The sequence below is a fragment of the Amia ocellicauda genome, chromosome 5 (genome assembly GCF_036373705.1).
Source record: "Amia ocellicauda isolate fAmiCal2 chromosome 5, fAmiCal2.hap1, whole genome shotgun sequence".
NCBI classification, from domain to species: Eukaryota; Metazoa; Chordata; class Actinopteri; order Amiiformes; family Amiidae; genus Amia; species Amia ocellicauda.
In genome coordinates, this window is record NC_089854.1 from 4,955,186 (window position 1) to 5,099,364 (window position 144,179).

The 144,179-nt window shown below is 42.2% G+C and overlaps 1 protein-coding gene across 1 annotated transcript; it reads right to left on the reverse strand.

Moving 5' to 3' along the window:
* Positions 1-37,486: 37,486 nt before the first annotated feature.
* tafa5l (TAFA chemokine like family member 5, like) lies at positions 37,487-90,051 on the reverse strand. The gene is made up of 5 exons (XM_066705664.1): positions 90,042-90,051; positions 73,664-73,813; positions 67,641-67,768; positions 48,425-48,471; positions 37,487-37,855 (listed from the first exon to the last, which is right to left on the reverse strand). The coding sequence occupies exons 1-4, from the start codon at positions 90,049-90,051 to the stop codon at positions 48,448-48,450; spliced, it is 312 nt and encodes a 103-aa protein (XP_066561761.1). The 3' UTR covers positions 37,487-37,855; positions 48,425-48,447.
* Between the last annotated feature and the right edge of the window lie 54,128 nt (positions 90,052-144,179).

The window sequence follows — 144,179 nt, forward strand, 5'->3', positions numbered from 1 at the left end:
GGTTTTGTGTATGCACTGTATACCGATAACAGTGCATGGGATTTGGTGCTGAATTACAATATTAGTGGGGCACTATTTGGTGTGGATGAGTGGGAGCAAAACAACCACATACCTCAGGTTTCATTGTTATCAGTTTTTAGTAAGAGGCTTACAGAGTAGAATATTTACTTCGATAAGAGGAACAGATTTTAAACCTTTATCAAACTCCTTAAAGCCTAGTAAGTAGAAAGAAAGATGCTTCCATGTTTGTCTAAAAAACAACAACAACAAAACAGTGCTGTAGGTTAATTAATCTGACTTTGTGTTGTTGTTGTTGTGGTTTATTTGTGCTCTTAATTACTGAACACCAAATATATGAACAGCAGCTGCATTTAATGTTTTCTCACATGAGTGACACATTCTTAAAATGCCCCCTCATTTGCATACGTTTAAAGATGTGTGACAGTGAAGGGCTCATAGCACTAAGATCACACACCTGTGATCTCTGTGTGCAGAACAAGTAAGCGCTGCTGTCGGTGGAGAGGCAGGACGAACACAGTGAGGAGCCATTCACTGACACATGCCCTGTGCTCACCAGCCAGGTTTATTGCAATTCAGCTCTGTTGTCTGGGTTTCCACACAGACGCTAAGATGATGATGTTTGGAGATTTATTTATTGGCAGATGCCCTTATCCAGGGTGACTTACAGTTTGCACAAGCATTACAAAAGTGCAGTAGTTTAATCAATACAAAATGCAATTTAAACATTTCAAAAGTGCAGTAATATAATCAATTAACAGTACAATTCAAGCATTACAAACGTGCAGCAGTATAATCAATATAAAACACAAAGCCTACATCCTAATTCAAAGATGTAAAAAGTGCAGACATAATACAGTTAAATCCTATATGTGCTAAAGGGAGGGGGGGGGGACAGGGAAATCAAAGTAAAACAACAGCATCGAACAAATTTATAAGTCAGCAGCAGCAGAAGGAAGCAGAGTTATATGAAGTGAGAACTTACAAGTGCAGAACAGCTCAGGAGAATAAGATGCTGCATTACAGGAACAAGCACATTGCGTGTCTAACTCAGGGCAAACATGGTACCATCATGCAGAGGAGTCCCAGGGATCCTTATAGAAGTACGATCATCTTGTGCTTGCATACGATGTGCGTCTGAGGATGAAAGAACTCGAGCAAAGCCAGAGAGGAATCTGATAAGAAAATGTGGGGCTTTAGTTTAGGCAGGGCAGGGAAATAAAATGTCAATGCTCGATATATAGTTGGAAAGTGATAAGTAGGAGCAATTTCTGGAATCTGTTCACTCTGGAAAATACTGCAGACGCAGGTGATTAATTGTACAGGCAGTGGGGTAACGCTCACAGGAAACTGGACACGGGAAGCAGACCCACGCTGAACACTCCCTGGAAGACACTCTCTTACGAAAGCTTCACCATCTGTCTTCAACCGTCTCTGTTGGTTATGGGCTGGGTGCTGCCATGTATAGAGATTCATAAATGCAGACCATAAAAGCAAAATTTCTTAAAAAAAAAAGAAGAAAGAAATGGATTAACTTCCTTTTAAATTCGTAATTACTTTTTTTTTAAGTTGCACAAAGTAGATGACACTATTGCTTTAGGCTCTTATCAAAGGAACAGATGGCATGCATGTCTGTTCGATGCAGATGAAGGTTGGTGCACTGTTTTATATTGCCCTGTATAAAACCTAGGTTGGCGGTGTTATCAATGAACTCTCTCTCCCACCATCAAGAGTCCTCCCTCTTCACTGCATTCACAGGTCACCCATCGAGGCTCATGAGGAATTAGAAACTCAAGAAACATCCTTTACGGAGTCGACAGAGATGCAAATTAGTCAATTTATAAATAAACAGGAAGTTGTTCATTATTAAAGCACGGAGAATACGATACGGGGTTGGCGAAGGACTTCTGTGAAAAAGATTCGCCAATAAGAGGTTGGTTGTTGGTATTAATGTTCTGATTCTATTGAGCAGTAGATATTGCCCTTTGAGGTGTATTTGGCAATTACAGAAACGGAACGTAATCTCCTTTCCTAATGGGGTGATCAGCTTGCTGCATGAGAGACTTAATGGTTCTGTACAAGTAGCTCTGTCTTCATCATAACACCAGCTCCTATATAATCAGTTTATATTAGCTGGTTCAGTCCATTCCATTAGTCCGGACAGAGGACATGAAGGGAACGAGCCCATGGTAATAATCCGCAATTTGCGATTCCCTCAGAGTCCGGAGCGAGGTCTAAGCAAAGCAGCAGGGACTCTGGGGAGAGGCGGGGGGGTTGCCGGGGTGGACGTGATAATTGTTAAGACCTTGCAAAGGTTTCTTTTTGAAATTCATTTATACCATTGCTTAAAACGCCTAAAGAAATAAAATTGTCACGCTAATATATTTTGATTGGCGCATTAGAACGGCTAAATAAAATGAATCACTTTGCCAGATGCAGTCACTCAAGCATAGACTCAATATTTCATACCAAATTATCCTGATTTACTGAACGGTTCTTTATGCATTTTTAAAAGCCATTCACACACATGTGGCAGAGCCTGCTGTCTCCGCGCCGCACCGCGCCTGACACGGAAATTAGGCGAGGCGAGGAAGGAGAGGAGAAAAAGGCAACTGCAAAAAAACGAATGTAAGTGTGTGTGGATAGAGGGGATTTCAATGATCAATTGGGCCGCAGCTGAAGCCTAGGTTTGGGTTTAAAAGACAAGGGGCTGTTTAAAATGTCCTTCCTAAAGTCAGTTTCACTCTAGGATATTTTGTAAAGCAAGAATGAACTCCAAAACTGTATGTAGCAACATCAATTAACACATACATGTTATTTTCTTTTATATTATACCATGGCTGTTACACTTTCCTCTCTTCTGCCCCCACAATCTCTCCCTCTCTCGCCTCTTGATGTCTGTACAAAGCAATGATGGAGCTTGCGGTAAACTTTGTGGATTTGATTCTAAAGGAGCTTAACACACAGAATCATATTGACTTTCCCGATGCTTGTAGCAGCCACAGCAAATCTCTTTTAAAAAATTGATCTGTGCATTGTTGAAATCTAATTTTAAGACCTTTCTCTTTTATTTTGTTTTAAGAAAAGCTATTGGAGAGCAGTCACCTCCTCCCAGCTCGGTGACAATTCCCCAGTGGAAGTCTATAATAGAAAGAGAAGAATGTTAAAATGTTTGTCACCAGATTCATTTCTGCTCTTTTTTAAGAGCCACGATGGTTTTGAAATTGTAGAGCAGCGGCCCGGGCTTCCACAGCGAGGACTTTGAGGTGTGTTTCAGTTAATTTCGACCTCCTTGGGACTCTAATCTGCAGAACAGTTTAATGCTATCAGTCAATAGCACTGCAGGGTTTTTCCTTTTTTTCCCTTTGTATATACCTCAGGCTAAGCTGATTTCAAAATAGAAAAATCTCTCTCTGTCTCCTTGGTTTCACTTTTTCTCTCTCGCTCACCATTAAATCTACTTCAGCTGTGGTATGGTGGTTTAATATTATATATCAGCTTCTCAGATGGGGGTGGGAGGTGGGATGGGGCAAACATTACTGTGACTCTTTTTTGTGTTGTATCTCAATGTCCAATTTATCAGTTTGTCAATTACTGTATCTTCTACAAAGCATCTTAAGTCACTTACCAAATATCATGTTACTATATCATCCACATATTCTCTTGAGGAGTACATTGAAAAGAAATAATTTATTTGTGTTTACATATAAAATACAGTGCCTAAAGAAAGTCACCACTTTTTTCACATTTTGTTGTGTCAGTGAGTTTCTTGCACCTAAATGTTTTCCACTTATCTACAGACCATACTCCACACTATTAAGGGGAAAAGATTTTACTGTGAGAAAACAATATTAAAAATACAAAACTGAAATATCATAATTGGATAAGTCTCCACCCCCAAGTTAATATTTGGTGTATTACAGCTGTGAGTCTGTTGGGATCGGTCTCTACCAAATTAGCACACCTAGATTTGGCAATATTTGACCATTCTTTACAAAACTGTTAATGCTCTGTCAAGTTCCTTGGGGAGCGTTGATGGACAGCAATCTTAAAGTCATGCTATACATTTCTGATTGGGTTTAGGTCATGGCTCTGATTGCACCACTGAAGGACATTCACGCTTTGTTCCTTAGCTGCTCCGGTGTAGTTTTGGCTGTGTGCTTTGGGTCATTGTCACAGTTCAAGGACTTTCCAGGTGAGTTTTCTAGCGTATCATACAGGACAGGTTTATTTTTATACCCAGTTCTTTCAACAGCTCCTTGGTGCTCATGGTTGAGTATTTGCTTTGAAATGCACTACCCAATAGAGGCAACATATTGAAACTGCTGAATTTATCCCAAATTCATGTGAATCACTTTGTCAAGGAGTGGTGGACACTTATCTACCAAGGCTATTTCAGGTTAAGTTTTTAATACGTTTTCTACACAATTCTACAATATTTGTTTTCAGTTGGAAGTTGCGTAGATACATGAGAAAAAACTAAAACATGAAAACGATTTTAAGGCTATTTTACTTCCAGGCAACAAATTGTGACATTTTTGAAAAGTGGTGTAGACTTTCTGTAGGCACTGTATATATCTGTATACAGTTAGGTCCATAAATATATGGACAGTGACACAACTGTCATCATTTTGGCTCTGTACGCCACCACAATGGATTTGAAAGGAAACATGTGCTTAAAGTGTGGACTTTCATCTTTAATTTGAGGGTAGTTACATCCAAATTAACTAACATAATCATGAATTAAATTGTGAGTTTCAATACTTGGTTGCAAATCCTTTGCAGTCAATGACATCACCAGATGCTGGGTTTCTTCCCTGGTGATGCTCTGCCAGGCCTGCACTGCAGCTGTTTTTAGTTCCTGCAATTTCTTTTGGGAATTTGGCCTTCAGTTTCCTTTTAAATCCATTGTGGTGGCATACAGAGCCAAAATGATGACAATTGTGTCACTGTCCAAATATTTATGGACCTAACTGTATATGGGAGAAGCTTCCCTCAGTTGGTAGTGGATTGTACTGTATACCAATACTTCTCATAATATAACGTGTATGTATGTGATGCAGCTTGCCTAATATAACCTAGGATCATGTGGTGGTACTTGGATTGAAGCTTTGTCTTCACCTCCCAACTACAGACAGCTTGAAGAGACTGTTGTGTTGCCGAGGGCTGTCTTAATAGCTAATTAATTTGTAACTCAGAATATAACTAATATGTCCCTAAATGTCCCTTAAAAAATTAAGTGAAAAGTTGGTAGCTTTCCAGTGCTCTGCAGATGGGAGGTTGAAAAAAATGATCCCTGCTCTAAGTTTTTAATTGGGGATGGTTTTGGAAGGTTGTTATGCAAAGAGACTCTGAGAGGTCTGTGTGTGTGTGTGTGATGGTCGAGTTGACATTAAGCTTAAAGAGTACCAATTTAATCTACCTTTTATTGGAGATGGTTTAATTGGAGAGAAATGGATTTCCGGATTTGTAGTTGATGGGAAAAAAGTTTTGGAAGACAAAGAAAAGGAGACCAGTGTACCAGTTCTCCCTGAAGTGCAGTCAAGAAGAGACTGTGAAAGACCATTACGAGCTTCAAAGAGCTTCACCCCTGGACTGCATGCTAGCTGACAGACACTGTGTACAGGCGGGGGGGCGCTGACACAAATGTGTTTTTTTCCCAGTTCACAGGCAACTGAAAAGAAAAAGAAAACATTTAATGGGGGAAGTCTGCAATTTTTGATCTTGTTTTGGAGAAAAATAAAACTCACGGCAACAAATGATGGAGGAAATTCGTGGGAGGAATGAATGAAGGGCCGTAAAGTGCATCAACCCCTGCATTTGGAGAGCTGCAAGTTTGTCTCCAAATCACTTAATCCCTGCAGCAAATGGTCATTTTACTAAGTGCCTCATCAAGCTGCTTATTAAATTAAGCTATATTACCCACCTGAATGGGACAACAGGCAAAATGCAAAAGATAGCTGTTAGCAATTCATTTGGCTTTAATGGCCACTGCAGTCCTTTTGATAGATTGCTCAGAAGGAATATATTTTGCGCTGTCAAGCGTAGCAGGAGAAGTTGGTCTCTGCAATCTCCTCTGGGTCCCCCACTCCATGTCATCTCAGATGTCTTCTATAAGGTTGAGATCCATCTTCTAAGCAGGCTAGGACATGCGTCCAAGGCTGTTCTCCTTGAGCAGCAATGGAAAACACATCAGATGTTCGCATCTCTCTCCTGAACCACAAGTGGCCACCCACTACGCTCAAACATGGCTATCATACTTGATTGTCAGTTAAGTGCAGTTTAGAATAGAGGGACCTTAAACGACCTTATTCAGGGACCATCTTTTCTCCAGGCATTTCGGTGTATATTACTCTGCATTGTCTTTCCTTGTGACATGTTGTGACTGTGCCGTTACCTTCCATCTTTTGAGGAAGCCCTTCACAAAAGTGATTAATTGTAATGAGTTTCAAAATGGACCATTGAAGAATGAGTTGGCTGAGAACCCCAGCAGGCCACACTACTGTGAACAGGCCTTGTTATTAGGGGGTCTGGCAGGAGAGTGAAGGGGATTAATCAAGGCTCAGTTGGACTGAGGACTTTGCCGAGATGGCCCGTGTCCACAGTGAGGTTAAGTGAAGAAGGTAAGGAAGTTGGGCCGGGTGAAGTGGATCAGCTTCGTAGCTTTAATTTCTCACCAGGCCCGTCAGAGCTCGTTAGAAGGAAAATGAAACGAGCTGGATGTTCCTGAATTATTGCTTCCCTCTTATTTGCACAGGTTTATACCAGGCCTTCAATGTATCTCCAAGGCTCACTGCCGGAATGCAGATTGGACACGCGCGCGCAGTTTTAATATACATTTGTGTGTGTCTGTGTAACCTCCCGTGAAAGGTCTAGCACTTGCATGGTATTAGTTATATACATTGTGACATTTTTTCATAATAGGATGTTGTACAGGGCTATGTCGGAGCATTTGAGGAAATAATGAAACATGTCCCAGGAAGGATCAGACATCTTTTGCATTACAATGTCTTGGAGCTAGAGAGCAGGCAAACATCAAGTCTTTCGGAAATAACCATTTCAAAGGTCAAGTGGTGAAATTACTTTTTTTGATTGTACTTTCTTTCTTGTACAGTAATGGCACACAACTCATATCCACCTCAGAACATTTGCATGTCAATAAACATGAATTGAATGGTTATTGTGGGATTCTTTGGTGGCTGGCTTTGTAGGGTGTAAATTAAAATGTATACAGAGGAGATGTGGAGTAGGAGAGCTTTTTGGAAACAGAATAATGTTGTTTATTCACTCAGCCATCACTGAACATGGCTGTCCATGGAGGGGGAGGGTCATCATTTCCATTTAAAAGCATTAGAGAAATCTGCTTTAATTTTCCAAACCTCCTTCCCATGTCCTGAAGTTTCCATGTCAGAAGCTCCTCTTCACATTGAAAATGTGCAGGTCTTAAAAAAAGGTAAGGCTCACCTGGCAGATGTGACTCCCATGGCAGAGAAAAAGCACCAGATAACGTGTGGGAGGCCTGTTTGTACACTGATCTCCTTCTCAAATTGTATTTTCAATTTGTTGTTTGTTTGTTTGTTTTTCAAAGTCTTCTAGTAGCAATTCAAACTGGCATAACGGGGAGATTCAGGTGGGTGTTTTACTTTTTCCTGCAACTCGACAGCCCACCAGAGGCTAGGATGCTGTTGACCAACTGTAAAGCAAGACACACATTCTACAGCAAAAGTGCTCTGAGGAAACTGTCCTCTCTGAGCGATTACCTGGTCTTTTCATCTGTAGCTGATGGTGAGTGCAGTTTGTCATTATTGGTGGTGGGTGTAAAAGTGTGAAGACACTAAAAATGAGTCTGCTGGCCATATACAGTGTCCTGTTCAATAGAGACACATACTTCCAAGACACGTACCTGGAACCAAACAGAAGAAACGGCCGCTTTTATATCTATATTTACTAATATCTGAAATTGGTGATCCTTACCAATATCAGTGAAGCATTTCAGTCATAGGAGATGTAGGTAACGCTTTTTTCCCCAGAGTCATGGTTATATGGAGTATAGTCCTCTGTAAATTTCCGTCTGCCCCCCCAAGTCGATAATCCGTCAGCACCCGCAAAGTTTGCCCCTTTGTTGTGTTAAGAAGCCATGTTTAACTCGCCCCCCCTCCGGGCGACGAATCTGATTTGGACTGATTCTGTTCAGTACCTTATTTTCTACCACTACACCACTGTTTATAACCATGCACAACCTTCACACGAAAACTAGGGCAGGTAGATTGTTTTGGGGGATGCAAGTAAAATGTCAAGGCACCTGCAGTTTAAAAATCATGTTAGACCCTGATATGTTATCTGTTCTTTTCATGCTTCTATTTTTCCTTGCATCTAATGGATACAATAGTTATCATCATCATCATCATCATCATAAAATGAGTTTGGTCATCTTCATTCATCTCAAGGAACACAAGACCCCCTCCCCCCAAGCACACACACACACAGTCACACACAATAAGAGAGCAGTGTGAAATTACAGCACGGCCCTGTTTCCAGCTTCAGACACACTCCATTACTGCCAGGGAGAGCGAGTGTGTGACCAGGGAAGGGGGGAATAATGACCAGGAGGGAAGGGAGATAATGTGCGGGCCAGTCATCCTTGGTGCGCAGGAGAGAGGGGGACCTCAGTGGAGCGACTGTGCTTATGAAAATAATTACCACTCCTGAGTGACAAGGGAGCCGATGAAGTGGGTCTGCCGCGAAGACCGCAGTGACCTGGAAGAGATAACAGCTGCACGTCTAACACCGAGGTCTCTGTATGCTTTTATGTAACTGCGTTTCATGTTTTGATCCACCGCACGAGTGAGTATCTGAGCAGCAGCAGAGAAGCAATGACCCGAATGTAGGTTCTAGTTCGCTTCAGGGACCCATGCCACTTGTTTCGCGGGGTGCCTTCCCCCCCACTGAGGAAGCAGTTGTAGTGCATGTCAATTAGGCAGACCCTAATTGACTGAATTTATTTATAGCTGTGTTATGTTCATGGATGGGAGATGCAGTTCTCCGGGCGTTTCGGACTGCAGATTGACTGCATGCTCTGATGGTTGGCTGATTGTATTGACAAACGGCAATGGCTGAGCTTCTCGTTTCTGAGTGTTGTAGAAAATGGTACCCACACTGCTAGAGCAGGGGGACAGACTACAGTGGCGTGGGGATCGTGCGGTGAAAGCCATGCTCCATTTCAGCCAATCGAGTGCAAGTGATGAAGGTGTACTGTGGACGTCTTAAGGACAAACATACATGCAAACGGTAAAGCTGTGACCAATAAAAGCCTTCTTGTCAGTTTGAGTGGAGTGAAAATGGTGCATGTGTTTAATGTCCTGGTGTGACAGACTTTTTTGCTGTGTGGAAAGAAAAGTTACATTGATTAGTAGAAGGCAGCCTCTTACTAAAAATGGAGCCGCAGCTGAGCACAGTTCTGTAGTTTTCTATTAGCGGTTGGGTCAAAGTTTTGATTTAATCCCAGCCTAGGTCAGCGCAGTGTTTGGATTGTCAGTCTTCAGTTAGTACTGGACAGTGCAAACACATACAATACCACTATGCAAGCTTTGGTCACAAGCAATTACCTTCAAACTTAATTAATCTATACATTATTGCGATTAAGATGCTGACTTGTAAATACATACGGGCGGGTCATATTAACTTTTTTCTTTAAAATCAATTCTTAATTTGTGTCCCTGAGCATAATTAAGCCAAAGTAATAACACCTTCATTATTCTTAATTGCTTCACTGCACACCCATGTGCAATCAATCCTGTCATTAAACTGTCCGACTCCTGGAATCCGTTGCAGAGAGAGACGACATCCTGCGCGCCGCACTGCCACTCGGCATTTCCTGACGTATGCAAAGCACTTCGGCTCGCAAAGAATGGACTCGTTTCTCTCCTTTTACTAACACTTCTGTCATTTCTTTGGCCCTTTTTGGAGACTCAAAGAGTCATCAAAAGCCTCCACTGAATAGCTGACCGTACGGAGAAAGAACTCAAGCATATTAACTTTCAGGTGCACACCCTATAGATATGACTATAAACCAAACAATCTCCAACCACCGTATATTAGTTTATAAAGTGATGCATCAAAGCTCCTTACACAGCTCCTTGTACTGCAGAATCTACACAATCTACAACAGTTTGGGGAATTGAAATGCTGAATACAAGCTAAGGCCATTCATGAGTTCCCATCATTCACATTTCTGAGACAACGTGTTACACAAACTTAATATTACCCCATCTAATCCATGCCAGCGCAGTATTTGGCCACCACCAACTGTTTTCTCCTGCTCTTCATCATTCAATTACCTAATGCATTGGGAAGTCTGCTATTTAATTACCCCTGCATTTTACACTCCCCATAAAATTCCTGGTATATGCCACAGGAGCTCATAACATTCATATTTTTAGCCCCAGGATGTCTTCGCAGCTACATCTGTGCAGTTTCCAGGCTGACAGCTGCAGTCCATGCATGTCCCTCACCCCTCCGACACATCTCTCACCCATCCTTTCTTCCATCGCCTCACCGGGTTGAGCAGTATACATCGTTTTCTTCTCTCAAGCTGAAACTCCACGTCTCTCCAGCTTCAGTTTGAAGTGCTTCGGGAGTCGGCGCAACACATCTGTGCCACACTAATTGCTGCAGCTATCTCGTCCTGGATCATGCTGCATTCTATTCTTTGTTACACGTTACAATAGTTTATGAATGGATCAGGAAGGCCTACACACCAAAGCCACTCGTAGCAACAGATAAAGGGCACTACTCTGCTAGTCCTCTCCACTTCAGCATGTTGGAGCGCAGCCAAGGAGAACGGCAGCCCATACGCTGGAGCAGGTCCGCTCTTTCACATGGAATGTTCTACTTTTATCTGCTTTTATTCCTTTACAAACCATTAAGTGCTGCCTCTTCTCTCCCCGTCTGCCTGTACACGCGTTTCTCAGTGCGAACTCCCACAGACGGCGCGGTGAGGTCAACAGCATTTACAAAACACCGGACTTACCCTGCACTGTGACTCGCACTTGTTGGACGACGACTCCTTGTGTCAGGTCTGTCGATTTGAAGAAGGAGACCAATACATTGATGTCGCTTTCTCCACGTGGGTGTTTTGGGGATTTTTACATGTTTTTTAAAGACACGTACAAGAATAGGGCTCCTGTTTGTGTCTCTCCTCTCTGATTTAGACTACAAACATTATTTGACAGAGCAAAGAACCTGGCTTTGGTTTTCATGCCACAGCTTGCAGTAGCTGCAATGAATTGAAGTGCAATAAGGGTCTGATTTCCATCAAAATAGAGATGTACAACATGGCACAACACGTCTTTGATCTCAAAGCTCGTCTATAAATACCAATCCATTGCCTTCACCGTCACCATTTAGTGAGAGCTCTGCTGTTTTTCTACTTTACCATTCACTCATCTCCAGAAGAGAAGAAGGCAATTACAGTTTCAATTTACGGAAAAGAGTGCGCTTACATCACTGCTTGTTTCCTCCCCTGCATCGATTTATCTTTGACTTTGGCTTCAAAACATAACTTTTGATTGTCAAAAACAACTGTCAATCACATCAGATATACAAGATCTTTTCCCATGCATTCAACCACCTGTCCTCCTCAGAATTATTCAAAAGACATCATTAGTCAGACACCATGCCAGTTCAAAGACATTTTAATTTCAGTAGATTGGCACACTGAGAAAACTTTGATATCTAGTCTTGATCCCCCCCGAGCTTCATAGTCCTCACCTACACTCTCTCGAACTCTCTGTAGTTGCTCCCAATTACACTCTGATAACCTTGCCTGCCTCTTCCTTTAAGGAAACGTAGCACTTAAGGTTCTCAGGGAAAGAGAGAAACTTTTCATTTCAACTCGGGGGAACACTGCTTCATTATAAGTTTGAGGTGTTATTGACACCTCTGCAGTAGAACCAGATTGAACTACGAGTCAAATAGACATTTCATATGATGTACAGTGAATTAAGGAATAGTTGTATCTTCTGCATTCTCCCATTACATTACTCATTCACTGGATCTCTTTTTACACACACTATGTGCCAGGGTCTGACATCATTTTTTAATTCAGGGCAGAGGCCTTGACATTTTACTTGTCCCCCAAAAGAAACACCTGCCCGACTTTTCGTGTGATGGTTATGCATGGTTATATGACATCTATTGGGATATACACTGGCATTGCATCTGGGATCCGCCCTTTGTTAGCACCGGCCACTTAAACTCGTCTTTCTGTGCTCCTTAGAATGGCCTGTTCCTCCTTTTCTCATATTCAAGCTTCTGTCTCTTTCGAGTCAAGTCCTTCTCATCATTCACAGCTTTGATCTTTTTCTCTTTATCTTTGACAAGCCAAATGCAAACAACGTGTTCATCATGTGTGTGTCGATATCTCCATTCACCCTCACATCAGCATAGATCTCATGCTTGACGTCTTTTGATTAGCCACTGGCGAGTGCCAAATATGTTAATCGGAAATTAATACTTTTTAGATTCAGGTTCTGATGTAAACAAATCAGCCGTGATGACATATATCGGTTGGAATATGATGTTTTGTTGATGTTTAATATTTAATGGAAAATATTGGTCAAAATAGCTGGTTTTTAAGACATGGGCGTAGGTTTGGTTTCAGGGTTGGGGGGACATAGATTTTGGGGAGGGGTGGGGCATGGCTTTGGGGGTGTGGTTCGAGTGTGGTTGCCGAACGGGATCGGATTCTACATCATTCATATCGAGCAGACAGGATGCTATCAATATTGGGGGGCTGATTTCAAATCCCAAACAGGCAAACATGTCAGCCCTTGTGCCAAATCACTTTGGACATCAGAAATAAACATGGTGAAAACAGAACATTAATTTCACCTCGTATATTGAACTGAGCCCACGGTAACGTTTTCATTTTATACTGTATGTCAGGTAGTCAGTTCTAACATCGAGTGCGGTAGCAGATTCGCAACCCTTGCCCCTGATTTGACCCTTTTTTTTGAAGCACTGTATTGCAACATGCATTATGTAGCCTATTGTGCATATTAGGATGTAAGACCTTATATATTGGATGTAAGATCTTATATATTGCTTAATGTATCTCCTATCTTTGACTTTGGCTTCAAAACATAACTTTTGATTGTCAAAAACAACTGTCAATCACATCAGATATACAAGATCTTTTCCTGCTTTTTTGAAGCACTGTATTGCAACATGCATTATGTAGCCTACTGTGCTTATTAGGATGTAAGACCTTATATATTGGATGTAAGATCTTATATATTGCTTACTGTATCTCCTATACACTTGTGTAAATTCTAAATTTGTAAAATGTATTATGCCTTGAACTGCACTGTATTATTGCACTTTGTATTGCTCTGATATTTTGTAATATGGACAAGGGTGTTCATTAATAATAATAATAATAATAATAATAATAATAATAATAATAATATGGATACAAAACATTAATAGAGCTTTACTCATGATAGACATCAATCATTTTATTTTGACTATTTTGCACTTTGCAAATTATACAAATGTAGAAAGTTACTCACCAGATGACTTAATCCGATCGTGTTTTTTGAACTGAACAAAAAATGTCTCTTCTGTACTGAACAAAAGACAAAGCAGCACAGCTAACGGCGACCTGTAAGCCAAAGAAACCTTCATCATTTGAACTGTAAAAGTGTGAATCGACCCCTTCCCTTGCCATGTCAGCCCGGGGATCTGCAGTGTATATCTCCCGTTTAAAAACAAAAAATATATACTTTTAAAAATTGAAGAAAGGATTTGTAAACAAATCAACAATAATGTCTACATATTTTTATTTTTTATGTAAAATAAAATTTAAAATAACTATATTGTGAAGGTATTTGTATTTTTAATATCAAGTAAAATGGTTAATGTTGGTGGCTGCGCAGTTGCTCCCTAATGATTGGACAGCAGTCAGAGCTGTGACTCCCATTGGTCGGCAGAGAATCCCCTGACCTGATTGGTCACATGTCCAAAGAAAGGTAGATTCTTCAACTTGCCTTTTGGTTAAACTCACTGAAGACCTTCAATGGAAAGAGAATACCCTGAAGATATAAACAGTCAGCTCAAAACACGACGGTTTATGAAGTCACCCAAGGTTTTTCAATCAAACTAGTCCTGCCTAGAGCTAACTTCTTCATTGTAATTCCACGAACCCATCAAATTATATTATTATATATATTATTAAGTTATAAACCCTGTGTGATTGTAAATAGAACATGCTACTTTATAAGCAGTTACATCTCCCGATTAACGACCTCAAAACTACTCGCTATCCATTGACTTACATCAGCACCAACTCTTCGATATTAACGCACCGACACATTTGCTCCCTCGTCTTCTTTTTTTTCTCCCGCCCTACTTTTATAAAAGAGCAAGGTGATTGACTACATATAAAATGACTGACAGGTTCCTTCTGCAGGTGATTGGCTACATACATATGATTGACAATTAATCAATGACCAATGCGAGCTTTTCTAATCCTGTGGGCATTGCTTGCCTGGAGGAGGATTGGGTTTCAAAATAACGTGATGCCACCACTACGCCTATGGGGCCGAGCACACACTATTGGGGGGAACAATGTCACGTTCTCTCGATGCTTCCCCCCCGTCCCCCTAAACCTACGCCTATGCAGAGATCATAGTTGCTAGTTGCAACGGTAGCCTCTAAATTTCTAACGGTAAACAGCACCGTGTGCGTGTGATTTCCAGCAGCTACCTCAAAGCAAAGCAAAGATTTGAATTATGCAATTGCTTACCGTCCTGCCTCCGCACCGTTCTGAAGCACAGAGTTTGAGCTTCTCTTATAATAGAGTTCTGTTGATTAAAAGTGGGGGGGACAAAATGCCATTTTCAAAAATGGGGGGGGACATGTCCCACTCATTTATAATTAAACGTATTCCATTGATTTAAGGTATAATTATCACTTGCCCCGTCACACTGTGCTTTTGTTTCTGCTCGGACTTTCCATGACTCTCCTAAACTCAGAATTCTAAAAAGACCTGAAAATGGCGGTCTTTAAGCATTAAGTCATTGCTTACTTCTTCTCTCTGTTTGGAATCATCATTTGTATTTCTCCCCCAAATGATTGTTGATCAACTCAACCCATGTCCCAGCCTGAGATGCAGATTTCACATAAGCTTCCTCTGGATTGTACACACAGTCGTGGAGATGCGTAAACAAAGTTGACACATAGGATGCCCTGTTTCAGAGTCCCCTGCTTTCATACTAAAATACTGCCAGACAACTGATTTTGTATTCTTTGGGGGGACCACTTTGAAAAAGACAGTTTAACTGCTAAACGCAATAATATAAAATCAACTATCATGTGTACCGCAGAACATTTTTATCGCAATATAAAAAATGATCGATAATCATCCCTTCCTTAGTCCTAAATTGTCAAGTCATTCTGAAGCCCCTAATCCAATCCTGTGACCCTCAGTTAAAGGCTGATAGTGCAACACTGCCATACTCCGCAGTCACTTCATATTCTTTACCTATGGATAAACCATTTAAGCTCTTAAATAAATGCTTTGTATTTCTAAGTGATACAAGTGTTTCTCTCTTGAACCCCCATGTTTTTGGTGGCTTCACATACCTCAGAGAAATTGCCAAGTGTTTCCCGCATTTGTTTGTTTCATAAATGCACTTTGTTGTGGAGTTCCTGACAGCACAGTTTCTCAACGCAAACAAGGGGAATTTGCGGTTATGTACACAGCACCATAGGACAGTGCATAGCATACACGACAGACACAAGGAGAGGACAATGCAGGATGTAATAACTAAGAGGAAGCCACTGCCTTTCACAAAACAAGCTTAAGACAAGAAGCTACAAATCTACCCCGATATAAAGCGATCCGCTATAATACAAATCCCAATATAATGCAGTAAAGCAAACATGGTTTTGAAAGTTGAAAAGCAGAGCCAAGCAGACTTACAGCATCTTTAAACTTCCCTCTTGTCTTGTCTGCAAGTCTTACATTTATAGCATTGAAAAAGAAAGAAAGGAGAAACAATTTAACCATTGCAGAACAGATGTATTTACTGTATACAGCTTGTTAGTTCTAATAGAAATTATTTGCTGACTATTAAAAAGGGAAATGCTTGAGGCCAAAGCAGTCCAATATAATGCGGTTTCACCTGTAACACGGTAAGATTTTCTGGCTCCCGAGGACCGTGTTATATTGGGGTAGAGGTGTATGTTAATAGCTTGAGAGAACTGATGTGAAGCACTTTCTGTAACAATATGGGGAATATAATAAATACACACTCCACTGGGTTCGCAGTCATTTCCTATTCCACTCTTTCAGTTTTTCAGTGCTTTCTCAAAAGCAGTGTTATTGTTGCAATCTCCTCTACTGTCAATTTGCGCACACAATAAAAGGCCAGTTCTCTAACTTTCCGTGGTGACCTTAATTGCAATCTACACAAAAGATGTACCTGCTCCACTTAGGGAAGGAATAAAATCCTCCTACTGCATGCTTTTTTGCGGCTAACCTTGTCACTTCAGGAAACACAGGCCTGCGCTTCCTCCCCCAGCTGATGCACCGTGGAGTGACAGCTCAGCGGGGGTAGGAGACGCGAGGCTCGACGTCTCAGCCAACTGCGGGTTGGAGGAACAGGTGGGAGTGGGAGAGGAGTGCGCCGAGATTTCAACCTCGGAGGTGTTTCTCCCTCTGCAGCCTCACCTCAGCTCAACTCACTTTCCCCTCTCAAGTGACAACGACTCCGTTCTCTGTGTTCGGAGGTGCTTTTCAAAGTACATCTGCTTCATCCGGCTTTTGAGCGGAGTTTGTTTCCAGTCTGACAGTGAGCTCTCAGCAGCCTGTACTGTCAGAAGCAGTTAACACAATTTGGCAGCTCCGGCCACAGGAGCCAAGCCGACCTTCCTACGGCCTTGACAGCCCCCCTGCACCCCCACTCAACAGCGTGTGAGCCCCCCACTCCTATCAGCTGATTTCCCTACTGTATTGTCCTAAACTACACAGGTTTTTTCATTATGGTTATTTTCTAAGATGTGCAATGCGAAACGCTGTGATAGATGACTGTCTAAGTCATTGTGGATATGTCTGTTTCTCAGAAGACTTGTGCGTATTGCTCTTTCTTTATACAACATGAGAGGACTATAGATGGGGGGGAGGCCATTGGGTCCTTTTGATTTAATCCACCTCACAAATTCCAAGGCAAGACTGGCATCTCAGCGTGATGCATCTAAACTGGATAAACAAAACAAAACAAGGCTGGGAAAAAAAACACTAAGCCGACAAATCGTAAAAAAAAAATGAAAATGGTAATTATTTGACCGACTGAAAACACCTTGTTCCTGGAAGCTTTTAGAAACTTCCCTGAGCTGCTGTGCTCAGCACTGGGGGAGCCAGGGGAGAGCAGGGGTGAGGGCCTGTCACTTCACCGTGCGCAGCCTGCTGAAGTGGCTGAGTGCCGAGAGGCGCCATCACAGTGTCGCTCCATTTGCACTCCAGAGGGAACCTGTTTACGCTTGTGGGTGTGCGTGGGTGTGTGTGTTTGTGTGTGTGTGAGTATGTGTGGGTGTGTGTGTGTGTGCGTGGGTGTGTGTGTGTGAGTGTTTGTACGGGTGTGTGTTTGTGTGTGTGTGCGTGCGTGGGTGTGTGTGTGTGAGCGTTTGTGTGTGTGTGTGTGTAAGTGTTTGAGTGTGTGTGTTTGTGTGTGTGTGTGTGTGTGCGTGCGTGGGTGTGTGTGTGTGTGTGCGTGGGTGTGTGAGTGTGTGTGTTTGTGTGTACACACACCTTCTCTGGCAGACACCTATCCTTTGCTCCTGCCTGGCAACAAGTTTTAACCTATGACTATAGCTGTGTCCACATCGCGCACTCTCAGAGATCAATGGTTTATTTCCACAATGCACAATGGGTGACGTCTGTCTGGTCTAAGCCACAAGGATTTGAGGGGGACGGGAGGGTACCCAATTCTTTCCTACTGTAGTTGAGGCGAAGACTGTGCCAGCCTGGCACTCAACACATATCTGGAACCCACACCAGAAGAGCTGAGCAACCTTGGCTCTGGCCCACGGCGCTCTCCACACACACACGCCCCTCTCTCCTCGCACAAAGATACTTTTCCCAGGTGTCACCCAAGGGACACCATTAGAGTACCTTCAGATGAACATGGGCGCCTCGGCTCCTCGGGTTGCCGTGCTGTCAGCTGCCATGGCCTAATTGAAGCCCAGCTGGAGCCAAGTTTGTCGCCGCGTCGAGCTCCTTCCTTTCATCCTCCCCCGGCTCCGTCACCCTTGTTTTGTAAATTCTGATTTTAATCACAGAGCATGTTTTATAATCACTTGTGTTTCTTTACTTTGATCCTGCTCAGGGGCCCCTCTGACTGTGATCTTTTTCATGTCGTAAAATAAATAAATATATAAAGAAAATAAAAATAATGAGAAAGCAATCACAATGTTTGTGTTTCATTAGCACTGGCCTCTTTAATTACTGCTCCTTCTCTCCCTCTCTCTCTCTCTCTCCCTCGTGTGCACACATTTTATTTATTTATTTTTTACTCTTCCCCCGCTGGAAATTAGTTCAGTGGCGTGCTTTCAGGTTAATTTGATTTCACGAGATATTAAGGGAGGGGGAAAAAGTTGTTCAAACCCCTATCTGTCACTCATTAGGCTCAAACAGAAGCCGTGTCCCAGTCATTTCTCATCCCTCTCTCTGACTGTGGATCTACAAAACCGTACAGTGAAAAAACTAAAACAAGCCAGTGCAAAAATAGAAATCAAGTTGTTCCCAAATATATAATGTACATACCACCATCTTATCAAAGGGAATCATTTTCTCACTACACCCCACTTGAAAGCTATTTGAAGACAAGGGGTGGGAGGGGGAACCCTAACCAAAATGCTCGAGAACTGCTTTGAAACCCTTCTTAAAAATGTGTCTCCTTTAAAAAGTTTTCATCCAGAAGACATACCGGATAACTTGCAATTCTCTGTGAGAATTTGAGGGTACTTTAGAGCTGTATTTTTATTGCTGTGAAATGAATGTGTTCCAAACAAGTTTAAAGCTCAAGCGAAATACTAAGCCAACTGTAACCCATTTTGCTTTCAGCTCAGTCTCAATAATAGCAGTGAAACCAACCCTGTATCTACAATTCATCCAAGCATGGCAGCCGCTCTTTATCAATACGCCTCTTTGATTCCTTCACTCACAATGCAACGCTCATCAGGGAGAAAGAGTTTAAGAAAAATATGAATTTACACGAGGAGTTAACCTGCTGCTGACTGTTAATGTGACCTGAGGTTATGTATTGCTGCCGGTAGAAGCCACTCGTTCTTTTAAGTCATGTGCGTTAACCGCAGAGTCCTGCGTGCTGCAGAGGTTTGTACATAACATAGCAGCTCAGAAGTTAATTAAACGAGGGCCCGTGCAGCAACTGTGAATGCGAAATCGAATTGACATAAACAAAGCAGACCGAACCAAGAACAGTAACATCCTTCTATGACCTTTGTAGGCCGTGTGCAGCTGTGTGCGTGTGAGAATATTTGGTGCACAATACAATTTGGCCCCTCAAAGGAACGACATTGCTTCCACACACAGTCATGGAACGGCAGAATTAACTGTCCCTGACCATGTCGACACACTGTGTGGAAAATAATCCCTCAAGGGGCCACTGCCTGACAGACATGAGGTACTTCTGTCCCCCCATAAGCTCTGCCTTTCTACTAACGTGCCACTCTGTGTTGAAGGCAATGGGATTTGTAACAGAAATGGGCTCCCCCTGAAGATCAATTAAAAACATTTGTTTAATTCCCACTCCCCAATCTCTCTCTCCCTCCCTCACACATATATATCTCCCTCTGTCCCAAAAAATGCCCAGTTTGAGCCACCACTGCGTGCATCCATACCTACACCAGAAAATGAATTAGCCGTGACGGTATCGGCCTGGGAATTCGCGCAACATAAGCTGCGAAAGCCTTGGAAATCCTGCCTGGGCAACGCTCTCAATCTGGTTGGAGTGAAGAGCACCTTCTGGACGACCTGCCCTGCTGAGCCGGGCTCCCCGTGCCTGGCCGCTGCCCAACATGTCACCTTATCTCTCATCAGAGCTCCGCCACCATATGTGCATCTTGCAGAAGCATCTCCGTAATTGTCGCCGTTCCAGCAAAGCAGAGGTAATTAAATGTTCATATTGTGCTGTGTTTTTGGCCGCTGTGTGTTGGGGGGGGACATTGTATAAGCCTCACGTCACATCAAGGAAATCATTAAAATACAACTAGAGCCCCCCCCACTCACACACACAATCACACTCAGACAACACTTGCGATTGATGAGTGACTAACTGTCTGAGAGCCTTGTTCTAGTTCAGACACTCAGTCTGTCCCTACAGGACCTGCCGTGCAGCCTGGTGTTCACTGTGTGCCATCAAACCTCTCCTCGCCTGCTCCAGCAACTTCAAATACAGCAGCGGAGAAACAAATACAGAAACGTAAAAAAACTAGAATAATGGCTGCTCTCAGACAATTGGTCTCCTGTGAGTTGAGCCGTCTCTCTGGATGTACTGCTATGACTTCCTTCTGCTCGTTGAATTCATTATTGGACAATTGTTTCCTATTATTTGCTTATATGGCAGATTAGGACTTCAAGGTATAAAAGCGTGCGCCTTCTACAAAAAAATTAAGTTCTATTTACAGCCTAACGCAGACTTCCACGTATAAACTATGTACAAGAATGGTACACGCACTCCGATTCAATTCCCATTAAGCTGCGGGGTTTCTGTATATTATTTGGAATTTCACGCTGTTTTCTCGTATTCTTCGCGGCGTCTGTTCGCTGGCTCCCCACAGTATCTGTGCACATCCGGACTTGTTGCAGTTTCGAGAGAGCCTTCCTTCGAACCGCCCCCAGAAGCCACAGTGTTAATGTGCTCTGCCAGGGGCCACTAATGGACAACTCTGTGTGAGTTAGCCGACAGAAAACCGTACAGGTGAATGCGGCTGCACAGCGTGTGCATCGGTACACAACACGGCCGTGTCTCCTATCGGTGAAGCCTGATTGTCCCTAAATGATTGAGCATGGAAATCAAAAGCACTCTGCTCAGGGGTAATTAAGTCATTTACATAAAGGTTAGCATGTTCTCGGGGGGGTGTTATACATGTATTCATGATATATTAGTTCACTTTAGATCAGTCTACTTTAACATAATGAAATTGCAAAACTACATATTCAAATGTGTTTTCCTCTCTATCCTTCTTTGCTACAGATTAATAGAAAGCAAAATGTTGCCAACAGAGTGAAACAGCAACAGTGGAAATACTTGTATAATCACTAATTAGTTCAAAAGAACAGAAAGAGGTATTTGACATTTTGTGTATTATAAAAAAATATATAGTGCAGGGGACCCTAATATACTCTTGATAAAAACCTTTAATCAATGAGTCCTTTGATTTGAAAACATGATAGTTCTTTCCCTCTTAGTTGTGGTAATCAGTGATGAACGGCAATACACAATCCAAAAGGAAAAACCTTTACTGTACTGACATAACATCAGATGTCCCAAATTGTGGGGGTGGACATACAGTTATGTCCATAAATATTTGGACACTGATTTTGGCTCTGTACACCACCACAATGGATTTGAAAGGAAAATTACTTTTGAGCCCCTAAAATGGGGGGGACCACATATAAAATGGGTGTAATTCCTACACCGTTTTTGTGATGTAACTACCCTCAAATTAACGATGAAAGTCTACACTTAAAGTTTTCTGAAACACAAACTGATTTTTGCCCTGTCCTATAAAATATAAATTCAAATAAGCCTCTAGTGATTCGGGAGCAATGAATGGAGACACAAAATCTGGCCTACAATTTTACCTTTGCTGACATTTTCCATTTCTTTCCTGGAGGTTTCAGAAGAATGTGAAATTAACTCTTCATTTGCCACAACAAAAGCACTTAAAACAGAAAATGAATCAAGATTACATGAATCTAATTTAAAATAATAGGAAGAGAAAAACTCAAAATGATACTTTACTGCTGGAAACTTGATGAAACAAACCACTTAAAATGTCAGTTTTGTTTTTTTCCCATGATAATGCTGACTCAATTAACGAAGACAGAAAAGCAACTAAATCGGCTCTATTCCTTTCCATAAAGGGGCTTAACAACCCTTTATGAATTTGTAATGTAAAGATGGTATGCTGGCATGTCAGGGACCCCTAAAAGCATGTTATTGTCCCTTGCAAATAATTAATAACCAACTGTGTGCAACTGGTGGCACGGGCCTTGGCAACGGCAGCCCTAACAGAACCCTTTCCAAAGAGACCTTGCTAATTTTTTTTTAAACCCAAAGGCTGTTTTCTGTAACTTGAACAGAAATATGAATTGGTTCTGGAAAAGATGACATGTGAAGTAGCTATGGCATTGCATCTCATAAAAGTAAAAAGTGCTTCTTGGAGTGTATATAAAAATATAAAAAGCATACATTAATCCCCTCCTGTGACATATGCCGGGGTTGTTTTAGATACTGCAAAGCATAAATTGTGACTGCGGTAAACTGTCAGAGGACAGTCTTCCAGTGACTGAATGATTACACGACTGTGCCATTTGGTGATTGGCTGAATAGGGTGTTTCTTTCTTTGGTTTTGTTTTGCTTACAAAGGAAGGACAGAGATCTTCAACAGCTCTTCTGAAAGCACGTCATACTTTGAGAGATTTCCCTGTCAATGCATCTATCATAACCCAATCTCTGGACCAATTACTGGAGAATGAAGGCCCATAGAAGCCTACTAGATACCTTCTAGAAGCATCTCATTATAAACATCTCATCTCACTATAATCTTGGTGAATATCATAACTGTCCCCCACACTAGCTCATGGTGACAGGCTATACCAGGGATGGTGAACCTTTTTTGAATGGAGTGCCCGAAGTCTGGTTTGTATACTTTGCTAAGTGCCAAAGGGTGCCAATGATAAATTAGGGATATTAAAGTTCATACTGGGGCTAAACGTCAATTTTTTAAACCAATATTTATATTTATTTTGTTGTTGTAAGTTATTAAGCAAATGTGCCAACAAAACAAAACATAATACAGAATAATCTTAAAACTATGGACAGATAGTAACCCTTGTTTTGTTTTGTTTGCACTTGCGCTCAATCATTACCAGTGCCTTTGTCTTTTTCAACGTATATTTACTTAATATCTACTGCTTTTACATTTTGTAAAATAAATAAAACTGATACATTGTGTGGCACTTGTGTTCCCCCCACATGTTCAACAAACACATCCATTGCTGATCACAATTAATCACAACAGGACACACTTATAGTTCTTGTCCTCTTCCTCCTGCTCCCAGAGCACCGCACCACAGCATAAAGTCATCATAACACTAACATCTCATCCGTGAAGTGCAGATTTTCGCAGTTCTGCGTGGATCTGCGCAGCTCCACCAATGGGAGCGGAGGATTCTCCAGTTCTGCACATAACTGCCAAAATCTGCGCACAAAAACCCAACCTAAAACATGAATATTCAGACAATAACATGACGCTGCTCAATTACTTGTGGGCGGTGCCATCATATACTGACTGGTTTTCTAAAGTGCCAATCAGTTTAGACAATTGAGGGGTGGGCTGGCAAGAAAAAACAAAAAATGCACATAGTCGCTCACTTGTGCCAACCTGTACGGCTCTGCGTGCCACTCTGGGCACGTGTGCTACAGGTTCGCCATCCCTGAGCTATACTCTCAGTCCTGGTTGGGTGTAGGTTCTCGGGTGATTGTGAAGTCCAAATTGTTTCAGGAGACGTTACCCTGAATGTAGGGCAAACTAGCCTGGCCTAGAGGTTTCTTCCTGCAGTTCCTCTGAGGCTGCCCGTTCCACAGCCAGCTGGATATGAACGTTTCATACTGTGCTCTAACCATTATAAATCAGCCTTCAACGTTTCTCTCTCTCACGATCATGTCTCCCATGTGTCAACAGAAATAGCACACATTCGGAGATCTCGCCAACCCGAAGAAGCGGAAGGGAACGTTTTACTTTTCCAGTTTCCATCAGTTTTAGACACGGAAACTTTCATTAGTCTGGTATCAGGATCCTATCCAGCTCAGATTGAGGATATGACCTGGCTGTCTGTTACATAGACACGCTATGGTGTGCAGAACAGAAACTCTAGTTCCCAGTGCTGAATATTTTCATCTATTTCCTCCAATCCCTGCCAGGTCTGAAGCAGAGAAAAGGGTTGACTTTGTCTGCATGATCTTGTCTATGTTCACAGCCAAATGACGTTCTCAGACAGTTCTCCTCACCTGTCTTTATATGATTTACATTTCACTCCTGAGATCATTCTCAAAGCCACACTGTCAGAGTTGAAAGGTTTGAAGGAGGGCTATTTATGATCATCCTTCCATGATTCACCGTTTAATAAAGCTTTCATCTCTATTCATTTCCCACATTTTAAACCATGATTTAGGGTACATACTATAATGATTAATCATTGTAATGGACTATGAAATAATTGTTTTTTTATAAGGCGAGGGGGTGGGAGGGGGGGAAACTACTACTGGACCGCACAGAGCAACCAATAAGACAGAGTGTATTGTTCTAGATCTGAGAGACATTTCTGAAGAAATCTGACAATTGATATTTTGTTTATTTGTTTCTGATAGTGTTATTGGAATATGAATCCCAACGGCAATGTTTATAAAGGCTCAGCATGTACTGTGTTTAGTGCTAAATAAAACTGGGCTGTCGGTGTGTTTTCACAGCATGCTCCAACCTACCTGCCTCAGATACATTCAGGAATCTTTCCCACATGTGAATAAATAAGAGCTGCAATGGAGAACAGTCTCCCTTTAGCTTTAATCTGCACTCCAATGTCATTGCAAAGCATTTTCCTTTCTGCAGTGTAGATAATAGGGTGTATTAAACCCAGATTTCTAAACAGACAGCTGGATATATATGCAGCTCTGTATTCAGTCTTCTGGTAGTTACACGGACCCATATTGGCCTCAGTTTATAACGCACAAGTTATGAATTGATTAGGGCTTCTCAGCACTGCCTAAGTATATTATTCCAAGTGGCTTTGACGGTGTATAAATATATTTTTTGGCCTTACATGAATATATGATTCTGGAAGAATGATGTTTGTCATTCAGGTCTGTTTCTCAGCATTGCAGGATTGCACAAGCCTCCACTTATCTTAATTCCACTGGATATTGTGTTACAGAATGGCTGCATTACCAACATAACCCATAACTAGAGATTACTACAGTAGAATTAGTAATAATACTACTATTAACAAGTTGCACGTTTTTCTACAAGCAGTTCAGAAACTAGGAAGATGATAACATTTTGCTTAATTACTTACATTGTTACATGTTAGTTAGTTACATAGAAAAAAAACAATTGTCAGTATTGTTAGGCTTTCTATGCTTTCCCTATCCCTCATATATGTTTGATGTTCCTTTTTCGTGCACCAGCATATCAGTGTTTAATATCTTTACAGTATATGCATGAGAACAATAAACACTACAGATAGAGAGGGATTGGTGGTGTTAGGTGTTATGGTGAATACATATTGCACATTAAATACCTCTATTTATAAAAAATAAATAAACAAATACCTGTGTTTGGACGTTCTCTGATCGTGTTTCCAATCCGGTGGAAGTGACATCATTTTGGCTCTGGTGTGCTGGGTAGGAGGGGTTAGGATTCAGATTAAACACGATTGGCCACCATGTTTCGGAATGGTATTTTCTAAAAAGTAACCGGTGTGAGGTTGATATACCAGAATGTTGATAAAGTAGCAGGAGAGTCATTGTGACTCACTGCATGAAATGCTGTCCTGAGATGAAGTGGGACCTGGGCTCAAATCCAGGTATGGTTTCATTCTTCCATAGATCTGTTTGTGCTGTGTTTTGGTACCAGAGGAGAGCACTGTACGGTGTATATGGCAGATCTTCTGGCAACTCTAAGTGTAGTTGTTTGTGGCACACCATGCAGTGTGCTTATCTTAGAGCTGATAAGTCCTGCATTCAAATCCTGGTGGAACCCCTGTCTTCTGAAAGTGTGTTGTTTGGGCATGGTTTTATAGCTACAGAGGGCAGTGTGAGGTTACTATATCAGAACTGTGATTAATTAGAAGGAGAGCCCTTGTGGCTCACTGTATTGAGTGATGGCCTAGAACCTCACAAGGCTTTAGTTCAAATCCTGATACAGCATCTTTCTTCTGAAAATGTGTTTGTAGTGTTTTAGTGTGAGGAGGGGCAGTGTAAGGTTGATATACTAGATCTTTGATCATACAAACTTGAGTCACTCCTGTGGCTCCCTGCATAAGGTGTGGGTATAGAAGCTGCCAGGACCTGGGTTCAAATGCTCCTAGAGCCCCTGTTTTCTGAAAATCTCTTGATCATGAACTAGTACTTTGTTTTAGGGTCAGAGGGGGCAGTGTGAGGTTGATATATCAGATATTTGATCACATAACAGGTCTAGCTTGTGGCTTGTTTGTGGAGTGCTGGTCTTAAAGCCAAGTGGACCCTGGTTCAAATCCCAGATTGTTGGTGAGTGATGTAAGTACATTAAGGGATGTAATACTAACCAATGTTAGGGGAGACAGGAGTTGTAGAAGTATAGGAGGAAGGGCAGGCTAGTGTAGTGTACTGTATTGGGTGGGGAAGATGAAGGTTAGCCAGAATGGGGGAGTCTAAGATAGATGAAGAGTGTTGTTGGGGGGCAAGATAATGAGATAGAAGATCAGCAGGGCAAGGGTTGGGATTGTGTGTTAGTAAAATACTGTTTTATTGTTTGTAGTATTTTACATTTTTCAAATAAAAAACAATTCAAATTTTTAATACTTATGATTAAAAACTTTTAAAATACAATTCTTAAGATCACTTAAAATTTTTAAAATCTTTGTGATTTAACAAAACCAAGAAAAAACTTAACTTTAAATAAACATGTGCACAAAACAACAAAACAAACGTGATTAAAGCAAAACTGCTCACCAACATAAAAGTCAAATACATTGAAAATAACTGAAAATGCATTGGACAAAATAAAGAAACAATTAAAAAGGTAAAAATAAAAAACAAACAAAAAAGGTCCAATGCATTTAAAATTAAATCCAAAACGAACAATGTATTTGACAAAAAAATATAACAAAACTAAACCAAAAACCCCCTAAACAATTTGTGTTTAACACCAACTAAATCTTTAAAAACAGTTAAAAAATCAATCTTTAAAGTCATTTTAAAAACAATCATTCATAAAATGGTTAAAAGATCTTGGACTCGGGCTCCAGCAGGGGGAACTGACCGTCCCCGGAGGTGGGTCCCATCATGGGATCCTGAGCTCCCCCAGATCTTGTATATGCCAGTTCTTGAAGGCTTCCTCCTTGCCCCTCTGATGGACCTCCAGATTGACGTAGTCCCTCACGAGCACCATGCCCCTCCGCGCGATGACAATCGGGTCCAGCTCCTGCTTATTGAATAGACAGATATTCCGTCCCTCCCACAGGGCCTGCTTCACTGCGCAGACGACACGCCACCAGCACCTCAGGGTGGAAGATTTTAATCCCCTGGCAGGACCGTACAAGATCTGCTGGGCGGTCACCCGCGCAGGAACGGCAAACCTGTGGAGGAAAGGAGAAAACAGGAGCCAGACCCTGTAGGCGGAGGGGCACTCTCTAAAGATGTGAGCCTCCGTCTCCTTCCCCAGGCAACCCTTATAGGGGCAGGTGTCATAAGGAGCTATGCCCCTTCTGTGCATGAACACTCGGGTGGGGAGACACCGACTCACAGCCATCCAGGAGACATCTTTCTGCGTATTCGTGAGGCAAACGTGCGTAGCGTTAGCCCAGATAAACCGGCAGGTTTCGGGAGGGAAATCTTCTATCCGGCTGGTCTCCTGGGTAGATCTCATCTGGCTACAGATGGTCTTATAATCCCAGGAGGCCAGCACGACTTTATGGAGGCCTACTTCGAGCGCAAAGGCTCGGAGCGCCCTGTAGAACGGCGGGGGATCCCACGAGTGCGGCCTGGTGTTGTCCATGGCGCAGAGGCCGAATGGTCTCATGCTGCTGGCAAAATAAAAGCGGTTTATGAAATTCACTTTCTTGCCAGCAGCCTGGATGTTCTTGACCACATAGGCCAGCCCCTGCGCCTTTATCAGCCGCACAACGTCCGGGACCCCCCTGCCTCCATCCAGGGTACCCTTCACCATCTGCACTCTTTTCAGCCTCTCCATTTTGCTGGAGTGTGTGTTAGGGGAGGAAAGAGGGAGTTGTATTGCAGGTAGGTAGTGGCTAAAGCAGTGAGTCAAGTATTTGTTTTCTTGCCAGCCCTCATATACTCCTCCCCTGTGTTAACCTTTCCACCCCTATCTCATTACCCTACCCCAACCTTCATATTCCCACACACTATCACACCCTCTCCTGCTCCACCCCTTAGCCTCTGCTACACTAGTGTGGTCCACCACCTAGCAATCTCCATAACCCCTCTCTTACCCATCATTAGTATGTATGACATCCCTTCATATACTTACCTCATCCTGGATTTGATCCAGGGTCCTCTTGGCTTTAAGACCATGATTACACCAATGAGACACCTCCAGGAAACAGGGGCTGCAGCAGGATTTGAACCCAGGTCCTGGTATCTCCTAGACCCACATGCTAAGTGCTGAGCCACACTTACATGCTCACATACCTGGTATATCAGCCTTACACTGCCCCGCCTGGCACTAAAACACACCAAATCCAAATTTCAGAAGACAGGTGCTCCACGAGGATTTTAACCTAAGCCCTAACACATTGTAGAGCAGAACTGTATGCAGTGTGCCACAAAGGCCTACCTAGTGTTCCGCTTGAATATCTTGTATATCAACCTCACACTGCCCTCTCCAGTCCTAAAACAGCAGGAACAATGAGAAACAGATACCAGTACTTCAACCCAGCCCTCAAGGCTCTAGCACAGCATTCAGTACAGAATTTGAAGTCAGGACTTGCCAGTTCTGAGACTAGCACTATGCATGGTGAGCCACATTGGTCTTCACTGACAGTTTTTTGAAGATCTGGTATATCCACCCCAGAAAGCCCCCTCTGGCACCAAAACACAGCACAAACAGACTTACAAAAGAAAGGTACTACACAGGATTTGAACCCAGGTCTTGCAAGGTTTGAGGTCTGAACTTCATGCAGCGAGCCACAAAGGACTACATGCTGACTTGCTTGTTTGTTTGCTTAAATATCTTGTATTTCAACCTCACGCTGCCCTCCTGACAATAAACCAAAGTACTACTAAGACATGATCAAGAGAAGTTTAGAAGACAGATCCAATCATATTGAGCTGACCAGTAAATACTTGTATTAAAACTAGTTTGCTTTGCCACTACTAGCGTAACACAATGATAAGAACATAAGAAAGTGTCTGGTCGAGAGGAGGCCATTTGACCCATCGTGCTCGTTTGTTGTCCATTAATAACTAAGTGATCAAGGATCCTATCCAGTCTGTTTTTGAATGTTCCCAAATTGTCTCTTCAGCCACATCGCTGGGGAGTTTGTTCAGATTGTGACGTCTCTCTGTGTGAAGAAGTGTCTCCTGTTTTCTGTCTTGAATGCCTTGAAGCCCAATTTCCATCTGTGTCCCCGGGTGCGTGTGTCCCTGCTGATCTGGAAAAGCTCCTCTGGTTTGATGTGGTCGATGCCTTTCATGATTTTGAAGACTTGGATCAAGTCCCCACGTAGTCTCCTCTGTTCCTGGGTGAAAAGGTTCAGGTCCCTCAGTCTCTCAGTAGGACTTTCCCTTCAGACCTGGAATAAGTCTGGCTGCTCTCCTCTGAACTGCCTCTAGAGCAGCGATATCTTTCTTGAAGTGTGGAGCCCAGAACTGTCCACAGTATCCAGATGAGCTCTAACTAGTGCATTGTACAGTCTGAACATCACTGCCCTTGTTCTCAATTCTACACTTTTGACAATATACCCTAGCATTGTGTTTGCCTTTTTTATTGCTTCCCCACACTGTTTGGATTGTAGCGTTATGTTGGGTGTATTTTGATAAGAGCATTTTAGCTCTGAGCTGAAGCACTGATCTAAAGAAGACCTCTCCCCCCAAAGTTATCAGATTTCCTTAAAGTGTGGAACTGGTTTACATCAAAGTGACAGTTTTGGGGAGGATGGCACCGAGAATGGACCAAATAGTTTGGAATCCTGCTGTGAAATGTCTGGGGAAGGGGGCCTGTAGGTAATAAAAACTCTTTGAAATGGACGAGAGCCGAAATCCAGACACAGAGCTACAAACCCGGGCCAACCGGCATTTCCAAAAGATGGCATGGATTGACATCAGTCATAAATCAAGCCCCCCTCCAATAGGACACTAGGGGCTGAAACCGAAATCCAATCTCTCTCTCTCTCTCTCTCTGCCAGAAACCGACTAAGTCTAAACGTAAATGTGACTGATATATATATCTATAACGAGAAGTTGATATATATATATAACGAGAAGTTACCTGACATAAATACTAACCTGCGTAGTTATTTAATGTCTGACTAACAATACTAACGAGAGACTCACCTTCGTCTTACTAACCGGTATTGTAGTCAATGTGTTTATAACTTTTTTTGTTTAACGATTTGTGTGATATCATATGCGATCCCATGGTCTTTGATTTGGTCACGGAAGTGATTTGTCTTTGATTTGTTGATCTTGAGTTGAATTTTAATTAGTTTTTCCCTTTTGTATAATTAGTGTAGTGCTACATTTAGTCTTTGTTTTTGAATAAATTTGACAATTTATATCTTTGGAATTGGTGTCTGCGTCCAATTATTCTACAAGATTCCAGGATTCGTGATAAGGTGATACTATAAATTCACTTCCTTAATTGAAATGTATAAGTGTACCTTACGCTACAGGATGGAGACAGTGAGGAGTCCACATAGACTCCTAGGTCTTTCTCATGCGTTACTTCATCCAGTTCTATTCCTCCCATAGTGTAATTATAGTGGACATTTTTGATGTTTGAGTTCCTTGTGTGTCGTTCCAGTGTGATATGTCTATTGATTTAAAATGTGAGATATCAGTCTGCGCCAGAATGCAGAATCCATTAAAATACTGGGATCTTTAACATTATTTGCTTACTTTATTCATATTTAAAGGACTGAATCAAAGTTTAGCTTTTTTACCATTACCCTTAATAAACACTTGAGATTTTTCAAAATTGCATTAAAAAAGCAAATATTGTTGGTTTGGTTGTAAATTTGAATCTATAGAGGCACGGTTGTGAGATTTGTTGATATAACTTTTGTCTTTGCGTTTAAATATTTAATATATTGGCAACCTCCCCCTGAAACCTGCCCTGCAAATTTAGAAACCCCTGCCCTGGTTTCTGTTGGTTTTCATGCCAACCGAGTTGTCAGTTGAACATTTATCTGAACAAATTCCAAGTGCAAAGCAACTGAAACGTTCAATTTAGGGCTCGATTGAGTAATTGCACTGAGAGAGCTCAGCTGCACTGAAAAGCAGCAGCAAACACAGTAGTGCTCAAGGACCAGCATTCAGAGTCATTGGTCTCGTAGATAAGGTGGATAAATCCCATTATTGTTGATGTACTAGAGGATAATGTGAGCATTTGGTCAAATTAAAATAACTTAATCATGACATTGAATACAATTTCTTACTCTTTCACTACTCAATCAAAAACTGAACAAATTATTAAATTGAATAAATGATGAGGCAGCACTGTGTTGGGAAAATACCCCAGATCATAGAATGCTTATTAAAAGATTCATTAGCACCATTTAAAGTTCAATTCTACGAGATGGACTTATCGCATTTGCAATGGTTACAGAACTTTTCTAGTGCTGTACGGCGCACAGCCAATCAGCAGTGAATGATGCCTTCGAGAGCCCGTAAAGATCACATACACAGCGATCACACACACAACGTCTCCAGAATCACGCTAAGAAACATTGTCCATTCCTTATGTATCCTTATCCTATATTCTGGGAACAACTTTAGGTCATGGTCCTAATCTTACAACTAGGCTACTGCAATTACTACTACTACTAATAAATGGTAAGCTTATTATTATTATTATTATTATTATTATTATTATTATTATTATTATTATTATGCTTCTAAGTTCAGCTTCCATTATTGTCTATCATCTGAAACAATAACAGTAAAAAAAACTACAACCAAATCAATGACAGATATAGGCTAGTCTGATTATGCATTGCAACATCAGTGATCAGTGAAAGGATCTCTCCCATCTATATACAAACTTTCATAACCATTGTGCTACTTTATTCAGTGCTTTATGTAGTCGGTAACCTTGGGACAAGGACGTCTACAGGGATCTGAGCCCCAAAAGGTTGTGTGGAAATCGTTGACTGTCAATTAAAGCTGGTAATTGAAATGGCATTCCCCTCAGGTGGAGAGTGTGTGTGCGGTGCGTGTGTTTGTAATGACATGAGCTTGGTGGCACTCCACTGCACATTTTAATTGGAAAATATAGTGGGAGTCATGCAGCAAATGTGCATGTTAGCAATTAGTGCTCTTACAGCAGTTGCCAGGCACTGAAGCACTGGAGCTGAGAAGTGACACTGACCCTCACCTGTAGCTCCAGGAGGTGCGCACACTTGACCCAACAGTTAGAGGTGACCGGAGTTGCTTAGTTTTTGACGGTATTGATGCGATTTCCAAGGAAAATGTATTTCACATCGGCCCTTAAACCACCATTTCCTATCAGAGCAGAACACTTGTCCTTAACGATTAGAAAGCACAGAAGATCAAATGCTCATGCCCAGCTTGTGGGTCCTCATAAGAAATTCATTCAGAAGCTTGAAGGTCCTGAAATGAGTACAGTGACACTACACATGCGTAAAGAAAGCACTTCTCAATTTACCAACTAAGGATTTTAAAGGAGCTATTTCCATCCTGTAGCAGGATAAATTATCTTACAAGTGTTTTAGTCAGACATCATGGAAGTTTTTTGTTACCACTGAGAGTTAAGAAGCTCCGATGGCATCAGCTGTATCATTTTTGCGAGTCTCAATTGGTTTCTCAGTGTTCCTGATAAGCAGTTAACATACAAGCCAAAAGCAAAAGACATTATAAAAAAATAGTGCCTCTGAAATGATCCTCAGTAACCGCAGAGATAATCTTTATCAAGGTAAAAGATGATTAACTCTTTAAAAAAACATAATTTATTATCATTTTATCTCCTTGCTGCCGATTTTGTTGGGGGAGGTGGTGGTTGGTGGGGGGGGGGGGGAGGGGGTGGATGGATTTGATCACTACATACTTATTAGACTGTTTCAAATTGGCTTTTAAAGCACCATGTTTACTTTATTGGTTTAAATTGCTCCCTTTTGTGCTGCTAAACACCCTCCCCTTAATTAAAATGAGTTAGCGGACCGTAAGCACCGCTAACCTTCAGTGTGGGGTTGGGTTAATTACATTTCTTTTTGGTCAGACCCTTATCAGATCAACTCCACATTAATTGGCCCAAGGAAGGATCTGCACTCCCTCGTTCGGGAAGAGAAACAGTCGGCAAACGGCCAGAGAGAGAGGTGGAAGGCCTTGTCTTTAATTTTTATATCCCACGCACGTATGAATATATATTATACACTTTCTGTATATCGGGATTAGTTCATGTAAGGGATTAACTCTGAATTAAAACAAAGGAGAAACCACAATGTCCACCCATTGTGAAAGCCCGGTTTCGGATACCTCCCACTGCTGTCCGTGCATACGTTTGAAATATACAGGCAGGGCCAATCAAGACCCCAGAAAATATAACTGCAGACCGTGTAATGTGAATTATATTGATTATCCTTTCCCAACGGGTTTCATACTCTCAGGAGAAACAACTTACTGGCCGCAGGTCGAGGCTCCGGCACAACAGCCTGTTTTGTGTCCCTGTGCAGCGATGGCGACAACACGCGCACAGCACCCAAAACCACAAGGATATTCCACGATTCCACCACCACCGCCTGCCAGACACTGCGGTGCGTAATTCAGTTTGCAAGGCTGTAATGCTCTTTCACTGAGCGAATGCATCCATCACCTCATCCGCACCCCTCCCCCAAAGAAGAATACTCTCCGCGATGACCTTTTTGTAAATGTATATTTAATAAAGTTATAACTTTATAACTTGAACAGCATGAATTGTCTCTACTAAAACCACAGCTGTCAGCTCTGGCAACATGTTAAATAGAATGAATATAGAGAAGGTAACTGCAGTTGGCACTAACGGTACAACATACAAAACTTCTGTTTTTTTTTTTTTTTTACTGTATTTACAAGTTTGGAATATTTTTCTTTTTTTTGTTTTTAAATACATGAACAAGCATTTTCCAAGTGCAGAAACCAAGACTATTTTATTTTTTGTGTGAGTGCTATTGGTCGCCTTTGTGGGTGTTTATTGAACTAGTACAAAAATAAAAAGGAGGAAACAAACCAGGATGTAAGGATATATATATATATATATATATATATATATATATATATATACAGAGCCTTGCTGTATTACACTAGCACACCCCCCCACACACACACACACCTCCCCACAGTAATGGACGACTCCTATTTTCCCATCATTCCTCTGTGCTCAGGGTACAAATATAAAGCACCTTTTGTCAGACCTTGTGTTCTGCACAATACCAAGTCACACCGAGGTGTCTGTCTGCTCCACTTTGTGCTTGGTCTTTTGTCAGAGTTGTCACATCTCTTTTAAAGGCTGTACTTCCAGGCAGGTCACTGTCTTTCTCTCATAAAAGATGGAGACACACTACTAACTCCGCATTGACTGTTCAATACTGTTTTCTGTGTAACGACTCCTTAATGATCGAACCGCTGCCAATATTCACTGGTGATGATTTGTGTGTATATCTCAGGTGAGGGGGCTTACCGAAAATTGTAACCCATCCCCTCTCTTCATCTCAATACATTTTTCCATTTGTAATGAAAACATTCTTTCAGTATGTTTATCAGCGCCCTTAAAGAAATCAAAAATAAAGATGTATGTTCATTTCTGGCCTGCTGTACATTGTGGGGGCACAGACTGCTTTTCTGGGACAGCCAGGCAGCAGACCACCCTTCCACTGAGCACCGAAATCCCATTACAGAGAAAATCTGAAATCACAGTCGGGCGGTGCGAAGGAAAGATGTCCGAGCCCGACAAAATAATATACATGGTCAGATAAAACAAAATACAATAGAAAACTGGCATCGTAAAAAAAAAAGGCAATCATGTCAGACATTGCAAGAATATGATCACACAGCTTCACCGTACGTCTTCGTTGACAGGAAATAGGCATCTCACACACAACCTGGCTCTTCCCCCGATTTCCATCAGAGCCGTACTCCGCGAGAGCCGAGGGCGGCGACAGCATCAGCCGAGCAGACGCCCGCAGGTTCTTCAGATAAAAGGCGGTGGGGAGAAAAGGTTTGAGGCAGCAGCGAGACTTTGATCTGCGTTCAATTTCCAACAGCTTTAAGGGGCGTATTTAGATCTGTCGGAAAAGCTGCTTCCTTTTCTTGTTTATTGTTTCTTATACTCCTCGAACAGTGAGTTCGGCGGGAAGTCCTATCGAGATTAAAGGGGGGAACCTGAACACAGGCCAAAGCTTTTAAAAGATGTTCTAAGCTGAGTGAACACCAAAGCTTTTTATTTCCCTATGCTGCTTTTCTTTTTTATATATATATATATATATATATATATATATATATTATTTTTAATAGTGCAAGCTGTGTGAAAACCCATCAGCTTCAATAGCACTCACCATAATGGGCTTGTGTGTACAGGACGGTGACAGAGTTACCCTTGTTGCATCGCGGTGCTTTTCTCCCGCTTTGCCGTACTGCATGAATGTTCCTCAGCTGTCAGACAGCCAGCAGTTTGTAGTCAGCTTGCAGGAGGTTTTGCAGGGGCGGGGGAGTGTGGTCAATATACCAGACAGCAGTGCTTGACAGTATTATCGTAATGTGTTGTATGGAGCATTAGTGTGTTTTGTGATTCATCGAGTACTAAAACATAGCCAATACCGAGACGTCTAACACAGCTGCCAGATGCGCGGCCATATGTTACAGTTGTGGCTTTGCGGCTGCCTTGGGGAGGGGTTCGCTGTGACCTCATAGCCAAGGAAAGATGATCATCAGCACAGCACAGTACATATAACATCACCCATGCTATAGCATGTACACAGAAATTGCGCGGTGACTTTGTATTCTACCTTGCACGACAATCACCGCAGTGTAGAAGTGCGACTGGCTATATTCTCTCAGGGAATCCCATCGGACCCATACTGGAAGACAAGTGAGACCCATGTTTGTGCTGATCTTTAGCCTATCGGGCAGGTTGTGTTATCGTATGTGCACTTGAGAAAGATTGGTAATTAATGCAACCTAAAATCAGAGGGGGAAACAAAGCAAAACAAAGACATCCATTGTTTTTCTCCACACTGTCTGCAGTCGAGACACCATTCCTCACGTCAAATCAGTGTCCCTAGCCTCCCCCCCGCATCCACCCCCACATGAGCCGCACACAGGAGTACAAAGATGTGTCGATATGAGTGTCTGTGATGGTGAGTGACTTTTGTGCGGAGAAAGATGGGTTTACATACTCAGCAGGACGATTCAGAAGTCCCCTCCCCCCATGCCATGAGTTTCACAAGCTCTTTAAGCACACACACACACACACACACACACACACACACACATACACTCTCTCTCTGGCGATACTCCGCTTTGTGTTGCAGGAACCCAAAGTAAAATGAAATTGCAGTGAAAAGAAGAGGAAAAGAGGGAAGGACAGCCTCGGGGAGGTTTGGGAGGGATGCCGCCAGATCTGTCTTTGTGGCAGTTCGGTTCCAGCACTGTTTCTTGTTGTTCATGTACAGCTGAATCCTTATGGTTAATTACAGTTGTTCCAGCATTTGAGTCCCCCCTCATGACACAAAACACAGCCCCTGCCAGTCCCTCGTCCTCTCTAGAGGATCCACACGTCCTGGGCCCCCCACTCCACAGCGGCACGTGACAATCAATGCAGGGAGGAGGAGGTCAGGCTCAACGTTTGTGTTCAGTTTTTTGGGGGGAGATGTGTTTTTATAGTGTGTGTGAACCTGTTCTCCTCAGAAGTGCATGCCCCTGTGGCCTCCAGATTGTGTTTTTGTCTTTCTTTTTGTAAAAAACTAAAAATACATATACATATATATATATATATATATATATATATATGTGTGTGTGTATGTATGTATGTATATATATATATATATATATATATATATATATATATATATATATATGTAAAGCTCCAGATTGAGAACAGATGGTCGTCTCACTCAAAATAACCATATGTAAAAAAAGGAAAGATAAACATAGAAGGAAACCCATGTTTTCCCCAGCTGTATCATCTCTCGTTCTGGAACAGGAGGAGGGGGAGAGAGTGACACAGTGAGAAAGAGAGAGTGAGAGAGAGAGAGGGAGAGAGAGGGACAGAGAAAGGGCTTGAGTCCAGACTGGTGGCTGAAGCTGGTCCAGACTCGGACATCGTGTGGGGCGGATGGTTTTCTGGCTGTCCGTCTGTCTGGAGGGCTGGCTGGCTCGTGGGCTTGGGGAGAGCGGTGTGTTGGCCTGCTGGGAGGTGAGGGTGGTGGGGGGGGCAGGGGGTGGTCCGTCTCTGGCTGGGTGTGGAGTAGGTGGAACTGGGGGGACAGTCAACAGATGGTGAGCTCCACAGAGAGGTGGGCATCAGAAGAGGTACGGTTGAGTGGAGACACGATGCTGCCTGGTAATGATATCTCTCCTATTTCCCAAGACTGTCAGGAAACCTGCAGAGAGAGAGAGAGAGAGAGAGAGAGAGAATAATTATCACAGTGAATTAGAGGTTGTTGAGACCAGGCTTTAGAGATTAGTAATCAAGGTATCCCATATAATAAAAAAAAAAAAAAAAAAATAATAATAATAATAATAATAATAATAATCAAGCAGCTATCAGATCTTTCATTTATTTAATGATGTATATCTGCACATGAATCCATGACTTGAAACGTGTTTTGTTTACTTTAGGGAGCAGTCCCACATCGGTGAACACACAGAGTAAACACGGTGTCGACTTTAGGCATAAACAGAGAACTGCTCCTAATTTGCACTGCGCCGGGTAAATGTTGCCTTCAGCTATTATGCCTTATGGCATTTCTCTATCCCCCTGCGATCGTTAAAGCTATATAATAAGTACAAGTATATTTAAAATCCGTTTAGTGTTTTCCTGGAAAATGTATTTTTAATTAGTAGACGTCGGTTCCTGAGTAAGCACAATACTGGCCAAAGCTTGTTCATTCTGGCATATTTCAGCTTTTTCAGCTTCTGAGATACGGTTCAAAATGCAGGTCTGAATGTGGGCAGAAGAAGAGCCAGTTAAAACCTCATCACTAATAAATACTACTCATCGTCAAGACAATATCATGCCTTCGCAGTTGCCTGCAGAGAAAAAGGGATTTAATTGGCGCTGCGGTCCTTGAGTAACCTGTAACAGTCAGGCATGAATTAACTTTTTTGCTCTGAAACGTTTCCACCGGTCCCTTGATCTGTGATATCAAGCTTTACCATTAAGACAAACACCCGCAAAACACAGTACAGTTTCCCTGACAACATTTCTGTGCCCTTGGTGAAAAAATCAACCTTTTGCACCAGATGCCCAAGCTTGCAAATGCTGCTGTGTTTGTATCTCCACACATTTTTGCTTGGTACTGTGCAGGTATTATTTCTGTGCCACAGCTGATCTTACTGATATGGCAGGACTGTGTGATGCAATGAGGAACAGGAATCTGTAATTGTACTGGTGACACTTAAAAAGGCGACCTATCTGCTTTTGTCTGTCTGGGTTATAGAAAAAAAAACTGGTCTAGGTAGGATGTCCCAGAAACCACTGCTTCTCTCACACTGTGCAGAAGAGGCTGCGCGCCGTGGAGGAGAGCGAAACATCCAGCCGTGCGCATGGCGAGGCATCTGGGGTTTGTGAGGATAGTTGTAGGCGGTTAAAGATTTGACAGGCAACAACTGGGGAAGCGTTTCCCTTGCCTCCTGACGACCAAGCAGCTGTATCTGGGAATGTTCCCACTGCGGATGAGTGACAGTCCGTGTCATGTTTACACCGAGCTTCAGAAACCTCCAAATTGGTCCCGGCCTGAGGGGACTCAAGGAAATGTCTGTTTTCCAACTGCACAGACTTATTAAAAACCACCGTACGGGTATTTTATTTTCACGTCACCGGAAGACAATTCTCCTACCGTCATTCCATGCAATGCATGTTTTACATCAGTCTTCTTTATAAATCACCATATTGAACATTCAGCTAACCTGCAAACATATTTAATCACGACTAATGAATGGCGTTACCTTGTGTTTGTGCGTAGGCCTTGTCAAGTGTTTCATTTGATTGATTGATTCTCTCTCTACTACAATCATCCATCAGCCCAGGCAAAGATAACAGGAACTTCAAAGTGATCAAAGTGATGTGCTGTACATAACTGTGCTTCACTCCTGAACTGTGCAATAACCTTCAGAGTGGGAAAGGCTCAGAGGAGGAGGTTTTGAGGGAAAGATCAAGGCTTTTGGGGAGATTTTTAGAGTGGGTTGATGATCTAGGGGGGAGTGGAATAGGAAGTAGTATGGGTGGCATCGTGTTAATGGCCTCTAATTGCCCGTGATGGCTGCAGAAAGGGGGCACGACTTCCATAAAGATGGCCCAGCTGGAGAACGCTGCTCTCGGTCACTCTGCAGGAGGGAGAGACAGAGGAGCTGCCTCTCATTTGCATCGAGATCCACTCCTCCCCCGTCCCCTGTCTCCACGATGATGCACGACGCAGCTCGGGGCAAGCGTGGGTCTGCATAACAAGCCACACAACACAGCCGGACGCCCTGACCCCTCTCCAGTCCCCGCCGCACGCTGCTCAATAAACAGGTGTAACGCACTCTCGCTCGCACTCGGCGATGGCCTGGAGGACAGGGTGGCACCACTGGGACGTGGGGGGAGGCCGCAGCGCTGCTCAGAGAGTGGCGACGGGTAGCTCTGATCCGAGAGGGCCGCGGGGCTTGCTGGTGTGTGGTTCCACCTGAGTTCCCGATTATTTTTAAGTAAAGCAATTATTCACTTAATTGAACAAAGGATGCATTTCTTTACCCTGCTTTTCAGGCAGGCTGTGACTGAAAGGTTATTACAAAATGTATTCCGTTTCCAGGGCTGCCCAATGCTGGTAACGGCAAAGCATTGAGTAAAATAATGTGTCAGCAGTGTAAAGCTTTTTATTTGACTGTGGGGACTATGTTTCAATCATCAGTGTGGTGGAAATGTCATGTTAAGAAATGCACACGCTGGTTTGTAGTCGGCTCCTTCTATTGAAATGGTATCGAACATTTCTGAACATATACGCCTAAATTATTTTTAGGCTTCTGTTGATTTCGTGACTGAATGTCTGAAGTTATGAGCCGGACTCCCAGAGTGGCTTACCGAGGTTCCATAAACAGAAAAGTAAAACGAGTGGTCAAGAGGATTGACAGTGGCATTTTTACAGATAAAGATACATGTAAAGATGTATTTAATTTACAAATTCATTTTCTTCCTGTTAATTGTGTTCATGAGAACCTACAATGTATCCCAAAAGTACAGTGCTACCGAATCCTCCACCTGAGGTAGAGATTGGAAATCGAAGGCGAGAGCAAGATTTTAGTTTGCCTGAGGACGTGCGGCGCAACGTGTGCTGTGCCTGCAAACGGAGACGTATTGCGGCATTTTGTCTAATTTAATTTTGCACTACACTGCTCTGGGGAGACAGGTAGAGTGGAGCTCCAGTAGAGAGAGAGAGAAAGACATGGATACACTGATGAACTTCACAGCCCCCCCCCCCCCCACACACACACACACACTTAAATCCTGTCTGGGCTACAGACCCACGCTTAGGTTGCTACAGGCGGTTGACTGGACCTCCGCGTCTTTACCCGGTGCGAGCAGCAAGGTACATTGGGCCTCTGAGAGATTGCCAGGCTGCAGGATTTGATGGCTCGGATATTAAATGGCTTGCAGTCGCTGATGGCAACAGACCTCTGCCAAGGGCTGAGCTTTGACAGCGCTCGTTCGTCAGCACACAGATAAAATTGAGCGATCTGAGGGGTGCCCCGCGCACCATTTGCGCACGTATAAATATGTGTCTGGATGAGGTACGATCCCTATTACAGGGACAGATTATTTCGGAATCACAGATGCTAAAATAATATGCAATTACATATCTTTTTTAAATATTTTTTTCATTGGAAATTCTCTTCTTCTTCTACATTTTTTTAAATGGATCAGAGAGGGTTACGGGTAATCTGGAAGAGCGCGGACGACAGGTTATTAACCAAATCCAGTCAAAAGGTCACTTCCTTCTTTGGTTTCCTATCAACGCTGCACAAGATACAGTGGTGTGACTAACTGCTCCTATCTGACACACACAGCACGGGTACATGGCCGATAATGGGGTGTCGTGACAGGCTGGTGCAGAGACACCGGCTACTGCTCTTTATTGGAGGGAGTTCAATTACCAGTGTTGCCCTGCCTGCCGCAGTGGGCGATAATATGTTTTGTTCAACAAGATTATAGCTTGTGACATTAAAGCACATTCCTGGGATTCAAGCGCAACCCTCTTCTGACTGAAATGTAACCCTAGTTTACGAATCATATCATATTATGCTGCAAAGTTTTTGCTAAGTTCATCACAGAGTTCCTCAAAGTGAAACTGTCAAACTATTCCTGCCTTCCCCCATGTCCCTGTGTGAACCTGCTCTCAGAGAAGTCCTGTCTTGTTTGCCATTCAGGATAACTTAGATGACACCACCAACCAGACAACTTTGTGAGACACATCTTTTACTTTAGTACGGAGCTACAGTGAAACTGGAAGGGATAAAATATCTCAGATTTGGCCTTATTTGCAGAAGAGGCACCACAGAAGAGTTCTCCAGGGACCACAGTAAGTTACGGTACGGTTCCAGATTGCTCCAAACATCCTTTCTTGTTTCCTCTTCGCTGCAAGAAAAAGGAATTCACCTCTCTCTCTCTCTCTCTCTCTCTCTCTCTCTCTCTCTCTCGGGAGACTGAAAAGGAAAACGAAGCAGCGGAAGAATATCAATGAACCCGCTGCTTCTGCAAGCACCTCTTCCCAAGCTGCCATGAACTACCCTCCTCAGCGTTGCGTTGCTGAGGAGAGAGAGAGAGAGGGAAAGTGATAGCAATAATAATTAAATAAAAAGCAAACACAAATCCCCCAATCTAGGCCTTGAAGGATCAGAAGGAGAGAGGGAGCGGCTTTTGAAATATAAACAGCACCTGTCAGTGGCATATATGAAATGCTGGGGCACAGATCAGATGCATTACGGCGATGACATCAGGGAGGCAGCCACATGAAAAGAAGGAGTGAGGAACAACCAGGAGGACAGGAAACTTCAGATGGCCGCGTGACAGGCAGCCGATCACATCAGATCTGCATGTCCGCATGTGGTGATGGATCTGCGGAGCCACCGAACACGACAGCGTGCGTCTCCTCGCTGCACGTCACCATCTCGCCGCTCGTCCTGCGCGGCATACGCTCCGTGTCACCTTTCTACTCTCCCTCGGCGTCCCAGGCCCGTCTCTCCGGTTTTGCAAAGGCCAGCGAGAGCCCATCTTGTGCCCGCTCTGCTCCGTCAGCTGTCGAGCACGGCCGCAGGGCGTGAGAGAACAACACGCATATGCCATCTCATTTAGCATTACTCCGCAAGATTTGTTTTATTTGTATTGTTCCTTCCATGTGCCTCGGCCGCCTGCTGGCTTTTCCCAGCGTAGCAGAAGTGATGTTGCTGTGATTCTGGAGAGGGCTCTGAGGAAATGATGCTGTTAAACGTCCATCTGGTTTAATGCGGGTAACAGAGACTTTCCAACCTCAAGGAACTGAACATCCTGAATACTGAGACTTACTGAACCTTTAGTTTATCTTCGTAACAAGGCCTGTGCAGTTGTAACGGTATTTTACATTTCCTTAAAGAGGCACCATCCTTTAGGAGCAATGTTATATTATGTTATCTCTTAAATCATCACTTGGTCTTACACAGATACAAGCTATACACTGAACAGTATATCACATCAATGTTAACCTCTATTTCCTAAGATATATTAGGATAACCTGTTGTGTGCTTGTTTTTAATCACAAAAATGATGGAAAAGTAAACATCTGCCTATACTAATGACAAAACGGTGTAGTTAGTGTTAATATAGATTTCCTTAGTGAAACACTGCTCAGTAGAGTTCTGTTACCCAGCACAGGGTAAAAATTACTCACCCCATCCATCTATGTAACAAGAAATGGTGAAGTCATGCAAAGAGTTCAACATAAGGTTCAATAAGCTGATAATCCATTTGGAAGAAACAGAGGGGTCTTCCAACACAAGGTCTGAAAGCCCTCGCTCGAACACGCTGACGGCAGGATGCTCTGCACCACAGCACTGACAGATCTCAGGACTACGTTTCCTCATCTTAAAGTGAAGTCTCCGCTCCCGAGCCGACAGGAGCGCCGGGCCAATGCACTCCATTTTGCGAAGCTGTTGTGCACCTTTTGTGGCTCCTCTCGCGACTGACATTTTCTGAAAGAGCAGCTAGAAAGGAAAGTACTCTGCAATTTTATCAGCAGGAAGCCAGGAGACGGCGCCGATGAAGGCTCTGCGCTCTCCTCCCCTGTGTTTTGTACGTATTTAATTTTGTCAGTGCTCGGGGTTACGACACACCTGCTGTGTGTTTTTCTGCCACAGCTTTTGTCCTCGCTTGTCAGGAGAGGTAGACTTTCACACAGAGCAGTCACTGCAAAAGACTGCCACTGAAAAGCTTAAGGTAAATAAATGTATACATATGTAAATTATATATAACACACATTTTTGTGCATTCCCCCCCATGTGCTTTATAATTTCAGAGCAGCGGGTCAAGGGGTTACAGGAAACTCCAGCAGAGAAATGACATCAGCACTAAGCCAAGTCTGTTTTTTCTAAAGAAATTCATATTTAAGGCGCTGTTATAAAACATAGTGTGTAAAAGTTACTTTACCTTCCAAATGTCCAGGAAAATCAGAAAACCTAACACTGTTCCTGAAAGTACATTGACAATGTAATATTATTATTATTATAACATTACATGAATAAGCAAGATGTAGAGATGGTTTTATATTAATACTCATGAGCTACCAAGTCAAGACTGTGCCCTAGAAAGCTTCTGGTTATATCATAGTTGTCTTGGTTGTCTGGAGCTAGTGTCACGGTATTCTCGTATTTAATGCAATATAATAAAATATTAAATTATCAAATGTATTACAGTTTTTAAATTGTTTCATATAGAACGCGGCCAGATTTTAAATGATAGCTGACTTGTAATAGGTGTTAAAGTTTAATGGCCATGTCGGATTGACTTTAATTACACTTTTATATCTTGATTTCTTAAAATCTTCTATTTCTAAATATATATGTTTCAACCAAATCTGTTTCAACAAAATGAATAAATGAATGATGCCCACATTTTCCCTCATTGTACTGTGCTAGCATACCCTGAAGTAGCACCATTATACTTCCATGGATTAATTTACCAGAAGCGGGGAGTAGAATCGGACAAAACGCTTTGGAAATCAACCTGTTTCTGAACGCTGTCTCTCCTGCTCTCCCACGTTGCTAAGCAGTCTCTTAAAAGGCTCGTTGGGCACGTGGACAAGCAGAAGGTGTGAAAGGATGATTGATATTTAACAACGCACTCGGCACATATGGCTCTGCACAAAGAGCCGCCGCGAATGCACAGCGAGAACTTGTGCTCAAGTGGGGAGGAGAGGAGAAAAAAGGGAAAGCGAAAGAAAAGAAAAGATGACAAATTTAAAAGGCACATTGACACAGCGGGCCCAGTGCGAATGATTGATTTCGCCGATGATCGAAAGAATGAATCATTTCCTCCTCCGGAGACGCCGGAGATGGGGATCTTTAGCGGATCGTCCTGCGAACAGATGCCCACGGCTCCTGTCTGTTACACCGCCTGTCTAATCGCTCTACAATGCGAGAGCGTCTCAGCTCATTTAGCCCATGTGCGCCTAACGGTCTGCTGTGAAATTATTACTGTTTTGAAGCCCACCTTAAGAGCGGCAGGGAGATAGAGAGGATGTCAGACAGCATTACACAGGGAGCATCACCAGAAAGCGTCACGGAAACACCCTCAGGCAACTTTAACATAGTAAATTAGAAAAGTCATTTTGCAGCTTACTGCGCACGCCTCCGCCAGCGCTGCGCTACACTGGAGACGCCTGGCTTCCCCTACACTCGACCACATTTCTCCTTGACTCGTGTCAGTTATCTATCTATCTACGCATGCTTTTTCGACTCATCTAATGTCTGTCTCGGGTGTTTCAGTTCTTCTTTTCCTTCCCGCGTAAGAAAACGTGATGGGGAGGAAATGTTCTCAACCAGAAGAAGAGCACTTGGCACCGCGCTCTCGTCCGACCGTTGGCAGCTCATTAATTTAACAGTCTAATCAACGAGTCTCTCCGCAGATCGCAGTGAATCAACGCCGGCCACCACCACGTCCACCCACCTCGGCTCTCTGTGTGATCAACAGGCTATTATCCGCGGCCCTGAATGTACCCTCTCTTCATCTCTTTTCTTTGTGCTCATGATACAGACCTCATACGTGGCTACGGCACAAGAGCAGAGAGACTGTTTATCTCATTGACCTGAAAGAGGAAGTGCACTCAGCTGAAAAAGGAAGACTATTTTGGTAAAACATTATAAAAAAAGAGAGAACATCAGTTACTACAAACAACAAGTGCTCAGACCATGACCTATCCCATAATGCAGCAGAAAAAGCTACAGATGATGTTACTGAGGTTCTGGGACTATGCTACGATACAAGACAATATAATACTATACTATACTATACTATACTACACTATACATATATATATATATATATATATATATATATATATATATATATATATATATACTGTACGATACTTAAAGTTGAGCAGGTTATAGTGTATGAAAGTGAGACCAATCCAAATAAAAATGTAGCTCAAAATAGCACTTTGGTTTCTTTGCACTTTCTCCTGCCTTCCTGTGAATATGGCTGAGCAAATGACTATTAAATATGCACAAAGCAATTGCACAGATTTAGCAGAAGCGCAATTGCCAGGAATTGATAATGTTCCAGAAAGAAAAGAAAAAAAAAATGAATTGAGCATTTGGCCTGAGATGCATATTTAATAAAATGGAGAACTATTACAGAGACTGCTGGAGACATATAAGTCCCTTTAAAATGTATTACTGCTCTCGTACACGTGAGACCACTTGGAAATGAAAGAGATATAGGCATTATTCTCAGACGCTATTATACAGATCTGTAGGGGGGTATCGGGAGAAAAAAAAAGAAAAATAAAATAAGGATGTGCGCGGTCTTCATGATGAAACTAAAGAATATTTATGTTTTAAATGTATAGGTTTGGCAGAAGTATGTATCTTCTCCGTTTTTACATAAATGATTCATGAGAGAGATTTGTAAATTTGACATTCTAAACTGCTTGTATGAATCTTTAATAGACTTAAATATGATTTTCCAAATCAGAACAGAATTTCATAAATTTGAAGCTCCGCAAATAAATATTTATGAGCTTTTTTTTTCTTTTTTCAGCTTCCCCTATCCCTGGTAATTGCCGGTGATTTATTTGGTTTTCTCTTTGTATACGGGGGAGATCAATCTTAGGATTTCCCTATGAATAGCCACAGCCCACATTAAAAAAACGGAGAGAAAGTCCTTTCTTGAGAAAACCACGGAACGCTGCGTGAAACGTCTTAATTTGGCCGTCATAACGAAGATCCCATCCTCCATCCACATCTTAATAAATCTCATCTAAAAGCTTAACTCACACTATGAATACAATTCAATATTCTCCATTTACATTCCCACCGGGCATTTATACGCATTGGAAGAGGTGCCATCGCTTCCTTGGTGTTTCTGCATTGGCTGGTTTAGACCCACTTATCTCTGAGAGGAGGATGTTCTTTAAACTGACTTGTCATATATTATTGCTGGTAAGCACCTGTGTGCATGCGTGTCATACATGTTCTGTCAAGTGTCATTGTATTTGCCGTGAATAATGTAACCTGCCGTGTTGTGGAAGAACTGGTCTGGATACTCTTTATGCAGGCTTGCACTGAAGGGAATGGTGCCTCCCCGTCTCTCTCTCTCTCTCTCTCTCTCTCTCTCTCTCTCTCTCTCTGTCCGGCCCACATGTCTTGTGCCGGGGCTGCTTAACGACTGCTTAAGAGACCCAGGGTTGACAGATGGCCCGGTCTTGAAAGGCTATGGCGGCAGTCCCTCGCAGTTCCAGATATATATCATAAAAATACAATTACACAATCATTAGTAATGCAGTAGCCTTTCCGATTGAAAGAGCCCGGCACTCGGGACAAAGCAGAGACATTAAAATGACACATTGTAGCCACCAGGAGAGATCTGAATCAGTCATAGGTTGGGAACGGTGGAGCGAGGCAGTTGATCTCCTCTTTCTCTCTCTCTCAAACCCTCTATCTCTCGCTTTCTCTCTCTCTCTCTCTCTCTCTCTCTCTTTCTCTCTCTCGCGTGTGCATGCGAAATCTCATTGTTTCAGCCGTCGTGAGGGGGCTGTCTAAGTGGCAGTGACAAATGAAAGGGAAATGTATATTTGTCTTACAATCCTGTCCTTCCCCCCCCTACCCCCACCAGCGCCACACAATCTCAGCAAAGTGTGGAGAGCTGTCTGAGCTGCCATTACAGCGTGCATCTGTGAGAGAGCACAGAGGAGTCCAATGGTGTTTTGAACGCTTAACCCCAAATATTCACACATGGAAAACACACAGACTGGACTGGTGTCAGACCCCCACAGTTCAGGACACCTGTGGAAACCTAAATGCCTAGCTATTATTATTACGTTTAGGATGAGTTATATAATTATTGTTATTCTTGTTATTCTTGTACTGTTACATTTAGATCATTAAGGCTTACATTTATACATTTGTTACAAGCATTAATGTCAGTGAAATCAAGCTGAAATGTTGAGTGCAATCTTTGAAAGGAACAAGTTGCACTGAAATGTGATCTTACTGTGTTAATATGGTACTTGATTTGTCACAGAATGACTCACTTATGCAAACAAGCCAGCACAATGTACACACGTGTCGTTCTGTTTTTAATTCAGTGTGTCTATTCCTTTTTCCCCACTGTCAGCATATCAGTCAGTCTGTCAAGGATTCAAGCAGAGTAACGGGTCTCTCAGCCAACAGCAAACATAGCAAACAAACTAAGAAGAGATAGAAAATGAGAAAAAGACTCTCACCTCCCCTTGCATATCTGAACACTTTAAGACGGTTCCTTGGGTAAAGGCTAGGGGCAAAACAAGAAAGGATTAGACATAGAAAACTCCATGGAAAACAAAAACAACAACACAGTTTCGACAGGGTTAATCAAATAGTCTAATGAACCCGAACACTGCAGAGAATAATCTTAAACAGATGATGTACATTCCTTTAAATCAAAGCAAAGCAAATCATCATTATCATAATATAAGCCATATCTGTGTTCATGGACAGATACAATTTACAGATTTCATACACTGTGTCATCGTTTTCTACATTATTATTTATATACTTTGTTAAAATGATTAAAAAAGATGATAGAATCTTTCTCAGAGTTTGTCCTGCGATGGGTAGATGCCTCTGGCCAAGACCATTATATTATGTTTTGAAGAGGAATAGTTTAAATGCTTGAAGTTTGTAAAGGTGGTAGATTGGTCATGATGATTTTAAAAGTAGGTCCATGGATTTGCTGTTGTAAGAAACAACTCATAGTAACACTGTGTTGCCATATGTAAAATATAAGTTGGCAGCAATAACATTGATTAATAAAATAAATCGTTGTGACAAGAGGTTGCGATGGTACAGTATGTGGTATGTTGTGCCTACACACACACACACACACACACACACACACACACACTATTCATCAGATTGTTCAATCTGCATTCAATGATTATTACTGAATGAAGGAATGCAGATACGGCTATAGAGACAGTGTTAATGAAAGTGATATTTATAGAGTTGTGTAAAACATAGTAAGGAATCAGAGGCAGCCCAGATGATTGTTGAGCTTCAAGAGTAGGTGTAATTTGATATTCTGTATAATAAAGTAGTTAAAGTTCGAGTGAGTGTGTCAGTGTCAAAAAGTTGTTTGGTGATAACAGCAGGTTGCGATGGTTTGTAGGTATTTTAAGTGTTAAAAAGCCAATATTATTATATACACATTAACTGTATAAAGGCTCTTCAGTACAGTGGTGTGTACAGAGTGAAGGGGTGCAGAGACAGCCATGGCAGCTGTATAAAAGATGTGAATGAATTTGTTTTCATTCACGTAAAAAATACATTTTTGAAAATATGTGCTGATCAAATAGAGAATTTGATATATATATATACACTCACCTAAAGGATTATTAGGAACACCATAGTAATACTGTGTTTGACCCCCTTTCGCCTTCAGAACTGCCTTAATTCTACGTGGCATTGATTCAACAAGGTGCTGAAAGCATTCTTTAGAAATGTTGGCCCATATTGATAGGATAGCATCTTGCAGTTGATGGAGATTTGTGGGATGCACATCCAGGGCACGAAGCTCCCGTTCCACCACATCCCAAAGATGCTCTATTGGGTTGAGATCTGGTGACTGTGGGGGCCAGTTTAGTACAGTGAACTCATTGTCATGTTCAAGAAACCAATTTGAAATGACTCGACCTTTGTGACATGGTGCATTATCCTGCTGGAAGTAGCCATCAGAGGATGGGTACATGGTGGTCATAAAGGGATGGACATGGTCAGAAACAATGCTCAGGTAGGCCGTGGCATTTAAACGATGCCCAATTGGCACTAAGGGGCCTAAAGTGTGCCAAGAAAACATCCCCCACACCATTACACCACCACCACCAGCCTGCACAGTGCTAACAAGGCATGATGGATCCATGTTCTCATTCTGTTTACGCCAAATTCTGACTCTACCATCTGAATGTCTCAACAGAAATCGAGACTCATCAGACCAGGCAACATTTTTCCAGTCTTCAACTGTCCAATTTTGGTGAGCTTGTGCAAATTGTAGCCTCTTTTTCCTATTTGTAGTGGAGATGAGTGGTACCCGTTGGGGTCTTCTGCTGTTATAGCCCATCCGCCTCAAGGTTGTACGTGTTGTGGCTTCACAAAAGCTTTGCTGCATACCTCGGTTGTAACGAGTGGTTATTTCAGTCAAAGTTGCTCTTCTATCAGCTTGAATCAGTCGGCCCATTCTCCTCTGACCTCTAGCATCAACAAGGCATTTTCACCCACAGGACTGCCGCATACTGGATGTTTTTCCCTTTTCACACCATTCTTTGTAAACCCTAGAAATGGTTGTGCGTGAAAATCCCAGTAACTGAGCAGATTGTGAAATACTCAGACCGGCCCGTCTGGCACCAACAACCATGCCACGCTCAAAATTGCTTAAATCACCTTTCTTTCCCATTCAGACATTCAGTTTGGAGTTCAGGAGATTGTCTTGACCAGGACCACACCCCTAAATGCATTGAAGCAACTGCCATGTGATTGGTTGGTTAGATAATTGCATTAATTAGAAATTGAACAGGTGTTCCTAATAATCCTTTAGGTGAGTGTATATATATATATATATATATATATATATATATATATATATATACATAACATTAAAACAATGACCCAAATAATGCTGAAAATAAACAGATTAAAAAACAATGAAATGATTAAAACAAGTTATTATCAAACATTGAAATCACTGCAGTTACTTTGTAATTTTAGTTCAGAAAGTGCAAGTGTATCGAAATATGTTAAATAGTACACCTCAGTTTAAAGAACGCGGACAGCTTGAGGCTTACTGGCCTCGCTACATAGTGTAACATTGTGACCTGATATGTGACACGTCCGTTACGCGTCAGATTCCCATTGTCTTATTACGGGGAAGAAAAAACAGATTTGTTCAGCGGATACGTTCAAAAAAGCACAAGAAACATAAGAAAGTTTACAAACAAGAGGCCATTCGCCCCATCATGCTTGGTTGTTGTCCATTAATAATAACTAAGTGATCAAGGATCCTATCCAGTCTGTTTTTGAATGTTCCCAAATTGTCTCTTCAGCCACATCGCTGGGGAGTTTGTTCAGATTGTGACGCCTCTCTGTGTGAAGACGTGTCTCCTGTTTTCTGTCTTGAATGCCTTGAAGCCCAATTTCCATTTGTGTCCCCGGGTGTGTGTGTCTCTGCTGATCTGGAAAAGCTCCTCTGGTTTGATGTGGTCGATGCCTTTCATGATGTTGAAGACTTGAATCAAGTCCCCACGTAGTCTCCTCTATTCCAGGGGCGCCCCGCTCCCCTCTCTCTGTGCGATCTGTCATCCGACTGTAACCGATAAAGTATTTTTAAGGAAGGGCTGCATACTCCATTAGCTAAGAAACTGTTTTGGCCCAGATGACATAGACTGATAAATGGGGAAACAGCGCTGGTACCAGATAGCAACAAAGGCATATTGCGTTTGCATGTACTCCGCAGAGGGCGAGTGATCCATTAGCGCACGGCTCGGTGCAGACACTGAGCGCCATTAGTACCCCGTTAGAGAGAGAGCGATTCTTTTGACTTTGACTTGGAAGCATTCAAATACCCACTATTACTGTAATTGATACTGGCTTCCCCAGGACCAGGCGCTCCGAGGTCACTTCCCAGGATTACATGCTCCATTCTGCCTCATTCATTCCTGCAAATGTTATAATATGGGCAGTTCTGGAAACTAATAATGATAAAACTGTTGGCCATGACTGCTTTAAAGCCTTCTTTTAGACCTGACAGTGAGAGGAATGGCGTCTGACTGGGAATTAACCTGAGAGAGTCCAGCCCTGGTCAGAGTTAGTGGCCTTTGTAGACGGTTTGAGATTAAACTAAACGTGGGGAGATAAATAAATAAATCACTCCGCCAAGTAGTCAATCAGCAGACGGATAATGTGTGTAAGCACGAGGAACATTGGGGCTGGGAATTGAGATGCATCGCCAACACTCTGAGCTCGGGATCACAGGAAGTGTTTGTGTTGTGATGCAGCTGGCCGCCGACTCGCACCCTGCACTGAAACTATCTGGGAAATGTTTTACAAAACACTCACAATGTGCGGATCTGCTGCCCATTTGCTCTTTTCTGTGTCATCTAAATGCTAAGTACTTGCACTGCATTGTTAAATAGGAAACCAAATGTCATATTGCATACATCTGTATCTATCTATGTATCTATCTGTCTGTATGTATGTATGTATGTATGTATGTATGTATGTATGTATGTATGTATGTATGTATGTATGTAAAATTGGCAGCATCTCTTGTTGGCTTGCTGGGTTATATGGTTTGGTGTATAAGTTTATAATGTGTTAATTGTTTTTTGGAAGATCATTTTAAAACCTATCTATATGTATGTATATATCTATCTATCTATATGTATCTATGTATGTATGTATCTGTCTATCTGTATATGTATGTATATCTCTATCTATCTGTATATATGTATGTATGTTTCTATCTGTCTGTATGTATGTATGTATGTATGTATGTATCTATACAGTGAGGGAAAAAAGTATTTGATCCCCTGCTGATTTTGTACATTTGCACACTGACAAAGAAATGATCAGTCTATAATTTTAATGGTAGGTGTATTTTAACAGTGAGAGACAGAATAACAACAAAAAAATCCAGAAAAACGCATTTCAAAAAAGTTATAAATTGATTTGCATGTTAAGGAGGGAAATAAGTATTTGACCCCTTCGACTTAGTACTTGGTGGCAAAGCCCTTGTTGGCAATCACAGAGGTCAGACGTTTCTTGTAGTTGGCCACCAGGTTTGCACACATCTCAGGAGGGATTTTGTCCCACTCCTCTTTGCAGATCCTCTCCAAGTCATTAAGGTTTCGAGGCTGATGTTTGGCAACTCGAACCTTCAGCTCCCTCCACAGATTTTCTATGGGATTAAGGTCTGGAGACTGGCTAGGCCACTCCAGGACCTTAATGTGCTTCTTCTTGAGCCACTCCTTTGTTGCCTTGGCTGTGTGTTTTGGGTCATTGTCATGCTGGAATACCCATCCACGACCCATTTTCAATGCCCTGGCCGAGGGAAGGAGGTTCTCACCCAAGATTTGACGGTACATGGCCCTGTCCATCGTCCCTTTGATGCGGTGCAGTTGTCCTGTCCCCTTAGCAGAAAAACACCCCCAAAGCATAATGTTTCCACCTCCATGTTTGACGGTGGGGATGGTGTTCTTGGGGTCATTCCTCCTCCTCCAAACACAGCGAGTTGAGTTGATGCCAAGAGCTCGATTTTGGTCTCATCTGACCACAACACTTTCACCCAGTTCTCCTCTGAATCATTCAGATGTTCATTGGCAAACTTCAGACGGGCCTGTACATGTGCTTTCTTGAGCAGGGGGACCTTGCGGGCGCTGCAGGATTTCAGTCCTTCACGGCGTAGTGTGTTACCAATTGTTTTCTTGGTGTCTATCGTCCCAGCTGCCTTGAGATCATTAACAAGATCCTCCCGCGTAGTTCTGGGCTGATTCCTCACCGTTCTCATGATCACTGAAACTCAACTAGGTGAGATCTTGCATGGAGCCCCAGACAGAGGGAAACTGATAGTATTTTGTGTTTCTTCCTTTTGCGAATAAACGCACCAACTGTTGTCACCTTCTCACCAAGCTGCTTGGCGATGGTCTTGTAGCCCATTCCAGCCTTGTGTAGGTCTACAATCTTGTCCCTGACATCCTTGGACAGCTCTTTGGTCTCGGCCATGGTGGAGAGTTTGGAATTTGATTGATTGATTGCGTCTGTGGACAGGTGTCTTTTATACAGGTAACGAGCTGAGATTAGGAGCACTTCCTTTAAGAGAGTGCTCCTAATCTCAGCTCGTTACCTGTATAAAAGACACCTGGAAGCCAGAAATCTTGCTGATTGATAGGCGATCAAATACTTATTTCCCTCATTAACATGCAAATCAATTTATAACTTATTTGAAATGCGTTTTTCTGGATTTTTTTTTGTTATTCTGTCTCTCACTGTTAAAATACACCTACCATTAAAATTATAGACTGATCATTTCTTTGTCAGTGGGCAAACGTACAAATTCAACAGGGGATCAAATACTTTTTTCCCTCACTGTATGTATGTATGTATCTGTATATGTTGGTACCCTTACAGCTCATTGAAATTGAAATTCCTCCTGAAAAGTGATGAAATTAAAAGCTATTGCATCATGTATACTTGCATGCCTTTGTACGGTGGCCCTGATACGGTGGCCCTGAAGTGGGAAAAAAGGAGAACGCAATTGCAAAAAGAAAAACACAATTGCAAAAAGAAAAACTCAAATGCAAAAAGGCGGGACACATTTTCTATTGGTAGGACTGTAGATGACGCAAATCCATAATTAAAAAAAAATCTTTGTTTTTGTGTTTCTTGTTTTGTTTTTGTGTTTCTTGTTTTGTTTTTGTGTTTTTCTTGTTGCAATTGCGTTTTTTTTTTTTGCAATTGCGTTTTTCTTTTTGCATTTGTGTTTTGCACTTCAGGGCCACCGTACCTTTGGTATGTCATAGAATAAAGCAAAGAAGCTGTGAAAAGAGATGAATTATTGCTCATTCTACAAAGATATTCTAAAATGGCCTGGACACATTTGTTGGTACCCCTTAGAAAAGATAATAAATAATTGGATTATAGTGACATTCCAAACTAATTTGTTTCTTTAATTAGTATTGCACGTCTCCAATCTTGTACTCAGTCATTCAGCCTATTTAAATGGAGGACAGTAGTCACTGTGCTGTTTGGTATCATTGTGTGCACCACACTGAACATGGACCAGAGAAAGCAAAGGAGAGAGTTCTCTGAGGAGATCAGAAAGAAAATAACAGCAGCTTGATGTTCCTGTGACAACAGTTGCAAATATTATTAAGAAGTTCAAGGTCCATGGAGCTGTAGCCAACCTCCCTGGGTGCGGCCACAAGAGGAAAATCAACCCCAGATTGAACAGAAGGATTCTATGAGTCCTGATCTGAATCCTATTGAACATCTATGGAAAGAGCTGAAACGTGCAGTCTGGAGAAGACACCCATCAGACAGCTGGAGCAGTTTGCTCAGGAAGAGTGGGCCAGACTACCTGTTAACAGGTGCAGAAGTCTCACTGAGAGCTACAGAAAACATTTGATTGCAGTGATCGCCTCTAAAGGTTGTGCAACAAAATATTAGGTTGAGGGTCCCATCATGTTGTCCATGCCATTTTCATTTGTTTTATTATTTACAATATTATGTTGAAAAACAAAATCAAAAGCACAGTCTGATTTCTGTTAAATATTGAATAAACAATGGTGATTGATGCCAATTAATTTTGTCAGCTTCAAGTTATTTCACAGGAAATTGTATGCATGTTTCTATCTATCTGTATGTATGTATGTTTCTATCTATCTATCTCTATGTATGTATGCATCTATCTACACTCACCTAAAGGATTATTAGGAACACCTGTTCAATTTCTCATTAATGCAATTATCTAATCAACCAATCACATGGCAGTTGCTTCAATGCATTTAGGGGTGTGGTCCTGGTCAAGACAATCTCCTGAACTGCAAACTGAATGTCTGAATGGGAAAGAAAGGTGATTTAAGCAATTTTGAGCGTGGCATGGTTGTTGGTGCCAGACGGGCCGGTCTGAGTATTTCACAATCTGCTCAGTTACTGGGATTTTCACACACAACCATTTCTAGGGTTTACAAAGAATGGTGTGAAAAGGGAAAAACATCCAGTATGCGGCAGTCCTGTGGGCGAAAATGCCTTGTTGATGCTAGAGGTCAGAGGAGAATGGGCCGACTGATTCAAGCTGATAGAAGAGCAACTTTGACTGAAATAACCACTCGTTACAACCGAGGTATGCAGCAAAGCTTTTGTGAAGCCACAACACGTACAACCTTGAGGCGGATGGGCTACAACAGCAGAAGACCCCACCGGGTACCACTCATCTCCACTACAAATAGGAAAAAGAGGCTACAATTTGCACAAGCTCACCAAAATTGGACAGTTGAAGACTGGAAAAATGTTGCCTGGTCTGATGAGTCTCGATTTCTGTTGAGACATTCAGATGGTAGAGTCAGAATTTGGCGTAAACAGAATGAGAACATGGATCCATCATGCCTTGTTAGCACTGTGCAGGCTGGTGGTGGTGGTGTAATGGTGTGGGGGATGTTTTCTTGGCACACTTTAGGCCCCTTAGTGCCAATTGGGCATCGTTTAAATGCCACGGCCTACCTGAGCATTGTTTCTGACCATGTCCATCCCTTTATGACCACCATGTACCCATCCTCTGATGGCTACTTCCAGCAGGATAATGCACCATGTCACAAAGGTCGAATCATTTCAAATTGGTTTCTTGAACATGACAATGAGTTCACTGTACTAAACTGGCCCCCACAGTCACCAGCTCTCAACCCAATAGAGCATCTTTGGGATGTGGTGGAACGGGAGCTTCGTGCCCTGGATGTGCATCCCACAAATCTCCATCAACTGCAAGATGCTATCCTATCAATATGGGCCAACATTTCTAAAGAATGCTTTCAGCACCTTGTTGAATCAATGCCACGTAGAATTAAGGCAGTTCTGAAGGCGAAAGGGGGTCAAACACAGTATTAGTATGGTGTTCCTAATAATCCTTTAGGCGAGTGTATATATAAATAAGAAACATTCATAAACAATAGAACAGGCTGATTTGATTTCTGTCAATGCTGTGTGAGGAAAATTCTAACTTCTATCTTTCTAGAGAAAAAAGAAAGAAAAAACACAGAAAGATGACTTCAATTCTCTCGTTCTTTTTCAAAGAGCTAGTGGAAAATGCACGGTTGTGCGGGCACTCCCGAACTAATTCAGCGCTACTCATGCTGTAAATCCTTCATAAATATGTATTTATATCTATTAAGTGCTATTAGTATGGCAGTAGTGACTTATGACACAGAAGCTACTACAACTGCGACTATGAATATTACAACCTGCAGAAAGAGTCAATTAGAACAATAAATCTATTCCCCCAAGTAATTATTGTAGTTTATTCTTTGGTTATGATACAGACTTTACCAAGTTCTGTGTTGGTCTGGAAAATAACCAAGCCATCAACATTCACCAGATGCCAAATTAAAATATAGTTTCAGACACAGATTCTGTTCAAAGTAATGAACCAAAATATATATTTTTCCACTGCTTTTGTTGTTTTTGCAGAACACCCAGAAACACACACAATGAACAATTGCCTCTGGATGTCTCTGTACACTTATACTTCGTTATAAAAACTATTCAGACAACAGCCAGCTCCCCAAAACATCTGCTCATGATATATTTAATTAATTGTGGGATCACTGTTGTCTAAGTGGCTTCTACAGTCCTTCTGATCCACAGAACAGCTTCAAATGCAGCCAAAACAGTTGGTCTTAATAGAAGCATGGGAATGAGCAGAGCCAGTTCCTCCCAGATGCACTCTGTGTGATTGAAGTCAAGCATGGAATGACCACTGTGTGACAAAGACAGCTTTGTACTGTGATGCGTCACCATGTTGGTTAAAAGCAGACCCCAACTGACTACGCCGCACCTCTCCCCTGTTTGTACACCGTGTAGGACGTCTGTATCTCTAATGAACTGCACGACTCCTGGGCCGGGCTCTTCCAGAGGTGGAAAGCGCTGCTGTAACCCGTCCACAGTGAGAATGTGTCCGCAGAGGGGAGGAACGAGGTGCCGAGCCTTGACTCAATTGTTGCCATTTTAAAAGTGATCTATTTCCAAAGGTAATCTCTGCTATCAAAATATTCATGCAAATGCGCAGATTAAATCAAATACTATGCATTATTCAGCGGCCTGTAAAGGGTGGGACATTTAAGGTGTATTAAAATGGGCTGTAGAGCAATTTTCACCACTGTTTAAGATTGTGTATCGGCAGTAATTAGGATCAGGACGAAGACATATCAAATCACCACCTCTTTGGCTTAAGGGGAAAAGAAAATGGTGCAAAGATGATCCCCTCATCTCTCTCTCTCTCTCTCTCTCTCTCTCTCTCTCTGTGTGTTTGACAGCTGGTGGTTCAGGGACCCCTTTCAAATAATTTTTTCTTAAAAAAAAAAAAATGCAACTAGCAGGGAGAGACGGGAAATAAGCTAACAGAGAAATAGTAAGGATTTTTTTTTTTCTAAAAAGGAATGAATATACGAGACAAGAATATATAAAATAACTGAAATAAAAATATAGACCATTCTTAATAAACCAGGGAACGGGCTGATCAATGCTGGGCGCCGATAAACATTTTTCTGGTGAGTTATCTTTGAAAGTTTAAAGAAATATGATAGAAACTAAATAAGTTTGTAATATGTTTACCGTTTTAAAAAAGCCAACCAGAATTAATTTGAAATTTTGAATAATTATAATAGCAGCAAGAAAAAATTACGAAATCTCTTTGCGTGTCTTTTAAACACGATGTAAATAATCCTCCATTTGGCAGTAATGCAATGTGTATTAAAAAAAAAATGCACCAATACTATGTAATATAGAAGTGTTGATAAATGAGTCTAATGCAAAAATGTAAAATACATATTTTGAATTAATTGGTTGGTGGTTATGATCTGAAAGAGGCAGACGATGTGTACAGGGGAGGATAGGAAAGGAAAGGAAAAAGTAACATTAATCTGTAAATTATGTATTAAGCTCAGAGAAATTTAAATTGAAAATTGAAAATAGGGAAAAAGCAAATGTTTAATTGTAATTAAAGTAAGAAGTTTATTTAAACTGCATAGTAATGATTGTTCCTTTATGCAGGCTGGTTAAAGAAAAAAGGAAATAACAAATCTAAGTAAAATACCACTGAAAGGAACATAATAATAGTGATATGTCTCGTTCAGTTTTTAGTATTGCACTATTCCACAACTTGCAAAACCAGTCTCCTATTGAACCACAGATAACCTGGAAATATTACACACTGATATAGGGTTACACATACGCATCTAAAAAAGTTTGTTTCTAAACCAATAAAACCAACAAGAAGGGGAACACCCTCTAAAACTAGCACGGATGACGCTGCACAACATTCAAACGGCAATACTATCAATATTTCCCAATTAATTTAGTATCTGCAATTTAAAAAAAACAACAACATATGAATCTACAGGGTGCTATTAATCAAACTAACAAAGGACATGTCAGCAGGAAATACAGTCGAAATAACATGATGAGGCTCACTAATCTCTTCCATTTTCCCAGCCATGATTTTGCTCTGTAGATACAAGCCAATCAGACGGCATCGTTTCTGAAATAGGCGGAACCGTGATGTCACCACTTCCATGGGGGTTTATCATTTAAAGATTCATTATCCTTGTCATGGCTAAAAATAGCTCCTTCATCACACTGGGGTTCCTATATAGATTCCCTGCACGGAGGCTTTTTATAGAGCCAGACGCATAAAAACATACAGACCCAAGAAATGACGGCTGCTTTCATGTATAGGAAATTAGATTGGTTAGACATTATGATGAATGAGAGGGGATATATTTTAGGCTGTTTCTTTCTTCTCCTTCTTCATAATAATCATAATAAATACATACATACATAACAACAACAATAATATAATAGTTAAAATATATCACAGGAGGTAGATAACTGCACTCAATGTCTAATGAACAATGCCAGCAGCTCATAAAGACCGGAGTGGATTGAAACGCTTTGTAATGGCAGATCCTCTACAGTGTTGTCATTCATTCAGGGGGTCGTGCCCCGCTCTGAATGGGGGCTCGATGAATCTTCTCTGGGTCTGGAGTCACACACAGAGAGGGAAGCCAGCCAAGACCGGCTGTCAGCGACTCCAACACACACGCTCTCTCCCTTCGCTTCGGCTGACAGGCAGCGAGTCTCGCCGCTCTGTGCTTGGTTTACACGGGAGAGGGTGAGGGGGCGCACTGTACTCCTGTGATTGTGCGTCTCTCCGTTTCATTTTTATATTCTTTACCGGACAAAGAGCATGCTGGGAGCGTGCCACGCGGATGTGCAAAAATCAACCCCCGTGCATTTGTTTTACGCCATGTTTCCCATATAAATCATTCGATCAATAGATCAATACAAACATTAAGAAAAAGAAAATCAAAATCGGAAGCCAGGCGTGCCCTGCCTGCTGCAGTATGGATGATACAGCTATTGAGAACACAAGGCTGCCATAAATATCTCCCACGCAACCTATAGGTTTATAATCAACCACATCTGATCTAATCAATCTCATTCTGCTAGATTTGTTCCAAAAGGACTATACAGGGCAATGTCGAAATGCTGTTCTGTGAACTCGCCTGGGCACTTAAGGCTCTGTGAGTAGAATAACCCCTCCCCCCCTCCACGGCACACACCAAGCTGTGTTAATAACCCCCCTCTGATCTTCTTGAGCACAGAGCACGAGCTCTGGCTGCTTAGAGGAACTTGAAATGCACATCAAAAAAGTGGCAGTTCAAAGAAAGAGCGCAGCGCCACATCAAGCGCCAGCACGGCTAAATGCTGCCTAAATGACAAGCAAGGGCTGCTTTGATGAGACCAACTTGACAAGGAGAAGAAAGAAAAGTGGTCCAAAAGAAAATGAAAGAAAGGGAAGGAACAAGAGAGGTGAGAACAAGCAAGTTTTTGAGCATGGAGCACTGTGATGGGACTTCTCTGTCTAAAATAATTATAATTATAATAATAATAAACAAACATACAAATCTGGATCCTGACATGAAGGAAAGACAGGACTTCAGTCGAAAACCGTGTCATTATGTTATGTGGAATTAAACGGCCCCTGCGGTGTGTTCCACCTTCAATAGAAATGACGGATTTCAAACACACCAGGCTTGTGCGAAAGAAAGGAGGAGAAACAGAAGATCTCAACAGGATCTTTCTTTCCTCTTTACTTTCTTTCCTCTTCAGGTTTTTCTTTGTTTCTGTGCAGTGATATTAACATGCAGACTACCACAAAAAATAATGCAAACAAAGTATCTTCAGCTACTTTATTATTATTTATTTCCAATAAACTCCCCCTACAATCTGTGCACTACGATTCACCCTGATACCAGCTTGTGCTTTTTGAATGGATATGAACAATACTAATTGCTTTATAATCCATCAAAAACACCAACTATCCCATTGGAAACAATGGTGGAAACGTAAAAATTCACAGCGCATGCTATTATGTTCGATGGCCAATCAGAAGTGAATCATATGTTCGATGGCCAATCAGAAGTGAATCAGAAGTGAGTCATACGTTCGATGGCCAATCAGCAGTAAGGATTCCCATCTTCTGGAAACAAGTCTAACAGACGGAGCACAGCCAGTGGTTTGATGCTGAGATTATACTGCAATGAAGAGAAGAGAGTTTTCCAATCTCTTTCCAACAATATCCAGAATATTTTACTCAGTATATTACTATATTACTGCCCACTGTACACCAGCTGTTTCTGTGGAATCAATCTATGGAGGTTTTATAAAAGGAATATCGAGTCCCGGAGAACCACTTGATGAGAATGAAAGTGAACACAAATTGGCTAACGAGCTTTCATTTTCATGTCTCGGAAACCTATTTAGCAGCAGCTTCGTGTCGGATGAAACACAGAAATGAAAAATCAAGATCTCTATACTTCAAAGCGAGATAAGCACAAATTAAATACCCACCCGATTCCCCCATACTTTTACTGACCCTGCATAAGGAAGGGATCAATGAAAGAGTGTGAAACTCAAGTTGTTAGCAATGTAGGCATCAAGGACAGACAGCACTTGAGACCCAAAAAAGGTTATTGATTGTTTTATTTATTTTTATTTGTAGGTGGTGGTAACATAATAGCGGCTTTTAAAATGTATAATTCCATTACGCTCCTTGTTGTTTTATTGCAAGTGATCAGATATCGACCTCGGCTTATTCATGGTCCCTACAAAGGGACACTAATGACCCGGGCCCGTCGAGGATTTTATTGCCACACGCCATAAAGCGCCACAAATGCACACGGGCCGTTCTGTGGCGGACACGGCAGCTGATCGATGTGTTTAGCTATTGTATCTGTAAGTGCCTGCTTTGAAATTAGAATAATAACAATTCCCTCGCCCATCGAGCCGGCGGATCAATACCGTGTCTGCGTGGATGAGTGAGATGCGAGTGGAGGCACGCCTCTCCAGATATGCCGGGGCTGGTTCTGTTTCGCGTTCCATAAAAGGGCACAAATCACAGTGACTAAAACTGCCGAAATTGGCCTGATGAAGAAATCCAATACAGGACAAAGAATCTCAATGTCTATTCAATTGCTTTTCTCCTCAGATATTTCAGGCTTGGCTAACACCTTTGGAAAACAACTTTTAATGCCAATAGTTCATAAGACATTTTATTTATACTATAATTTAGGTCTCTATTTACCCTGTTCATCCCTGTTTACAATCCTTTAGCAAAATGAAGAAAACATCCTTCTTTCAGTGCTTGTTTGCTCGTTTGTTATTTTTATTTCTAAAGTGTGCCCAAGAGAGAAGTTTCACAGGTTTTGTTACAACACCCACAACAAAATATTGTAAAAGAAAAGAGTATTGTTTTTCTTTTTAGTATCCATTCTTAAGCGGAGGACAGTGTCGAATATCTAATGCAACCGTAATTGCACTACTGCCCCTTCGCCTGGTGTCTACAGCAAGGACCCCCACATATCGACGACACTTGCAGGATCTGCAGCAAAGGATGCTGGGAGTACCAGTTTGGTGTATAAAAATCCTGCAGGTCTCTCTATTCATCATAGACAGGCACACGACACTGTGGGTTTACCACTTAATGGCCAAGGATTGGGAAAAGGGACACAAATTAGACTGATTCACTCAATCACTGATCAGATTAAGTCAGAATGAATAAATATCAAAGACCCTGTGATTCCCAGGACCAGCAGTGAGTGTTTTGGCCCCGGCTTCAGTTTCAGTTTCAGCATAAATATTGACTGCATTAAATATTTGGATAACAGGAAAATAAACAATGAAAGTAGTCCAACTAACAAACCCAGCTCCTGTTCAGAATGTCTAATTTTACAGGCTATAACCCAATTACTGACAGGACTGGGTTATGTTGACATAACCGGCCTATTAACAGTAATTGTTTCCATTAGCTCCCCCACACCCCCCCTGCATTTCATTCTCAGTATATTCAACAACAAGCCATGTTGGATATTCAGACAGAAAGCTAACAAGCCGAGAGAGAATAGGGACTCAGCATTATCAAACAGTTATAAGTAGAATGTATGAAGTTTTATTTTGGGGCAGGACCTCCCATATCTTCTCTCCAAGGCCCACAATGCAGCGCTAGTTTCGGAGCGGGTGGGATTTTCTAAGGTCACTTAACAAAGACGGTGCTCTTCCGGGGCCACTGTTTCTGAGTGCAAATTAGGTGAATGAGGCATTTTAGAAATGGCAGGTCTCACAGTTTCTCTCTCAGACTGTCAACCTTCAGCCCCTGTCACCTCTTTAACAGAGAAGAAGAAGATAAAGAGGGGAAGGAGGCGGATAAGAGAAAGCGCGTGGGTGGGCCCCGTGATATTGTGCCCGATTATCTTCCGTTCCTATGCGCAAGGGGCCAAACAATGTTTTTCATTACTTAATATTATATCCCATTACCTCTGCTCTTGTCTTTAGTTACATCTACTTCATATTAGCTGCCAGAGCATCAACTCTGGAGAATACAATCTTTGAACCTCTCAGCCATGCGCTAGTGAAGACAAATTGCCGCCGTGTCTCGGCTCCTGTGAATGATCTATATTAATAGCTGGCGCGAGTTCAATACACGGTGCATATGTAAACTCTATTAACGAGGTCAGCTCCCCGCGTCAGCACCGCGCTCTTCAGAGATCGGAGAAGGCTTTATTTAGAAGGGTTGCAGGTGTGAGAAAGAGCATCTTGAATTGTCACCGTAGTGCAACAAAAACACTCTCACTTACCTATACACACACTCACACACACATTCACTCTCTCTTACACACACACACTCATTCTCTCTCACACACAAACACGCACTCACTCCCTCACAACACACACACACACACACACACACGCACACGCACACACACACTCACAATCCTAGGCCCTGGGCTTGGAATATTTTGCTCACTCATGTTGTAAATTTATGCAACACAGTGGACAGAAGTGAAGTAATTATGGGCCGAGTGAGGATGCGCAGAAGATGCCCTAGTTACAACGCAGCTGGAATATTATGCACACAGACCTGCTGTAAAGGTATATCCCTGCCTTACCCCAGTTCCCCCTCCTGTCTTTGGTAAGTCAACCTGGCTGAAAGTGTCGGCTAAATGACTGATTAATAAAACAAAGCCTGCCACAGGTTTCTGACTACAGAACCCATGGGAGATGTAGGCAGCCTCCCCCCTCCTCTCACACAGCCAATATGAAAGCCTCGTTTTACGAACCGTGTCGTCTGGAAGATAAAAAAACAGAACTACAAGAAATCTAATGAGAGAGAAAAAAGACAGCAAGTGTCAGCCATTAGTCTCAATCATAAGGGAATGCTTTTTTTTTGCCTCTTCTTTCGAGAGAATGAAGCGGAGCACCAGAGAAAAAACTGCCCGCGTATTCCCCGCTGTTCCTCTTATTGACATACGGCCAAAAACAGAGGCGCTGAAATATTGTCAGACGGCAGATATATGACGGGCAGGGTCAATGGGATACATAATGCGATCCTTCAACGGGGAGAAAGCAGATTTACGAGAGGAGTGACTGGAATAACAGGCCGCCGCGATCCTGACCTCTTCTGAGCCTGGGTGCCGGCCGCCCTGACAGGAGACTCAATCTCCAGACGCTCGTTACAGCCCGTGGTTTGTTCTCACCACCACCGTGGATTTCTTTTCGGAGCGTTTATAGCGGAAGATGACAGATAAGGGGGGGTGAAATCGGCACTCTGAGCCTGGGTCGCTGTCGGCAGACTGTGGGCGCTGCTGCATCGATTGGGAAACGCACTAAAAAGTGTCCGTTCCCAGTTCGGCTTCCAAGGAGGGTTGTCTGTTGTTTGCTGTGTGATCAATCTGTTGCTTTCTCCTCTTTCCCTTCATCTTATAGTCTTTATTGCTGATTCCCCCTCCACACTTTTCCCTACTGGTACTTTGCCTTGAATGTCAGTTGTGGGGGTTTTATGTGCCTGTTTAACACAGGACAGGTGTGTGTAATTTCACTGGCTTGACAGGTGCGTGACGTCGCATTCTCACCGTGTCAAAACAAGTGAATTGTGAAACTGTGCGGGTACCTCCCCTCATACACCACTCCTCGCATGCTGTCACAATATATACATACTCACACACATACACACACACATACATGTCAAATTTAAGTCTCAATAAAAAATATTAAATCTTAAATATCAAAATACAATTATTAGCCTCATTACACGGCAATGTCACCTTGATAAGCAGATTCATTACAAAGGGCTGGCAAAGGGCAGGAGGTCTGTCCACAGTGGATCAGAAAGTTAATCAATAATCCCTTTTGTGGATTTTCTTAAAGGAAATGTGCGTGGATAAGAGAAGAGACATTCAGTACTGCGCAATGTGCTACCAACACAGCCAGACAGCCAATGCTTCTGCAAGGCAAAGAGACATCTTCTGCACCCAATCACTGGTTACAGGATGGAAGAGACATCTTCTGCACCCAATCACTGGCTCCTCTTAGTGTGCCAAGGAACAGAAACCACTGGAGCACGGCCAGCTGTTCCCCTGATAGCTGGGGTGAGTGGCTCTTGGGAAAGCCGGCCCATTGATCGGACTCCATGGCCGCACCTCGCTGGCTGCTCTCTCCCTCGGGACACCGTTCTTTATAAACTCGGTGTCTGACAGTGCCCTACAAAGGCATGTCTTCTGTGTATTGATCCAGTGGCTTCCATCTCCAGAGCCATCAATCCTGCACTACAGTATACTACACGGCGGGAATGCTTAAACGCCACACACACGCTCAGAGCATCTGTAACACTGGGAATATTTCGCCATGTCTGCCACAGGCCCTTCAAACACACACTCTCACCCGTAAAACACACTAGAAGATGTAATACAATGAAAGACAATGTGATATATAAGCTCAGCTCTGTGGGAGGAGTAGTTCCTTAAATCCACCAAAGGCTACATCTGTCCCCTGGCCAGTCCAAGTCCTTCCTGAAAATCGACAGTATAAAAGTATAATATTTCTACTTTATAGGTACTGTACATCTAAGGCCTCCATTCCATATGTTTACAGCATGTAAGTTTTATTTTCCCTAAAGTACTAAGCAAGGTTGTAAAGCTCTTCTATGCTTCTTTAGTATTATTACTTTCTATCTGCGGTCTAAACCCATGTTCTGCAGGTCTGTAGGCCAAATTGCATTTCATTTCCAACGACAGAAGAAAGAAGAAGGAGAAGGAGAAAGTGTATTAAAAAAATATTAAAATCTGGGGTGGTACGGATTCTTACAAGACGAGTCATTTGCTTTAACCAGTGGTGCCTCGGGAAGGAAAAGCAGAGGAGGCAGAGTTCAGTGAGAGTTTAAATAATGTGAAATACGGCAAAGTCACTAGGAGACTGGGAAAGAACTAATACTGTCCTGCGCCTGTAAGGGTTGAGTGTATATCTACATAACTCTGCCAGTAACACAGTAACGCACTCATCCAAAACTAAATCCTGCATGACAGCAAGAAGTGCAAGTCCTTAATTCCATTACATACGAGCAGAGGTACTCAGACACAAGCGCACGTCTAGTTATTTTGTAGCAGGTGACAAATGTAATGAGAATTTCCAAAACTACCAGGATTTGATTAATCCAGAAGCAGACTTTGACCAATATGGGATGATAATACTCTCATTTCTTGGTTTAGAACAGGACTACAACCATATTGCAGAAAACACCACTTAGAGTTAACATCTGCTCTCTGGAATGCCCTCGGGAGCAAAAGCATACATTGAAGTTGGAAATGATCACAAAACTCATTGAGAATGCTAATTGGATAGTCCGAGCAGGCACTGAGTCTTGTGTTGTCTTATGTGGAAGCAGCACGAACCGAACTCTGGGGGAAAAGGATCCTGTTTGTGGATCATACGGGATTTTATTGGTATTTCTTACATGTCTTTCTTAAAGTTGACTCCAGACCATTCTCTGATGTTAAATCAATAGTGGGATTGTCTAATTTTCCCCAAACTACTCAGTATCCCCTTAGCGTGAAACTCATGAGCTGGACCGAATCGGGGCCTGCACAATACACAAGACTGATGACACAGTTATTAAACCATCCCATGAGTAAGCCATGAGTAAGCCTGCACTTCCTCTTAATTTGAAGAAGAGACTCACTTAACTGATCAGAAACTACCACGTGCATCTGCTCTTTAGAAACTGGATGATTGGTGAGAATGGGGATGGACACAACTGATTGGAACCATGCTTGGAGACCCTGGCTGGAAGTGATGAGATGATCATCTTACCGTGACGGTCTTTATCCTGCCACCCCCCTTGGTGCACGTCCAGCCCGAGCGGTTCATGAGCAGCCCGCAGATCTCTCCCTCCGAGCATGGCGCCATCTCACACCACTGCTTGTTCTTCACTATGCGTGCTGCGGACAGGGAGAGAGGGAGAGTCAGGGTGTAGGTTAGAAGTCTCTCTCAACATGGATGCTGCTCCAAAGTTTATCTTCTACGAGGTCTACCACCCGCCTTCAAACTGGCCACACATTGTCCTCAGCAGCCAGCTCTGTGGATTGTGAATGTCATGACACACCTATCACCAACATCAGAAAAAAAATGAGTGTGAAATATGACTGTACTGCAGGCAGTCATCTACCCTTGAAAAACCACAACAAACAAACAAGCAATCCCCTCCAAAACAGACAGAGCCCCACATTGCAGGTGTCTGGCCGATCCGCCCCTTTATTCTTGGTACAGTAGTCTGTTTTTTGTGCATCTATTTTTTGTCTGTATGCCTTTGTTGCATCTGCATACGACAGTATAATCATAAGATATAAATATATATAGGTATATAAATATATAAATATAATCTGCTCTTTTGTGTTCTAATGACCATTTCAAATAGCACTTATTTTTTAATTAACCATCATCATACTGTACAGGGGCATTCAAGCAGAGTTTGCTTTTAGCACAAAATGTCCTCGCCGCTCACATAAACAAATGAGTTCAAAGGTTATCATTATGTTCCACGGGGGATTTCCACTCCTCAGATGAGCTCCTACATGCAGCATCAGCAACACACAGAGAGATACATTGTTATGAACCATCTGGATTAATTGTCTTCTCATCTGAGCAGAATTGAAGAGACCAGCCATGCAAGGTTCGGCATTTTAGGGATACTTCTTTAATGACAAAATCCATCTACCTGTTTTTCTCGGGAACAACAAGTGGTCAAATGTTTGTTTTGGACTTCATAAAACTGATTAAATTGCACCTGTGCACAGCTGCATTGTGGGTAGCGGCTCGGTCTTAATCTAGTGTCAGGACGACGTAACCTTTGTGCCTTTCTGCTTGGAAAATAGACTCCGTTATATAAGGAGGTTCTCCGTAGCTGTTAATTATGTATTCACCATTTCCAATTCAACAAAAATACCACAAACATTTGTGGTACATTTCCTTTTCTGACTCAATGACTAACCATGCTCTACATCAATGAAAATCGGATTCACAGAAGCCATGACCATCACACTACCATCAATTCTAATTCTACTACTAATAATAATAATAAATGCATAAGAAAGCTCGTAACTGCCTGGGTTTATGTAAGAAGACCAAACGCTGGGTTCTTCCCAGGTAAATCATTTTATTTCCCCTTAACATCTCCATTTTCAGTTCTGCTCTGGTCTGGCTCCTGAATATAAGTCATCAGGGCCAGTGACAGCAGCACAGAACTCATCAGCTGCTGGGCAATTATGGCCGGCTACAGTAATAAGTTCACGTCGATAAACTCGAGCCTTCTATCCCACAACTTGTGCGCTCGGTGCTGTCTGAATTAATGACGCAGAGCCACGGCTGCAACAGACGGCCCTCGGAGTCAGACTGGGGGGCAGGGGAGATACGTGGAAATGGAGCAGACGAGGGAGAAAGGAGGAAGACTGTCCAATGAAAACCATATGGGAAAAGAAAAGGACATGAAGTTAGTGAGATAGTGTTTAAGGGTGGAGGAGGTCAGATAAGTGGACACATGACACGTTTCTTGTACACAAATGCAAGGCGATACTCTGAGAGTGATTGTGTTGGAATTATATCTTACATAAGTTGAACAAAAACAGGTCAGGAAGTGATGAATAAACCAGAAACAATATGGCCACGCTATTGCAATGCTCTTTGTTTTGCATGGTCTAGATCCCTGAAGAACACATTGGCAAAGTAATGATTTTACTATTTCTTTTAAAAGATTCTCTTTGGGGACACAGGAGATCCAGCAGAGGAGAAGTTAAAAGAAACGCTGGGCATCGAGAAAGGGCTCTTCCGCTGCTCCTGATTTATGAAAGGCCTGACTGAGAGCAAACTTAGCCTGGGACTAAATTACAACCATCCCAGAGATACCCCAGGTGCATTTGTATATGGTGGGAGGGAGGGACTCAGCCTAATGGTCCAGCCCTTTCATCTCCATCAAATTTACTTGCGCCTTGTCGTCAGGCTTTGATCTCGCACCTGATTAATTCTTCAAAGTCAACTGAAAATGTGAATTTAATTTGGCTTCCCTTTTATTTCTCTACACAAAGACAATTCTGCTGAGATTTAAAGATCTCATTTGTAATGGCCTACCAGCAAGCTGAAAGCAACAACTAGATACACAGAAAGGTAATAGAGATCTAAAGAGAACTGAAGAGCAGCAAATCTTTATGAAGGCTCAGTCTTGGTAAGTCACAAAGTTACAAGAAAGTTACAAGTGCTGACAGAAGGTACAGAAAGAGGGATGCTATTATTTTACTATATATTTTTTCACTTCAGACGTCTCTTCAAACATTACTTTGGTAACCTTTGTTTGCACAAAAAACAAACAACAAAAACACAACATGAGCTATTTATGTGTTCCTGTATTTTACTCCAGGGCAATGTTGTTCTGCGAGAAGCACTAGTTTCATAAGTAATATTTATATATTTTTTAGATAACCGAATGTTGGATTTATAAACACTGGAAAGGGGGATGGGGGGGGGCACGCTACTTCCCAAAGGAGAAAATTACATTTCAGTTTGATTTTCATTTAAATAAACTTTTCCCAAGTGTACAATTAACAGTGGTTCAGAAAACCACATTTATTAAAAAGAAGAAACCAACAAGAGAAAACATAAAGCTTTCTGTGTTTAATACAACAGATGCCACCATTGTACAAGACCGCGTTGGAAAGCAAGGCGACAAAAAACACGTTCCCCGGTTGGGTTCTGCTTTTACAGGAGGAGGCGAAAAAGCGTCTGAAGTGACTACCTCCCTCGGAACGGCTGCGATCGAGGGTGCGAACACAACTTCTGATCTCGGCTCAATCTCCCAAACGCTTTCAAAACCAAAGCTCTCTCTTTCTGTGTGTTTCATCGGCATGAAACAGTCGCCATTTCTCACCATCTCCAATTTTAACCAAGTTGTGCCCGTGTCTCGGTGTGCAACACTCAAAACTGCATCAGGGAGTCTTTAGACTTTAATGTAAAGAACTCTAGAATGAGGAGAAAGACCAGACAACACCGAGCACAAAACACAGCAGACACCTATAACAAATATAGTAGTTTGGACACAAATACACCATGCAGCAAGGCTGATAGTTCTACCAGGGGATATAGAGGAATTGTGGGAAAACCAGATAATTTCACTAGTTCTGTGGCTGCAACTTATCATAAGCATGCATTCTGTACATGGTATATATATTTACGTTCTTATTTCAAATACTTATCTCCCCTACTTCACCTCTAAAATTGCTGCCAAGTAGTCTCAACCCCCCTCCCCTTATCTTTCTCTGACTCCGCAGATCAGAGACTAACAATTCTTCAGTTGAATCTGTCAGACACCCTTTGACAGCATCGGCCACAGGTGTGATAATACTGGGGTACCGGCTGCAGGATCCTGTGAAAGAGCAGCGCTGGGACACATTGTCATGCAGTCTAATAGCAGTCACTGAAGTTCTCACATCTGCTCCTCCATCAACCTGTCTCCCTGTCTCCCTGCTCTCAGAAGTATCCACCTGGGACAAGCCATGAAACGAAAATGCCTCCCTCTCTTCCCTACTCTTGTCCTTTGGAAACAATACCAAGTTATCATTGAGCCATTGATTTACAGCACAAAACATCAGCGCTGTTCAGCTTTCAAGCTGACATTGCTGGGATGTCTTCCAGAGTCGCCCAAGCTTTTTGTAAGTAGGGGACTCTGTACATCTCTCCCCAACGGCCATCGTTCATTCAAGTAAGAGTTCCCACCCAACGATGAATGTGTCTCAGTTGCAGAGTCGCACAAAACAGACTCCCTCCTTTGCTCACCTGAAAAGAATGACCCAAAACAGTTCCATCCTATTTAAATCATTGTTCGTCTTTGAACCACAGGTGCAATGATGAAGGAACACATGCATCAAGTGCAATTTCCCGTTGTATTTCATTGCTATTACGAGGAATTTCACAGGCCAGGAGAGTGGCGGTTGCTGAACGCTCAGACACCCCTCGGTGATGGATTATTTCTTGCGCTCTTTCCAGGATTCTATTTTTGCTGGAGGACAGAGTTAGCACGCTTTGTAGCAAATACCCAACGCAGCATGAATAACAATAGGGACTCGGGTAGGACGTATGCAGGAGGATATTTAAAAAGTAGCTCGAGTCGAGTTTATGGGGGAACACAGATGGTTTGCATTATGCCTATATGGCAAATGTCAGCCCGGTGACACAAATTGTTTGATTTACGCCACAGATTTATACGCAGCCTGGCAAGTTTCACTTCCCCGTGCCTCCCAGACTTCACCCAGGCAGGATCTAAGAGCTCTGTCCCTTCTCCAGCCTGTCAGGCTACATCACAGGGCGATCATTAGCACTGACAGGATGAGTGACACGTTTCGAAAGACGTGCTGATGTCTGGGAGCATAACCAGCAAGTTTCTTCATTGCATGTCTTGGCTAATCCGCTGTCTCTGCAAGTACCTCTCAGTATGTGCTGATGATTTTTAATGGCTCAGCAGTGTGCAAGGAAAGGCCAGTGTGACTCTGATCCACAAGTTAGCATCTGACTTTTAAGCTGAGGTTGACAGTTTTTTGGTTTAGTTTCTTGCAGGAGATGAATTATTATTAAGAAAATTCTGCAGGTAGTCAGATGCCCCACCCAGCCACTTGACTTCAAGTTTACCCAACCCAGACACTTTGTGGACATCTGAAGGCCACCCTAGAGGGATTCCAGGTCGCAGTCAAAGACGCACAAAGAGCTGAACAAGAAGATAGTGAAGGACCACATCTTTGCTCTGAGCAAAGGTCTGACCTGGTTTCATCAGTCTAAAGGGGCATGTTGCAGACTTTGAAAACTATGTTAGTCAGCTGCTGTCAACAAACTGATTCACATATTGGGAAATAAAAAACACATTATATACATTTATATATACTTTAATGAAATAGGAGGTCCCCGTGTGAAACAACAGGGTTTTGGAAGGGACAGGTTTTTTATTCACCATTAAAACAGACCCCTGTTTCTCTGCCTCTGAACAGTGAAGCTCAGCTTTAATGAACTCCCACTATTAATGGACCGAAAGCAGCAGGGGAAAGCCAATAAAATTATTCCCCACTGCTGTAATTACCGGCTCTCTTGTTAATTAGCGCAGTGTAAAGTGTCCATGCCTGGTGCCAAGCGGGCTTTAAAATGCATCGTAAATCCCTTCGAGCCGGGGTCATGACCTCCGATGTTGGCCAATTAGAGTCTTTTTCTGTTGCCTGGTTTAGTCTGTACAGGTTCATGAACCGTTACTGCTGGCCACAGTGAGAAACACAGTCAACAGCCTCTTCACGCTGGGTGTAAGCCAATCGCACAGATAAAATAATAATAACCTTTTCTTCTTGTAATTGCAACTAAAATTAATTCCTCATCAGCAGCAGCAGTTTCCAGTGTAACCGAGCACACACAATCCCATACATCATTGTCTTTAACCGACCATTCTCATTCGTTTGAACAACAGAGACTGGTTCATTGTGTTTCCCTGAATAAAAATGCTGGCATTTCACATACACCCCAAAACAGTAGATACAGGAGTGAAACCTTTTCAAAATGAAAGTTAAAACGGAGCTGCATTACACACTGTGTTTCTGCATCAGAGGAACATGTCAACCTTCTGTGCAATCGTCTGTATCAGGCCCTGCGCAAAGCACTAGAGCTGGTTTCCAGGAGTATATGAGCCGATGGGAAGCTGCTTGATCTCTCTGGCTCACTGTAGTAAGGCAGGGCTCAGTGTCTGTAAGCATCTGCAAAGAAGAAGGTGTTTTGATCCCTATTGTTAAAAAACAACCAAAAAATAGGAGGATAGATACCGTCTACACAGGCAGGCCTGGCCCGTGTGGTTCCCGCGATCTGCCCCCTCCGACAGGCGCAGCGGGCGGTCTGCCGGGCGATGGTCCTGCGGGGCTGGCTGCTGTCCCGATTCAGCATGACGATCTCGCAGGTCCCCACTGCCAGCTGGCCTGGGGAGGACAGAGAGCGGACAGGGGTAAGTCAGAGTGCCCAGAGTAACAGATGATACCCCAACAATCGGGATCTCCCTCTGGGGTTGAGTCTATATACTTGTGGAAACCCTTCAGTATCATAACACATGTACGACACAATTCATTTCATCAGACGCCTCTAGTTAACAGTGAAACAGATCAGCACAGAAATGCACTAATGTAATTGTTTCATGTTTTTAAAACAGGCAGTTATTTATTAAGAGAATCGTTCTAATTGAAAATGTTGCCGTTATTTGCAGTTCATTGACCCACAGAATCAAAAGAATAGCTGAATTGCAATTAGTATGGCACGTACAAATCATTTTCGTACATTTGGAAAAATCTACTTCATTGGAACAATAATGAAACATTATGAGGGGAAAAGTTCAGAGAGGGCGGCAGATTAGAAACTGCTGAATCTAGTATGGGGGAGGTTTTGGTACACAGAAACCCACATTGTCTCAAATAATACTGACTCCTCTGTTGAGCTGTAGATTTCCTGAAAGTCGTTTGATCACGATCTTGATCAGCTGTCTGGGTACCTGTTTCAGGGGCAAATCCCTCTCCGATGCCCTCTTTTTTATTATCTTTCCAGACTGAAGATATGAAAGCAGTGAGTTGACATTGTCTAGGTGTTCTTGTGAGGGGGTGGTACTCATTCGTAGCTGAATTGTGTGTGAAAACCCACTCACTGCTCTGTTAGGTACCTGTATAATTTTTCATACTGAATTACTGGCATTAACTTAGTGGCGAGCACATAAGCTTCTTAAAAAAACTAAAAACTTCAGCAAAAGTATTTTTTTAGTGTATTTTTTGGCCGACAGTGTATGACACAACGACAACAGTAAACAGCAGGAAGAATTAGCGTAATGGCTCCATTGCAATGCATTCCTGGAGCTGCCGTTGTGCTGCTGACAGTTTTGCAATGAGAACTGAGCCCATTGTACTGTGAGCATTGTGACGTTAATGTGGTGTAACTTTCCAAAGTGCATTTTTACAGAAAATACCTCGGCGGTGAAAGCAGGGTTTCGATAGGCTGGTACAGAGTTTCATTTCCCCATGGATCGGTACACAGAAACCACGTTCCCGCCTGGTAACTGAGCGCAGCGAGGCACGAGCAGGCATTTCCTCTCTCAGGCTTTAGGTGGCCTAGTTCTCCAGCGCCCTTGTGTTATTTGAGTCTCATTACCCTGACGAGCTACACAGATTTCTGTACAGGTTTCCCCTGCCCTGAAAGTACAGCCACTACGTAAAACCCCTTCTTCCTTTAAAAATACACTTGTCAGATCTCGGAAAGCACAACGTCTTTTTTTCTAAAGATATATGAAAAATGCATTATCCGCGGTGGCAAAGGCCGAATCCCTGGTGCCTGAGTGAACCTGCACTGCCAACACATTTCTTTCAACCTGATCAAACACATGATTACAGAGGGGGCCTAGAGGCTGGGGGGCTGGGAATATTACAGGGCTTATTGACCTGAACAGGGCCTGTGTGTGTGACACCTGGTGGTCGAAGCACCTGCACGCAGTTGGATTGTTTTAACAACGGCAACAATAAAAGCCTCCCCTCCACCTTACAATTCACTCCCGTTCATCCATCCATAGATTTCTGTCGGCCGGGAAGAAATATCCATGAGGCTAATGATGCAGAGGGTCTGCACCAACGCATTTATTAATAACATCCAGAAGGCTCTGTGAACGCATCGTTGGCTGGCAGCGATCGTTAGTCATGTATGTTTTCTAATTAATTAATGACATTTAATTGCAATTTAATTTAATGTAACGTAATTAACCGTGCACGCTAAAGGTCACGGGACAGCCAGCCTCCGGGAAAAAAAGTATTGTCGTCCTTATCTTCTAAAATCGGGGGGCACACCGCCGGCGGAGTGATATTGATATTGACTGGTGGAAGACATTGTGCGACAACACTGCCAGACGGAGTTGCGGCTTCGAGATGGATCTCCGAGAACACAGCCCAGTTAGAACAGCAGGATCGCACATAAGAGCTGTAATTGAATTGCTCCCCACGCCGCACTGTCACTGTGTATACAAAACAGCCGCTAAGCCCTTCTATAGGAGCACAGCATGAGCAGGCTCAGGGAAAGTGAACATTTCAGCGAGGTATTTAAGTACCAAGCTGATGTGGAGGGTGCTTTTTCTATCTCTGTTCCTCACTGTTCAAAAAAAAGAGAAAAGAAAAAGAAACATGAGAAAAACCCTGCCTCCTTCCTTCTGTTCCCTTTGTGCAAGATATCCGTGAGGAGCCGCGACTGGGGCTGTGGGGTTTGAAATAGAGTCTCAGGTCTGGAGTGGAGAATTCCCCACTGGCTGAGCTTTGTGGGCTCATATCAAGATCCGTGTGGACAGGCCACCCGCGGCCACGAGAACACGAGGGCCAAACGTCCCCAGCTACCATCCCCCCGCGGGCATAGGGCGCTACGGTACGAAGCTGGATGTGATGTCCATAACTCCCTCTCAGCTTACACTGTGCTGCCTGTATGGGAAAGATGTTTATATATGCACAAAATTGAAGAGCCAGTCAAATGCAAATCCAGTTAGTTAAAATCAACAACTTTCAATGGATACAATTAGAAAGATTGAAGGGGTACATAGGTAACACAGACCACATATTTTTTCTCCATCTTGTACATGGCAACCCTATGTCCAGAAGGCTGCCCACATACAGACAGAAACACTGAGGTGAACAAACAGACTGCCAGCAGATCCATTTGTGGGCATAATAATAATAACAATAACAACAACAATTAGTCATGGAGCAGATGCTTTTATCAACAGCAAATTGCTGCCAAGCCGCTGACAACAGGACCTTTGTGTCACATCATATGTGGAGGACAGTACAATACACACATATTCCACATTGTGGAGCCGATAATAACATGAGCAATACGGGGTGCCATTCCACAGTTCTATATATAACCTCCACACTCATAATGATGCTGCTAATAATGAAAATACAGAGCAGGCAAGCATTTGTCCAGAGCAGTTGCAACAACTTGAGTATCATTTCTGCCTGCCTGCCTGCCTGTCTCGGCCTTCCTTCAATGCGCCGCACACAGGAGTGACTCACGAACATTTAGTGTACAGAGGCTTTCAATCATGTGCAGTCACATCTGACGCACTGCCGGCTGAACACGATGTTCCCCTGCACTGTGCCCGCACGCCCACAGCCACACTGTAACTACTGGCAGAAAAACACATCTAATACATAACCCTGCACTGGACAAAATCATCAGCCTCTGACAGAGAGACAATATGTTTGTGACACAACACTAAGCACAAAACCGAGCCAATACAAACACACTCGTTCGGGGCGTTGTGCAGGAGTGTGATATTTATGGTAATGGATTTGTAAGTGTTTTGGGGAAACCTGGACAATTGTAATATGGCAGAGCATTGTATTATGTCTGCCCTGAACGGAAATACAGAGGAATTACAGTTATAACACTTTACAGTAGGTCTCCCAAATTAGTTTATTAACAAAGTAGGTACTCAGTAACTACATGTTAGTTACTCATAAGAATAGTGTAATTAAACATTTGTTAACATGTACTTAATATGTAAAAAGTGGGCCAGGACAGACAGGGTTGTATGTTTTGTTCTTGTCATTTGTAATTTGGGAGACCTATTGTAAAGTGTTACCATTATGTTTGTCATTCTGGAAGGTGGCATAGTTACAATGTTATTACTGTGTCATTACTGTGGTATTACTCTCCCTATTTAACCACATCACAAATGACTCACACATTCCTGGCAATCGGTTTCTGGAGAAGAGAAACCAATAGAGAAAATTGATACAGAACAGATCAGTTATGCAGACTAAACTGGATGTCAAACATCTACTGTAATTATTCTTAAAATCTGAATACATTGTTCTCTGATTATTATAAAATCTAATATCTGATTGCCAAATTGGCCTTCTGTCATCTCAAAAGTACAAAAAAAAGTTTAATAAAGTGGAGAAAAACAGCCTGTCAATAATCCAGAGGCACTGACTCCATTGCCTTGGAAATAATTAGCAAATCAACCAGCAAACCGACAGTTTGAGCGAGAAGTCAGCAGCTATTTGAATTACTAACCCAGGCTACTGCAGGGCCAGCTGTGCAGTCACATCTGTCACTCTGAGTGAAATTACATTTGGTTCTGTATAGTTCTTTAGATATTTACTTGTACTAATTGTTAAATATGTATTATCATTCGTTCTTAACTCTCTGTATGTATGTATGTATGTATGTATTTGTGCATGTATGTATTTTGTTTTTATGTTTGTTTGACAAGTCCCTTAGCCAGTTTACCTATGAGAACACTTCCACCCAGCACTTAACTTCAGTTTTTCTTTTTTTTCAACACTAAATTAGTTCAACTCAGTAAAAATGAAAGCTACTTTATACAAATGTCAAGCAGCCTATTTGTGACTTCATGGCACAGTCGTTCCCAAATTGGCCCTCCTTGTCAAAATATGTGGACTCCTCCAGACTCACCGGCTTTTCATATGCAAGCACTTCTTTTCTACGACTGACACGGTTTGATGGGCACTGCGGGGCCGACTTTCATTAAGTGCAACTTTTAAAACACTGATGATTATTAAGCAAGAGGTCATTTCTATTTAATTAGCCGCCCCAACCAGTCCTGCTTCGGCTGAACTAATTACGGTAATGAACGTTCCTTGACAAGCTTTGGACAGAATCTGCTAACACAGCAATTAATCAACCGCTGCTGTTCCAGATAAATTACCGCTTTTCTCACCCTCTCCCCCCCACTCATTTGGCACCACCAAAAAACAAAAACTAAATTAGATTCAATACAGCACTTTGCAGCACGACTAAATATCAAAGAGTTTTAACAGGGGTTCCTTCCTATGAACCATAAAACCTGGCAGAAAGCCCACAGAAAACAAGGGGCATGGGGGTTGTTTTAATATGGCAGGAGAGTTTATAAAACCAGCCAGTAGTTTGGAGGCTGTGGACTCTGCGTTTGTACCAGTTAGGAGCTATCGAGCAAAAGACAAGAATGCATTTACGCACAACCTGACTGATTTTTTTCTGTTTTTCATCAGGGGGGTGAGTTCTCCAGACTTCTTTCTCCCAGTCATTTTCAGAACTCGTACAATCCAATGGGGGGCGTTCAGCCACGCGATCTGTCTTCTCATCGGGGGTCCCTGTGACAGCTCCCACAGAAATGGCTTCCCTGCATTTCCTAATTGCGGAGAGGCGTAGCGAGCTGTCCCCCGGGTGACATCTCAATAATCAGCCCAGACAATCTGAGACGCGAAAAGCCTTCCCAGCGCTACAATATTGTTGCCATCGAGGCATCGACACTCCAGCTCTGTCACCGCACTGCCAGCAAGCCACCCGGGCTCTCCTTCAATCAAAAGCATCGCACCACTCCTGACAAACCCCTCCTGCATCACTCACGACAGCAAAGCAATATTTATTACTCAGTGTTTGTTTCCTCAGCTGTGCAGGCAGCACATGTTTTGGCTCGCTGCTGTCCAGTGAAGCCTGAGCAGGACAAGGGGTCCCCACAAAAGCCTGGACACATTATACCCCAAGGACTGCATCAACCCAAGTGAAGCATCATCAAGACCACACCCCGATGACCCTGTCATGATACACCATCATTTGATCTGATGAAAGTGATGCCTTGAAAAAGATGCCGATCCCGATCAGGAGGATTGTGAACTCTTCTATTCTTAGTCACGCAGCCTGGACTCCAGTGAAGGGTCCACTCTGACACTAGTGCCACAGAGCTGCAGACATGATGCATTGGGGGTGCAGGCAGCACACACAGCCTGGAGGAAGCCAGCAGCTGTTTGTGGGGAAGGGCAGGCCATGGGCTCAGTGGCTCCACAGCAGTGCATTAATTAACCCATTAATGCTTACATTTCCTAGCAGTTTCCCACAGTGCACCTGTGCACTAATGTGAACTTTTGAATAGTTTGGGGTAGGTTTACTAATTAGTCATAGCTAATATGAGAGATAACCAAGATGAGCTCCAACTTACAGACCAACGTATTGAGCTGTACTAGAAACCGAACCAGAGGAGAAAATACACAGAATTTCCCCGTGCATCTATTCCTGGAGCAGTCCTTAGAGTCTGTTCCCTATTAAATAAACCATGAAAAGCTGTCTGATGTACCCAATATATACTGTAGTTTAAGTGCAAAGCTATACATTATATGCTGTCCAAGGGAAACTGCAGATCAGATCTCTTTTCTAAATAATAGCACTCCCTACTTTCAAAGTTGAAAAAACTCAACAAATCGTGTCGCTTATTTTCAACAATAATTATAATAAAAAGAATATGAAAAACACAAACTTTTGCTCATCTCAGACAACATCATCACAAAACACCAACAAACAGCTGTGTGTGGGAATGAGAGTGGCAATCTGTATCAAACTGAGGAAACCGCGGTGCAGAAATCCACATGCCGAGTCTGAAATCTTTTGGAAAAGGTGTTCTGGGACCAAGAAGAAGAAAAATAAAACGCTTTGATGCTCCCCTTGCCCCCGTTCACAGGCATCTTTCCAACATATAGATCTCATCGCAAGAGAGCACAGGCTGTCGGTCACCCCCACACTAACACACCCACCTGCCATTGATCTATAAAATCTAACATCCGCCGAGCCCGAATTATATTTAGGTTTATGCCTGTACATCGCCGCTAATATTCAACAATCGTTAATTCATAATACAAGACCAAATAGTTATAATAATGACGTGTAATTGTAATATAAATAGATTAATTAACAGGGAATGCCTAATGCCTCCTTCAGTACATGCCCCCACTATTTCAATGTTTTCATGGGTGGTTGTGCCCAATTTGATAAAGATCCCGACCGTTTAAATGAGCAATATGGATGGCTGTTTTATCCGATAAGGCCTGGCAAATACAGGGACAGAGAAAGGGAGGGGGGTGTAATAAAGGAAAAAAATAAGACATTTTAATGTGCCCTGAGCTAAGACAGCTATTCCATCACGCGGGGTAGAGTTAATTGATATGACAGCAGTTCTCTGCCACTTTATTGCAACGGGGCAATTGCCCTCATCTCTGTTTCAGATTTGGAAATCAAAATAGGCGCGTGGAGAGCGTCCCTGACAGTGGGTCGGAGACATTTGGTTTCAATCACAGCTGACATCTAAAGGCCACAGTGGTTCTGTGCGCCGAAGCGAGCCGCTTTCAGCAGAACTGGTGTGCCTGGAGTGTGAATGCGGAGCGTGACTGACACATGGGTGCGCAGGCCAGGGCCGCATGCATGTCGCTTAAAGGTACACAATAGGCTGAATGCTGGAAGCGATGTAGCTCAATGCACCAGAGGCCTGGGGTGAGTGAGTTTTCAGTCTGCTTCTCAAGGTTTACACACAAACACATTCTCCCCCTTCAAAATGTGCTGATTGCACTGAGATACAGTCCCCCGTAGCAAATCACATTCCTCCTCCTTCTTCCATGGCCAAATTCTCCACACACACACACACACACACACACAAAACAACAACAACAGCAGCAGTGAAGAACCATGTTTGAAAACATCAGTTGCTATCTGTTCAAAAAACCTTTTTTCATACTTATAAGAGAGATTGCTCCTCTGCAGCAGAAAGAAAAAACACGTTCAGAGTAACAAATCAAAGTGGATGTGTTTGAAAGAGCTCGTGGGTCACGGAAAGGAAAACAAATGTTGTGCGCTGGATGCGGTCCGTAGATGGCAACCATCAGGTCACAGCCCAGTCAAGATAAGCTTGCAAATACCACGAGGTCAGCCCCTGGACATGGCGCATTCAGACATCTCTGAGAACCCTGTGGAATGATGTCACCGTAACAGGTTCATTATATAAGGCGAGCCGGGCGACACGCTGGCTGTGGAAGGCTGAGTGTCACAGCACCTTTAAATAAATCCAAACCAGAGCACCGCCACCTGTGACATTGTTCCCGTTCTGCAGCGTGCCATGTAACTGCGGTACATTAGGTCTTAATTATTATCCAAAGGCACAGCCACAACGGAGAATGAGAGATTTATCACACGCTCTGTTAGCTCTGTGACTGCCAGGCTGCAGCTGGTTTGCCGCACCAGCGCCGCGCAGTCACACGGATGGCACGACCGGGCCTCAAATCAATTCGGACATCCGTCTGAAACCGCTGCCTTCTTCGATCAGGTTTCTCCTGCACCCACGCCACCCCACACAGATAAAAATAAATAAATAAATTCAAAATAATGTCCATTTGTGGTAAGTGGCACTGATTAGTGGCGGCTAGGAGTAGGTAATACATTTATTTAATGGCGCACTAACCGTCGTGTTTCAGATACACTTAGCTACTCAGCATTCCACTGCAAAATCACTATGGCCACCCAGCTGTGACTGCTATTTGCATATCCCAATGTAATTGCGCTCAGGGCTCACCTGGAGGACGGAGGAATGTGTTCCGGATTTGTCCTTGTTTTGGGGGTCAGCCAAACAGTGCTGCAGTCTGCAAAAACACTGGATTTGCAAATGAAGTGGGTGCATGCCGCTCAACGCCCCAAGACTTGGAAACCTGGCTGCCTCACACCTACCCCCTTTCCATGGGGTTAGTGCCAGCCTGCGGGAAAATCATTTCCATACTCTTTTTTTATGAAATATTATCTCTCGCACCTCCAGGACAAGAACTACGGCAGGTACCCCCTCCGGCTGGCCCACACATATCCTTCTGTGGTGATTTTAAATTCCAGGGGGATGCTTTGAAAAGGAGAGATGAGACATTTAGCAAGAGACTTAATCTGACCTTTCCTTGTAGAATGTATGATTCTGCAAAGGTTTAAAAAAAAAATGAAAATGCCTCGGCTTTACATTGTACTGTACAAGTTCAGAACAAGGCAGGAAAAACGAACACTGGCATTCAATGAAACAGTCGAATATTGTGTATTTTCCATCACATGTTCATGCCAGTGGTATAATCAGCAACTTTATGCATGGCACAGAAGACCCAGCCACCAGATACTGTCATGTGTGCTCTGCTTTGTGCTTGGTGTTGTGTCAGCGTCCCTCTGCTCATTTAGGCAGGATACAGCTCTGAATATTAGTGAGGGACCACATTCAAATTTTTCAAACATTTACACCAATTAGAAACTTGCTTTTAGTTGACTTGAGTCAGATTTATACAAAAGAGCACATTACAATTAACAAGCTTAAAGCATAGCATTGCTTATGAAATACAATGTCATTTTAATACAACCATCTGAATGATTACTCTTGGCTCTAAGGTCACTGCAGACGCTTAGGGCAGTTCCCATTATGTAGCTGTTGCACGATGCCTATAAAGCATGCCATCAGCTAAAACTACACTCACTGGGTATATTGTTGAAGAATTTCCATTGGTGCAGTCTATATTATCACCAAGGTTACAGCTCTGAAAATGAAAAAAATGAAATGAAAATTCTACAGTATAAAATATCTGATGATTTTGCATTTTCAAGTGTGTTTTGGATCCCATGACAGCAAGTTTCAGTTTAATTGCAAGGGAACTGAAATAATCTTCCACCTTACCTGTTTTCACTTCATATACAGCTCAGGCACAGTATGGTTTATGAAATGCAGTTCATGAAATAATATAAATTTTCTGGGTGGGGGAAAAACCTTTAGTGATTAAAAAAAAAAAAAAAAAAAAAATATATATATATATATATATATATATATATATATATATATATATATATATATTAAAAGGAGAGGTTGAGAATTCAACCCCAGTAATCTGAAAAACAGAATACGACCCAAGGGGGATGAGACATTGCACGTTACCATGGGGAACTCATGAACGATTTTTCTAACCTAGCTACCACTCAGGCACAGACCTCCTACTTATTATTACCAGAGTTAACAGGCTCACATGCTCAGGTCGGTACCTGAGTACACTGCACTGTATGACAATGATATATTAAATAATAATATATACAGATGGGTGAAAAATCAAAGGAGAAACCAACATGCAGTGTCTCAGTAAGGTGTTGGGCACCATGAGCCCCAGAACAGCTTCAATGCTCTTGGCTCAGATTGTACGAGTCTCTGACTCTACTGGAGGGATGAACACCATTCTTCTAAAAGATATTCACTCATTTGGGGTTTTGATGATGGTGGTGGAGAGCGCTGTCTAACAAGTCAGTCCAAAATCTCAATTGGGTTGAGATCTGGTGACTGCAAAGGCCATAGCATATGATTCATATCATTTTCATACTCATCAAACCCCCTCACTGTAGGGGTCCAGCAGTCAGGCCTGTCCCGTTCTTTTGGTGTCCCACACATGCATTCGCCCACTTGTCCAGAACACGGGCCAGTTGAGCGTCTGAGTGACTGAAGCTCCTGCCATTTGTGCCCCAATAATGCCCCCTCTTTCAAAGTCACTTAGATCCTTTCCTCTTGCCATCCTGATCCAAAATCGAGGTCAGCTGGGCCTGCTCAGCATTTGTATAAATGCCACAGAGCATGATAGGATGTTATTGCTTAATTGTATCATACAGTACACCTGCTTGAAGGCGCCTGCATTCGTTATGTTCCTCCACTCATTTATTCTGTTTTTTCCTTTAATGTGTCACCTGTCTGTATTTATAAAAAAAGTACGGAGTCACGGAGTCACATAACAATCCATGCAGTATTAGATATTCATATGTTTTCCATAGTAACGGGCAATGTCCTCTCCCCCTTTGGGTAGTATTCTCCACTTCAAAGATAACTATCTCATCAAACTTGCCTTTCCCTTTTCCCATTCACAGTAGTAGTCTGTTTATCTCATGCTAGCTGCTCATGGGGCACATTCTTACAATTACTTATGTGCTATATTTACTTCTGTTCTATTTGTAATTAGAAAACAATGCTGAGAAGATGGGCAGTGTCCTATAAATCTTTGCGGTGCCTAATTTCAGCATCTCTACAGGCTGCAGTGACACACTTTAGCAAAGCCAAAAATGTTTTATGAAGATGGTCCTAAATGGAAATGGTCCCTCTGTAATTGCGGCGATGACTCTTCACATTAGCATTGCAGTGCAGCACTCCTGCTCTCCTACAGAATGGCCATTTTTATTTTTAGCACACAGGAGTTGAGTCACTTCAGCCAGCGCGTGCCTGGCAGGGTCATAAACTCATTCCATCAAAATCCATCACATAGAAGACCACTATCTCTTCCCACAACCGCGACCGCAAGCCTGGGTTCTGCTCCCTCGCTCCCCAGCGTGCGCAGTGTCAATAAAGAACGCACACGGGGTGGGTGCAGTCACTACCCCTGGCATAACATTTCAGAATCAATCTGTCAATGAATCTGCCCATCTATCCATTCTCTCTATCTATGGACCATAACTATCAATCATTCACAGCCACGATAAGTGTACACCTGGTCCATCCCTAATCCACAAACAACACAATGATGTTGTAAAGTGGTAACATAAATCTGTCAGAATACTAATTCAAGAGCCCCTACAGGCTGCTTACATTTTCCTTTTAGATTTTGCATTGCTGAGAGTTTGTTTTCCTTTCCCAGATAAAAAGATGCTTTAGCATTTGCATGCCAGCAAACTGTGCTATGGATGTGGTCCTATCTATCAATCTTCAATAAGCAGTATTTAGAGATCTCAGACTGCACAACTGCAATTTTAGCCAGTTGTGTTTACAATCATATGTTTCCTTAAGCACAGTGAAGCTGTAAGGCGATCTAGTCATCTTATAGAAATGCCAAACACAATTTAATTTCCTTTCTCTCTCTCTCCTATGTTCAGGAGATTTTTCTTTTTCCAAGAAAAAACACAAAACTGAAAAGGCATTGTAAACTTACAGTGCAATTTTTTTTTTCAAACAGACAAACTGACAATAAATTGCTTCTCCACAGAATGCGATTCATTTATTTTTACAAATAGCAGATAAACAGGGCCACAAAACAGCAGAACATTGCGTTGGCTGATGTTAGATCAAAAAAACTCAAGTAGATTATCAATACCATCACAATTTACTTAAAATAACACCACTACCTTGAGTATAATTGACAATGCTCAAACACACACCACAGTGTGATGGAGCTCCCCAATGCAGTTTTAACAGATCTGTTTAACTCCTGCTAAATTAGATGTTTTTAGCTTAACAGCTTTTCATGCATTTGATTTCGTTAGATTGTTTTGTTTGCTATGTTTTATTTTGCGTTATTTTATTCCCACACCTGGGAACTCACTTTTATTGAGGAGTCTAGGTTAGCAGTCTTAATGATCAGACACGAAACAATACAAAAAAAACAAAAAGCCTTTAAAACAAAAGAATACTGAAAGAAAAAGAAAAAAGCAATGTTTCCAGATAGAGTTTTAAGCCCTGCAGTGAGGCATAGAGTTGGAAGATTTTACTGCTAAAATACATCTTTCCAGGATGAAGGATCACAACTGGCATAGTGGGAAGGGTCATTTGGGATAGTGCATTAACCTTTACTCCCAAGCAATTCCAATCAGAATCAATAACACCCAGTGAGCACCATTCTGTTATTTAATTGTGGTTTTCACTTTTCTTCTAATGGAAGACATGACAGAAGCTTTTGGTTTTGGACTTTGGGATTCAGAGATGGGTCCTGATTAAATCTAGGTATTAAAAGAAACAGTAATAATCCGCACTGTTTCATTGTTAACAGTGTCTTTGAACGCAATCCCGCTCTGACTGCTGCGGGGAGCTGTCCGTGGTGCTGAAAGGATCGCACACTCAGGCAGACGGGCAGCAGAAAGAGCAGCACAGAGAGAGACCCGTCATCCACCATTCAGACAGGCATTCCCCCAACAAACACCCCCATCGATCTTGGCCCGGGCCAGGCCCCTGCTAACTGCTCCACAACACTGAGACAAACTGCACTGCATTATCAACTGGAGGGGGGGAGAAAAAAAATAAGGCTCCCGGTCCACCAGCCGGCAACTAAAATTGATCTGTTTGGGTTTCAAGCTGTGGGGGAAGTACTTCTCGTCGTATTGGGAGCTGTTATTATACCGAACTTCAGGGAGTGGTTTGCTGTGCTCAGAGGAGGGGCACAGTCACATTCGTGGTAAGGGGAAGATCTTTTGAAGAACTCAAGAGAACATGCAATGCAAATGAAACCCACTGATACTAAAATATGCTTTTATACTCAGGACTAGTTGCAACTGGAGACTCCTTGTTCTCCCTGTAGTGCTACGGAAGAACATCAAAGGTACATTTTGTTAATTTTCTACCATTTCTTATTACTGACGATAGATCTGGATTTGGTTTTCCGGAGCTGAACCTATGCAAGTACATATTAATTATGAAAAGCCAGCATGTTGCTCACTGGCTTAACATCAGTGATTGATTTATCCTGCCCAGACAATGCTCTCTGTCTCTCCCGGTTGACAGCCAGGGCAAACCAGTTCCCGTTACTTTTCTACTTATGGAAATGAGACTCATTTACCTGAATAGAAAAGTACACGATATTGACATGCAGTCCGCCTGCACTTTGTCTGGCCAACGCACAGTGTGACAATTGGTTTGACCTCTACGCAGGAGGTCAGGAGGTGCAAGAAGACGCTGAATGGAAAAACCTTTCTTGACACGTCTCCCACTGGTGCAGATGTGACCCCCAGGAACAAAACTCAACATCCAAAGTGCTGACACAGTTTATTAATTCATCTGCCTCTCCTGAAATCAATAGACGTCTTGATGGCTGGCTAAACATATTTATTAAGTGCATCAGTCTGAGGTTTGAATGCTAATGAACGTGTCACACAAAACCCATTACTCTACTTTGTCTTTTCACCCCATCCAAGAACACAATAGACATAGAACTGCTCTTGACTTTTGCTAGGGGACACAAATACATATAAACATGTACAGCTTTTGTCAATATATTGTAAAATAAACTGGTGGTTTTGTGTTGTTGGTTTGTTGTGTGTGTTTCTTTCGGTTAAGAAAGTATGGTTAACAGAATCTGTGAAACGACCCTTCTGAGTTAAACGCCAAAGACTTTTCTAAAGCTTATGAAGACCTCTTATTTCACAGCATTTATTCTGTAAGGAAAATAAATTGCCATGTTGTCGTCTACAGACTTTGAGGAGCTTTGAGGAGCACGCTGTTTTCCGCAGACAATTGCATAAGCATCCTAAACACGCAAAGAGTGAATTTTGCTGGAATGAGTCCTCCAATTTAACTTTCATAAATATAAATCTGTTCTGTTTCAAATGAGGTTATGTTTATTATCTCAAGACTGTAACAATGAAAGGCTTTTGTTGTTAAGAGTCAATTTGGATATTCCCTTTCTTTTCTGCATCCACTCATTTCTCGCTTGTAATTTTTCTTCCCCTCCAGTTCTCAGTCTGGGATGAAAACAGCTGAGACATATCACAAGGTTTGTGCGGTAAAATATAGGAGGCACTGACATGAGGAAATAGCTAAAGAGAAAGTCCTCTTCTGGGAGCTCTGAAATATGGGCTTTCAAATGCAGGGAAATTGATTTTTTTTCAAAAACCTTTTCATTTTTATATAAATGTCCCTTTTGTTTTACAGCTTCATTACCTACAGCGCCAGGGCTGGGGTTTAGTCTCGAATTTATCATAAGGGGGGAAATTGCAAACATCCTGAAAACTCAAGCCTCTGAGGAAGGTCTAGCCCTGGAAGCCCGGGGTCTCGTACACCCTTCACCTGATTTGACCAACTAACATTTTTCATTCTCCGAGCCCAGATGAGGAGGGGGAGGAGAAAGAACAACATCACCAAAAAAGAATGCCTTACTGCAAATACAGCCATTTCAAAATTTATTGTTAAATAAACAAGCGCCGTTCTGGCCTGACAGCCCATCCATCTGCGAGAGCCGGGGCCCAATCGAAGCTGCGGACAGGCGGCTGGGCTTTGATTTTCTGTCGTTAAGATGACAGATTGAACGTTTTGTTAGGGACTTGTCAGAGCGCAATTCACCGCAACTCAAGAGAGGACATTTCCGCTACAGAGTGTGAGACAAAAGCCGGATGGGGAGGGAGATACACAGAGCATGGGCCACATAAGGAAACTAATTAAGAATTAACCACACAGATTGACATACTCTAACTCCAGGTAGCACTAATTAAAAACACCCTGATATGTACTTAGATAAAGGTCACCCTACACCAGCCATTGAAATAGATTTTACATAGATATATCTGTATGTGTTTTAGAGAGAAATGTTCTACTTAGTTTGGAAGCAATCACATTATCAATATTCTTTAGCATGCTCTCCTAATTACTAGAAGACTAATAAAGGTATACACAACCACACTTATAAACCACACTTATAAATAGTTTGGGTATGGACTTAAAAAAAAAACTACAAAAGAACCTTGCATCATTACAATAAAAAGGATTACTTGGTACATAAAACACACCTGTGAAATTGAATCTGTGTCAACCAGTGAGCTGTCATCAATGACTTCAGAGGGGGGGTGAGGGAGGGAGAGGGGAGAGGGGAGAGGGCTGGTATATTACTGTATTAGTAGTAGTAGTAGTAGTAACAACAACAACAACATTATATAATGAAACAAGAACAAAATAAAATGCTTGAAAGATCCAAGTAAATATTGATTGTCAACACACAGGACCGCAATTCACTCATTGTGAAATGTATGGATTTTGTTAATGTTTCCCAATAAGCAGCCCACTTCGGCTAGGCGTGTGGAACTGACAAACTAATTGGAGACCATTGATAAGGCGCCCCATTTGAACAATTTAAGCTTAATTCACACCCTACTGAAGGTTAATTCCAATTTACAGTTCAGACTACCGGGGAGCTTTGTCTTCCAATTAATTCATGACTTGTGCGTACACTGTGGGGAAAGGGAGTTAATAGGTGATGTCACAGCAACAACTGCGTCAAAGCACTTGCACTGCTGCTATGAAAATTAGTCCGATCGAAGAAAAATAACCTCAACGCTGATAAACATGTCATCAACTGTAGCACATTATTTAACCTTTCGTTTGTACATATCATTACTTTAGCTTTATTTGCATGATTATTTTTGGCAGGGGAATCTAATCTAGTCATTTTCTGCTTCCCCTGGCCTTTATTATGATTTATTAAAATCCACATTTCTGCAGCTCTATCTTATCAGAGCTATGTTCACAATAGCAATGATGTTCTAATGACTTTAGCTGAGATTTCCAGCCCTGAAGACATACAGTAATTAAATCAGCACGTCAGGCCTGCGAGACCGGCACACTCTCACCATCCGGCATGCCGGGGTTTGCCATGAAGGGAACCTTTTTTGTGATTAAGAATCAGCCGTGATCATCAACCATCATCATTTTTATCTTGAATCAAGATTTCCTTTCTTATGCAAATGCAAGGGCAAGCATGTGTTAATATTTGCCACTTAATGAAAACAAAAAAGACCTTGGAGTTTCATGCAATTGCCTCCTGAGCAGTCATTATTTCTCAGTGTGCGATACTGGGCTTTGTTAGTGAGCAAATTAACGTGCCTTGCGCATTAATGTGCCTTTGCTTTTTACAACACATTTATCAAGTCAATTCTCAGCTCGTGGAGGGGCACGGCGGCAATGCCAAAAGGTGCAATCACACATGCTTCCTGCAAGTATTATAGGAGCTAATCACCTTTTAATACAAACACACTCTGCCATGCACATATTCCGCCCCTGTGGGCGCGTCTGCATTGTGATGGAAAAACAATGTTTCTCTCGAGGTTGCAGATATATATTTAAGTGCAGTCAGCAGAACTGGGACTGCTGCTAAATAGCCCGTACCCTCCAGATGTACTGAACACTTCACAGGAGAATTCAATTAAAAGGAGCGAGGTGGTCTAGTGGTTAAAATAAATAAATACAAAATAATGGCAGGACATACCCAGTACAAGTACTCTATTACTTAACCTTCCAATGCTCTCTATTTTTGTTGATGCATCACTCACTTTCTGTTTGTCAATTTGTGGGGACAAAAGTGACTAGAAAAATATGTTTATCGTGAAGGAGAGAAAAATAAGCTTGTACTGGTAGTGCTTAAGAGATAAATAGTAGTCCAGCTGAGTCTCTGACTACACACACACACACACACACACAGACGTACTCACTCACTCACTCACAGTGCACAGATGGGTCAGTCAGCTGAGACAAAGTCCGGCCAGCTGTATCATGGCGCCACTGGCACTGTTTCTTTAGCCGAGCGTGTGAGAATTCATTAGTGAGCAACAGTATGGTCCCAATACACATGTAATTACTACTCTTTGAGTCCAATCTTATTTTCACAAATAAACACAATGACAACAACACAAATCCTCCTAATTAAACGAGGAAATTATTTTGTTTACCAGCATCTCAGATGGCCTCGGGGGCCCAGGCACTGGCACACGAAACCCATCACAGTGTCAGGGGCATCCCACCTCAGTATCATGGGTTTCCAGAAAACAATACCGTGATTCGACATCAACAAAAGAACGGCCCTCGTGTTTTCTGTAAGACGTGAGAGGGTGATTACAGAGCACATCCTCATGAAACCATCAAGTGGGAACATAGCACATCATTACCTGAAGCATCCTGCAGGCTGGGAGCAGCGATACCATGACGACAGAGAAGCAAACAGTGCTTCTTAATCAGCTGAAAACATTGCCGTGAGAAAGACCACTTGTATTTTTTAACTACATCCTGAGGGGGTAACTGCCCAGCGATATATCTGACAGCAAAGGAAAAAAATAAACAAATCAATGGATCGAGAAGACCTTTTCTATGGGTGGGGAAGGACAGATAGCTAAAGATGATTACACCACTAAACACGGCATTGAACTCGCACCTGCCCATAAATAACCATGTAAGAGTGACAACTCACATTTCCGAGCTTTTGGCTTCAGTGCAAACATCTCCCCTTCTGTCTCCAACTCCCATAAACTCTACCTGATGTTCTAAACTCAAGTATGAATGAATGCATAAATAGATCTTGGTTCTGCCTTTGCAAACATTCACTCTCTATTGCAAAACTTGCACATGTCAATGTTTGCCGTTTACTCTCAGTTAAAATCTCTGTGTAAAAGCTTTCCACATCATCTTGTGAGTTGGTTAATGTGAGTGAGTTTCCAGTACTTCCCGTAGAGCATCCTTATCTTGGCTGCAGAGCACTCATGGCTCATCAGCTGACTTCAGATCTGGAATTAAATAATTACCCTTCACAGTGTTGTCCATTATAGTTCAAAAAATGGATTTCTGTAGAGAGAGAGAACAGAAATAACCAAGGCAGGCTTTGGTAATATGTGGAGGTTATCAAATGTCTTTGTAGAGGATGCACCCAAACAAGTCCACTCAAAGCACCGTACCCAGCACCCACACCACACACAGAGCGGGGACTCAGCCGTGACACCAAACTACACCATCGGAGACAGCGCTGAGAAAGGAAGGAAGCTAAACTGGAAGACACAATTACAGCTAGCATAGTTTCAATTCCCAAAGGAGCAATTAGAGCTGAAGACAATGTATATCTAATACTCTGACTGACTCTCAAGTCAAAATGAAGAGTGAAAGACATCATCCTGAAAGAGCAAATCATCCTGTCAACACGTATTTGCTTCCATATATTTTTCAAAATGCTCATATTATTATAATGCTTGTTATTTAAATATTTATGTTTTTGATATTGAAATATTATGCCTCATGAATATTATACTAGGTTGTTGGAACATGAATACCCCTTCTCAGAGATGTAATCATCCCTTTAGTATATCTGAGGCGGTAATTTAAATGATCCCAATTTAATCTCGATTTCTAATGACGTACTTTTTGCTTCTCCTTCTTGAGAGGCGCTTCACATCTTCCTTCCATTCTTCGTATACTTCTAACCGCTGTGGTGCATTTTAAGGAGGACATGCCAGTACCGGATTACAGAGGTTAAGACAGATTCTCCACAAAGTGAACCGTATATTTGCACTTCCCAGATTCGTCTCAATCAACTTTTCTATAGTCAAAACACAAGAGATTATGCTTTCTGCTGACCACAATCTGTAGTAAACAACCACACGAGGCATGGCTTATGTTCAAATTGAATCTGATATATTCTGTTCTTCAAAGACCAGAAGGCATGATGAGGTCTTCAGTGATGTACCTTTTTGTATTGTTTTAAGAAGAAAAGAAGAAGAAGAAAATAAGATGTAGAGAAAAACAACAACTTGGGACTTTGATTTCTTTTCCATTTGTGCTTGAAAAGCAACACCAAAGACATGAGATGAATAAGCATACAAATTGAAATGCTAAAGACTAGGCCTTACAATATATGTATAAACATGAAACCACAATAAAGACATTCAAGGTGTGAAAACAGCGTGCGTTGAAATGTGAATTCAATCAACAAACCTACCAGAGTTCTTTTGCCTTGTAAACCCTTTGATGATTCACTTATTAAACTTTCTAATTAGATTCCTGAAAGCAGCCAACATGGAGGCAATAAGAATAATAAAAACAATAATAATAATAATGATTTTCTCAGATGATGTTTCATGATGGCTTCATTTCCAATTTAGGAAACTGCCTCGTTCTGCATTATTATTCTATTTCTGTCCCACTGTCACCCACTGTTCTCTACTAGTTATTATATTCCTTAGCAGACGCCCTTATCCAGGCCAACTTACAAATGTTACAATATATCACATTATTTTTACATACAATCACCCATTTATACAGCTGGGTTTTTACTGGTGCATTCTGGGTACAGTGCCTTGCTCAAGGGTACAACAGCAGTGTCCCACACCTGGGACTGAACCCACAATCCTTCGCTGAGAAGTCCAGACCATGACTTCTCACTGTGGCTTGAAGTTATATCACCACCTCAATCACCACTTCTCCTAATCATCAGTCAGAATTCATCAAGGACTGGAAACGAATTGAATGAGTGTATTCTCAACCTTGTTCAACAGAGCCCCCGTGTGAGGAATTTGAGCCTGTTACTCTACCATCTGGCTCAGGTCAATCGAACAGACTGACAGTTACAAGTTAAAAGCGACAAGTGACCACTGTGCTGGACAATTCACACAAACCCCCTTAGCATCTCTTACTGCTCTGTTGTTGTATATTTATTGTGCACTTTGCATGCCGCTAAAACGGAGCGAGACACGCACTGAGCATGAGGAAGAAAGAGCAAACCCCTCATACTGAGAAGATAAAAGACACATTAGAAGCTGCTGTGTCATTAATGGTTGGCAAACACATTCCAGGAAGTGCCTGAGTGGGATGAGGGTCTATATGTGGACCCTTGTGATAGAAGGGTGATAGATTCTTCTCCTTTTTAGAAGAATCTCAATTTCTTTCCTTCTGCAGCATGGAGATTCCCAACCAATGGCAACCATTCAGTTTACTTTGTCTTGCTCATGAACTACTACTACTACTGCTGTGTCTACTACCATGCACATTCGACATGCATATTATTCGAGTGTGTGAAGACCCCAAGCACAAAACTGGAGCAAGCACACACACACAAACACACACTTGTCTCTGATATCTGCAGATGTTCTGGGCAATTCTGTTACTTGTGGGTCTTATTTTAAGAAGTCTGGGCTGTGTAATTCTGGTTTCTGCAGCTTCAGTGCATCGCTATCAAGACAGAGAGATATACGGGCTTAGTGGAATCACTGAGCACAGTGCAGTTCAGTCTTGTGGTTATGGGACCTTTGCTCATGAAGAAATAAGGCCAGAGATCTGAGAGAGATTATAGCAGTGCCCTGCAGTGCCTTTGCACATACTGGATGTGACTGCATTGACAAAGAGAACACAAAATAACTAAGAACTGTGTTTGTTTTCTATTTCTTTATTAATTGAAAATTGTCCTGCCAGCTACATTTATGGAAAATGCTTCCAGATATCAAAATGGTCTACAATCCACTTTATCCGTTTGCATGGAAGAATGGTATTGCACTCTGAATATTACAGAGCTTCTACCCTCCATCACCAGGGCTGATTTGGTCGCAGAATATTTAATATTAAAGATATTTTATGTGTTCAATTATAATGGTACAAACAGCAATATACATTTAAAAGTACTACTCAGGCCGCACAATCCAGCCGAGTCTCTTCAAAATAGCATATGCAATACTCGCCATCGGTGCATTTTGCATTAGACGTTTGATGAAAATATGCAGCGACCATTTCCAAATATGTATTAAGGATGTATTAAGGAAGCAAACAAACACAACCCGCATTCACACACCTGAGCCTGACGGGGAGCAGGTATATTTTCTGACCAGCTGGAACAGAGGAAACGCTAGACGAAACCTTACAAGGGCCCATCCCATCCATTTCACACCAGTTGGACCTTCTTCTCCGGGACAGAGCGTCTGTAAAGGGGCGCATTAGGCTGCCCTGCAGTGCCAGGCTGGCTGGATCTCTGGCGCCCCCCTCCCGCAGCGTCCTGACTACCAACCAACAGCAGCAGCAGCGTGCCCACAGCCCCGACTTTCACTCTCTCACACACACACACGATCATTTGCTTTCTATAATTATGAGACTAATCAGTGTCTAGGGAAACTAGTCAAATATAATTTTACCTTAATGTAACCTTTTATAGGTCCATGTAAATAATATATATAATATATCTATGAAGTCACGCATTATTTTAATATATATAAAGACTGGTACTAATAATCTCTGTATATATGAGTAATGCATTTAATTCCGGCATTCAACTTTTGCCTTAACTGCATGCCCGCTATAATGCACTGCACAGCATTGTGTAACCCACAATTAAAGGTTAATGTAAACTCAAGCCGACAGGAATTTATGTGATTTGGGTGCCTGTTAAAAATATGAACGCAAACAAACAAACACTACACAGCAAACATACCTCCTGATTTGGGCCGTTTGTGGTCTCATGTATAACAACTTTTCAGATGGAAATGCGCTACCACTAGGCTACCAGCAACACCAAAAACAAATGACGTTCAGAAACGCACAGTGTGTTACTTTACAATGTAGTCTTTGCTTTTTACGGTTTATACGGTGATATATAGTATTCACCTAGCTGTTTCTCAAGCTAAGCCGTGTGTAGCAAAAAAGACTTGCCTTCTTTCAGTAAGTGAGAGTAGATGACCCACAGCAGGAGGAGGCAGCAGAGAGAGGCTCCGCCGCCGGCGCACAGCGCTCTCACGCCGGCCTGCATTCTCCCCAGCCGCCGGCGGGTAATCCCACAGGTCTCGCAATCCTTAGGAAAAGCCCTCCTAGTGTAACGACAACGCGGATAATGATCAAAATGGACCAAAAAGTTATCTGTGGAGGAAACCAATCCGATCACATGAAAATCAAAGAGTGCAGTCGTTCATTTGTATTTTCTTGTCCAAAGCATGGCAAAAAATAGATATATTTAAATGAATCAATAATTTAAACGAAGGGGGACAAATCCATAGGGGGAAGTCGGTGCAAGTTCCTTTGGATGCACTTCTGTATATAGGTATACAGATCTGTATTGTTATTTATACAATAGGAAATCTTCATCGGTTGCCAGAGGTGCCCAGCTTCCTATAAGAAAGATGTCATCGTCTTTACAACGCGTCCTCGTCAACAATGCTGTAACATCCCAGTTCAGATGGAGACAATGAATGGCCAGGACCCCCCCATGGCTGCGGGGACACGGTGGGTACAGACACGGATGCCCCTGACACCCTCTGCCGCATCTCCGGGCTGGAAGAAAGCGCGTCCTCTGCGCTCAGTGCGCACACGTCTCCAACACCCGGGCTCTCCGGCTGCGCACATCTCACACCGCCATCCCCTCCGCTGAGACCGCCAAGTACCGGGGAATTAAAGAAGGAAGGAGATCATGCTTTCTGGTGCCTGTTCTGGAGGTTTCTTCGGAGCTCTTTCCTCCCCCTGTAGAAGAGAGATGGGGAGATACGTGTTAGATGATTTATGCAGTAAGTTCACTGCAGACACATCTCACTGTATATCCATAGGCTGCGCACACGAACGGGATCTTCTATGTATTAGGTCCACCCGTCTCAAGGTTTCGTCCTCATCTGCAGTCTGACAGAAAGCCTATTCCCATTACCGTTACCCCCCCCCCCCACCACCACCACCCTACATACACACACACAAACACACGTGATAGACAGATAGACAGATAGATATATAGATAGATAGACAGACTTTCTTCATATCATACCAGCACCAGGGCTTCCCTTATCAGCAACACAATCCAATACTATATAGTATCCTATGCTGTATTCAAACTAAAGGTTTTATAGATCTTTAAACATGGGGGCGTTCAAATCAATACTTAAGGGGTAAATAACACTACATATATCTCTCCCATTAATTGCATGTTTAAAATAATAATTGACAAGAATATGTGTGCTGTATATTTTCTTTGTGGTTCATAGTCATGTCGTGTATGCTTGTTTTTTTAAACTACAAATAACTTTTTTTTTGTGTCTCTTTGCTGCGGAAAAGCTTCGAGGTATGCAACAGGAGCAACTCCATATATATGGCATCGCTTGACACATTTCAATCTGCTCTACAGATCTGCACGGGGTGTATTGAAATTACATTACAACATAAAGCAATTTCATAATGATGCTAATAATAATAATCTACTATATATACATTATGTCTAAAATAAAATGATGCAAGAAATATGATAATGCTTTGTCTCTGTTCAATAACGTTATAGAAGTAATAATAATGATAATTAAAACAATAATCATCATCATAATTGCAATAGTTCGCCAACCCATCTTTTCCACAACCATACCGTGCGCCTTCTAGTTACTTCTATCCTTCAGCACTAGCCCACGCTTTTCAGCCCTGCGTTTCTCACGGATCGCTGCTGTGCTGCATATCTTTGGAAAGATGTCCTAATACTGTACCTGTCTCCCATAACAGCCCTGCTCAGACCCTGCTCAGATCCTCGGTGCTTGCCTAGGAAAAGCGCCCATGTCTCCCCAGTCTGCCGCTCCGTTCGTCGCCCGGCTTGTGCGCTCTTCTTCCCGGAGCCCGCCGCGCCGCGCTCCGCTCTCCTGGCCCGGGCTGGACTCTGCCCCAGGGCTGCTGCGTCAGGGATGCTGGTCTCCGGGAGCAGCTGTAGCCGGCGGGATTGATCCCTGTGTGTAATGATCCACTCCCGGAGAAGGCGTCCGGTCAGCCGTGCCAGGCTGCTGCTGTGAGGGGCAGCCGGTGAAGCTCCGAGCAGAGACGTCCCGACCAGCGCGCAGCACAGCCAGGCTCCAGCCGAAGAAGAGACAAGAGAAGAGCTGTAAGAAACGCGTGGAGATGCATGCCCCCTCCCCTCCTTCTCCCCTCCTCCTTTCTTTCTTTTTTGTTTTAAACATACACGTACACATACACGTATGGCCGGGTGCTAATAATAATCGTCATCATCATCATCATCATAAACAAGGACAACAGTTTTTACAAGCAATATAAATGTAATGCCATTTGACTTCTGTTTCACAACTTTTATCAATTGTTTTAGTTACGCCTTCATTTGGTATGCACTGGAGGTGAGCTGCAGAATATCCATCCTGTGCGAATGATACATGTGTAGTACATACAAGTGCAAATGCGTTTATTTTCTGTTCATACTAAGGTGAATCATGCAGACCGTGTTCGTGGTTTTCTGCACAGTGAGCAAACCCGCTTGCTTTTTAGTTTTTTTATTGTAACTTTCATTTCTCCAAGTCAGTTAAAGCAGAATGCCGTTTAACTGGCGTTTAGAGAATCACATACGATCCTGAGGGTTGTTCAGGTTAATATTACACGCAGGGGTTAGCAGAGCTGCATTTTGTAGGCTTTATCAACCCTAAACAGCCTCCTCGGGGCACCATTCGAGGTGGAGGCGTTGTGCTAAACCATGCGTACCTTATCGAGCAATCGTCTGCTGCAATTCCTAAAATATCACCGACTCCAGTGGCGAGAATCAGGGAAAACAAACAAGAAAACTAGATGGCGAACAAGAGCTATTTCCTCGAAGCCACCTACCTGGGAAAACAATCTTTACAGCCCAGGCCATCTCTCGTTTATTACTGAATATATATGTATTATTCTTAGTCTTATTAAACATCTGAATTACTTAAAAATGATTCCCCACATAAATTATGCTCCACCACTTCCCCACGGCATTTGCACCCCATGGCATAGTAGGACCTGTTCATTACTAACTGCAATGCTCACTGTTTTTATACTAACCAGTGGCAGTACTGCAGCTGGTAGAAAAAAACTCACAACCTTACAGGTCTCTATTATTTTGCATTGGTAATCAGTATTTGGGCCCGGTTTTACATATACTGAGCTTGTACTTAGATAGATATTCAGAAATGTCCTTGATATGGATTTAAATCATACAGTAGAAAATACCAAACAAGTATGGACATGAATATTTTAGCTGTAGCGTGTGTTCCTCCCAAACCTCGCTAGAAAATAAGCAGGAGTACACAAAGATGCTGACAGGTTTAAAAAACAAAAGTATAAATAATAAAACAACAGAACAATTATAAAAGGTTCAGATTAAAAGGCACCAGTGAAAGAAAGAAAAGAAAAACAGGAAGACATTCAAATCGTTCTGTGCTGCAGGATTCTGCTTTGGCCAAGTAGCACCTGCTTGTGTCTAGTTTCAAACATAATAAATTATAGCAGCCAAAATACAGCTCTGGAAAAAATTAAGAGACCACTTAACATTGATCTCTGAAATTGGAGTGGTCTCTTAATTTGTTCCAGAGCTGTATGTGCAAAGTCTGCCTATGCTACAGACAAAGCCATCCCAGCAAGGCCTTTTCATGTGTGCACAATTAAAAGATTTCTGTTTTAAAAGCTTTAAAAGATGGCTGTCTGAAAAGTCCCTGTAAGAACTACTGAGGACATTTCTCTGGTCAAACACGGTCAAGTTCCTGTCTGCTGGGAAATAACTGCCAAAGCAACTAGGGGGATAATGGTGATTGAGGTTTGGTAAAACCAAATCTCAAAAGCCCTTAATTGGTGTCTTGTGGCAGGATTAAAGAAACAGGTAACGGGTTTGCAAATAAGGTTTTTACCTGGTGCGTTATGACATCGCAGGTCTCACAGTGACCAAGAAGGACTCTGTGACATTGGCTACAGCGCAGAAAAGCTCTTAAAAATCACACACCCCAGCTGGCTGGGTTATAAAGCGGTTGCATGTCAACCACAAGTAGATTTAGAGGCCAAATGGTGCCACTCCATCTTTTAAATGATCCACATAAACAACTCCCCGGTCATCGAACATCTTAATAATTTAGTCACCCTCTTTTACTATTTACATCTCTCAATGCTCCGGTCATATGGAACACTGCATCCCAGATTGATTGGTCCCCGGCCCTGCAATGCGCCGCGCCGAGAACACAAACATTGTTGTTGTCGTCCTCGTTGTAGTTGATTGTTTCCTTGTGCGGAGCATTACAATAGCTTTGCCATACACAACGCTAAATGCATCTCTCCTGCTCTGGTGAAGTGACAGAGTATTTGTGACAAGCAATTGAATGAGTTTAATGTACATTTACAAATATTGGCTTCTGAATAAAAACTTTAAAAACAAAACAAGAAAGAGATACACATGCAACACTAGCATTACTGCCAACTATTAGCCATATATATATACCTCACTGAATCATGACCAAAAGTACTGGGACAACAGACAACATACAAAAGAGATCTTGCCAAAATACTATTTAATAGCAATAGTTTAGATTGTAGAGAGAGATGGCGGTCTTTGAGATGGAAACCCATTTCACAATACCATATTCCAAGTCAGGACTGAGCAAGCCATGGAATGTCTATTCCCACATTGTGTTACATCCCAGGCCTGGTGACCTTTTAAGTTATTGTGTTTGTATACTTACAGGTCCTCACAAAACAATATTGACACTATTGACCACAATTCACAATACTGTACGTACGTGCCTCACACAAACACTCTGCCTTGTCCTGTGCTAATAAAAATCTCCTGTATCAAGTCATTGCAAAATTTGGCTTCATCAAAACATCTAACCAAATGGTTGGCTGTAGATCTCCCGATTTAGGTGTGATCCGAGAGCGCACAGGGATTTTTTTCGCCCACACACTCGATCACACAGAACAAAGAATTGTTCAGACAAATTTTCAAGCTCTGTGGGCAAAACCAACACATTTGTGTGTTGCTGTTCTATCCAATTAAGGAGAATAAGCAATTTGAAGCTGAGAGGAAGGACACTGGGATGAGCTGCCTCTGAGCATCATGAATATGATAATCTGTCTTCCCAGGATTATTCGGCTATGTATCAAAGTGCCTGTGATTTACAGGACATAATGGCTCTCTTTTTGGGAAAAGAATAGACCAAATGGAATTCAATTAACAAGAGAGCTGCAGAGTCAGGCACAGTATCTGGAACAGCTGAGATGCAAAGTGTCATGCAACAAAATGTAAATACATACAAGCCTACTTTTATTTATCTCAACCTTAATTCTACACCCATATATCCTCATATATATATCATTAGACTTAGATAATATTCAGTTGTGGGCCGACACCTGGCAGATGAAATTCAATGTGGACAAGTGCAAGGTATTACATGCAGGTAACAAAAATGTACACTATAATTACACTATGGGAGGAATAGAACTAGATGAAGTAACGCATGAGAAAGACCTAGGAGTCTACATGGACTCCTCACTTTCTCCATCCAAGCAATGTGGGGAAGCAATAAAAAAGGCAAACAGAGTGTTAGGGTATATTGTCAAAAGTGTAGAATTGAGAACAAGGGCAGTGATGTTCAGACTGTACAATGCACTAGTTAGAGCTCATCTGGATACTGTGGACAGTTCTGGGCTCCACACTTCAAGAAAGATATCGCTGCTCTAGAGGCAGTTCAGAGGAGAGCAACCAGACTTATTCCAGGTCTGAAGGGAAAGTCCTACTGAGAGACTAGGAACAGAGGAGACTATGTGGGGACTTGATCCAAGTCTTCAAAATCATGAAAGGCATCAACCACATCAAACCAGAGGAGCTTTTCCAGATCAGCAGGGACACACGCACCCGGGGACACAAATGGAAATTGGGCTTCAAGGTATTCAAGATGGAAAACAGGAGACACTTCTTCACACAGAGAGGCGTCACAATCTGAACAAACTCCCCAGCGATGTGGCTGAAGAGACAATTTAGGAACATTCAAAAACAGACTGGATAGGATCCTTGATCACTTAGTTATTAATGGACACCAAACGAGCACGATGGGGTGAATGACCTCCTCTCGATTGGACACTTTCTTATGTTCTTATGTTCTTATCCATTAACGATATGCATATGCACTGAAATGTGCCATAATTTAATGGGATGCACATGCAATATCAGTTTTGTTTTTTGTTTTCTTGCTGCTGTTCTTTTGTGTTTGGCTCAAGAAATAATTCTCAAAAGTATGTTTACTAGACTAGTTGCCTGCATTTCTGATATACTAATGACTGCATGGGTTCCAGTAATCAGCTACTCCCAGAAAGATATGTCAAACATACACTGAAAAGGATTTAAATGAAGCCAAGCTAGCTCTACACAGACTCTCAAGAAACCGTATTCTTTGTGAGGATGTTGCTCAGTTGAGAAATAGCTCTAGCAGTGATTGATCATGACTCACAGCACAGCACCAATTACAGTCTGACTCGCGTGTTTTGCAGAGAGAAGCGTGTTGCCTCCTGGACCGCCTGCACCGTCTCACACTCCACAGTACCCATCTCTCTGTAGAGATCACCCATTCCTGCTGAGCCGGCTCAATCCTTGGGATCTGTCTCCGAGGCAGTTCAGCTGCAGGGGTACAGCCATCAGGGCGAGGAGAGTCCCTGCATCATTGTGAAGTGTTACATTAATGAGGCAGGGTTTTCAAAGGCAGCCTAAGTAGTTTAGCAAGGTGCTGAGGGGGAGAGAGAGAGAGAGAGAGAGAGAGAGAGAGAGAGAGAGAGAGAATCATGTAATGTATACAATCTAACCTTTAAATTAAAAACTCAAGAACAATATCTGCAATATTTGTCATATATTCTGTCCTGCCTTGAACTATGAACCACCTTTTAGTTTATGTCACTGCTATTAAGGCTACATGTGTATCCCAGTATTGTCTTGTCTCGCTCTTTGTGTACTATTTTTTGCAATGTGTATTATCTGTGATAGCTGTAAGTCGCCTCGGGGGAAAGGGCTAATAAAAAGATGATTACATCAATAGACAATTAAATAAAAAAATAAATAAATAAATAAAACTTCATTGTCATTACTAATTAAACACATCTCCCTTGACCAATAATGGATTGTATCAGAGATGTGTGCTATAAAGAGGTAGGACATCCATCAACACAGTAACACACTCAGTCATCAAGATGGGAGTGTAAAAGTGGTCCAGGGAGAACAACGCATTCCTTGGCCTGGTCTCACTCCCGCAGGTAACGTCTGTGATGGACTGGACTGGCAAGTTCTTTCGCTGCAGTAGAAACGGGTACCGCAGGAACGACACAGAAGTCCTTTGGCTACCAAATACTGTAGTTGCCGTTAAGACCCACAATCTGTTAAATGGTGACCAGTTCTCTGCTATTTCATACTTTTGGTGTTTATTGTTTGTCAGCATTGTGAAAAATCAGACATCTCATTGACACAATCTTGCATAAACTATTGCATAACCCAAGGGGATTCTCTTCTTGTGGTTTCTTGAAAGTTTCCTGTTATTTTGGTGATAGTAACAAATGGAAAAACATTTATCTGTAAACTTGACAGGTCCTCCATGTTAAAGCGCACAACCCCCCTATCAAACACATCACTCCCGCTAATGTAGTGCCTATTTACCATGGAGTTTGTCAAAACACTAAAAATTGCTTTTGTCAAGGACTTTCATTGGGAATTAATTCTTAATCTGGGCACTCAGCCTACATAAAGCAAGTCCGCAGCATACAAAGCAGGCATCTTATTTTCAATTTGCTTTTGTAATGTTGTTATCTTTGTGTTTGATTCCTGCTTCTGAAGTTAAGAAACGAAGCCCCGGCAAAGAGAGGATTTTAATTAACACAGTTTCACACCTATTTGCACATGGAGATACACTGAAATATTTCTGTTGTCAATACTACTCCAGGAACTACGCTTCCTCAATGGGCTGGTCCTCAGAGGAAGTGCAAAGGAAATGTAATAACAACTGTCATTTATACCAAAACAGATCTGACAGGGGAATCGCTTGCAGTTGTTAACAAACCAAAAAAAAAGGACAAAAGTAACTTGCAATTTGATTATCAAGTAAACTAGAAATTATGTTATGGTATGTGTAGAAAACCTTTACAGAACCTCCATAAAGGCTTATTGAGACACTGCTGCAGTGAACAGTGTGAACCACATTGGGAATGATGGGAATTGTCCTCTTTCCAGTCCATCAGATGTGGATTCAAGGAACCGACTGATAGGAAAACCTCTGGGAGGTGTCTGGATTGAAAGATTTCAAGACAAAACATTAGGCTAAGTCGATCAAAGCAGGGGCTACATGACAACGCAATCTAGGACACTGAATGTATTCTGCATACAAATTCTGTGCAGCATTTCTGGAAGACTGCAAACAGCGCTAATACCTTTTAAAGGAGGGCACCTTGCATAATCTTGCTAGATGGCCCAGTCCAGTGATTTAAAAGTGCACTGGTCAGAATAATAAAATGCATCACTGCTTCTCTTGGCTCAAGCATGAATTACATTTTAAATAGCTCGCAGCATCTTGAGCTTCAGGACGTTCGGGAGCCGAGAGACCAGGAGACGCTTGCCTGTTGAATTGACAATGGACACACCTTCAGTGCATAACAGTCAAATAAAGCATCAGTGAACATAAAAAACAAACAAACAAAAAACTAAGCAGCTCAGATGACCTAATTATAATCCCATTTCTCTGCTGAACATATATTCTAAACTCTATATTCTCAACTTTCCAGAGAGAGTACGGAGTACGGAGAGTACGTTTCCCTGAGATGCAGACGAGAGGAAAAAAGAAGAAAATTGCCGGTCAAATGGAACACAAGTAATGTAAACAACTTTGAGATGGGGGGGAAAAACAATAGATCTTCAGTATTTCAATTTTCATGCCCTTCAAAACATCCAGTGCAATGTGACTCATTTAAGGACATGCAGAGAGCATTTGTCGCTTTTCACTGAGAAGATGTATCACTCCACTGGCAACAGAAGAAATCAAACTCCATTATTAAAACTCCCCAGGTTAGCACTCAAAGAGAAGACCTTTCAGAAGGCTCAGGGGAAGATGCAAGTTGTTTTTTTCTCTATCTATTTTTTCCCCTTTACTTCTAGAGCGCCGGATGATTCATAAACAAGCAAATAAACAAACACAAAATGGCACAACTCCAGGATCCTCTGCCACAGCACAGGAGGAAGCTGTACAAGATGCTCCCCACTTGGCATGTTTTCCAAATAAGGCCTGCTGATCGAGTTAAAGAAGTACATAAGCAAGATTGAAATATCGCATTTTGATCTCCCCCTTATGCCAGATCTCAAACTGTGCCGGTCTGATCGTCTGCTTAAAGGATAACAAACAAAAGCCATGTGTGTTTGGAACAGGACTCGGGGATGAGACAGCGCTGTGAGAGTTAAATATCTGCCTCTGTCGCACAGCGGGCAAAGGAGGACGACGTCTCCAGGATCGCAGAGTGTTTTTGGAAGCCTCGACGTCCGCAACCTCAGTCGATGGCAGAACGAAGACCGAAAAGGCAGAAATATTTCCACCTAAAATTCCCCTTAAATCTTCACAGAAAGTTACTGCAAAAAGAGTAAGTAAATATGAGAAATACAAACGAAAGCTCTCTACATTCTTTCAGTGTTGCACGTTGACAAGGAAACTGCAAAGCAACCTTCTTCCCACTCAGCTGCCAATATCGTTGCTCGGGGTCCACTTAAACCTTTGGACACTTTTGCACAGTTTCAGATGTTGCACCATCCTCTTTTTTTGTGTGCCAGTCCATTAATCAAGTGTAGAAAAATCACCCCTCCCTGGGATGCCTGTCCTCTTGTTTGACTTTTCTTTTTTCCGAATAATAAATCAGCCTCTTCTAGGATTTTTACCATCCTTGGTGTGCCCATGGAAACTGTTTTGACTGACAGGCAGAGTGATCAGACCCGACTGAACAGGTTAATTTGACTGATGGGCTTTTAACTAGCCAGCTCTGGTTAGTAGATTGACATTATCCAATTTCAGTTAACTTAATTGACCACAATGATCTTTCTTGCAGCGGTGGATATGAATTGACTCCTGCACTGAAGCCAGACGTGGCAATAAAAGGTATTCCTGCTTCACAGAGTGTGTGATACAATTTTTATTTATTGCTTTGTTTATTTATTTGTTTATTTGGGTCACTGTCAGCCTAGTCTGTGATGATCAAGAGAAACATTTGGCAAAGGGAGGTATCATCTCAAATCAACACAGAACTGGCAGAAAGTGATTTTCTTCCACGTACGGTACAGATCTCCTAATTCTGGCAATTAAGCCCCTCCAGTCGTGATCTGCAAATGAACCACTGTGATGTTCTGTAATTACACTTTTGGCATGGAGCTGAAATATCCCCGCTAATACCTCTTCCTAGCTCCTTCACCACCACAGCACTTCAAAATAGCCATCTCCAATAGGGATCCACCATGACCGTCTCTCATCTATTATAATTAAGCACTTGGCAGGCAGTGACCACGCCGGTCTGAGGGGGAAAATGAATTCAGTTTTGATGTGGCTCTCTGCTGTGTCTCTGTAAGTTTCGCTCGGAAAAGGGAAAGCTTTATTGTGCAGTTTTAAATGCCTGGGACCAATTAAATATTTGGAAAAGGACATGAATAAAAGAAAGAGAGACCAATATCGCAATGCAGTAGGGGGCAGTCAAGATGACTGACACGAGTGTTTGTAAGAACAGTGTGGTCATAATGATTAAACCCCCAACTCTGTGTATCATTTGCTCAGCTTGGTCCTTTTGTTCTGTCCTCAAAGCAATAGTCTGGTAGATACAACAAGAATAAACACTGATGTATACTGATGTCTGTTCATGTATGTATATTTACACGTGTATATGTGTTTGCATGCATCTCTACATCTCCAACTCCTGTCAATCCACATCTGGATTAAAGTTATCCCATGACTCAACACACTGGCCACATGAGTAAGTGAGTATATAAGAGTAGGCAGCCACAGGTGAGGCACATCTGTATTGTATGCAGGAGGTGGTGGGTATAACCGTGTGGAATTTATTTGAGATCACTGTGGTTGCATGTCTGATTTGATGTTGTGCAGACATTGGTGTGTGTGGGGGGGTTTCTATGCAGTCTTCTCTAGATGCAATGGTAAAGTGGACCCGGATTGAGCAGGCAGGTACCAGAAAATACTGCCTGAATCATCTGTGCATTGATGGAGGTGGCAGATCGATATCTGGATGCTTCTACTTTTGACACATCTTGGCATATTGAGAAATCATGCTCTTATCGTTGGCAGGGGGAGTGCTCACTCAGAAACACACCTGCCCCTGGAGCAGTGTATCTGTCTGCGGTCTGCGGAGAGAGACTGCGTTCAGACAGCCAGTACCGGTGGAGTGACCGGTGTATCCGTCTGCGGTCTGCGGAGAGAGACTGCATTCAGACAGCCAGTACCGGTGGAGTGACCGGTGTATCCGTCTGCGGTCTGCGGAGAGAGACTGCGTTCAGACAGCCAGTACCGGTGGAGTGACCACAGCCCCCGGTAGCTATAGCAACCCTCCCACACTGCTCGCCTGCCTGAGAAATAGTTAGTCGTCTACGAAACTTTTTTTTCCCCCAACACATATTAAAAGCACAGCTCGGGTTTTTTCTTTTACTTCAGTGATGTCCAGTAGGTGTTAGCCCAATCTAATTAATGATTATTCTGACCCCTGGTGAAATCCAAATATTTTTGTAGACTTCACTTTGTTCAGTTGCACAGGGATCCTCCGGTCTCCTGGGTAATTACCGTGTAGCGCCTCCATCACTGTCAATAACATTATTTTAGTTTTAATTTGTATTTATTTGGGAATGTATGAATTCATGCATGTATTTATTTTAAACCAAACTACTGTTTTGTACAACAGATTTCATTGAACCTTGTTAGAAGTTGAGATCAATAGTCTTCTTCTTTTTATTCAGGAAAATAGATATTTTTAAACATATTGGAGCACAACTACCATGCTGAGAAGGCTCTGGTAATTGTAATAAAAGATGGCAACATAAAGTGAATTAGGAGCAAAGCCAGGGTTGGAACCAGCAACTCCCTGTTAACAATCTCCATTTTATAACCACTTTCCTGATCATTTCTTCAGTGTTTGCCTTGGTATATTTTGATTAAATGGAGAGGGAATGTTTTTAAGTAATCACAAAAAAATTGCTAAATGGTAAATAAAGTAATAAATAAATAGCTGCACCTAAACCAATCAAATCTTGCATGTTAGAATCAAAGCAGTGCATTATGTTGAAATGTGCATCCTTGATAGAGAGTCCTGTTGTACGTTACACAAGACTGAGCACAAAACAGAGCAGACCCAAACACAGCCGTTTCCGGGGGGCTCGCGCCTGTACACTCGGCAGGTCTGGAGGCAGCCACTCAAATAGAAAATTGAAATTCATATCAGAGGGGTGGACGTGTTTGGGGAAATCGGGATGTGCACAGACAGCTTTTCCAATCTCTGACTTGGGCAGGCAGGTAGGGTAGAGATGTCATGCGGAGAAAAACGCCCCACGGCGCGGATTGAGAGACTGCAGATCTGGCTTCAAGCACCGCTCTCATCACAGCAGTAAGGGCCAGTAAATCTTTTGCGCTGACATTTGGAGATGACTTTCGTGGATATACCCCAGATGATGCACTGCGCTCTGAAGATACACATCTCCACACGAACACAAGAAGGCGGCCCGAATGTTGTCTTGTTTATTCAATGAGAATGTCTCCAAATGTCAGCCTAAAGGTCTGCCTTTCGAACACGGACACCCCTGGGCTGAGACCCTGTTGTTTCACTGCCTTTCTGTTTGCCTGTATTGCCACCGAATGCAGTGTAAACTGGGCAGCTCTTACACACGCCCTCAGAGCCTTCTGGAGAGTCTGCAGAGTCTCCGAGGACATTACATCAGAAAGAGAGACTTATTGTTTCCACTCTGGCACATGTCACAGAAAACTAAATATTTCCTTTTGATGCCTTCAGATTTTGTCAAAATGAAAGGCACAAACATTGACTACAGATGCTACAATTCTGGAGCACTCCAGTCATTTTTGCTATTAGGACCATTATGTAATTTTAATTGTATTTGGCCACATGCTGACTCAAAAGTACAATGGCATTGTGCACATACAAGGATAAATGTTTGATCTAGCATTGTGTACATTGAAAAACACTCTTGCTGCTGTTATTCTTACTTCAATTATTACCAGTAAGGCTGCTATTACTAATGAAGCAACAAGTAATAATAGCAATTAATTAAGTATCCTACAAATGAAGTAACTACATAATGGTCCAAGCCTTTCTTCTGAACTTTGATACTGCATTGAAATGTGATTCCACCATTCAATTAATTAATTTGAATTAATCTTTCATTGTAATGCTTCCTCCTCTCATCACAAAACACCCGTTCAACTCAACACGCGCAGCGACAACCCACAATGAAACAACAGCCTGTTATCTGCGGAGCCAGCTTTAATGTCACTAGGCAGACTAGGGAGCAAAAGTAATTTCCTTATTTCCCCTGCTTTTAAACCCTTCACAGAGTCCAGATACTCAGACATTGGCCTCTAAGGAGACCGAGGGGATGAACACACAGGGCACCTTGCTTTTTGGACTGTAGTTTGATTTAGGAAACACAAATGGAGCTCTGGGGGAGGCAGGCTCCAATCATCTCCTGCACAAAATACATTTTCTAATTAGATCCAAGGCTGTGTAAGTAGACAATTCATCCTCCCCCTCTTTCTGTTTCTCTCTATTTGTCTATCTATCTATCTATCTATCTATATATATATAGATAGTTAGATATATGTATGTATGTATGTATGTATGTATATATAAATAATAATAATACATTGAGCACTGACAAAGGCTGTCTTAATAAGACTTGGTTAAGGAGAGTCAAGTCAAGGGTGAGACGGACCACAACAGCAGCAGCCAAAGCATTATAATATAGACATAAACCAGCCTATGCTGGGCCCTGCTCTGTGGTCCCAACAATCTTTGCAATATGGAGTTTACAGATAAACTCAGCCTTCAGAAAGCTCATCTGAGGGAAGAGCTAAATAAAGCATACTTGTCAAGGAGGAACCCACTGAGAGAAGAGTGACATGTCAGCATGGGTCCTGTCCAATTCCTTTCATAAATAAAACAATTCATTTCAACACCACGGAAAAGCAGCTTGTTTGGCTGCCTCTTCATGCAAAGAAATACCTGCTGCCTATAAATGATACACACTCCTCCTTTACGCCCACCCTGAGGGCACCCAAGGCCCCCCAGTGATGTGGCGATTAACGCCTTCTCCTGGAATGCAAGCCACTCTACTACAGGTGAGAGCGAGCTGGGCTTGATTCCCATCCAGGCCATTGTTGGCTGGTGCTGGAGGCTGAAGGTTGGCTGGGGATAATTTGGTCCTCCATATTCATGAGACGCCCTTGGGCTCTCAGGTGCCTCCAGATTTAGGGTCATTTCTCTGCCACCAAACCTTTCTACTGATGTGATAAGAACATATATATAACAAAGTATACAAATGAGAGGAGGCCATTTGCCCCATCGTGCTTGTTTGGTGTACATTAATAACTAAGTGATCAAGGATCCTATCCAGTCTGTTTTTGAATGTTCCCAAATTGTCTCTTCAGCCACATCACTGGGGAGTTTGTTCAGATTGTGACGCCTCTCTGTGTGAAGAAGTGTCTCCTGTTTTCTGTCTTGAATGCCTTGAAGCCCAATATCCATTTGTGTCCCCGGGTGCTTGTGTCCCTGCTGATCTGGAAAAGCTCCTCTGGTCGATGCCTTTCATGATTTTGAAGACTTGGATCAAGTCCCCACGTAGTCTCCTCTGTTCCAGGGTGAAAAGGTTCAGTTCCTCAGTCTCTCAGTCGGACTTTCCCTTCAGACCTGGAATAAGTCTGGTTGCTCTCCTCTGAACTGCCTCTAGAGCAGCGATATCTTTCTTGAAGTGTGGAGCCCAGAACTGTCCACAGGATCCAGATGAGCTCTAACTAGTGCATTGTACAGTCTGAACATTACTGCCCTTGTTCTCAATTCTACACTTTTGACAATATACCCAAGCATTGTGTTTGCCTTTTTTATTGCTTCCCCACATTGTTTGGATGGGGAGAGTGAGGAGTCCACATAGACTCCTAGACCGGCAGTAGACATTCTCTGTTTGCAGCCTGCCTCTGAGTATATGTTATTACTCCTAACGAAGCGGCAGGGGCCACGGAGGGTCATTGTGCAGCGCTGCATCCTGTCATTCCTGAGCCAAGTGCGGAGATTCCAATTAAGGGTTAAAGGCGGGAACTGTGGCCTTTGCTCATTCACCTCACTATAGCAGGAGGTGTAGCAAGAGCATGACTGCGTTTATCTGAAGACCACGGCTCATTTGAAGGGATAATGAAGCCTTTGCAAACAACAAACACACACTCATGTTAAAAAACAAACAAAATAGAAATCAAAGCTTATTTAGAAGTACCCTTTGTCTCCACTCATTCTTAATGAATTGATCTGAATTCTGCTGTTAATCACATGTATAACAAGGTGAGGGTCAGGGTTAGGGACAGGGACAGGGTGACGGACTGGGTTTGGGGTTTAGTCATGTCATCAACATCAGAACTCAGTGGAAGAGCCGGAGGCATTCACACGTTATTCCTGATGGATTTATACATTAATTCATTAAGAATTGGCACCCATTATTGTAAAGTGTTACCTAATTATCCATACAGTCATGCCTCAATCCAGAATTAAGGGAGCATTTTATGAACTGCTGTTATGATCTCTCTCTCTCTCTCTCTCTCTCTCTCTCTGGCCTTCGTGGCTCTCATTCTCAACTTTATCAACCATGTCCACTGCTGCCTTTCTCAGTTGTACTCATCATTTTCTTTTATGATGTAGTTGTTCCTCTAAAATGTCTCACGTTCATCACGTTCCCTCATTAAAGGAATTAGAGCCTCGGATGTGACATGGGAACCCTTAATTACCCATTAGGCTGTAGCTGCAGCAGGGAGGCGCAGTCCTGGACGCTCCAGCCTGTGACACACTGACAGAGATACGCACTAGTGGACAAGACGCCCGCAGGATTGTGTGTGTTGGGGGGGGGGGGGTGTCTCGGAGTGCAGTCTGGAAGCTCCTGCCAATCGTCAACATGCTCAGCATAGATGCAACACTTTGCACTGTCCAATAACACAGAGAAAGCCTGGCTGAGACTTCAATACCACAAACAAATAACACATGCCAAGATAGCCAAAGCCTGCAGAGAGATTCCTCTTCTGCCTTTTCATGAAAATTTTAATTTATTTTAAAGAACCAAGAGAGAAGAGACAGAGAAAATATATAATAACTGCAATATTTAAATAGCTGAAAAACACTTGCTGTAGCAGCCTGAAACCCCTTTTTAAAGTTATGCCATTAAGTTTATGTTTGGTCAGGAAAATCCTAATACTTACTGTATATACATAAATGTGTAAAGTTTGAGTTTAAAATCTGCATTTTTATTCTGTTGCTAACGAAACTCAACTACATGATATTTGAAACAACAACAATACAAATCTGTACTAGATACATAAGCACAGAGTTGAAGAAACAGGTCCGTCTGTCTTACTTTCTTTTACAAGGACATTAGTAATAGTACATGCTGTTCGGCACGCTGATACCAGGGCACCTGTGTCTGCAGGCCTGTGGCGGAGCCTCCTTGAGGAATTAATCTGCGCCGGCAAAGGTATAAAAGCATAACATAACTAGATAGAAGAGTAAAAGTACATCTATATAAAAACAGTCCCTTCAGCCTCAGTGATATTAAGTCAGAACATTTCTCCCTCTCAGCAGTTTCTGCAGAAACCAAATGTGGCAGAGCTCATTAGAAGTGTACATCTCAGATCCATACACACACATACATTGAAATTAAGTTTCATTTCTTTATTTTTCCTCTCCAGGTAATACTTGACTCGAAATACATTATTAGTAATTGTAATAATTACAAGACTGCACTTTTTCTAATTTTGTTCTTCTTACTGTGTTCGTTTTGTAATAATCCAGGAGCATCTGGACTCGTCTTCAGAGTGGAATGTGTAATTATCCCCTAACAAATTAAAGTTAATCTTGTCATTTTTATTTAATACACTCATTAGGTATTTATGAACACGCCTTGTATGAATTTATTATAATCATGTCCTGCGCTGCAGAGACAGCGCTTTCACCTCCGCTGTCCTTTGGAACAATAAACTTCACAGGAACAGAAACAAAGCAACATCCTCTTCCTCCATACCTCTGCCTCCACGCAATGTTTGCTTAAAACATAAGAGCAACTGGAATGTAAATCACATTTTATTATCCAGTAAATGCTGTCTATTGAAGTATACTATAATCCCACATTTGCTGTTGTTCCTGCACATTGTGTCTCTTCACTGGAGAAAGTGCTGGAATCTGTTCTTTGTTAAACCACTCAACAGTTTTATAGTCCCTTTAATGCGTGTGTTCTCGTTGATAAAGGCACATTATAATAATAATCATTTTAACATCAGCATTTTCGTGTCGACCCTGAATGCCCAGGTTTATCAGCAATTGCAGGAGATAAAGTCTCAGTCTGTCATGGAAATATCCGAGTCTAACACCTACTAAACAATTTTGAGTTTCGGAACAATTTCTGAAAGGCAAATAATTGAATATGCATACAAGATTTGACTCCCACACCAGGCTGAATGTAGGGTCAATAAAAGGATTAAAAACCGAACATTACAGTGCGAGAGAGAGAGGGACATTCAACACAGCTCCGACACTCAGCCAAGCGCGTTTGGCATGATTGGAGTTGTAATGATGATTAGAACTGTACAATGTATTAGTCCTATTGTTGTGTGAACGCACTCACTCAGTTTTGCTCTGCTCGTATTTTGATGTGGGTGGCTAAACGGACAAATTGAAATGTCTTCGTACCGTCTCATGTAAAAGTAACACAAGAGTAACACAAGAGCTGATTCTTACAAGACCAGCAGGCCTTGAGGGATCTAAAACCGCTTCCCTGGGAAGGAGAAAACAGACAGCCGTGTTAAACAACGTCTGACCAAGTTGTCATCTTCTCTGTAGCTGGGTATGGGTTTGAGTTGAGTGGAAGACACAGTATGACTCTTCAAATACAAAATGCCGGATAATTCTCTGTCTAGTAGGGGCTGGTTATGATTTTGTGTGGAGATAAGGTTGACCTGAACCACTTATGTTTACCGGCACAGATAATTTTAAAGTAATTTTCTTTTCAACCAGTTTTCTTTACAAATGAGAGGAGGGCATTCCATTTGGTCCGTCTTGTTTTCTCAGTTCTAATGATTCAAGGATCCAATAAGCCATTCAAAGCTGTATCTTTACAAGTTTTAAAGCTGAGAAAAGGTGAATCGCCTTTATTTTAAGTAGGCAAAGAAACATAGAGTGTTTATATACGTAGCTCATGATTTGGCTTCATTGTCTAACCAGTGGAGCTCATTCGCCAAAGCTCAGGTGGAAAACACCCAAAAGACTTGGTGGCCTTTGAAGACCAGACATTGGGGAACATTGGTCCAGTTGAATATGACCCAGGTGTTTGTTCGGCCCTCTCCCTTCTCCCCGTCCCCGGACAGTACGCTGGAGGCTGTGTGAACACGAGCTCCCCTTTCACTCAGCCCAAACAATCCATCAGAAGAGTCAGAGACCTTAACATACGCAGGGCTGCCCAGCAATCACAGCCATCCAGGCGAATCGTCCGCTCCTCACACAGAAATATACACTCGACACGCAGACGCAGACAGACATTAATAGAGACAGAGAGAGAGGGAAAAAAACAAGACGAAAAGAAGAAAAAGAATGTATTCTTAACATAAGACTCACTCCATTAGGGACTGTCAGTTTTAGTTATAGCTCTCCGAGTTATGCCTCAGCTCTCCATGCACAACCACTGACACAGACAGACACTTCGCCTGAGAAAATGATAAGGATTATTTTCCATTAAAGGGCTTATAATTCAACTCCACAGCCTGCCTCCGTGTACACAACCCTTAGCTTTCCTTTCCACCTTAACAAACAATCCTGCAACGTTCTCTCGTAACAGATGTTCCCCATCTCTCTTTAGTGCATTCCGATGTATTTATTTGAAAAGTAGAGGGGTTTGGGGTTTGTTTTGAGCCAAAGAGGTCTCAATCTCTGTGCCTGGAAACCTCTGACGTCTTCACAGTCTCATTATTTTCTCAACCGGATATAATTAAGACTTTTTTATTTTTCCCTTTCCAAGTTCTCATCCAGTTGATGACTTTTCAACTCAAGATTGGGGAAAAAATACATTAATTCAGATGCCCGGAGAGAAGAATTGAATTTGTTCATTTAATCAGGTAATTGGCCAATCAATTAAAGTAGCAAAGGCTGGCAGACACTGCGGCGGTCCAGGATATGAGACTGAGATCTCTGATGCACAGTTTATTATGCTATGGTGTTTATATCAAAGGATAGTGTTGACTACCGAGTTGTCTGCGGTGGGGCTTTTGGTCGCTGTCGGTGTGGGCACTGATATTTGTGTGCCGCACTGACTGAAGCAACATCTGGAATTCATACAGCTACTCGTGAAAGAAGTGAGCAAAGGCCTTAAGGTGTAAATCTGAAGATTTGTTGAGGTGTCTGACCCAAGGAGCTGGATTTTGATAACCAGGGGAAGCAATAATTTGCAAAACACACAATGCTGCAGACTTTGTCCTCCTCTTGCGCGCCACTGTCTGGAATTGTTTGTTTTGCTCTTTGTTGGTTCTTTATTTATTTTTCCTATTGATTTTAATCTGGATTTTGAATTGAATCTACCCTGGCTTTGTGATTCGATCCATCCAGTTTACCTGATTATGGATACAGCCTGCTAAATCATGAATGATAATTTAAATTGGACTCGATAGACTTCCTTTGGTTATGAGCCCATATATAACCTAATAAAGCACAGTATAGTTTTTCATCTTGTCTTTCGGTTTTCTTAGGTACTTTGTGCAATTTATCTGCCACCGTGGATTAAAAAGAAACCTCTGGGATGTGCATTTATCAAAGTATGACTGGAATGCTCGGTCGCATGCTCACACACACACAAACACATATATATTTATATACACACACACAAGTGTAATAAATTATCCATGCATGTAATGCTAGGTGACATTTTCAAGGAGGGAACCGTACTGATAAACTGCTGATAATAAGAGAAGGTTATCTGATCTATAAATAACTTACTTTGGGCATACAGGGTAACAGCATATTATAGCCCTCCCCAACCATACCTGTACTGTCATACTAGAACAGGGATATATTAAATGAAAGCAGAGCTTATCAGTTAAACAGCCTTATTATAGAAACAGCTTTATGATCTCACAGACTGTTTGCAAGTCTACACAATGAAAACATGCTTGATTTCAGTCTTCTTCTCCTCTTCTGATTATTTTTCACCAATAAGTCTTTAATACGGCAGGGTTTCATAACTCCATGCTGTACTGAGAGCATAATTAATTGCTTAGAAAAAAAATAAAACCCACAGCGGAAAAAAAAGACAAGTGAAGACAGAAACATTTAGTGGGCCTGCATTTTCCATTTGAAAGCTGTTGGCTTGTCACTACAGTCATGTGTGTTTCGGGTGATGAAAGCGATAAGAGATTAAAAGACCACAAAAGTTCAATGCTCAACAGCGACATATTCCCCCCCTCCCCCCCCCCTGCCTGTGAACAGTAAGACTAGGGCTTGACACTGAGGATTTATGCCTCTTCATAGAAAGGCCAATACGTCATTGGGAATACAGATTGAGGAGAGGAAGATGTGACAAGCACACAGAAGAAGATGATTATTATGATTAGAATGATGATGAGTTTTATTATCTTCATCATCAGAAGGCTTTCAGAGGTCAGGAAGTCTGAAGTTTGGTCTTTCTTCCTAGTAGAGAAGACACAGCAAGGACATAACTCGAGTCTTTAAAGATCACTGTTGTGCAACGACCTTTCTTGTGTGGCCTTTAAAGACATTTCAGACAACCAACAACTTTGACAATTTGTAGAAGTAGAACACCACAGAAAAGAAATATGAATGTCTCCCGATTTCTCATTCAAGCACATCGAATTGCAGACAGGAGGCGGGTGAAAAGAAAAGAAAAGAAGTTCGAAAGAAATGATGAAACGCCGGCACAAACCACGTAACTGCATTGTCGACATCCATCGCAGCCTCCCGGTTTCCTCCGGCTCCTATTGGTCCTCGGAGACGGGTGGGCGGGACACAGGAACCCTGGGCGGTGTATCAATCCGGCACAGATTTCATCATCCAGATGTCCCCTGCGTGTGACAAAGCAAATGTGATCACACGGAAGGACAAACAACGAGAACATAAACACGTAAATAATTCAAGAGCATTGCGTAATCTGAGCAGGGGAACGGAGGTCGCCGCAGTCGTGGGTGTGTTCTTTTCAGTTCTTCCACAGATAAAACCGAATAAAATGCCATTTTTGGTACCTCTCTTCTTGCCCGGAGGCTGCAGCCTGCCGCCAGTGTTCAGAAGTCCCCGATGAGACCATTGTCAGGCTGTGATGAATCTCTCCACCCGAAAATAAGACTTTTTAAGTTCTTCCTGAGAGCCAGTGTCCAGACTGACCTCGATACGGCAGCATGCCAGAACAACACCCCAGAGAACCCCTTCTCCCCATTGATACAAATAAAGAAAGAAAGAAAGAACGGATGGTGGGGAGGGTCAACAAGTATACATTTGTACTTTTTTTTACTTGACAACAACAGGTACTACAACAGAAACTATAACAAGAGCAAGCATTCACATGCAGGTACTGCTTGCGTACGACACACAGAGGAGACATACTTTGCACTTTACATGCCCACGATAACCATGAACCAAATGATCCAAATGTGAATCAAATCCAGGGTTGCACTCTTGAAACTCTGTCTTGTGAAACATACGTAACATGTCACATTTCACAGGCCTGGGGGTTTAGGACAAATCGCATATAATAGGTGCCGCCACAGAGGGGCCACAAACTTGTGTCCAGGTCTGTTGCTGACTGATACGGAACCCGACCAATCTCTCTGTGATCAGCATTAACAGCACGGAGACTCGGCAGTAGAGAGCACTTTCCCTCCATGTGGCTGCTTTCATCCCTCTGCAAGACAACATACAAGAGAGAGCCAGCTGTGAGGGCTGTTTAATATTTAATTGATAAATTCCAAGCATGCTGCAATTGGACGTGACATCTCTCACTCCACCACACACCCCCATACCTCCATGTCTCCAGCAGTTCTTTCACCAGCCCAGTTAAATGAAAATGAGCATATTAAGGACATAAAATTCATAATCAAAACCCATGTGAATGTGATATAGAGGCAGGGGCACACAAGTTAGCTGACCTACTAGTTTCAGGTAACTTGGCTTTTACAGACAGAGCAGTAGACTCATCATGATTAGACTCAGGAGTTGGGTTTTCATTCTTTCTGGGTGTGGGCCAGTTTAATTTTGAGCCAGGTGAGAACCCCTTCCATTTGACAGGTGTTGCTCTTATCTATCTATCTATCAGTGTGCTGAAGTATTTAATTTCACAGATAGATTTCACGGATAATTTCATCAAGACCAAGCTTTTCATTTTCAGTTTTTTTTTCTATCAATATCATTTTCTCCCCACTGGAAAAAAAGAGATGGCTGGGAACTGACTACTGAACAGACAATTCTCCTTTCCCCTTCAGCCTCCAGTAGAGACGGTCCAGCCATGTATCCTCCAGGATCTGTAGACACACTTCCTGAAAAAAGAGGGAACCACACTGACAAAGGTGGATGAGCAACAGGGTGGGAATATTAAACACGTGTCATTAAAGTTCACATGATCCAATTAGGCAGTAATTAACTCCTGATGTCGTGGTTGTCGGCAGTTTGTGTAAAAACCCTCTTAAACTTGTGTCTGATGACTCTGGGGCGCCTGCAGTTCATTGGCTTGTGGAACCATAAATAATTTTGCGGCTGAGCAGGTGAGAGCAGTATCGTGGTGCTGGAGATGCAGAGTGAATGCATTTGGAGATAAGCATTCCCTCCCTCCCTCCCTCCCTCCCTCAGGTCTACCCTGATCTGGAGATACAGTAGCCTAATACTGGACTGCAAAGGAGGCACTTAGCAGGACAAATGAGTCAGTACAGGAGATGTATTTTAAACCCAGGGGCCTCTGTCGTCCAACACGCCGTTAAAACCGCAAGCCGACGAGCTCCCTACAATTCAATTATGAGTCGATCGGGGGAAATGACAAAGGATTTGCCTAATTCGAAACGGCACCGCAGATGAACGTTTTCATCATCTCCTCGGGATCTCGGCCACGCTTTCCTTGTTTCGTCTTTTAATTGCTCAAATGTCAAGCCCATATTTTCTTCTTAACCGAGCCTAACTGGGACCTTACTTTGTGCCGCAGAGGTCACAGACCGTCCTGTATTTTATATAAACTACGTCCCGAAGGTCTACACTATGATTCAGTAGCTGCAGGCCTATTGCTGTCACACCAAGCTGTATTTGGAGACGCAGGACTGAACAGCACTGTGATCGCCCTGCTTCTGCTACAACATTTTTCTAATTAGGTATTTTACAATGGTAAGCCAAGTTATCATTTACAGATACATTCAATAGCATTTGAATATATCTTTAACTATTTTAAGATATCTTCAAATTAGTTAGCGATATCACCAAATTAATTAATGTTTTGAAGATATCTTCAAATGCACTTTAAAATAAGATCTCTGCAATTAATTTAGAGATATCTGGGATTCATTTAAATATATCTGAAATACATAGACAAAGATATCTTCAAATGACTTCCTGTATGTAGCCTGAGATTATCACGTCCTGTTAAGAACATAAGTACATAAGAAAGTTTACGAGAGGAGGCAAATTAACCCATCATGCACGTTTGGTGTCCATTAATAACTAAGTGATCCAAGGATCCTATCCAGTCTGTTTTTGAATGTTCCCAAATTGTCTCTTCAGCCACATCGCTGGGGAGTTTGTTCAGATTGTGACGCCTCTGTGTGAAGAAGTGTCTCCTGTTTTCTGTCTCGAATGCCTAGACTCCTAGGTCTTTCTCATGCATTACTTCATCTAGTTCTGTTCTTCCCATAGTGTAATTATAGTGGAAATTTTTTTTACCTGCATGTAATACCTTGCACTTGTCCACATTGAATTTCATCTTCCAGGTGTCGGCCCACAACTGAATATTATCCAAGTCCCTTTGAATAGCCTGTGCTGCCGAGATTGTATCTGCTGAGCCACCTATTTTAGTATCATCTGCAAATCTGACAAGATTGCTAACTATCTCAGAGTCCAGATCATTAATATAGATTAGAAACAGCAAAGGCCCTAGTACTGATCCCTGTCGAACTCCACTAACAACCTCACTCCAGTTAGAAACGACTCCTCTAATCGACACTGTGGAAGGAAAGTTAGAAATTATTTTCTAATACCTGTTTTACTTTCTTGTATACTTAAGAAAGATAAGGTCAAGCTTGAAGGTCAGGCCAGAAGGTAATTTGATTTCTGTTTGTTATTTACGATGAGAATCTTGGAGACAATGTCAAACAGTATGATTGAAGTGCCTGCTCCCTAATTCATGTGTTGATCTATGAACTCTGTCCTATAATGATATACACTCACCTAAAGGATTATTAGGAACACCTGTTCAATTTCTCATTAATGCAATTATCTAACCAACCAATCACATGGCAGTTGCTTCAATGCATTTAGGGGTGTGGTCCTGGTCAAGACAATCTCCTGAACTCCAAACTGAATGTCTGAATGGGAAAGAAAGGTGACTTAAGCAATTTTGAGCGTTGCATGGTTGTTGGTGCCAGATGGGCCGGTCTGAGTATTTCACAATCTGCTCAGTTACTGGGATTTTCACGCACAACCATTTCTAGGGTTTACAAAGAATGGTGTGAAAAGGGAAAAACATCCAGTAAGCGGCAGTCCTGTGGGCGAAAATGCCTTGTTGATGCTAGAGGTCAGAGGAGAATGGGCCGACTGATTCAAGCCGATAGAAGAGCAACTTTGACTGAAATAACCACTCGTTACAACCGAGGTATGCAGCAAAGCATTTGTGAAGCCACAACACGTACAACCTTGAGGCGGATGGGCTACAACAGCAGAAGACCCCACCGGGTACCACTCATCTCCACTACAAATAGGAAAAAGAGGCTACAATTTGCACAAGCTCACCAAAATTGGACAGTTGAAGACTGGAAAAATGTTGCCTGGTCTGATGAGTCTCGATTTCTGTTGAGACATTCAGATGGTAGAGTCAGAATTTGGCGTAAACAGAATGAGAACATGGATCCATCATGCCTTGTTACCACTGTGCAGGCTGGTGGTGGTGGTGTAATGGTGTGGGGGATGTTTTCTTGGCACACTTTAGGCCCCTTAGTGCCAATTGGGCATCGTTTAAATGCCACGGCCTACCTGAGCATTGTTTCTGACCATGTCCATCCCTTTATGACCACCATGTACCCATCCTCTGATGGCTACTTCCAGCAGGATAATGCACCATGTCACAAAGGTCGAATCAGTTCAAATTGGTTTCTTGAACATGACAATGAGTTCACTGTACTAAACTGGCCCCCACAGTCACCAGATCTCAACCCAATAGAGCATCTTTGGGATGTGGTGGAACGGGAGCTTCGTGCCCTGGATGTGCATCCCACAAATCTCCATCAACTGCAAGATGCTATCCTATCAATATGGGCCAACATTTCTAAAGAATGCTTTCAGCACCTTGTTGAATCAATGCCACGTAGAATTAAGGCAGTTCTGAAGGCGAAAGGGGGTCAAACACAGTATTAGTATGGTGTTCCTAATAATCCTTTAGGTGAGTGTATATTCTGCTTAGCTAACTCTAAAGAAAATATAGTAATGACTTTGTGTTTGTAACCAGATGTTTGTTTTTTGTGTAAAAGCCTCTGACTTTTAAAATGAAGGCAGAGCGACTTTGGGATCTTCTTGATTGACTGTTCCTCTCCACGCTGCGTGTATTAAAAGCATTTCAACTAACGTTCCAACCTGATTGAAGATTCTTCTTCTTCCACAACACCCTCTGTTTCCTAGACATCATCCAGTTCATAATCCATCTACTTACATTACCCTGAATGCCTACAGCTTCCAATTTGAGGATCAGTCTTTGGTGTGGAACCTTATCAAAAGCTTTTTGGAAATCTAAGTATATCATATCATATGCTTTCACATGATCTACAGCTGCAGTTGCATGTTCAAGAAACTCCAATAAATTTGTAACACATGATCTGCCTCGTCTAAAGCCATGCTATCTCCAAGAATATGGTTTTCATTAAGATGCTCCTCTATTTTCTGTCTAATCATTTTTTTCCAACATTTTACAGGTGATGCAGGTGAGACTGATTGGTCTGTAATTTCCTGGCTCAGTTTTGTCCCCTTTCTTGTGGATTGGTATGACATTTTCCATTTTCCAGTCAGTTGGCACATCCCCTGTTCTAAGTGTCATTTGGAATATTTGAGTTAGCGGCCCATAAATAATTTCCCTAATTTCTTTAAGTACTGTTAGAAATATACCATCTGGCCCAGGTGATTTGTTTGTTTTTCATTCTGCTAGTCCCTGTTCACTTGTTCATTAATTTCTTTGTAACTGAAAGAGTAAACAGGAAGTGATCATCTCAGCCAACACATAGGAAGTAATTAAAAAATATCTGAAATACATTTGAAGATATCTTAAAATAACTTCCTGTCTATTTCGAGATATCTTGAAATGTATTTTAGATATCTTGAAATTAATTGGAGATATCTTGCAATTAAATAAAGATATCTGTGCATTTATTAAATATATATTTTTACATTAATTTCTGTTATGTATAAATTGAGTTAAATGAGATCTCAAATTTATTAAGAGATATCTGTAAATTGTGTAATGATATCTTTATATTTAAAAATATCTTGGAATGCAATTGAAGATATCTCTAAATTATAACTTGGCTTTTTTGATCCCCATTATCACACTATCAGACAGAGCTTTACCCAGATCAGACATTCAAACCAAGAGTACCTCATGAGGAACAAACAAGGTTAGATGATTTGGTATGTCCGGTAATATTTTGGATAGTGGTGTCTTGCCAGTATCGATGGGATTATGTGGTAAGGGTCTGTATGTCTAGCAATACAATAACAGAACACATATTTTGTATTTTCTTTTGGTTCCAATATCTTAAATAAGTCTAAAACTTAGAAGCACGTCACTTACTGGTCACATTTGCTCATAATGTCCTCGATCTTTAGTCAGGTCTTAACATTTTGATTGAAACAGCAGTACCTGTGCTATGTGGTTCCCAAGCCCACTCTTGCCCATATCTCAGGAGCTTTTATCTGACCATCATCAATGTTACAGTGTGAGTTGATGTAATTCCAAATCCACATGTCTTCTTGGCACAGAAATCTTGGCGTAGCTTTACCTCAATAGTACGAGCCTGTGAAGAAGGTGTATGTGTGTGTGTGGTAGGATTGTATTAATATCTGTTTTAGCTTCAAGGTTTTCATGGGGAGATCCATGAAAAATAAAAAAATTAAAAGCCTCCGGCAGATCGACCTTTTCTCTAACCTTGAGCATCTGTCAGATCTGTCTTCCTCTCGCAGCTACTATCGCCTTCCAACATGCAGAACATATTGAAGCATTCCCCATTCATTTCCACTTCTGACATGGCCAAGACACTGATGCACTCGAAATATGCATCCACATCTGTGACTCCAGCCAGCCTTGGCACAGACTCGGCCCCTCTGATCACCTGCTAACTCAAAGAGTTGTGCAGTATTCAAAACCCAAGTGGAACAATAACGGCAGGATCCTTCACACTGGAGGAGAGGCTATAGGTTATTTATTTCTTTAAAACCCTAATCCTGATACCAAGAGCTGCACCATATCTGTCTTCCTTGACCTTTTTCTCATCAAGAGTTCGGCAGACGTTGTCAGCTCCACTTTTTAACTTTGTTTGATTATCACTGTTTCCAGCTCTCAGTTACTTTGCAGTTACTGCAAAAGGAAAGGGGGATAAGAAACTCAGTAGCAGAGTCTTCTTCTCTCTTGCTCCGATACCGGGGAAGGATGTAAAGGCTTTTTTTGCCCACTAACACAAGAATGACCACCAATATAAAGGTGTAGTTTTTAAGGATTATTTTTAATATAGGGAAAAACTTATTCAGGTCAGGGTGTGTGTTCGTATTTCATTTAAAGTACACAGAATTCGCCAATGGGAAAAGGGGAGAACCATATCTTTTAGTTATTGTTGTGGTTATGAAGAATATACAAGATTGAAACTAGGCACAAAAATGGTGGCAGGCCTGTAATGCAGATTTAGGTTGTGTCTCATACCCTGAACCCTCTGGGGGGGGGGGGGGGGGGGGGTTGTTTAGCAGGTTGTGGGTAGTGTGCCATGGTTGGGTAGTGCCATTGCATGTTCTATAATAAAACATACAAACTAGCTAATGTGCCGGCAACAAAGGTGGATGAACACAGTGTGAGCGGAGAGCTGTTGAATTTTCTCCATGGACTGCAACATTGCTAGGGGGACATTAAGCTCCTAACCCATATTGAGCCATGTAGACTGGCAATTTTGCACCAGTACAGTCTGTGCATTGACCAAGGTGGGGGCAGAGGTTAAATACAAAGTCCTGTGCTGTAAGTAGGCACTTACAAACTGAAGTGTGGCCCCCCCTGGGGTCCTCGGGCCAGAGGGCACTCTTATTAACCAGGAGTGTGTGTGTGTGTGTGTGACACAGAGGCTAATCCAACACTAAATGTTACTCAACTGCTTATGCAAGTAAACTAGGGGGAAATGAGCATCAGCCGAGTTTCCCCAGTGGCTCTGTACTCATTAAAGTAATAAACCCAGAACCCAATCTACAGAGCAGGAAGTGAAGGTTTAGACGCCTGACCCCAGTAATTCGGGGCCGGTCCCTCAGGAGCGACACGTCGATAGCAGCAGATTACGGCTCCTGTAAAGAGGACAGGGGAAGATGCTCTTCGATCGGCTGCCCTGCTCTGGCTGCACAGAGGCACCAGGATTCGTTTTATATACAAAATCAGGCCTTCAGTTTGGGATAGCACAGTCAACAGCCATTTCACGGTTGTCCACCCCCTCAGTGTGCAATCTCTCTGTCCCTTAGGTATCATACCTGCAATCCTGCTTCTCAGGTTCCTCAGGATTACACTCTCCACTAACAATTGAAGGTTGGGACAGTTTGTCACAACATCCCCCTCTTGTGAAATTTGGATATTGGGAATCTGTAGGTTCCCAGCAAGAGTATGTTCAACACTGTGAGACAAAATCAGTGATGTTTCTGCCATTAATGATGTAAAGTTACGGTTCTAACGATGTTGTGACCTGATGTGGGTATTTTAAACAGCTTCAAATGTGGTTAAATGATGCAGAAAACCTGATTGATTGAGGAAGTAATTCCTGTTGGTATATTTGATTATTACAGATGTGTTTCGGAACAAAATAATATACATCAAATATACATGTTAAACATGTAGTAACACAAGTTTAAAACATATACAACTTAATTATGTTATTTATGTAGAGTTGTGACAAAAAAGATCACACTGCACAACCTTGATGCAAGTGTCAATAAAAGTCTTAATAACTTTGCCTCATATAACCCCTAACTGCACTCTCCTTAAATTAGCTGTTTCCAGAGAATAAAACTCACTTAGGTGTAATGTTGGCAATAAAAACTATTCTGTTCAGTTTGTGCTCATTTCTTTAGACAGCCATCAAATTTCTATATCTATCCATCCATCCAAACACCAACAAAGAAGTGTGCTACTTAGCTTTCCCTCAAAACGATGATGTTTTCTTTTCTGCACTAAAGTCACTTTTGTTACATTGTTCATCTGAGACCAATCAGGTTTCTTATGATGCTCCTCAATAATTCTGCACTGAAACTGACTACAGACCTCTGCTTGAAATTTGATTTGATTGCTTACCTGCTGGGAGAAGTTTTTGGAGGAAAAGAGAAAAAGGATTTATTCATTTAATTATTTTTAATTCTGTGGTATGTCATAATTTTCTCTGAAATAAACCTACCTGCTCATGAACTCTCAATAAAACCAATAGTATGGTTCAGAGGAGACAAGTAGAGGTCAATTGTGCATTTCTAAGACACTAATAAATATATCATGATGCTAATAATTGTGTATATTTAAAACAGAACTCACCAGACTTAAGGACTATGCCTCGAAATTATTGTGATCTCAGGAAGCCCCCAACAGGGTCCTGGATTTACTAGGGTTGGCAACACTAGTACACTCATATATCAACACAAACAGTGTGATTTTGCAGCCGCTTATGCTGTGTGATAGCAAAGCAAAATGTAAGTGAAGAATCATTTGTATATCTCCTGGCATTATTTTTTAAGTTGTCATATTAGGTGCACAGTAGTAAAAAGGCAAAAAAAAAAAACACCTATCTGAGTCCAAATCCGTACCATGCACAACTTTTCATTTTTTTTTACATATGTATACATTATTTTCCGATTCTGTCCCATATTAGTTTCGTGGGCCTTAAAATGTATTTTGACCAGCAGTGAGAACCGCTGGCTAACAAAATTTCATGAATGACTTAATACAGACCGTCTTCACAAGCTCCACTTCAGAGCCAAACAGGAAAACCACCCCAGGGAGCTTTTATAACGATCCCTAATAGAATAGAGTGCGAGGAAGAAAGAAAATGAGAATTTACCCGATATTAACTCACCATCAAAGCAGGACATTCTTCTTATAATAGTTGCTTCCCAGTTCAGTAATTGCCTCTCTGATTCTCTGGCAGACAGATACGTCCCAGCGTTCACAACCAGCAATGATTTTTCATATCTGCGGTTGACATTTACAGTAGTGTTTATGAACACAATAGCGATTGTTAACATTTAAGAGGATTCTGTTATGGCTTAATCCTGCCTTAACGGCATGCTTATTAGGCAACAATAAATGGTCATTAGGAGACCATAAACTGAAGCATATTTTATTTATAAAGTGGTTATCGAAGCCGCATCAGACGAGATAAGCGCCATCAGACAAGAGAGAAGCTTCACACCGGCCTCTGTAGGGTTCATATTCACCGTCTTGGCAATAGCAAAACAGAAGGAGAGAGAGAGAATAAAGAGATCTATGCAAAATAACTCTGCAAGACAAAGACAAAGAATGGAAGGAGCAACCAAAAGATTAAAAGAAAGAAAGAACTAAAGCAAAGTGAAAAAGGAAGCCCCCCGCTGCCCTGTGACACCTTGCCATTTCAGAGGTAACGCTTGGTGCATCTCTCCAGCACAAACGCCTCCTCAGCCCGGCTCAGCCCCGGACCCGTTAAAGGGCATCAGTTACCGAGAGACGGGCGGCGCTTGCAGAGTGCAGGAACACGAGTTCCCCCGGCTGCAATTAGCCGAGCCCCCGAAAGAGTCCACACAGCCGCAACCGTGGGGCGAGGGCATTCACGACTTTCCTGCGTTATTAAATAATGTCACCCATCTGTGGACGGGAGAAGGAAGCAGAAATTACTTCAGACAAGGGTCACAATGGATCACTTGAAATGTCTGTCAGAAGTATTTTGGGTGCTTTGGCTGCTAATTAATGCTGCAGTAATCATAAAAAGTGATAATGATCAAATAAGAACAAATTGTAAAAAAACACAGCTGAGAAGGTAGATCTGCTGAAAAAGTTTTAATTCTCCTTAAGTGGAAGCGAGAAAAGGTCAGGCTGCCCAGCTAGGAGATGTCAGGTTTGCTTTACGAAACAAACGGAGGGCCATTTTAATGTCAATAACCATGAAAAGAAGTGTATGCCTTCTGCGGGCCATCGATTGTTTTACAGCAAGACTTCCCCGTAGCAACGAGCAAGAAACACAAAGTCAAGGCAGGGAGGCAGCTGCCACTGCGCCGACTGGACGAGGCGTCTGCTAGAGGCTTGACATTTGATGTCAGGCAACGGGGGACGGCGCTGGCAGAGTGTTACCAGACAGGATAAAACACAATCAACAGGTCTGACAATGCAGGAGTAACGGAAATGAGACCAAAAATGGAAGAAACGTCTAATTTAGTTGAGAATGAAAAATTGTAGCAATCTTGGGAATTTTGGCCTGACCTGCCAGCGGATCGAAAAGTACAGATCTGTGTCCGATTGTGGTTTAATTCATGGTTAGAAGTCATTTTCTACTATTTATACATGAAAACATGATAGGGTACAACTTTGTCATTTGCGATTTGCAGGTGGGTCAAAGTTTCTGACTTGGTCTAGCCCTAAGTCGGCATCTAAATCACTGACACTTCAGCTACTTTGCAGGATCCTGTCATTCTTTTCCCTTTTTTGTTAAAGAAAATGGCCTGTGCTATTTACTTTGTTAGTATGAAAACAGCAGTCTCTCGATACTACTGATTTTCAGGCTTCTATCTTGTCACGAAGTAGGCTTAACACAAATAATTGTTAAAGCGCAGGCTGTGAGCTGTGGGAAGGAGGACTCGAGATGTTTATGAAACCTGAATAATTATTTCCTCTGCCAACAGACACATGGATCCTTCTTTGGAAAACCAGTGTTTTGATTGCATTTCAAAACAATCAAAAGGGTTTAAGGCGGTCCCTGTTCATAGGTCGAGGATCATTGAAGCAACAGGAAGGCTGCAAAAACAGAGAGTTGAGGAAGCTGAGTGAAACACTAAAGGCAGAGAGAAGGCAATATAAAACAAAAACAAAACTACAGTTAGTGAAGCTGGGATGATTAAAGAGGATGAGAAGAGCGGAAGGGAGAGAGAGAGACTTCCTCAGTGATAAATAATCACTCAATGGGTCTGCTTAAAAAGACCAGACCAAAGATGATCTTTAAAGGTCAAGTGGTCTTCTCAGGAGCTCCATTTTCAAAGCACGCAGATGGGTTTTTGATGCAGTGAGGTTTTGCGAATCCATTAAAGGTCAGTTATTTATTTCATTTCCATTTTTTTTTCCTTTTTGGACAAGATGTGACCTTTTACGCAGTCTCCTCCAAGGTTCCGACCAATACATTTCAATAAGACGTTAGACTTGCTTTATTACCTGCCTCTCCTCTCTGTACTCTTTAATCGCCACACTCCCCTCTCAAAATTGTGGCTGGGGTTCGGCTAGAATAAACGCACCGATCTCCAGTTACGCGTTAAAGCTCTTTATGCTCGTTTCAGACTTCTTGCAGCTGATAGCCCACATCAGGGAGAGACACTTAGTGTAAAATACAGTATTACCTTCTGCAGGACAACAGCGGACTACGGAGAGGCATTCGGAAAGCAATGAGACTGAAATGCACACTCTCATTTTATGAAAACCTTTCTCACTCATAATGTCTCTCCCTACGGGCCCCCTATAAAGCTTTAAGAGTTTTTAGGGGTGCCACAGCTTACAAGATGAGGGCTGTAAAATTACACTGCAGCACAGGGATGTGAAGATATCATTTTGATGGACGCTCAGGGAGACAGGTGGTAGATGTGCCGCCCCCCCAACCTTCGTCTGTGATGTGTTCCATCAGAGCACTGAATTACTGAGGATGATACAAAAAAAATAAAGGCTCTCTGCATTCGGTTCTTTAGAAATAGCATCCGAGAAGAGCCGTGTTGACAAGACCACGCACAAACAGACGTGTTAAACAATGTGTTGGCTCCCTGGCTGTCGAAACAGATCAGCACCAACCATAGGTGTGATCAAGACGGCATCAGTCACTCTCTTAAGGCACGGTTAAGCTTTGCTTGGGCTAAGCTGCTTACATGATTATTGTTATTATTATTTATTAGAAGATGTTCTTACCTCGAGACTTAAATTAGTCACCAAATATAAACATTTCACTACATCACTTTACGAAAGAGAAATATATTATATATATATACACACAACATAATGCCAGTCCTAAATGAAGTGAATTAAACTAAAAATCGGATCCAATAAGGTGCTCCATTCTGTTCAGGGGTCATTCAAGTGTAACCAGAAATGCACCAATAGTTACATCAGGGGCACACGTGTATGTAAGTTACAATCAATAACAGAAGTAACAACAGTAAATAAAGTACATCATGTGTGGATGTCTGTGTAAAATGACCTACAAAAGACCCTTCTGTGTGTGTTATGGCCGGGCTGTGGACTGACCTTAGAGAGAGAGAGTAGCTCTGCCCCGGTCCTCTGTAAAATTAGGCCTGAGAGATGCACTCTGGGTATTTCGATTCCCTTTCCCCTTCTCCTCAAATGTTTGCTTACCCTTACAAATCCAGCCTGTCTGCAAACAATCCCCTCCTGCATCCCTTTAATCCTTTTATGTTTGGCGAATGTTTTTTTATGTCTAATACTTTTATTGCAGCGCCCACAGCCTTTTGCACAGCCTGCGATGTTTAAGAGAGGAATCAGTGGTGCGTTCCCACTATGGCACTAAAGAAAAGCTGTTGCAGCTCCTCGAAAAGTCCTCACATAACCTTCGGTTTCCATCAGGGTTAAATATAACTATAGCATCAGCTCAGCGGCGGTTGTTTGTAGTTTGTTTTGTTTTCCCCTCAAAGAAATAAAAAGTAATATTGTATATCCCAAACAATAAGGGAGATCTGCCTACTGTCCTAATGTTACCTCAAAATAATACTAATAAAGACGTCCTACATATTATAGATCATCCAAATTAAAGTAGATTTGCAACAGGACTTACACACCATTGTACAGATATTGACCCACGACATGACCTTCTGCATCAGTCCCTGGGTTCTAGTTCCGAGACTCAGATGTGTTAGTGTCTGCTCTGTTTAGTGCCGGGTATTGTTTCACCGGCTGCATTATCTCGAAGTAAAAGCTGGCCCCTTTAACGTTGTAGGGGCCTGTAATGGGAATACGAAGAATAAGATGAAAAACTGAAGAAAAACAACAAAAAAGGTAATCTGTGCTGAATTGTTTTCGGTTTGCCCACAGTGTCTGAAGGTTGAGATCGAAGAGCAGGGCCACAGCTGGGTGCAGGAGAGAGGGGAGGAAACTCGAGAACAAACAAAACACACAGCGATGAATCCCTCTGCTGCCCCCCGACCCCCAAGACCCTCCGTGTCTTTGAATTATGTGCGCCGTCCGGCCCACGGGGGCCTCGGGCAGCCTCGGAGCTGCACATGATAAGACCATCTTCTTTTCAACTTGCAGCGAACTGTCTCTGCATCTCCAAATCTCCAAATGGAAGACATGAATAAAGTCTGGGGTCTTGTGGCAGGGCTGGGGCGGGGGAGGGGGGGGATTGCACTGCTAGAGAAGGCATCTTCAAAGCACTTTCTGAAGGTTTTCTGAAGTAAATAAATCCCCAGGAGCAGAGAAAAGGGCTTTTGATCCAACGGTCAAGGGCTGCTATGTCCTCCCCCCAACACGAAGACCAGGATTTGTAGGACATGCTAACCTTGAGCTGGGGCAGGGGGGTTTTGTGTTATGGGTCCCCCTCCCCTGAGAACTGGAAAAATCAGCAAGAACAAAAGCCTGCAAAGAAGCACATTGATGATCCTCCCAGGCACCAATCTGCATACAAACTCATAACACGACCAGCCGGTGCCCGAGAGCATGGCCACGCTGAGAGGAATACTAAGAGAGTGCTTCATCGTCCAGCTTTACTTTTGTTGACAGACCATTCAGAGTCTATCGGTCTTAAAAACAAGTGCCCTCTATGAAACAGGACGGCCCGATCTTTCCTCAAAGTAATATGTAATATGTCATCCATGATCTGAATCATGTGACCAAGACTGAGCGCATTGATCTGAACTTACAGCTCAATTGACCCCTGTGATACTCCTCTGCCAAGGTCTTCAAGACAGGGTCGAAACAGTGGCAGCCCTACAGGAAGAGCATTATGCAAAAATGTCCTTGCCGTTTATGTGTAAAAGCCAGCTATGAAATCTTTCCCCCCCAAGTATTTAATTTTTATTATTTCATATTCCGAGGGGACATTAAATCCTTCTGCCACTCCTGCTGCTTTGAGAAAAAAAAAAAAAAAAGAAATCACAACTCCAAAAACGTGAAGAGCATACCAAGGAGGCGTGAAAATGAGAGGCATATTTGTGTCTCATTCCACTTGGCCATTAACATTATGTTAATACTCTCCACTCACGCAGGGCCATCTGGAAAACTTGTAGCTGCCATTTCGTCTCAGCCGGCATTAAGAGAGTTCGCCCCTGGCTGGCTGGAAGACAGAGAAGTTGCATTTAGAAAAGGAAACATATCTATAGACACAAATCCCTGCTGTACTGAAGTGAGCATCAGTCGGGTTCGCTGGGGTAAATCTCCCGTCCTCGGTCGCAGATCCTGCAGTCTGTTTGTGTCCACGTCTTTCTGAATGTGCTGTCCTGTCACTGCTGTATTTGTCCACTGCAAACTCTGACGGCTTGATGATTGCAGAGTTTTGTTTCCCTAACTCTGGGTTCACCAGCTCTGTCCCTAATTGAGGACAGTTTAATGGTGTGAAACCGACCAAGACACAGAAACAACTTTTCCTAAGAGTTGCACCAGGAGCTGTTTTATTATTATTATTATTATTATTATTATTATTATTATTATTATTATTATTATTATTATTTGCAGTGCATCTTCCTCTATTAAGGAAAGTCACAGTGCTCTGCCTAAATAAACTCACCCACAATACAGACAAGTCTTTCATTGGCCATTTTGGACCATTAAGGACTGTTAGGCTTAGTAAACTTGCTGTAAAGTGTGGAAGTGCTTCTGTGATTCACTTTTGCAAAAAAAAGAGAGTCATCAATTGACATAATGTGACCAAAAGTATCTGGACAACTAAAAAATACCTAAAACTGTTCACAACTGAATAGCGTGTAGGTCTAACCTTAGCCATTCAAGACCATCAATGCTGGGAGACCACGTTTGTCCTAAATATCATTATATTTATTGCCACGGTACCTCAATAAACACTGAACAGAACAGTACTGTTATAGTGGAGCAAGGCTCACCCATTACATTTGTGTCAATTAAGAACCTCAAGAAACAGCAGTTTAAACCAATATTCAAGATGTTATTATTAACCCCCTGCTCCAGTTAGTACCCATATATTATATGTCCTTACACCGAGGTCATGTCAAAGCTTTAATTTACATGTTAATCATGTGACTTATTGACAGTGATTCAATGTCAAATCCTTTGGTGGCATTTAGACACACATTAAAGCTGCAACCTTTTATCTGCATGCAGAGCACATCTGTCATGTGTTGTCACTGATCACAGATTAGGTAAAGCAGTTTCATTTTTTCCAATCCTGTCCAGGTACGGCCTTCAGGCGTGTATCTGTGAGTCCCAGACACCGGAGGATTGCAGCTGTAAAGTGCGAAGCCATGTCTGTTGGTGTGAAGATTATGCTGCAGTGCAGAGGATTTTCTCATAGCCTGGTGACCTGAACACCAACGGCCAAGCCCACATTAGAGAACAAGAACAAGCAGGAACTAAAGACAGCTGCAGTGCAGGCCTGGCAGAGCATCACCAGGGAAGAAACCCAGCATCTGGTGATGTCTATGGGTTCCAGACTTCAGGCAGTCATTGACTGCAAAGGATTTGCAACCAAGTATTGAAACTCACAATTTACTTCATGATTATGTTAGTTTGTCCAAATACGTTTGAGCCCCTACAATTGGGGGAACCACATATAAAAATGGCTGTAATTCCTACACCGTTCTCCAAATTTGGATGTACCTACCTCAAATTAAAGATGAAAGTCTACACTTAAAGCACATCTTCCTTTCAAATCCATTGTGGTGGCATACAGAGCCAAAATGATGATAATTGTGTCACTGTCCAAATATTTATGGACCTAAGTGTATATACATACATACATATGTATGATGGATCTGAAAGATACACTCACCTAAAGGATTATTAGGAACACCTGTTCAATTTCTCATTAATGCAATTATCTAACCAACCAATCACATGGCAGTTGCTTCAATGCATTTAGGGGTGTGGTCCTGGTCAAGACAATCTCCTGAACTCCAAACTGAATGTCTGAATGGGAAAGAAAGGTGATTTAAGCAATTTTGAGCGTGGCATGGTTGTTGGTGCCAGATGGGCCGGTCTGAGTATTTCACAATCTGCTCAGTTACTGGGATTTTCACGCACAACCATTTCTAGGGTTTACAAAGAATGGTGTGAAAAGGGAAAAACATCCAGTATGCGGCAGTCCTGTGGGCGAAAATGCCTTGTTGATGCTAGAGGTCAGAGGAGAATGGGCCGACTGATTCAAGCTGATAGAAGAGCAACTTTGACTGAAATAACCACTCGTTACAACCGAGGTATGCAGCAAAGCATTTGTGAAGCCACAACACGTACAACCTTGAGGCGGATGGGCTACAACAGCAGAAGACCCCACCGGGTACCATTCATCTCCACTACAAATAGGAAAAAGAGGCTACAATTTGCACAAGCTCACCAAAATTGGACAGTTGAAGACTGGAAAAATGTTGCCTGGTCTGATGAGTCTCGATTTCGATTTCAGTTGGTAGAGTCAGAATTTGGCGTAAACAGAATGAGAACATGGATCTATCATGCCTTGTTACCACTGTGCAGGCTGGTGGTGGTGGTGTAATGGTGTGGGGGATGTTTTCTTGGCACACTTTAGGCCCCTTAGTGCCAATTGGGCATCGTTTAAATGCCACGGCCTACCTGAGCATTGTTTCTGACCATGTCCATCCCTTTATGACCACCATGTACCCATCCTCTGATGGCTACTTCCAGCAGGATAATGCACCATGTCACAAAGGTCAAATCATTTCAAATTGGTTTCTTGAACATGACAATGAGTTCACTGTACTAAACTGGCCCCCACAGTCACCAGATCTCAACCCAATAGAGCATCTTTGGGATGTGGTGGAACGGGAGCTTCGTGCCCTGGATGTGCATCCCACAAATCTCCATCAACTGCAAGATGCTATCCTATCAATATGGGCCAACATTTCTAAAGAATGCTTTCAGCACCTTGTTGAATCAATGCCACGTAGAATTAAGGCAGTTCTGAAGGCGAAAGGGGGTCAAACACAGCATTAGTATGGTGTTCCTAATAATCCTTTAGGTGAGTGTATATATATATATATATATATATATATATATATATATATATATATATATATATATATATATCAATCAGTAAATAACATTTAAATGATCTTTCTAGTTAATTTAATCAGCCGAAGCTCCATACTGTTCCAATAAATAAATCAGTACATGTGCACCCTGATCTTCAGCAGAAGTCAGTAATCCACGCACACGCACAAAGGCACCAAAAATAAGTTTGCCGGCTGTCTGAGAAAAATGCCTCTTCTGTGTACGAGTCGAGCATCATAGTTCAAAACCTCATTTCCAAGGGATAATTAATATTTAACTCCTAATTAAAACCCAGCGGAGAGGGCCTTGTGTTTGGCGCTGGAGAGGGGCAGATCAAAAACGTTAATCTTGATTCCCCTTCCCGAGCAGCTCCGGCGTGGTTTGACTGTGCCGTTCCCCCGGCGGTGAATAATGCATGCCCTGGCCGTGTCACAGAAGGCGTCTGTTATATATTCTCTCGTCTGTTGGAGGCAGAAGTGATCCAAGACTTCAAAGGGAATATTGTAGGAGCAGATGTCAGGCTAGCCCCGTGTCAGCACCGATGCCGCTGCTCTGTCAACATGCAGAGCCATCCTTGCTTTCCTCGGCGAGGCTGAAACAAAAAGGTCAAATGATACACAAACAGATCTGGAGAGCAGCCGTTCCGAGGTACACTCGTGTGTGTGCTCAGACAAAACACACTTTAAAATAACCCACATGTTAGCGGCACAAAATGAACTGCCCGTGCACTTGATCAGAAAGTGTCTGGCATGGCATGTGACGCTGTGCTGGTGAGCAGATACGTGTCAGAAATGATGGAGACACTAGGAAAGGATAGAACACGTGTCATGAATTAGAAAGGGAAAAAAAAATCAATGCATTTTAGTGGAACTTCAGTGGGTGACTCTCATCCTAGCACAGGAGAGATGAAGACAAGACACACATGTCCTCTAAAATGTGCAATATGAGGTCAAAGATGCAAAAAGCAGAGTTAAGACATTGTTAGGAAGAAAAGTGCAGCTCTTGTGGATATCAGAGTAGGTTCTGTGTCACACACTGCAGGGGTGGTTGTTGCATGACAAGTCAAGGAAGCCTTGGCCAACCATGAGCCCAGCAAACTCCATCAGCAGACTAGAGGACCCAACCTGCAATCCAAGCACAAGCCTCTCAGAATTGTACTTGTATGACATGGTGTTATTTATGTGTGGTCACTAGCCATAAAACAATTTAAAAAATGATGGCTCAACACTGTTGTCCAGATATCACAATAAAATACTTGTGGTCATGGTGTCCCTTAAACCAAAATGACCTCAACAATAACCTGTAAAGCCCACCTGGATTTCGACCCCAGTTTGGGAGGCTACTGGGAGAAGGAGGCTTGTCAGGATACGTTTGCTAACACAGTGTACTCAGCGGCAACCAAAGCAAACAAAGTAGAGATTTATTGTGTTCCTCCTTCTTACAGTCCTTCAGTATCGCTCTATTTCTCTTAACACACTTCAGTGTTATGTCTGAAATCAAGGAGAAGAAGATCACTGCAGCTGACTGATTCAGGGCAGAGAAAGAACACACACAAAAGGATGTGCGTCGGTAGTCGGTGCGCCCATATGTTGAAACGCATTTGAAAAAACATCCACCATGAGTTGACTGGTTCTACGAGTCGTGTTTATGTAACAAAGCAAGCGTGGCGGATACACATGAGGGTCCCCGCTTGATTTGCAGCATCAGCCGGGCTGGGGAGTGTTGCATTCCTGTGACTGGGAGTCTAAAAAATTTACTGTAATGGAGTTTAAGTCAGTGGCATGAATATCTAATTTCGCAAAGTGATTTTTATTTTCGGGGGCGATTTCAGAAATCATTATAGAAACGAAGCACGTGGCAGCTGGGGCCGCATGAGCATGACCGACTGGCTCGTGTGTTGTACTTGTCTGTCCATAGGTCCTTCTCGCATCGGGAAAATAAGTGCGTCAGCTAGGGGGTAACAAATGGAGCATCTTGTACGGTGGAGTGCATGGAGAATGCTCTCTCCGTGTCACACCTTAGGTATTATTTACAGGTCAATACACCAATACCCCACACTGAGTTAATGCTGTTAACCAACAAGAGGCCCCATTGGTGCACAAATGTCCAGAGTCGCTTCAGCATGAAGGAGTTGAACCAGTTGCAAACATAACAATAGGAACTGAGGACTACCCAAAGTATTGTCTTGCCAATCGACACTGGTGTTAAACATTTTTCTCTTGAAGAACCAGTGCTAAACCATGCTGTGCACATATTCCTCTATTACAATGATAATATACGGCAAAGTATTATAAATTAAACCAGACGGTAAACAGAAATTGTGCTAATTTTAATTGGGTGGGTACAATGTTAATATTTCTGTGAGAACTAGGGAGAGTTTCCGTATGTTTTTGTTTGTTTGTTTGTTTCTATTATCGACTCAAATGTATGGTATTGTTTCCGTGGGAAGCTGGCACCACCCACCTACCCCACCCAACCCTTTTTTCCTGACTGTTTTAAAATGTAATTTAAAGTTGAAAAAAGAAAAGCGAGAGGGAAAGAAACATGTTTTTAGTAATTAACGCGCCTAGTGCAGCTCAGGGAAATCAAGCAATGTTCCTCTTGCTGCGAGTTTGAAAATGAAGTTTAACTTGACTTGATTTCCTGCAGCTGTCCCCTGTGTGAGCAGCACCCCCGAATCAGACAAATATTAGCAGGCCATAGTTAATACATAGCAAGGGTAAACAGGTTTAAATTAAGAAACAGGCCATCCTATCCTATTGCTGTACCACCTTTTTCCTTCACTGTATGACACAATGTATAATGCATGATCCAGTTCGACCTTGTCACCTGGTGTTGAAACACTAAATTAAGGCTGCACAGTTTACTGTTCCACATTGTTAACTTTACAATGCGTTGTAGTGAGATGACTTGGACAAAGGTGTCCACCAAACCAATAGAAACATTTATTTTGTTGTGTGTGATTATTGTGAATAATAAAAATAGTAAAATAACTATAAAAAAAACAAAGATATATGTAAGTCCACAGAATGTTCAAGCCAAGAATTGATAGTTTTTGCCTTAGAGGAGTCAAACTATTATAGGTAGGATTGCAATGCTGTTTTTGTCTAAACTTGCATCACTACCCTAATTGCTTAATTTGATTGATGTGTACACAATGCAATAACATGCATTTCTTGCTTATACAATCTGTGTCATGTTGCCGGACATGTTAGTGGACATTCGCTTGTTTATCCCGTGTGACGTGTCCTTCCTCGCCGCTCTCTGCCTGTTTTCCCTTTTTAACTCAACCTTTACACTTACTCTGGCTCTGCGATGTCTAATTACATTAGCACAGAACGGCAATTAGCTGGAAGAGGTATCTGAGCCTTCCTCGGTGACTCAGCCGAGACTCCAACACACACTAACAGCGGGAGACATTTTGCAGTTTATTTTTATTTTCAAGAAAAACAAACTTTTTTTATTTTAACAGTAAATACATTTCCCCTCCACCTCTCAGGCTCTCCATACCCAGCATGCAGCAGAGGTCTGCATCTGTGTTCAGACACAACCCGATCCTCTGGGGATCTCAGCACAACGAGTCTTAATTCGGCAGGTTAGCACCATCACCAGAGAACTAGAAACTGATCTTGTGTTTTTATTCATATATTTAACCTTCATTTCATCTGCCTTTGTAGCCCTATTATTACAGGAGACTGATTGGTACATCTTTTGTGGCGCATGTATCTACTCTAATTTAGAAAATAACATTATTCCTCTAGAGTTGATACATTTTTTTATCTGACTATCTACCAACACAGCCGACTCTCTCTCAGGGATCTCTGTCTCTCTCTTTGAGGAATGATTACTATTTTTGAAAATTAGTTTGTCTGACTACGGGAGGCATGCTCAATATCTCAGTCTCTCAATAATCCCTGTCTCTATGTCTACTTATCCGTCTCTAGATCTACCTATATCTCTCTCCATCTCCTCTTCAAACTCCCCCAGCGAGTGGCTGGTACTTTACATTCCCAAGTGTCAACGAGAACCTCGCCGGCTGGATCTGATCGTGTCTGCGCCTGAGACAGAAATGTCCTCCTCAGCAGACAGGCTTTTCTCCTCCGCTGAAATCCAAGCCATGAAAACGAGCGAGAGACAGAGAGAGAGACATCACCTCTGCTTCTCTCATCATGCATTCCTCACACAGGAGAGACGGCGAGAGAGAAACACTGACAAGGCAAAGAGCTACATTGAGCATCAACATCTGTTACTCGCATCAGGGGCATTTGTGGGATTTGTTTTCTTGCCGTTATTACATCTTCCACATCAAACAATGACAATTAAAAACAAAACTCTGCAGACGATACGCATGACAACTAAGAACACCAATAAATCCTCATAACGCAGTACTGCAGGAGCCCAGACATGACTGATACCAATTCAATACGAGGAAGAAGCCGCGTGCCAAGACTCCTTGAACATCATTAAACAATCTCTGTCAAGTAACAGATTCATAACAAATTTGTCAGGTTGTCAGTGATCTCCGATATGGAATGTAAAAGGTCAAAGGTTAATTGGTCGAGTTGAGTGTCAATTAAGTGGTGTCCAGATAAGGCTGCCCACCTATAACACTCTATATGATCAGGTAGTATATTGCCTTTGACTTGAAATCTGTATTTTAATTGAAATGTAGAAATATATTAAAAATTCGGCGTACACAATGTATTATAAACATCCAAATCATTCGTGGGTTCAAAAGAGGGCCCGCTCTGACAGGCGTGGGGGGCGGATCACTAAATCATTCATATGACAAGAGATACAAATCAGCTCACTCTTGTGTAGTTCCTTTAAAGGCCTATAAAACAAGAGACACACACATCCACTGAGAGTGAGCGACTGCGGCACGGAGCTGGGGGAGGTCGGACCCATCACCTGGGAGAGACTCCAGCACAAACCTAATTAAAAATCAAGTTACTTCTTTTAGTATGCTGTGTTACTGCTTCTTTTTTTCTCTGAGAGAGTTGACTCCATCATAAGGACACCAAAGTCCTTCTTCAGCTGCATTAAGGAGTCTGGAAAGGGAGCCAAGGGGATCTAAATCTTCTTTAAACACCACTTTCATTCTGTTCCCCATTGGGATTCACAAAGCGACAAGAGCATTCCCGCAGCTTTGGTTTTTAGTTAAAAGACGAGGAAAGTAAATACAAATGTGTTCATATATTAATATTCTAGTGTTAAAAAATATTTGAGAGAGAGAGAGAGAGAGAAAGAAAGAAAGAAAGAGTAGTACAATTAAATCCACCGCTGATATAAAATGCAGCTCAGGATGTATTGTACAACAAAAGAATACAATAAGGATTGTGCTCAAATCCATCAAGGATTAACAAGTGTACAACGGTGGCATCTGTTGTGTCTTCGCACTCTCAGCAGGAGAAAGACAATACGGATTTTCTCTACTCCTGAGAGAGAGCATGTTCCTTAAAGTAAGTTCAGCTGCTACTTGGATTCCATTAGCATCTATTTGTGTGTTACCGCTGTGTCGAGTCCAACTGCTTTCTTCTGCGTCTTTTATAGAGCGCAGCAGAAAGACACAACGGTAAGAGCGATGCCGTCTCGACTGCACTGTCGGAGAGTACACAGACAAGGTGTTGGAGATTGTGTTGGTGCTGTAAACTTGAAGAAGGTGTCACAGTCATATTTTTATATTCCACGCAGCAGATGTGGCCGTTAACACTAGCTGGGAACACATGCGGCCCATCAGAATTTTGTGGCAGAAATTTGGAGGCTGATCAGACACGTATGTGTTTTCTCTGACTGTCCATATTGCACGCTTGCTTGTTTGGTAATCCCTGCAGTCATCTCTGGTATATAAGCACACTGGATGTGCTCAGGTTCACAAAGGTTTAAAAATCAGAGAAACATTATCAAAACACTCAAATACTGCCTTTCCCAAAGACAAAGAAGGAGGACCAGAGCTTAATTTATGCTGGATCCTGCAGTCATCCCCGACCCCCCCAGCTCTCACAGTTTTTGAGCGTCACGCGTCACCTGTCCTGCCTCATCACCCCTACTCTCTCATATACGCTTTGCGTTACGGCACCTTCTGATTTACAAATTAAGCACTGAGGAGAACCGTATACAAATCTTTGAAAATGTTGTAAGTTTGTACGGAAACACACCTTCTTGACATTTTTGATTTCTTCTTGCAATCCCTTTGATTAAATTCATAGGAAACTATGTGAAATTTAGTGAATGCTTTAAGAACTCTACTGCCTACAAGCCGACACCGACGCCCACAGGTCTGGAAGTAAACCAAGAGCGCATTTCACTAGATTCCACTTCTCTAACATGCACTCTCACCAGCAGCTCTGATGAGAAAATGAAAATGCTTTCTGTTCTTGAAAGCAATTTCATGCTTTGAAGGTGCTTTGATTATTCGCTATGGACAACTTCTAGAAAACTCAAAATCCCACCTCTGTTATAAAACACGTTTTATTTGATTCCACTGCTTATTAATCATAGAGGAGAAACACAGACATCTGAATGAGACAGAGGTTGATTTATGTCACAAATGTCCCTAACGCATCCTTAACAAAGTGGCAAGGGCGTACGAGTCTAATGTGGCAGACAAGAAACTGTCAACTCAGACCATCTAGACTGTTCTTTGTTCTCTATAACACTGAAAGATTTCAGTCATTAAAGAGTCAAAAAAACCCGTTGATAATAATATTGGGGATCAATGAAAGTTTGCTAGCTTTTTTATTATTATATTACGGTCAGTGAAATATTGACTCTACCAGGCTTTCATAAGAATACTGTAGTATACAATGATAAAACTACAGTAAAGCAATTGATCTCACAGTAAAACACAGAAAGATATTGTAAACTCTAATACAAACCATGGAAAACCAAGACAAAGCAAAGTACATGTGTGGTAAAAACACAACAGAGTGGGAAAGGTGATGTTCATATTTAAGGTTGTAGACTTTCATGAGGGAAGTTCTATAGGAGGCGAATTATTCAGAGCATAGCAACACACACCTTCAATAGAGACGCCATCAATATGCCGCTTTATTTATAAGCCAGTGGAAGAAACCAGAGCGCTTGGCAGCGATACAGCCAACAGGAAATGCACACTTTTCTAATCCTCATCTGCAGTATAAATTGACAATGGCTCAGTCCCTGGGAAAACCTTGTCACTGTCACAGGAACAGAAATAAGTCTCTCCGAGAGCTGTCCGCCTTTCGGGGGTTTAAAAGCTTTCGCCGTGACTTTCCCTTTACTCAAATGTTCCACGTTTGATAAACATGTGCCGCCTCTCGGCAGCAGAGTCCCGATTTTAGTGGAAGGAGTTTGGGAGAATTCCATCAACAACCGCGGGACATGTACTCTGCATTGGAGTGACTGAACATGCCATGGGTTGATGATGCACCAGATAAATGGATCTAATCACATCTATAATGTATTCAGTTTCAGGTCTTCTCTCTCCTCCCGAGAACGGACTGACGCAGTGCTCTGGAGAAAACAGACGAGCAAGTTGGTGGTGAAGTTCTGCCAGCCCGATTTTTCAACATGCGAAAAGGTTTACGTGAATTTTGTGACTCCGTTTGCCCATAATTAACCGTGATGCCCGCGCTGAACATCAATTAACAAAACGTTATGATAAAACAAGAAACTGGAATTGATCGATTTCCCTGTATGTTTCTTCACACCTGCAGGTTAACTAAAAACCTTCTGCATTTGCATTTTGGCATAACGCACAAGGTCAAGGTATCACATCAGGGTGTGTTGTAGACTGCTCTGTGTTGTGCGTGGTGTTGTGTCACATATACATTGTGCCCTTCATCCAGGCAGTTCTTTCTGAATATATAGGTCTTCGTAAAGTACTTTCTTTGCAGTCTTGGCCAGGCCACTAAAGTGTTGCAGGAGCTGGTGAAGTATGATAGGAGGATTAGCCTTTGCTGACCCCAACGCATTTTTCTCGGTGAATCTCCTCCCCTACCTCCACAGAGTCGGCTGCTCCTGATCTCAACATCCACAATGGGATCACAGGGGTCCAGGCGCGTATAAATGTCCCTCGTTAAAGATTCAAAAAGGAGAGCATGTACAATTGTCAGCGACTTAAGTGATACCAGCTATTAAGAACACCTCGCCTGTCTCCACAGTTTAAACTAATGCTGCCTCATTTTGACAAGCCCCAACTCGGGCCTGGCTAGCATTAAATAAAACATTAACATTTCATAACGGCTTGCTCGTGTATTCCCTCATTCTCCAGAAGGGCAAAGTACATACACTGTGGCAAGTGAGACACACAGCGAAGGAAAGTCTGCGGAGCTCCCAGACAGTTACATGTCCATATTCACTCATTTATCTCTTTCAAAAATGTATTTATTTCACTGCAATTCAGAATGCACCGTGATCCGCCGCTATCAAACATCCCATTGAATTCCCTACGCCCTCGCTGTCTGTGAAATAAATAAATATTGACACAACGCTGTGCAAATGTATCAACTCGCCATGAGATCTGTTATTTATTGAGCTTCGCACAGCCACAAAAATATTAATTTACAGAACATTAGATTTGTTTCTCCAAAAAAATCCGCACACCTGAAAGGACTTTAAAACGAAAGACAAACGGCGCAACAATTCCTGGAATCGTGATCGAACTTGAAATCTGAAATTGTGTCCAATTGCCATCGTTTTCAGTGGGAAAGCTTAGAAAGATCTACTACACAAAAACCGATCCACAATTCTAATTACGTGGCTAAGCTAGCCAGCTTCACATCCATTTAAGCATTTGTGGTACAAATCTATTTTCTCTTCCTTTTAGAAATCAACATATACAGCATATTAAAGATGAATCTTTCCAAGACTAGTGGTTATGGATGTTTGGCTTAATTTGCACACCAGATCAAATTTATATTATGCATTTTTAAGCATGTTAAATCATCTTTGTTCATTTAATCACTCCATCTCTTTGATATTGCCATTTGGAGGAAACTTATTTCTCTCTCCCTGTATATCTACTTTGCCTGGACGTTGGGTTCTGCCTTGGCACCCGGCTCCTGTTCACCTTCCTGTAAATAATCCTCTTCAATACTGGTGT

Bases quoted from the DNA above. Each gene is read 5' to 3' on its own strand.
- tafa5l (XM_066705664.1), bottom strand. The intron at 67,769-73,663 runs GTATCTATCCTC...CCCTGTCCGCAG, and splicing joins CAGGCCTGCCTGTGTAGACG to CACGCATAGTGAAGAACAAG. The intron at 48,472-67,640 runs GTAAGATGATCA...TTTTGCCCCTAG, and splicing joins GCAGGATAAAGACCGTCACG to CCTTTACCCAAGGAACCGTC.